The sequence below is a fragment of the Microplitis mediator genome, chromosome 10, assembly GCF_029852145.1.
Source record: "Microplitis mediator isolate UGA2020A chromosome 10, iyMicMedi2.1, whole genome shotgun sequence".
Classification (NCBI taxonomy): domain Eukaryota; kingdom Metazoa; phylum Arthropoda; class Insecta; order Hymenoptera; family Braconidae; genus Microplitis; species Microplitis mediator.
This window is the reverse complement of record NC_079978.1, coordinates 14,369,758-14,513,063: the sequence shown is the minus strand read 5'-3', so window position 1 is coordinate 14,513,063 and position 143,306 is coordinate 14,369,758. Positions and strand designations below refer to the sequence as shown.

Below are 143,306 nucleotides of genomic sequence, written 5' to 3'. Positions count from 1 at the left end.
AAAGAGACCCAAATCGAAGAGTTATAAGTGAGTGAAATGCCAAAAATCGAGAGAGAGTCAGTCGGACGACCGAAGGCGATGGACGCCAAGTGAAGACAAGAGTTAGTGAACGACTGAAGTGATCAGACACATTTTAATACAAGGTAATTATCCAAGTCTACGTCCGCTTCACGTGGAACGAGGCGATACATTTTATAATTTAACATCTTTATTACCAGGCTCTCCAGAGGCCATTCGCTTAAGTAATTAAATAACATTCTAATACGTACTGATCATTGACAGATTTCAATCAATCATAACTTAATAATTATATCCATTGGCGTAAAGAGGCAATTAATTAAGGAGCGAGAAGTTATTGAGGCAACGGAAAAACCTGAAAAATTTGGATATACCAACATCAGCTACTGAACCGCACCCGACGACAGAATAACCGCTGAATCCATCAAGTGTTGCTGAAATTATATTTGGAGGTAAATTATAATTAATTAAGGCCTCTGATTAATTCTATTAATCTGGCTAATTAATTATAATATATTACTTAATATCTTTCCGTTGATCTCGTGTAAAGAAACGGATAGTTCAGGCTCTCCAGCCGTTCAATCTCGTGTTCTCAAAAGTTCTATCGCGTCTCGTTTTGTCGCCATTAAGTGTTCGAACTCTACAGTAATTATTCAAGGCTCTACAGCCAGAATAAAATAAAGTTATAAATTAATTTATTAATTTATCTTAAGATTAATACAGGCTGGAATTTATTCCGTCAGCCGCATTAATTCTATAAGTCAGAAATTTAATCGATTTACTCAATTAACGTCAATAAAAATCAGGATCCACGTGACGCCAATTCACCGGTCGAAAATTCTAGTCAACCCGAAATCAAATTCTACACGGAAAAAACAGTTCTGTAAAAGTTACAGAAAAAAATCTGTAAAATTTACTGATGATATTATTTGTAACATTTACAGATAAAATATGTTATTTCTACAAATTCATAAATGTTATTTTTATAAATAACATAATGTAATACTAGCAGATAATATTCTGCAAAAATTACGTATTTTTTCTGTACACTGTAAAAAGAGCGGTGTTAAAAATGGACTCATTTTAACTCCGGCCGGTGTTAAAATAAAATTACACCGGTGTAGGAGGAGTAATTCACCGGTGTTAAAAATACCGGTGTCGAAGCGGGGTAAACTGCGTCCGCTCAGAGAATTAACTTTGGAAAGCTTACAAAACGCAAAAAATATCTTGACACACGCACACACACACACAAACTCACGAGCGCACACACGCTTGCACGCACACACACTCAAACATGCAAGCGCACACACTCACACACAAGGGCGCGCACACGCTCACACGTGAGCTCACACATGCATATGCACACACATGAGCTCACACATGCGAGCTCGCGTGCATGAGCTCACACGAATGAGCTCACCACACGAGCTTAAATGAAATTTCCAACGCTACATCGTAAAAATTACGATTGTAAAAGTCTAGTCCACCACTATAATAATCAATAGGACAAATTATGATATTATTATCGTAAATTTAATTAGAATTTTTTTTCCGTGTACAGTTTGAACATCTGTCTTTCCCTCTGCAATTAAACATGAGGTGTCCGTAACGAAGACATTTTTTACAGAATTTTATTCTCGATTCGTACGGGGACAGTTTTACTCTTACCTTAAATATTGATAAATAACTGGGAGCACTTTGTCCTTCAAATACAAATTTAACAGTACCTGTAGGAGTTGGCTCTGATTTACCGATCTGCTTCCTTGTGAACCTTTCTATTCTTCTAATCTTTAAAGCTTTGCTTTCGTCATCAATTCCATCTTTGATTTGCTCCGGAGTAAGTTCCTCAAAAATGGTGAATCCTATCATTATAGTTGAAACTTTCCCTGATTAAAAAAAATGATTAAAAAGTATTTAAAATGATTTGTTTTTTAATCATTTTAAATACTTCTTAATCCTTCAAATCATTTCTAATCCTGTCTCTTATGGACATTTAACGTGTGAAATCATTTTAAATCATTTTTTTTAATCAGGGTTGTAATCTGGGATGAAAGCTTTCCTGATGTAACTAATAGTTTGAATTAGTTTTTATAACTCAATTATTGTCATTCTACTTAAATATAACTTTGGCATAACCAAAAATATACAGGACAGTCTTAAACAATAAAATTTGGTAAGTTTTGAATAAGCGGAAAAACCTACAAATTGGATTAAAAAATAAAAAAGTATGTAAATAACTTATTATTTCTATTTCTCGGGTTATATTTTCATTCATTGTCATGCAAATTGATGGTGAAAAAATCAAGAAGCTTTATTATTAATATTTAAGGGTCGCTCAAAAGCGTCCAAGAGACTGCGCTCGGAAACATTCAAAATTCTTGAGCGCCGTTTAAATATTTAAATTTCGGGCTGAAATTTTCAGCATAGTCATGATTTCATAGATATAAACTATTGCTGCCACGAGAAAAAAAAAAGTTTTTAAATAAAAATCCGAATTTTGATCATTTTTGATATTTTCAAAATTCGTGAGCGAACTCTTAAAAATTTTTTATCGAGCTGATTTGTGGAGAGGCTTCTTAAAACATCGTAAACCAACAAATTTTCATGCGAGATGGAAAAAAAAAAATAGTCGGTTTTTTTGCGCCACCCTAATATATATATGTTATGTTTAGTTTAGTCTCACCTACAAAATAGATACACGTGCAAAAAGTATTTGATAGAAAATGTCCTTCAGAAAAACATTTAAAGAATTATTATTATTTGTTTATGAAAAAAGTGATATCTAAGATATAAAAAGTCTATCTAAATTATAAGTCAATGCTTTAAAAGTACTAAATAAAGTCCATTACATATACATACACTGAGAGAAAAAAAAATTTTTTTCAAGTATTTTTTTTACTTATTTCTGTGAATACTTAAAACAAGAAATTTTTCCTAAATTGAAGTATAATATTTCTTATTTTTAGCAACTATTGCTTCGATCTAGTAATATATTACTAGATACATGAGTTACTTGTAACAAGCAATTATTTCTTGAATTAAGTTGACATATTTCTATATTCAAGAAAGCAATTACGTAAGCCAAGAAAAATCTTTCTTTGACCAAGCAATTTTTTTCCAAGTTCGAGAATATATTTTCTCAAGTCAAGAAACTTTATTCTTGGCTAAAGACATTTTTCGTATTGAGTCAAATAAAAAAGTTCTTGAACTAAAACAAAAAAAATTTTAAACTTAGTAAAAAATTTCTCATCTTAAGTGATTTTTTTTTTTCAGTTTGAGAATATTTTGTTCTCAAGTCAAGAATCTTTATTCTTGGCTAAAGACATTTTTTGTATTAAGTCAACAAAAAAAGTTCTCGAACTAAAACAAAAAAAAAGTTTTAAACTAAGTAATAAAATTTCTCAGCCCAAGTGATTTTTTTTCCAGTTCGAGAATATTTTTTTCTCAACTTAAGGAATTTTTTATCATGGTGTGACGAGTCACGATATTTTCATATATAAAAGAAAAACATTATTAAAAGAAAAAAAAATAAACGCAAAAAAATATAATGCGTGTAAAAAAAAAATAAATAAAAATAAATAAATTTAAATGAATAAAGAGATAGAGAAAAAATAAGGCGAGTGAAAATAACAAAGTGTGCAAACGCAGAGTGCGAAAGAAAAAATTTGTACCAGGAGTCACCGCTAGGTGCAGAAGAGCGCTGCAACATTTTCCTACTTGGACAGTTAGAATAGAAGTAATAAGTTCCGTTCAAAGGAGTGAAAAAGTCACTCTGTCAACTACTCCCAACAGGATAATATCCTAATAGAAGAGTACAAGTACTCTTGAGGTAAATACTTGTGAGTAGATTTTTGGAATGCTTTTCAGTCATAACTACAACAGCGCAGGGGAATCCGAAGAAGCATCCATACGGATTAAATTTAAATACTAAATATAAATAATTAATTATTGAATTGATCATTTCATATACTAAATAAGAAGATTTAATTATTAAATTTAAATATTTTAATTACTAAATATAAATTTTTAATTACTGAACTTAAGTCGTTCAAATACTGAATGAAAATTTTCAATTATTATACTTTAGTGTTTTAAGTAGTGAATAAAAACTTATAATTATTAAATTAAAGTATTTTAAATGCTAAATTAAAATATTTCAATATTGATCACGAGTATTTTAAATACTAATCTTTGATTTTTAATTATTGAACTTGAGTATTTTAACTACTAGATGTGACTTTTTATTATTTAATTGAAGTATCTTAATTACTAAATTAAATTTTTTTCATCATTTATTTCAAGTATTTTAAATATTAAATTTTAGTTTTCTATTATTTAACATTAGTATTTTTTTATTAAACCTAAGTTTTTAGTATTAATAGATTTCACAAGTATTTTTACTAGAATTAAGAAATTATTTACTCGGTACTATTTAAGTATCTAAAATACTTGAATCAAGTATTTTTACTTGAAAATATGCACTTTTTTCTCTCAGTGTATAGTTTGAGTCAATATTAATTTATTTCAGCGGTCAATTAATTGGAGAACAGTCGGTCATGTCCTGGGTTCCCCACCCCTGATTAAAAAACTCAATTTAAAGGGATTAAAAAAAATTTTTTTCAATACTTTTTAGTACTTTTGAATACCTTGAATATTTTCGAATCTCCTCTCTTATGGGCATTTAACATTGCAAATCCCTTTAAATCGATTATTTTAATCAGGGCCGGTCAATAATTGGTGATTTTGATAAATTAACATTTAAACAATAAAATTAATATATTTTCGATAATTTTTAATAAAAATAGAATGAGATTATTTATAATCAAGTATTTAACTATAATAAAATCCATTATTCATTTCAGCTAATAACTTAATAGGGGAGGGTGGGGCAGAGCGGCCCCCCTAAGCCAATTATTATTTTTTGTGGCTTGCAACCATAAGATCACTTTACTTTTGTCCTATTTCGAACAAATTTATGGACATTTTGCCAAAATTCTGAAAAATTTTTTTTTTTTTTTTGTGGGGCAGAGCGGCCCCCCTTCAAAAAGTGATAAAAAAATTTTTTTTTCGTTTTTTTTTTTTTTAAATTGTTTTCATCATTAAGAATGTATTTCTTTCTCTTGACAACTATTTTTGGTTTTACATTACTCGAAAAAAATTTTTTAAAGCGTAAAAAATCGTTCACTCTCGATTACCTTAATTACTAATTGTTATTTAATAAAAAAAAAAATAAATTCTATAATTTTACTTTATCTCAAAAATTTATCAACTAAAAAAAAAATTTAATTTTTATAAATTTTTAGTGACCAAATTTGCCTCTTACATAGAGAAACGGCCGAAAAATATGAAAAAATAATTTTTTCGGAAGTTTCGGCTGGTCCATTTTGCCCCAGGTGTTATGCGTAGGGCTAGAAATGTGGAATTATAATAATTTTTTTTTAATTTGACGATAAAAATATGAAAAAATCACTTTTTCAAAATTTTGGGCTTGTCCATTTTGCCCCAAATGTCATGCGTAGGGGTAAAAATGCGCAAACATATCGGATTTATAGTAATTAGTCGAAAAAAAAAAATTTTTTTTTTGGTCAAAATTTCAGGGGGGCCGCTCTGCCCCATGGGGGCCGCTCTACCCCACCCTCCCCTACTTATTTTATAGCTTATTACAAAAAAAAACCTTAATCGGTCAATAATTGGTGCATTTACCCTATTTTAAACTTATAAGTTTTATAAAACTTTAACCCGTTTGAGTCGAAAAAATAACGTTTTTATTCAAAATCAAGAAAAAAATTTACTTCAATCAAGATATAATTCCGTTTTCCTAAATATTTTTTTGACTTAAGAAAATTCTCTTTGAACTAAGATAACCTTTCGTTCACTGTGTCTAATTAAATTTTGTATATTGAATGTAAAATTTGATAAATACCTCTTGATATCTAAAAAAAATAAGTGACGTAAGTATTGGAGAAATATAATAAAATAACTTAATCATATGAACAATTGATAAATTTAATACAAATTGTCTAGATAAATATTTATGAGAGTAATATTATGGTTATTGAAAACGAATTGTGAGAAAAACGATGATTCAGCCTCAGGATCAGTCATTAAATCTATAAGAGTTTTTGAGTGAATTATTGTCAGACTTCTGAAAAAATTTCCTGCCCATTTTTCAAAGACAGGATCGTCAGTTGCTGATATTATTTTGCCGGTGTATAAAGGAGATAAATTGAATGTATCATATTCACGGTTTACACCATCATTTGGAAACACCAATGCCTTAAACAACAAGGAAAAAAATTATTTTACAATAAGAATATAGTTTTTCAAAATAATCATTTTTTTAAATTACCTGGAACAAGCAATTGCCTTTTTCTGTCCGAGCAACATAGTGCGTTTCTTCATCTATCCTATAGCGTAGAACGATATTTTCACCATCAAAAATACTTGAATACCTAATGTTCTGTTCGCCCAAACTAATGACATGAATAGACGGAATAATCAATTTTCGTCTTTCAAATTCAGAGCAAACGGTAATCTTCATACATTTGTAATCGTTATTCAAATATTTGCGAGCGACTCCGTAGTTTTTGCGTTTAACCATCTCGTCAAATAGGTCAAATTTATAATAATAATCAGCCAAATAATTAGGGTACGTTTTATAAGAGACATAATTCAGTACTGATATCTCATTGACGTCGTACTCAAAACAATCAGTATATTTGAACGTCGTCGATCTGTTAACTGTTTCATCGTACACGTCGACTAACATATTATCGACCCTAATGGATGAATTAATAGCTTTTAAATCGAAAGCATTGACAATATCACCAGGTTTTAAATATTTCAATGGAGTTTCATAAGTGATTGAATTCTGTACTGGTCTGATTAGTGATTCTGGTAATTCAGGTAGTGAATGTAATTTAATACGAATAACAGCGTTTTGCATCAGAAGATTGAGAATGCTGGGGTAAGCCATTGGATCATTACTTAAATCGAAAAGTGATTTCCTAGAATTATTTAAATCTTCATTGACTATATTTTCAAGACTGCGCTTATGACTGGCTGCTAGTACGTGGCTTCTATGCAATGAGGATTCGAAAAAATCGTCGGAATTTTTTTTCTTCTGGATTTCGTCTGTTAAATTACATTTTCCTGCTTCGTTAACATAAACCTGAAATTAAAGTTGTATGAATGTAGAGTTCGTTTGCGAAGGTATTTATTATTGTTCTGCGCTGAAAGTTCACATTCTTGTCCTATTCAGCGATAAGAAATCGCAGTTATCTATCATGAGAATTCAAATGATTACAATTCGCGCATTCGTCATTTTTACTCGTAACAAAGGCAACAATTAAAATTTTCGGGCGTAGATCGGATAGAAAATAGTTTACACGCTACAGGGGAAGGTAGTTAGTCCTAATCCACACCATTCCGCGTGGATTCTTTTCCATCCGAAAAGATTGGAACCTTATTAGTTACTGTTTTACACCCGACTCAATACAGTGCTGATAGAAAATGCTCGGTTGTGTTGCAGCACCGTACTAATTACTGTGCGGTACATGACTGAGTCGTGTGTGCACCGTTTTCCAAGTCTACTTTAAGGGGTCGATTTTTAGAAAGAACAAACCCGACTAGAATTTCTTCCTGATTTGCCTAAAGTACCATAAGGAACTTATCAGGTTAATGTAAGGTTTGCCTTATTAGGGCAAACCTGACAAGTTCCTTGTCAGGACCTCATCAGGATATCCTTATTAAAAAAAAAGTTATTTGCCATCAGGTCAACCTGACGAGTTCCTGATCAGGACCTCATCAGGATATCCCTATACAAATAAGAAGTTATTTGTCATCAGGCCAACCTGACGAGTTCCTGATCAGGACCTCATCAGGATATCCCTATTCAAAAAAAAAGTTATTTGCCATCGGGTCAACCTGACAAGTTGCTGATCAGGACATCGTCAGGATATCTCTATTAAAAAAAAAGTTATTTGCCATCGGGTCAACCCGACAAGTTCCTGATCAGGACCGTATCTGGATATCCTTATTCAAAAAAAAGTTATCCCATTCCTTCAAATATTTCATTTACAGGCTAAAAATTAAAAAAAGTACAAAAGAATATTATATAAAAGTCACGTCAATCATTGTAGCACAGATTTTTTACTTCTTCATTAGTTATTCTTTGACATCATAATGAATATTATATTTACACTTTCATGATCACTTGTGTATGTCAGACCAGTGGATAGCATCTAGGACTTTGAATCGAAAGGACGCAGGTTCGAGCCCAGCAGTTATCGGGATTTTTTCATCAATAAAAAATATGTTTACTTCCTCTAATTAATGCTTTCAATACAATAGATAACATTCTCGATCGAATTAAAATTCTCTTATTTTTTTTTTTTGCAATTTAATATTTTTTTAAAAATAATTACTAATAAGGTAATCCTGATAAGGATTCGATGAGGATATCCTGGTAAGGACCTGATAAGGCAATCCTGATAAGGGCGTGATGAGGATATCCTGATAAGGCAATCCCGATAAGGACCTCATGGATCTTATGCGTTACATCCATATCAGGATCCTCGTCAGGATACCCTGTTCGGGACCTTATTTGAGATAAGGTTAACCCGATAAGGACCTTGTCAGGCCCTTATGAAAAATTCTAGTCGGGAATGAAAAAATTTGAATCTAGGATTCAGAATCGAAATGGCCCGGGCTATCTACACGCTTTTTTTAAGGCGCTAACTTCTAGTGATAATAATAATTATAATAATAAAACAATATTTAATTTCATCAAAAAAATTGTTTCTTGTTACTTTAAGATGTAAATAAAGTGATATTAAAAATTCAAAAGTTTTCATTTGTTCTTTCTCAAAAAAACAAGACAAAATATAATAGGCATGAAAAACAGCGCGAGTTACCAGACTACCTTAAGAAATCTCTGAATTTTTATTATGTTGCCGTGTAACCGTGCAACAGCGATTTTAAGACGTGAGAGTGAGGCTCTCTCGCTTCTATTTGTCCTCTCTCTCTCTCTCGTATAATTTTCTCGTTTGCGAGTTCGGCTGACTCTCAGCGCTAGTCTTAGCGCAGCAGGTGAGCGATTTTCGGTCACTGCGCATAATTAGGTGGGGTCAACACGAGGTGTTGACCCGAGACAATTAATCAAGAGACGACACTTGAACTCTAGACTGCAAACCGATCAGTCGCTTCTTTTACTTTTTATTTTGCAAAAGAATATACTTGTGCTCTAGTGCGCTGATCGACTAGTCGCTTTTCTTTTCTCTACTTTGCCAAAATTTAACTTCTCCAGTGATTTGTACCATTTGTGGTTGTGGTTGTTAAATAAACCAAGTGTTGTGTTGCCTTTTGATTTTCCACCTAAGGAGGCTTACGGCTGTACTTACCGGGATCTTTCACCTACCGTGGATCACCCAAGGACTACGAGAATGCAACGTCGTCCGATACCAGCAGTAAGTCCAGATATTGGCTCACATAAAAATATATATAATCTATAATGTTGTGTAATGTCTCTCTCTCTCTTCAACGCGGCAATTCCCGTGAATTTTTCTCATCTAATTTGACATTCATTCCCGCGCATATCATTAAATAAATTTACTCAAGCTACTTATCATACTTATACTCATATATAAAGTAAAAGGGGAATATTGTACATAAAATTGGGAATCTTGGTTAAATAAAATACATTAGTTCCTATTAATTGAGCATTATTTAATAAACTATCACCAGCGTCCTTTAGCTTTAAGTTTATTTTCAGCCGCGTGTCCGGTCAGGACGAGTACCCGCATCCTGAGAGTTTTCCCGTCTTTGGAACCAGAACTTTAGAATAAATTAAGGAGAATTAATGATAGAAAATTTAAGTAAAATCAGTAATCTCGGGAAATTTAATTGACTGTGGTTCTTGGCTATCTGGACACGCAGTAGCCAGGGCCCACCGTTATATTTGGCGCCCAACTCGTGTTCCTCGTCCTGAAAATTTTTTAGACCTGGTGATAGTAGATAATTTATAATTATACCAATTTATAATTATAAAAATCACAAATAAATTTTAAATTTTTCTTGTACCACCCTATTACCGTTGAAGAGAGAAATTTTATACAACCAAAAATTGTGTTTTATTACATTGATTGCCCAAAAATTTAATTATGTTATAAACTTAAATTTTAATAATAAAATAATAACTGGGAGAAATAAAATTTTAAGTATAAAGCGCGCGAGAAAAAAATCGATAAATTCCTGTAGCGCCGGTTAGACAAAGCGATACTCACCGGCTTACGCATCGGTCGCACGCGTCATCAGTAAACAATAACAAACACCGGTAGAGAAAATAAAATAAAATAAAATAAAATAAAATGAAATAAAATAAAATAAAGTAAAATAAAGTAAATTCTTTAGTAAAATAACAAAGAAAATAAAATTTCTTTGGTGACAGTGTCATCCAAAATAAAATCAGAAGAATAAATAAAAATTTTGTTGAAAATAATTTTCAAAATAAAATTTTAAATAAATAAAGTAGTACTTATCTGGTTTATTCCGGTTTAGAATAAACCATTCTTTCGAATAACCGGTAATTTGAATTTATTTGGCATATGAGTCACCATAAATAAATTATTCTAGTATAATAAATTAAAATCAGTAATTACCGGTCGAGAACAGTCGTTAAGATATTTGTTTGAGGAAGTTTATTCTAAAAGAATAATTAGATTTAGTGATAAATAAGTAATTAAAATAAAAACAATACTGTCATCCTAGTATTGACAATAATTATCCAAGTAATCGGATAAACGTTCTCCGGAAGTTAATTCCGGTAAAATAATAAATTTTCTTGAGAACAAATAAAACTAAAGCTGTCATTTGGGGATTAAATATTAGTCATCGGTTTAGATAAAATAAAATTTTAATCCGGAAATAAAAATTATCCGTGTATATATTAATAATTGTGCTTCGTCATTATTTGTTTAAATTTAAGTCTATTTGGGCTCGTAAGCTGTTAATAGCCATCGAGTAAAAATAAATAATTGAGAATTAAGTTGTTTGAAAATGAGTAATACGCGACCACTGACGCGCCAAAATTCTAAACAACAAAGTAGGCAGGACAGCGGGGAGGTAATATTTGACGGGGTTGGTTCATCGAACCAGAGTAATCAATCCAGGGTAGTACATTCACTACCTTCGAGTACTACTGTTTCGTCCGCGAACTCGACAATGTCGGTTCCCCCTCCCACGGTACCCAGTATACCAAGCTTGGTTGTCACTGCAGGCACGCCGCTGCAAAACAGACCACCAGTCAGGCGTAGTTTAGGAAATAATTTAGCGACGGTACCAAGTACCACGTCAATGGTCACCACGTTGACCACAACTATCGTTACAACCACACCGAGTACAGTAACAACTACACCGGTTACAACAATACATCCACCGATAACAACTACTACCGTATCGGGGTTAGTCAGAACGAATAATTCACCGGCAATAAATTCGAATGCGCAAATAAACCAAAGAATAAATAATAATAATTCACAAGCGTCTGTGGACGGGGTATTTGTTGAAAACCCCCCACCGGTACATTTACCACCGATTCAGCCTAATGCGGGATTCGTTTCTTATCCTGGCACCGCTTCAGTTTCCGCACAAGCTGAACAAGGGGTTTCTCAAACAGCGATAACTCAACTTATGAGTTGCATCCAAAATTTGACCCTTGCTTTAAACTCGCAGCGGGAAAATACTTTACAAGTGCCTGTACAACTTAACACACAAACTGTTCGCACCGTAACTCACAGTTTTGGCGACGGGGAGTGTGGTACAGGACACTTGACACAAGATACTAGGGCTATGACGTCTTCAGCCCTCCCGGCGTACGAACAACCTGGTACCAGTGGAACCATGAATGTCCACAGTAACTTAGCAGGAATAAATAATAATATAAATAATAATTCAAATATTGATCCGAACGCGAATTTAAATAATTACCCGATCGGAAACAATAATTTAAACAATAATATAAATGTTGATAATAATATTAACAACAATAATTACCCGATCGAATCTCAAATTAATAATGCCAACAATAATAATTATCTAGGCGTAAGAAATAATAGTAATTTAAATAATTATCACCCGATGAATAATTACGGGAATAACGGTGTTGATAATTTCGATATATTGGGGGAAAATCTAGGAACCGGTGGCTATCATGACAGATATTTGAATCATAATGGCAGTGAGAGATACCAAGGGTTTTTCGAGCAACCCAGAGCGAATAATTTAGCGTTACCAGATGTCGCGGCGGTCTCGTTACGTAAATGGCGGGATATAAGAGAAATCGTGAGATCTTGGCCTGTACGATACCCGCAAGGCGATTTATCCGCCAATAGTTTTCTGGCTTCATTTGAAGCCATGGCGTTTCGCGAGGGTTGGTTAATTACGGATTTAATAAAAATCCTCGGCTATATTTTTGTCGGTAAAGTTAATAAATGGTACGATACTTACAGTAGGCATTGGATAGATTATGACCATTTTAAGCGGGAATTTTTACGAGCATTTGGCTCACATAAAACAGATACGCAACTCTTAATGGAAATTGGTCAGTTAAGACCAGAAGCCGGTGAATCTTCAACCGACTTTGTTTTCCGAGTACAACAGAAATACGGTGAAATGCGCAACCCTCCTCCCGAATCTGAACAGGTGACGTGTATACGTAACCATCTACCTAGAAACTTATCAACGTTGGTATTTTCTAGGCTAGTAAATAATTATGATGACCTGTTATCGGTATTACATGAAGCTGCCGTATTATTAGAGGAGAACAAACGCACGTTAGAGTCATCCGAGAAGTCGAGTTCCAAAACGAAAGAAAAATCGCGTTTCTCAGCAGTACATACGTCACCGCGTAACTCTATTTTGGTTGATATGATGAACGGGAAACAACCACTGATTATTGAAGAAATTCGTGAGGGTGAGGACGGTCAATTTATTGTTTGCGCGTCGGCAGCAACGGTACAACCTCCTCAACAAAGTTTTTCATCCTATCGTCCTCAAAATAATAGAGCGCGAAATTCAAATAACGCGAGTAACAACGGTAGTTTTAACGTCGCACCGCGCTCGTATAGTGAAGTTACTGCTGGTCGGAATTTAGACCAAGATTTCTGTCACAATTGTGGACAAAATGGTCACACATTTGACCAGTGTAACAACATTAGAGTTGATGTCTGTAATTTTTGTTTTAGAGCAGGGCATATTAAACAAAACTGCTTTCAAGCAAACGGTGGTTCACCCAACAAAGGGTTTAACCAAAATTTTAATTCCCGTCGGTCGAATGGTCCTGCCCAAGTAAACTATAATAATAGAAATAATTATAATAATAATAATAGAAATAATTATAATAATAATAATAGAAATAATTATAATAATTCAAATGTAAATAGAAATAATTATAATAATAATTCGTATGTAAATAGAAATAATTTTAATCAAAATCGTGGGCAATCTGATTTTAATAACGCGAACAGATCAAACCCGAATTTTATCCCGGGTAATTTTAGAGTAAATGAAAACTGTAATGATATCGGTAATCAGTTTCATGAGAATAATCGGGCAATTTCTCATTCTCAAGGCGATAATAATTTAAATAATAATCGTCATAATAACCCCTCTAATTGCGTCGAAGTTCAGTCGACCAGTGCTGGCGATGCCAGTTACCCTCAGTCGTCAAAAAACTAATCTCGCCCTCCTATTCCCCGAGGAGAAAGGGCGCGAAATCCAGAAGATCTAGGGAACAAATAATATGGGGAAATCGGAGTCCTAGTAGCCATAATTCACACGCGAACTGGTTAAACAAACCAAATAAATTTAAGAATACTGTAAATAATAAAAATAAATTAAATACGGAATCAGACGGCGGCTTTGCGCGTACTGTCGATCCGAATGTTCCATTTAATTCAGAAAATTTTATAAATTTTAATCCGGAGTCAGACGGCGGCTTGGTGCGTACTGTCGACCCGATTGAAGAGCTTAGTTTTGAAAATTTAATAAACTCAAATCCGGAGTCAGACGGCGGCTTGGTGCGTACTGTCGACCCGATTGAAGAAAATGATTTACAAGATTTAATAAATCTAAATTTAGAACCAGACGGCGGCTCGGTGCGTACTGTCGGTTCGTTTGAGGAAATTATTAAGGAAAATTTAATTGAGAAAAATTTAATTGTAAGACCTGACAGCATAGAGAGTACTGTCGGTCAAGTTGTTCTAACCAGTGGTGAACAAATTGGTGATATAATTTTAGAAAATCAAAATTTAAATTTCATTGGCTCCGATATATTTAATAGTAATAATTTTGAGACTGAGGTCGATCTAATTGACCTACGCGACCCAGTTACGGTCGAAAATAATTCTAATTTAGAGGTAGAAGATTTAATTAGCTTCGAGAATGAGGATGAAGATGATAGAATTGAGAACGAGTGTGCCAAAGAAGACACTTTCTCGGAATTTTGTAAAATATACGATAATGTAAACGGTTTATCGGTCTTTAATAATTTGTCTGTTTTAAATAAAGATTGCCCTATTTTAAATAATTTATTTGTTTTAAATACTGACGAAATTAACCGATGGGAAGGCTTGAGGGAAGAAGCACAGCCCACGGTTAATTTACCAGATTCTAATAATTTAATCGAAGATATTTATGAAAATTTTAATCGGGATAATTCTTATGAAGTTCCTCTAAATCTTTTGGAAAATTTTGAAGTTAGTGATTTCATTGAGTCAATTGGTTCTGATGAATCTGAGGAACCAGGTTCCGTTAATGTTCCTGGGGTGCCATATTTATGTGGATTGGAGCCACTCGAAAATGATGAGGAGACCGAAGAGACGTGGGAGGAAGAATTGGATCCAGGTTTTGAACCTGAAGATCCCGCGTTAACTGACTCTCCACCGTCTTGTCCTTCATCCCCACGTGCGTCGTATTTACCAGAAATATTTAAAGATAAAATATTACCCTCACGTATCGCAAATCGTATTGCATCTCGGACCAAATTTTATTCCGGTACTGGTCCAGAACCACCTATAATTACAGCACGAATACCTGTGTCCATTTGGATATTCGGGGTGCAAGTAAACGGTATAATTGATACGGGAAGTGAAAGGTCCTATATCAATCGGCGAGTTTATGACCAAATACGTGAGCTAAGCTCTGGTCAATTACAATCAGACGATACGAACCGTCGGGGAGTTCTTCTCGCGAACCACACCGAATGCAAAACTATCGGTGGGGCTCCTTTCATTATTCAAATCAGTACAATAGCCGGAGAGCAATATCTGAGTGTCCTCGAGGACCTAAGCTATTCAGTAGTCCTGGGTATGGACTTCGCTCTTCAATTTGGCTTATTAATCGATTGTGCAAATAAAACTTGGAAATTTAAAGGCACTGATGAAAGTCATCCTTTTCAATTAATTAATTGTAATGATAATAAAACCCGTTGTCAATCACTAACTTCTGATCAACAAAAAGATTTTGATGAATTTTTAAAATCGGAAATGTCAAAATTCGCGGAGTTACCGAACCAAGGTCTAACTGACCTCGTGCAGCATACGATTACTTTACAGCCGGGAATAAAACCCATACAAATCCGTCCATATCGGCGTAGTCCTGTTATATCGGCGGAATTAAATAAACAAATCGACGAGCTGCTCGAGAAGGGTTATATAAGGCCCAGTAACAGTTTCTGGTCGTGTTCTCCGGTCATGGTGACCAAAGCCTCAGGTGATTGGCGTTTTTGCGTCGATTATCGACCAATCAACAAATATACTATTTTACCCGCTCACCCTCTTCCAAATATGCTACGTATTCTAAGTGCTTTACATGATGCGAAATATATAACCACGATGGACCTCAAGGAGGCGTTCCATCAAGTTTTAATGGCACCGGAGTCCATTCCTTACACTGCCTTCTCCGTAGAGGGTAGGGGGCAATTTGAATGGGTCCGTATGCCTTATGGGCTCGCGGGTGCACCATCGACTTTTCAAAAAGCGATGGATAAGCTCCGTGAACGTTTTGTAGCTAGAGTACATGAAAGTAATCTACCGAGGTCTTGGATAGACAAAGTTTTCGCGTACCTGGACGATTGGGTAATAATAAGCGAGACCTATAGCGAACATAAAGCTATTTTAACTCTAGTTTTTGAAATATTTCGCGAGGCTGGATTATTAATAAATCCAAGTAAATGTAAATTCGCGAGGTCGGAGGTAAAATTTCTTGGTTTTATAGTAGATAGGGAGGGTCTACGACCTGACCCTGAGAAAATAGCACCTATCGCGAATTTCCCGCGTCCGACGACTAGAAAACAGGTACGCAGTTTTTGCGGATTAGTTAACTGGTACCACAGGCATTTACAAAAAGTCGCGAAGGTCCAAGGACCTCTAAATAAATTATGTAGCGTGAATACTGAGTGGAAGTGGGGAGATGAGGAAGAAAAGGCTTTCCAAGATCTTAAACAAGCTCTTGTTAACGCGAAACCGTTGGCTGTACCTCAGCCAAATCTTCCGTATTATCTATACACCGATGCGAGTGATACGGGTCTAGGCGCGTTCTTGGTTCAAAAAGAACCAGATACTGGGAAAGAATTTCTTATAATATGTTTAAGTAGACCGTTGCGAGGCGCCGAAACACGCTATACTACAACTGAGAAAGAGTGTTTGGCGGTTGTATGGGCCGTAAGAAAATTAAGATGTTATTTGGAAGGATTTCCATTTGTCGTAGTTACTGACCACGCTTCGTTAAAATGGCTCCATACATTAAAAAACCCGAACGGTAGGCTTGCCCGTTGGGCAATGGAACTTTTGGCCCACCAAATCACGATTGAACACCGTCGTGGGACCGAGAACGAAGGCCCGGATGCCTTATCGCGCTTATACGAGGACCAGGAGCCCGTGGAGTGGTCCGAAGTCCTCGATGAAATTAAAAATAAAGGTGTAGATTTTGTACATATTCAAGTTCGCTCGTGGTACGACGTAAAGAAAGCAAATGTTAGAAAATACCCGGAAAATTTTGTTGATTGGCGAATAAATAATGAGGATAAATTAGAATACTATAAACCGGATTATTTAAAAGAATGTATAGATGATCAAGACGCGTGGAAATTGGTTTTAACTGAAAATGAGATTCCCGATATTTTGAAAGCAAACCATGATGTGCCAGATGCGGGACATTTGGGTCGCGATAAAATGTACCATCGGATACGTACACGTTATTATTGGCCTGGTATGTATCGCGATGTCGGCGAGTATGTAGATAATTGTGAGACGTGTAAAAAGGTCAAATATAAACAGACCTCGTCTCAAGCGCCGATGCGCACGCAACAACCAATTGAACCCTGGGCCATAGTCGCAGCTGATGTGACTGGCCCATTTCCGCGATCTAAAACGGGCTATCAATATGTGTTAATAGTACAAGACCTATATACGCGATTTATTGAGGTCTTTAGACTTCGTAAGCAGACTGGATTAAATGTCAAGAAAAGTTTTCGTCGCGTTTTTTCACGTTGGGGATACCCTCTATTTTTAATCACCGATAATGGGAAAGAATTTATTAATCATGAAATTAAAAATTATTTAAAAGAAACGGGAATAAAATCTGTACCTACAGCGATCGCGCACCCGCAAAGTAACCCGGTTGAAAGAATTAACCGTACTCTGAAACCAATGATACGGGCATTTATTTCGAAAGATCAGACGTCGTGGGATGAGCACTTAGGTGAGTTCCAGCTAGCCTACAATAGTAGTTACCATGCTTCATTACATATGTCGCCATATTATTTGGTTCATGGTAAAGAACCACGGCTGTCGGGTAAAATAACCGAACTAGAAATAGATGACTTAGATTCAGATGATAATTCATGGCGCGATCGAGTAAATCGTCTTGATCAGTTACGACACAAAATTGAAGCTATCATGAAAGTAGAAAGTGAGAAACAAGCCGTATATCATGATAAGGGACTTAAAGAGCCACCTAAATTACAAGTGGGTGATTCGGTATATTACCCAAACAGAAAATTGAGTAAGAAAATTGATAAATATTCGTCTAGTTTGGCTAACAAATTCTTGGGACCAGCCATTGTCAATAAAATCATCAGCCCTTTAGTTGTTGAGTTAAAATCAGATACTGGGAAAATTTTGGGCAATCATTATGTACCAGATTTGAAATTGCCCAGGCGCAGTCAGAGGCTGATGAAGACCGTTTAATTTGTTGCCAAGAGAAGAGAGTGACCGCCGAGTCAATGGAAAATTTATTTAATCTTTGTCAGCTTCCGAGCCCCAATCTCAAGTCTGGCGACGGGGAGTGTAACCGTGCAACAGCGATTTTAAGACGTGAGAGTGAGGCTCTCTCGCTTCTATTTGTCCTCTCTCTCTCTCTCGTATAATTTTCTCGTTTGCGAGTTCGGCTGACTCTCAGCGCTAGTCTTAGCGCAGCAGGTGAGCGATTTTCGGTCACTGCGCATAATTAGGTGGGGTCAACACGAGGTGTTGACCCGAGACAATTAATCAAGAGACGACACTTGAACTCTAGACTGCAAACCGATCAGTCGCTTCTTTTACTTTTTATTTTGCAAAAGAATATACTTGTGCTCTAGTGCGCTGATCGACTAGTCGCTTTTCTTTTCTCTACTTTGCCAAAATTTAACTTCTCCAGTGATTTGTACCATTTGTGGTTGTGGTTGTTAAATAAACCAAGTGTTGTGTTGCCTTTTGATTTTCCACCTAAGGAGGCTTACGGCTGTACTTACCGGGATCTTTCACCTACCGTGGATCACCCAAGGACTACGAGAATGCAACGTCGTCCGATACCAGCAGTAAGTCCAGATATTGGCTCACATAAAAATATATATAATCTATAATGTTGTGTAATGTCTCTCTCTCTCTTCAACGCGGCAATTCCCGTGAATTTTTCTCATCTAATTTGACATTCATTCCCGCGCATATCATTAAATAAATTTACTCAAGCTACTTATCATACTTATACTCATATATAAAGTAAAAGGGGAATATTGTACATAAAATTGGGAATCTTGGTTAAATAAAATACATTAGTTCCTATTAATTGAGCATTATTTAATAAACTATCACCAGCGTCCTTTAGCTTTAAGTTTATTTTCAGCCGCGTGTCCGGTCAGGACGAGTACCCGCATCCTGAGAGTTTTCCCGTCTTTGGAACCAGAACTTTAGAATAAATTAAGGAGAATTAATGATAGAAAATTTAAGTAAAATCAGTAATCTCGGGAAATTTAATTGACTGTGGTTCTTGGCTATCTGGACACGCAGTAGCCAGGGCCCACCGTTATAGCCGACCAAACTTGAAACAGGAAGTTTTTTCGTCAAAAAATTATTATGCTGCACTATAGTTCTTATTGTGAGCCTCTAAAAATTTTTAATTTTCCACTATAATTCCTAATTTAGATAAATAATATTCATTACAATTTATCAATAATTTTTAAGTTTACAAAATTTTAACTTCCCGCTAAGAATATTGAAAATTTTCAAAAAAGGGAAGTTATTGGTTTCGGTCCGATTTTCGAAAACCGAGTTTTCAACAAATCTCGATGTATTGAAGTTCTAGGAAGCTGTTAATTCTGACTAATTTTAAGATATAAGACTAGCTCGCGACTGTAGGGGAAAAAACTCTTAGAATTGAGGTACCCCCATTGTGGTGCTTAACAGCGTTTGCGCCCAAACCTCGCTATAAGAGACATTGTGGGGACAATCGGTTAATATCTGAATTTTTCCCATTTGGATTGTAAATCAAGTGCAATATCTGCTAACAACATTGTAAAAATTCAGCGATTGGCAAGATGTCCTTACAATACCAAACTTTCTCGGTAATTTTTACTCAAAAATTTTCTGCTTTTATAGTACGTGGCACGGAATAAAATACGATTTGAGACAACGATTATGTCGGACCTCGCCTTCAGCTCAAACATTCAACTGCACCCTTGTCTGAAATCGTCTCATTTTATTGTATCCCACCAAATATACTATATTTAAAAATGAACTTTAAGCAATTATATACTTGGAGCAGACACTCTCCGGTAGTGATGGACGATACGAAATGGGTTCCATTATTTCCTTTTAATCGTAAAACTGCTGTTTCACCAAGTAATAGTTTGTAATTTCTGCGATTATTAATAGTTGGAAAATCACTTCCGTCAATCACTCGAATGTTTAGATTTTGCGTTTCCTCGACTTTACATATTTTAACAATACCATACAGATAATTTTTATCAATATAATTTCGGCTAATGCCAAAGTAATTGTATTTAAGTCTATCGGTACTGTTGAATATTTTTGTAGGATCGTGTTCCGTATCATCAATGCTGACTTCTGGATGATAATAGGATGATATAGAGTCAAGAGATAAACATGATTTTTTTTTTATACTAGTATAATGTTCATCAGTAAAATAGTCAGTTTTGGTAAATTCTATTTCTTTATAACCATCAAATATATTTCCAATAGTTTCAGCTGACGATGGTTTGAAATAATTAATATTAACTATGTCACCAGCAGAAAATTCTAATAAAGGCATTATTTTAGCAGTAAGACTTATTGTGACAAGTTCAATCATAATAATAAGTGATAATTTCTTTGCTATCGCACACATTTTATGCAATTATTGCACTCGCTATTTTATCAAACGTATTGTCGATAACTGAATATTTCTATTGTTCAACGAAACTAAGTGAATCCAAAAATATAATGTTGTTGATTGAATATAAATGCCCTAGGCCAAATGCTGCGTCATTCACTGGCAATCATTCGTGATTTCTATTGGTCAAAGAAGCATAAAAAATTTGGTAATGATTGTCCATTTTTCATCTGCCGAAATAGAATGTTGGTTATTCCAATGTAAAGTTGTTGTAAAATTCCGTAGCCTTATTATTTTGTAGACTTTTTAATTGTGTTTTCGAGTAAGAAATATATATATATATATATATATATATATATATATATATATATATATATATATATATATATATATATATAATATATATATATATATATATATAATATATATATATATATATTATATATATATAATATATATATTAGGGTGCTAAAAAAAAAACTTTAATTTTTAACTTCCCGCTAAGAAAATTGTAAATTTTCAAAAATTCGGGAAGTTATTGGTTTCGGTCCGATTTACGAAAATCGAATTTCCATCAGATGTCGACGTTTCGAGGTCCTAGGAAGCTATCCTGACTAATTTCACGATGATGTCCGAGTGTATGTATGTGTGTACGTACGTACGTACGTATGTATGTATGTAAATATTCATAACTCTTGAACGGATGAACCGATTTTGATCGTTGAGGTGTCATTCGACGCGGCTTGTTAATGTCTTGAGGCCGTAGAAATTTGAACTTAATCGGTAGGGTGCGTTCAGAGATATTTCAAAAATAAAATTTTTTTAAAAATGTTTTATTTGGATAACTTCCAATTTGCTCGATGGATTGATTCCAAAATCTAATCAGCTCTAAAACTCTATAAGCCGCGTCGAATGCCACCTCAACCATCAAAATCGGTTTATTCGTTCAAGAGAAACCGTTGACGAAAGAATTCAAAAAAAATTTTTTCCTTGGTTTTTTTGAAATTTCTCAAAAACGGCTGAATAAATCAATTTCAAAATTCGACCAGCTTTAGAACTTGATAAAACGCGTCGATTGCCACCTCAACCATCAAAATCGGTTAATTCGTTCGCGAGATATCGTGGAAGAAAGAAATGCTAAAAAATGGTTTTTTACAAAACAATGGCATACAAAAGTATTTGCGAGCTCGAAGAGCTCGAAAATATATTCACAATAATGTTTTCGAGCTCAGCGAGCTCGAAAACAGCGGGAAGTTTTGGGGCTGGCCCGCAGGGTCAACTGACAGACCGATTTTTTTTTTCGCTCTTACCCCCTAAGACGTTAGTGGTTGCCGAGAAAAAAATCGGTCTATCGGTTAACCCTGCGGGCCAGCCCCAAAACTTCCCGCTGTTTTCGAGCTCGCTGAGCTCGAAAACATTATTGTGAATACATTTTCGAGCTCTTCGAGCTTGAAAATACTTTTGTATGCCATTGTTTTATAAAAAACTATTTTTTAGCATTTCTTTCTCCCACGATATCTCGCGAACGAATTAACTGATTTTGATGGTTGAGGCGGCAATCGACGCCTTTTATTAAGTTCTAGAGCTGAATAGATTTTAAAATCGAATGATTCAATTTTTCTGTAGATATCTGAAAAAAAAACGTTTTTCACTAATTTTTTAATCAACGATATCTCGTAAACGAATCGACCGATTAAGACGGTTGAGGTAGCAATCGACGTGTTTTACTGAGGTCTAGAGCTGGTAAAATTTTGGGAATGATTGGTTGAGTCATTTCGACGATATTTGCAAAAAACCGTTTTCTACTGATTCTTTCGTCGACGATATCTGTTGAACGGATTATCTGATTGAGACGTTCTTAGTGGCGATCGAAAGCTTTTATCGAGTTCTATCGCTGATTAGATTTTGGAATTGATCGATCCAACAGTTTTCACAATATCAAAAAAAAACGAAAAAAAAATTTTTTTTTTTTTCGTATTTCTTAAATATCTCAGAGTTTATTTGACAAAATGGTCTAAAATTTTTTTGAAAATCTAAGTTCAGAAGATATCTTTCGAATGCCGCAAGAACCATCTAAATCGGTTCATTCATCAAAAAGATATGAGAGGTTTACATCCACACACACACACACACACACACACACACACACACACACATACATACATACATACATACATACATACAGACATCGCTCTGAAAATGTCAGAATAGCATCCTAGCACCTTCAAATGTCGACATATGATGAAAACCCGGTTTTTGAAAATCGGGGTGAAACCAATAACTTCCCGAATTTTTTGAAAATCCTCGATTTTCTCAGCGGGAAGTTAAAAATAGAAAGGATAAAAGTGCCACTCTGAAAATTTCATGAAATTAGTAAAAAATACTGAAGTTTTTTATAAAAAAAAAAAAAATCGAAAATCAAAAATGTCAATCATCCCGAAATTTTCGTTTTTTTCTAAAAGTTTAAAACAAACGTTGAATATGAATCCGAATTATTATTTTTATTTTTTTTCTAAGTACATTTTAAAACAAAAATTAAAAAAAAAAAAAAAACATCCAAATAAGTCAATTTTTAGAAAAGTTATGGTTATTTAACAAAAAAAAACGCTATTTTTTTTTAAATAACTTGTAACTTTTTTTTAGTCGGGTAAAAAAATTTTAAAAAATTCTAAAAATTGTTTCCAATAGTGCAGAGAAAGATACATAAATTTCAAAAAAATCGAAAAGGATCGGTGTCAAAAGTGATCGATTTGGCATGGAATGCCCCATATATAGATATACAGTTTGCATGGAGTGGCCGCTTCTCAATTCTTTTCAATCAGTATTTTTAACCAGGGTTGGTCAGACATGATTAGATCAAATTATATATAACGTCATGCATAATTATATATGGAGGTAGATGTGATTATATATAATCATACATAAATTCATATATAATTACATATAATTTTATGTATAATCATACATAATTATAATATATAATTAGGCAAAATCATTTTTTCCCGGGTAGTTACAGCTTAGTATAAATTCTATAAATTTTATTGAAAAAAAAAAAAAAAAACTCATCTTTAGTTCATTTAAAAAGAATGTAAATGGGTTAATTTGATATTTTTTATTGATATTTATTTCTGAAAATGTTCATTAAAGTTTTATTTTAAAAATTATAGCTCCAAAAAAGAAAGTAAGAGAAAAAGAATAAAATGCGTGTAAAGATAATTAAAAAACGAATGAATTCTCGCGTCTTAAAATTTTTTTTAATCGTTTTTTCGCAGAGATATCGATTGTTGAACTTTTCGATTGTCTGATGCCTGCTACATTCACACTTATTCAGTAGTTCTAATTCAGACTACTAGAGAGCTCGTCAACTAAATTTTTTTATTTTGTGATCATCCCTCCAATTTATCATTGTTGAATATCTACTAACTTCAGGATGATGGTACATACTATTTTTATATCATTAGACTGTATTTAACATATAGGTATATACGATATGATAACTAATACATTTTCACATTATATACAAATATTGTTGTCATTATTCTTTGGGTGTATTTATATGTGATAAGAATATTTCCCAGTGTTTTTAAATTAAAGCAAGAGGGCAAAGATTGACATGTAATTTGTCAATAGAAAAAATAAAATAACGGAACATAAAAAAAAAAAAAATGATGGGAACAAAGATGAGATTAAGATTTTTAAAAGTGCAAAAAAATATACATCTTTATTTGTAAAAGAATTCCATAACAACAATGATAATTGATAAGAAGGTTTGTTGTGTCTTTATAAATTGGAGGTCAAGCTTGTCTCAATAGAGATCATTTGATTTATTTTTATCAATAAATAAAATTAGAACATTATATATCTAGTTGGGTTTTCTTAGATTATTCTTAATTATGCTACTAATTAATGTCGACATTATAAAATATATAAAATACTTGTTACGACACTTATGACATTGATTACTATTATATTCATATATACTATTACTAATGTCGTGCTGAGACTTTTGAAGTTGACACAACATATTTGTTTAATCAATTTTTCTGTTGTCTTATTAATACTCTTTTATTGATATTTTATACAGAGAGTCACGACATAATACAAGGAAATATTGGCCATGGCAACCACGGAGCAGGATATTACAGTTGCTGATTTTATATTTTACAATAACTTTGATTCAGCAAACTTAGCCAAAGTTGAGCAAGTCAACACACAAAATGCTATAGATCAAGGTAATTTTTATTTATTTATAATATTATACCGTAAAAAAGTTTATTAACCTCATTATGTCATGACAATAACATTGATTTAATTTATTCCAGGTGCTAGTGAAACAGTGGTAAATAAATCCTGTAAAATTTCTGATGATCAACAACCAGAATATGAATTTAATGTCTGGACCAAACATGACTGTCATGGAACAGAATTTCAGAATAATAATCGAACATGGTTTTATTTTGGTATTAAATCACCTGTTCAAAATATTTCGGTTAAGCTCAATGTCGTCAATCTTAATAGACAGTCGAAGATGTTTAGCCAAGGAATGTGTCCAGTTTTCAAAGTCATTCCAGGCCATCCTCATTGGGAAAGGATACGGGATAAACCGACTTACACTGTAAGTTTTTATTATTATTATTATACAATATCAATAAAAATTTATATTTAATGTTTTTATAGATGGACCAAAAAGGAAGTGAATTTACATTATCATTTATAATTCGTACTCCAGAAAATCTTAAAGCCATTATTTATGTTGCATTCACATATCCATTTACATACTCTGATCTTCAACATTATTTAAACAGAATTGACGCACGAATATCGAAACAAAATTTGTCAAATCCCGATGCTATATATTATCATCGCGAGTGTGCTATTAAATCATTAGAAGGTCGTCGTCTTGAAGTATTAACAGTTAGTTCTTATCACAATATTTGGGGGGAGAGAGAAAATAATTTAAAGGGCTTATATCCAGAGCCTGATGAACAAAGATCATTTAAATTTCGTGGAAAAAGAACTGTGTTTGTTAGCGCACGAGTTCACCCAGGTGAAACACCGTCCAGCTTTGTGTTCAATGGATTTTTAAATTTTTTACTTAATTTAGATGATCCAATAGCTATTATATTACGCCGTATTTATGTGTTCAAATTAATACCTATGCTTAATCCTGATGGTGTTGCTCGAGGTCACTATCGTATGGATACACGTGGTGTTAATCTCAACAGGGTATATCTTAATCCTTCATACAAAAATCATCCTACTATTTTTGCCGCAAGAAGTCTTATCAGGTTTTATTTTGTTATATTATATTATATTTTAAGATATATAGAAATTTAATAACCACCATAACATTTATTATTTTTTTGTCAAAAGGTATTATCATAATTTTTATGAAGAAATAATAGAACCAAACACATTTGAAGAGACGTCATTGGAATTAGATAAGGAGGGAATGGAAATTGTTAATGCAATGACTTTGGATAAAGATAAATGTCTTGAGCAACTAGCCACCGATTGTGAAAGTCCAAACAAAGAGATCGGGCTGATAAAATCTGGTACGTAAATATTTATCAATAGATCACCTGATAAATTTTACTTTCAGTAAAAATTATTGATTTATACTGATATTGGTAAATAGATAAACAAGCTTCTAGTGAATCTCAGAATAATATACCAACAACAGAACGGACTGAAAGTGCAAATAGTAAAAATTCCTCCACTGCCAGTAATCCTCCACGAAGTTCAGAACATTCAGGCTTATTTTTATATGTTGATCTTCATGGGCATGCTTCCAAGAAAGGCATCTTTATGTACGGCAATTACTTTGATGATCCTGATGACACGATAATGTGCATGTTGTTACCAAAATTAATGTCCATCAATAACTCTAATTTTCACTTTACATCGTGTAATTTTACAGAAAAAAATATGTATCTTATGTAAGTATAGAAATAAGTATTTTAGTTTTATTCTCCGATTAAAATTTTCATTTTCAAATTTTGAATTTAACAGTGATAAAAGAGATGGAATGTCTCGAGAAGGATCAGGAAGAGTTGCTGTTTATAAAATGACAGGTTTAGTACGTAGTTATACGTTGGAATGTAATTACAATTCTGGTCGATTAGTTAATACAATACCTGCGAGAATACGTGACCTCGCGTTTAAACCACCGGGACACATGTTTGTGCCTCCAAAATATACACCAACTGTGTTCGAAGAGGTATTAAATAATTGTATTATTTATAACGTAATAATATTTAAGATTATTAATGTATTAATAAATTAATTATATAGGTTGGAGCAGCACTAGGTCCATCAATACTCGACCTAACAAATAGTAATCCTAACAGTCGTTTGTCAAACAGTCAGTATCGATCATTAAGAGGAGTTAAATCTTATTTAAAGTTGACTTATGTCAATAATCTTACGACTACGATCAACAAACCACGATCGAAGGTAAATGAAAACACTGAGAATCTCATCAATATTGAAAATATTGAAATAAGACAGTGTTCTTTGTCTTAAATATTATAATCATCATTTTTGACACTTGTCAAATATTGACTTTGCTATGCTTTTTTTTATTTCATCTCACATAAATATAATAAAAATTTGTAATTTTTTAATATTATTTTTCACAAAATTTAGTAAAATTTTTTTATATTAATCATTTTAATATATAAATATTTCGATAGAGTAAAAAATTTTTTTATCATTCGACAAATAATTAGAATAACTACGCACTATGAATTTAATAATTTTTTTTAAATTATTTGTAAAAAAACAAATTTATATTTGTATAAATAATGGATAATACTATTTAAACGTGTTGTCGGTAGACAAATGCATTTAATAATGACAATATATTTTATTAACTTTACAAATGTATTCATTAAAAAAGTAGTTTTAAAAAATTCTCATGACGAATTATTAAATGTATAAAATCTAAGGGATTGTTAATTGTAAATAATTTAAAAATTCGGGTTGTGATTAATAGATTACCCTGTTATGTAATTTATGAATATATTAAATTATTAGAAAATGTTTCGGCATGACTTGACAGTTAAATTGACAAAATTATATTTAAAATAGTTACTTAGACTTTAAAAAGACAAAATCAATTGTTTAATTATGTTTTTATGACTTTATCTATTTTATCACTTACAAAATATTTTATATAAAATAATCACAAAAACTTTTTAAACCCTTGATGTGCTAAAAAAAAATTAACTGACATTAATATATTTAAAAACTTTCATAATTTAACTCAATGTTACCTGCTTCACCATTCGTGTTTAATAAAAAAAAATTAGATATACCTTAAAATCAAAAAGACTTCCCTTGTTAAGTTACCTCATAGGCAATTAATTTAATAATATTTATTTATGTAAAAATATCTGAAAATATATTTATCTGTGTTAATAAAAATCAAAGTCTTTTGGCACAAAATTCATTTACTTTTTTTTTTTTAATTTTATTTTCATTATAATTTTAATTTATCATTTGCCCCTGCTTTAAATCCTTATCGTTATCCTAGTTAATAGAATGCACAATTATGCTTGATATAATTTGAATAATAACATTTTAATTTAAATATCAAGTAGCAAATAGCAAATAGCTAATAAAAATAATTTGGTAAGTCATTAACTTTAATGTAACTATTGTTTACAATAATAGAATGAAAAATAATTAGTAAGTGTAAAAAGGCTTTGAACAAAATGATAAATTTTTAAATTATTAATAAAATTATTATTGTACAGCATCAATCAATTCATGACAATGTTGGTCTACTGAAGGACACAACATGTCTCGAGGACATTATAACAACAATGGGTAGTTTACCATCGGAAGAAGCATCAAATAATACTCAAAAGAATGAAACAAGCAGCCCAGCAAAATCACGTATTGTTCATCGAACATCATCACTCTACAGTACTGTGAAACGAATCAAAAATGGAAAGCGAAGTGCTCGTCAATTGGCAACAACAAATCGTAAGTCTCTGAAGAATCAACGTCGAATAATGAATAATGTCGAAAATGGTCAGATGATTTCTAAAATCAGATCATCACGGCTTGGTGTGAAGGCTACGATGCTTAAATCATCTGCTGGTCGTCGTCATCTGCCAGACAAAAGTCATCTTCAGAAAATCATCAACAAGCATCCCAGTGGCAAGACAACTATAGAAATAATTACTGAGCAAACTACATCAGTAATTAAAACTGGAACTAAACGACTCAAAGTACTACAAAATTTTTTAAAAACTCGACCAGAAATTGGGGAATCCTCTAAATCAATGGCATCACCAACAGCGTCGTCATCGTCATCATCATCATCATCGCCACCATCATCAACCGGTGAGAATTCAACATCTAAAACAAAAAGAGTTGGCTTTACTCGTGATAAGCGAATTAAAGGAACGTTCCCGCGATTAAGGAAAACGGAACAAATTAAACCACGCAAATCGTTTTCCACTAAACTTGTTACTAAAATCTAGACGTGAGCGTGTGTTAAAAAAAAAAATTGCAATAACAATTATTCGTTAATCATTTATAAAAATATATCCGATAGATTGCTTTTATATTATTTTTATTTATTTAAATTATATAATTATCGAAAGTCATTTTTTTATCTTAAGTTTTAAATTGCCGACTTTAAAAATAATATTTATTCGAAATCATCTCTCCGAGTATTGAAGAAAAAAAAAAAAGTAATACTGTGATACTCTCTAAATGTTTATTATTCGTGATTTGTTATTGATATTCTCGACATCGATTAAACAATTAATCAAAGCTCCGAAAGCCCACTCTTTAATAATAATAGTTATTGTTATGTTTGAATATATTTATATATATAATTACCTTATATGTTAATCGAAAAAGTTATTAACAAAATCTATTATAATTTAAAAAATGATATTAATTAAGTAATAATTACTTATATAAATTTTAATAATTTAATTTAATATAAAATGACACGTACGAAATGCTCTAATAAATTACGTCCATAGATTTAATAAAATAATCATCATTCTCTCACTCTTACATATTTATACCGTATAATATACTTTTTTTATTTCATCAATTTGCTATGATCTTTAGAATTCTAACACACATTATATATACACGTAATACATATAATTAATATATTACACTAATTTATATACATATTATAAAATTATATACGAAAAAACTGTACTGATCTTTTCAAATTCATATAAACAATAATAAATGTCATAGATCACAAAATTTTATTATTTTCCTATTTTTTATAAAAAAAAAAAAAAAATTTGAATCTAAAATCTTATAGACAATTAAGTATGTCAGTCATGTGTGTATATGACTGAGTCATTCATTACAATAGATTTCAAACATAATGTACATATATATACTATATATATAGCTTATAACGGAGCATGAATTTAACAGCTTGTACATATGAATGTCAAACACACATGTCTTCATAATATAAAATATATAAATATATACACAATCAAAAATAATATAATAGTTAAGTTATATGGAGGAGGATATATTGTGTAGTTGTGAAATAAAAGAGTAGGAGAAGACAAGGCCCCTACTCTTCAGGGCGATGCCTTGACGTCATCAGGCAAATTCTACCAACAACCAGTCAGGTTTGTTGCTTGTAAAAGTAAAAACTAAAACATTAGTATGTGCCAGAGATGGACTCAGGTAGACTAGACTGATAATATATATAATATAATAGGATACTGATGGTAAAGTAAACGCCGTATCACTATATAGTATTATACTATTTCCCGCGAGTTCTGTATCTACATTTACCTGGCATGCAGCAACTCTTATTGTATACCTGAGTCAGGTTTACCCGCATGTTAATTCTACGACCCTACTAATACTACTGACTGTCAAAGGACTTTGAGTCACAAGGAGGATAAATTTCATTGAGAAAATGGGTACCAGGGGCGTTATCCAATGGTCCATAGCTTTTATCGGCCTACTTGTTGTTTTCATTATACCAGGTAAGCCATTGTTTGATTAGATAGTTTAACTTTTAAATTCATTAAGAACTTGATACCGAAGCGTCATTTGGGTGCGGTCGATATTACACATTAACTTTTTTATTAATTAGCGAAAAAAATAAATGATTAATAAATCATTATATTGTAATGACAATTAAATCATTATAAATGAGTGATTATGTTATTTAATAGCAAAATATTTATTTCAAAAGTGTTTTAAATTTTGTGGTTTGTTTATATATTTATTTGTGATAGTGAAAGCAACAAACAATCGATAATTTTCACATTTTTATAAACAAATTATTTTAAAACATTTTAAAACTCTTCGTATGCATTTTGTTCAAATTTTTTTATTACAGAATTTGTTTAGTTAAAAATAATAAAAAAAATTTATAGTTGTCTGATTTTACTATCATATTTGTTTTGTGTATTCACTTACAAATAATATTAAAAAAAAAATTTTTTTATTATAATTTATTATTATATGTATTTATTTTGTTTTTGTTAGCTAATGGAATTTCATGTTACCAATGTATTAGTACAAATAGTTCACGTCCTTTTCAATGTAGCGAATTTTTATCAAGTGATACTGATTTACAAGCAACTCCATGTAGTGATGTTTATGGAGCTAAATATTGTGTAAAACATGTTGGAAGATTTGAGGGTAAAAATATGAAAATAAAATCAATTAGCAGCAAGTAGTTAAAAAAATAACAATAACAAAAGGGGCCTTAAATGAAAAATTAACTGGTGCTCTATTATTCTCAAATTGCTTAATAACATCAATGAGTCACTACATTATTTTTCATCATTTCATCAAATCACCTTTCTATTTATCATAAAAAGTCATAGTTATTTTCGTAATACCTATTTTCCCTTGAACTTAAACGTTTTTTTTTTTTTTTTTTTTTTTTTTTACATCACACACTGATAATTCAAAATCTAATCATAAATTTAATTAATCATTAACAATACCCATTGACCATTAAGCTTTCTACTAACATAATGTAATGTATTTTTTAAATTTAATTAACTAAGTACTGGGAATCAAGTGCTATCAATGTTCAACTGAAGAAGACTGGAAATGCGGTGATCATGCTTTAACGGTGGAGGCAATGGTACCTAAAAGCTGTGATTATGTTGATAATGCCCAGCATTGTCTCACAACCGTTGGGCGATATGGAGGTTCTTAATTCATTAATTGACGCTTAGTTTTTTTTTTTTTTATTTAAATACATTAATTAATTAACACGCACAAACATCTCATTGAAGATCATATTCATATTTAAAAACAAAAAAAAAATTATTCATAATTAATTTATTAAAGTCATTGACTTTATTATAATTATTTGACCTTGTTTGTCTAAATATTTTAATAATTTTGTATACGTAATTTTTTACCTTATTTTATAACTACCAAGTCAGTGATTTCGTAAAATTAAATTTCAAATTCAAATATATTATTTTTATGGCCTTGACGCGGTTATTACGATTCAAATGTTGAACTTGAATTATAAAAGATTTGAAAGTATAGTTGGTAAATTTTTAATAAGATAAAAACTATTAAATTTTTATTGCTTTGAATGAATATTTCAAAATTTCTCAACTATTGATTACTTATCATTGAGTAAAATCTTAAATGATACAAAAGATATAACAAGTAAATTTTAATAATTACGATGACTTTAATAACGATTTCATTCATTTTTTTTTATTAAGAAAAAAAATTTAATGTTAAAATTTTTTCTCTCGCTTGAATAATTTTTTTTCTAGCTTATATGTTTAAATTTCTTTTGCTAATTGTTCACTTGCTCATTTTTAATATATTTATTTAATAATAAAATAATTATTATATATTTTTATTTAATAAATAATATTTAAATGTGCAAATAATAGGTGGTGTTGGAACAAAACGTATGTGTTCGTCAGTTGATTACGGAAATACCTGCAACTTTGATCTGGCTCAACCCGGCGACACATTAGCTTATCGCACCTGTGTGTACACGTGCTCTACTGATGGATGTAATCCAGCAACAATGAACTTACCAAATATAATAACAATTGCTGCTTTAACTTTAGGAATAATTTATCTTTTTCGGAGATGAAAATGAGTGTAACTCAAAAAAAAAAAATCCGTCCTTTTAAATACCTTTTAATATTACAAACACGATATTTTGTAACCACTCCGTCCAAGAGTAAACATAGTCTTAGTCCAATAATTAATTTAATTATTATTATTATGAATTAATCGATTAACGAATAGTTTTAAACTATATGAGTATACTCTTTTTTTGTGTAAGAATGTTTTTTAAAAACAAATTTTATAAACTTGGTAATTATGTTTAACATATCTTTCTGATTATTAGAGAGTATGTTGAATATTAATTATGTGTTTATTAACAGACTATTGATAATGAACAAAACTTATTAATTACTATTATAGTTAATATTGTTACGACAAAAAAATTAGATCTGAACACCCTAATTAATTAACATAATAATTTTAAAATGTACCTTAAAAAGATTCCATCCAATACTCGGATTATTTTTAATAAATTATCTACAAGATAGTAAATTTTTGATAATTGTATATCATTTTTATAAATAAATATTAAGTATTATTTAAATATTGTAAAAAAGTACTCATTATAAATATACTTTTATTTTCAGGGTAATTTTAAAAAATTTTATTTTGTAAACTATCAGTGCTGCATGTGTTTTTTCCTTTGGATCGCGTAAAAATATTAAAATTTTATCATAAATATCTTTCGACTGATAAAATTATTCATTAGTTTTTTTATCATTTATGTACACAGTTCGATTTAATTATTCACTATTTGAAAAAGTCAAAAAACACTTAAATTAAAATACGTGAAATGCGATATTAATAATCAATGATCCTTGTCTATTTGATGTTCGGAAAAAAAATCTCATACTAATGAAGGTCAAAGGTTAATGATCAATAAAATTAAATTCTTTAACGATAATTACCTCGAAAAAATTCATCACTTTATTCAAGTAAGCTACAAATTATAAAATGCAAGTATAATATATAATTCGTATGAATAAATATATAATATTCTTGGACACGTCAAACGCGTTGCGTTGAGTGTGCTTTTTACTCTCGGTTAAAAATTTAAAAAATTTTATTATTGTATTAATGTCGTCGATTATTTTAAAATATTTAAAATCATCTATACGTTTTACTAGTATTTTCTTTGGCATTTTGTAAACTATTATATCCTTAAGGCATCTGTTTTACAAATATACTGTTTAATTATATAATTCATAATTTTAATCCATTTTTATTTACCGTGCGAATACTTTATATCACGTCTATAGTTTAAAAGATTTAGTCTAAAAACATTGAACACGAGATTACGGAATGATATTTTTTTCTATCGATTATTGCACTTGATCTTTTAATATTTTAATATAGTATTGTAAACAAAAACAAAGCAAACATATGTATATATTATAGCATTAATAACAAGTTTTAATTGGCAATTATGTGCGCTGTGTTTTCAAAATTTTTTTAAAGTCATTCGTAATAGCAGCTACAAATATATATATTTTTATTGAAAGTGTCACTTCTTTCGATAAAATTAATGACATTCAATGATTATTATATCATATAGTAGATAATGAAAAATTTTATTCAAGAAAAAAGGCGGCAGTTTTAATGTTTAGTTATTATCAAGGCACGCTATAGATGTGTATTAAATATGACAGCGTAATTAATTTAGTTTTTTTTTAAACATAAATATTTAATGGTTAGATAATATTAATATTAATTAAATTCAAAACCATTTTGTGCAATATGATAATGATAATAATTATTCATAACTTCTCAGGATTCACTATCACTAAAAATTAATTGGGCCGTGGGGTTAAATTCCTTAAATAACTAATTGGACTACGTTGAGGTATGAAAAAATACGTATAAATATTGAGATATTATACAAAATTTTAATTAGCAGTAAAAAAATTTTTTTCTTCGTTAAGTAATCGTAAATACTTTTTTTTAATTCTAACTCTCAATCAATTATTATTATCATGATTATTATTATTTTTTTTATAAAGTCGATGATTTTGATCATTTTTAAACAAAAAGAAAAATTATAATTTAATTTTCAATTAATCTAAACAAAATAATTGTCTAATAAAAAATATACACCCACCATCCGAATAATTAAATAATAATTATTAATTATAATACTTATACATGGACCAAAACAAAACAAACAAAAATTGATTCTATAAAAATATAAATAAAAAAAAAAGTTTATCATGGTATTCAGCATCTCACTCAATGATATGCACGAATAAACAAATAATATAAATTCATCAAAAGTTAATTAGAATTGATTTTTAAACAAAAAAAAAAAAAAAACATCACAATAAAACATGGGAACAAACAAAAAAATTAAGGAATGAATCACAGAGTATTACCTTACAAAGACTGGATTACTACTCTAAAAAAATTTATATCAAGTAAATTTACCGCAAAGAAATACTTTCTTCTTTTTTTTTAAAACAAAGAAAATAAAGAAAAATAAACTTTATATTTACTCTATCAGTATTATTCCAATCTTTAGATCGTGAAGCTTTGTACTGAAATTCTTAAAATATAAATCTTATTATAATTGATTGTAGCTTCAAGCATTTGATAAATTAATATTATTTTCTCCACTCTGCGGCGATTGAACATAAATTTTGTGTCTCTGAACAATAAATCGTTATATAAATAGTTATATATATATAAATGTATATATATTTATAAATATATATGAAAATAAATTGGTTCAGTGATTCTGCAATTTTCTTAACTGCTCCTCAAGTTCTTTGACACGCAGTTGACTGTTGGCTAATTGCCGTTTTACCAATCGTAGTTCCTCCATTTGTCGCACATAAGCTAATCGAAGTTCAGCTTCATTATTCGGCACATCAACAGACTCCAAATTTTTATTGTCCGATGAATTATTATTCTGTACGAAAAAATTCATTATTTATATTTTATTAAATATATAATAGATAGATAATAATAATATTATTGATACAATATTTTCTGGCTCATCCGATCCATTCCACAATTCTTTTATTTATAAAAATTGAGAGCATGGAAATTTTTTTTATACATGTTAACATAGTGGTATAAATAAATTGCACCATAATATTACGATACGAGTTAAAAATAATTATTTTAACAATTTAAAACTAAAATATTCGATGTAACTGTACATTTAGTGATTTAAAAAAAAGTTTTTAATTTAATTGTTCAACCAAATATATCAGTTAAAAAATTGTGAAATGGATCAGATGAGCCAGAAAATATTTCATTAACAATATCATAACCGATCGAAAAGATATATGTTCACGGTCGTATATATAATCATATATATATTGAAATATTAATATTTTAAATAATATTATTATTTAAAATGAACTTTTATCTCATTCATCTATAATTAGTAAATATATACATGCTATAATAAGTAATCAGATAGTGATTCAAGGCATTATAATTGATAAAATTTATAACTAATGCAATTCTTCATCTTCACCACGCTCTGATTATTAGTGATAAAATTTTTAATCACAATGATGCTCCTGCGATGTTTTAAAGTCGAACGATGACAACAAGGATGATGATAAACAGTAATAAATAATAGTGAGAACAATGAATTAATATTATTCTGGGATGACAATAACCGTTAAGAAAATAATCTTGGACAGAATACCTTATAACAATTCGTATAGGCTCCAAACTTGCTAACGAGCTCATAGAATTGGTTGCTACATCTCGGTGTCTAGTTGGTGAATCATGCAAAGTGTTAGTAGTATACAATGCCGATAGATAAATAAACAAACGCTTAAATAGAGAAACTCAAATTCACAGAAAGACTGAGGAACTCTTTTTAAGTAATCAATTTTTTTAATCACCTATTGAATTTAAATATATATGTATATACAAATTTGTCTATACATTTAATTTAAATTCAAATACAAAAACTTTAGCGATAGTAACTTGAGCTTGAGATTAAAAAGTATAATAATTTATGTTAGAATAAAGAAATGAAGAGTTTGTAAGCACGTTCATTGAACTATTTTAAAAATAAATTATTTTTTTTACAATAGCTATATAAATTAGAGAAAAGCTCAGTTACGATCGTAAAGACAAGCCAACTATGTTACAGTTCAACAGACTAACAGCTATATAACACAGAAAACAAAACAACAAAGTGAGTGTATTTAAAATAAAATTTCTCACCTGAATGGTCACATGACCAAATCTTTGTTGCAGCTGGTGAATTTTTGTGCTCTGATTACTTGATGTTTTCTGGCTTTTCTCTGATATATCAAGATCAATTGACCTGTAATCAGGTATTGTTTCCGTAGATAAAAATGCAAATTTTTTTTTAGTGTTAGTATCTGTCGCTGGTAACAATTGAGGCGGTTTATAAACACGTGGTTTATGAGTTGTAATGCCACCACCAGTTTTTAATGATATCAAAATAGGTGGACTGTTCATTCCGCTGATCCAATCTTTTGCTGACAAACTAGGAGTCGTTCCCACCGTATCGGGATACAAGTCTTCTTGAAACTGATCACTCTGATATAATAGATTAAAAAAAGATTAGATAACATAGTAGCTAATAATGTATAAACTATTTAACGATCTTATAATACATACTTTTCTCGGTACTATCATTGAAATCGGCTCGCACATACCACGAGTTGCGTGTAACTTAAAAAACCTGAATACTTCACACGTGGATGTGTTAATACCTCGTTTTGGCATAAAGCCCAGCCCTCGCTGAGGATTACCCGATATAAATTGACTTAGGTAATGCAACCAAGGGGCTTCATTAACAACTTCGTAGTATCTTATATTACCGTCTCCCTAAAGTAAACAAAGAAAAAATTTTATTTTTTTCATGTTTTATACAATAAAGCGTAATAATATCATACGATTATTTTTCTTGTCTATTATTTCATCATTTTTTTTTTTTTTACCTTGCCAGCAAGATAAACCATGTTAGTGTCGTTATCACAAAATGGGAATACGATTCCACTTGATGAATCTATCGTTTCACATGTAAGCGGACTTGACAAATCATGCTGACTCCAAACAGCATACTGACGATCAGAGTGTCTACTAAATCCTGTTGTCAAGAGACGTCCAGAACCACCGAGAAATACGACCTTACTTGCTTTTGTTCCTGCATGACATAATCCTTCCTAAAACAAAAAAAAAACAAATACAAAACATAATTAATATCATAGCTAAAAATAATCATTAATGATTGAAATTTAAGTTAATAAATTTACATACTGAAATAACAATGCCCGAACGTGGCTCAAAAACTCGTAATTTTTTATCCTTACAGGTAGTAGCTAATAAACTACCATCCCTGTTCAAGGACATACTATAGATAACATCTGGATGACGATCGATAATATTTATCGCTTCACCGCGATTGATATCCCATACAATGACGAGGTGATCGAAACCAGCGCTGAATAGAATATTTTCAGCGACTGGATGCCACTCGATGTAGGCCACACGACGCTTATGACCCTGTAGTTCAACTAACCACTCATTGAGATTCCTCGAGAGACCACCGTCAGGTATATGCCAAAGCTTGACCTAAAAAAAAATAAAACGATGAAAAAAAGTTAACGTGTTTTAATGCGACAAAATACAGTAATGATAAAATAAATAAATAATTAAAAATAGCTTAAAAAAAATATCTTACTGTACAATCATCGGAACATGATGCGATGACATTATCATTAAATGGATTCCACTTTATATCCAAAACAGGACCCGTATGTCCTGTTACTCTATTTGCATTGAAATCCAACCGTCCCGTCTATAATTAATCATTGATTATAAGGTAGAAATTTAAATTTAAAAATATAAATGTTAATTATTAATTAAGAGAGAATTTGGGTTCGTTCACGTGAATTGATAATCATGTTTGTTACACCCATCCTCTTCACGCTATGATCATGTCTCTTAATGAAAGTAGATTAAAATTATAAATAGAGTTTTAAGAGAAACAGAGAGAGAGAGAGAGAAAGAGATCAAATACATTGTAATGGTGGTAGTAAATTTACGAGAGCCGATTAACATCGCGAAATAGCCAGTGAAAGTACGAGAGTTAGTGACTGGGCAAATACAGCACATCGCATCTTTTCTTCTTCTACTCAGCTCAACTCTTAGTCATTAACACTTTTCCACACGTATTTAAACTACTATAATCTATTATATATGCGTATATACGTTATATGCAAGGTCATGAACGTATATAAATGATTCATATGTACTAGAGCAACAAATATAATTCAATGCCTGAGTTTAAACAGCTAACGCGTTATATATCATTTCATCTCTCTTACTCGCATTCTCATTTCATCTAAAACTAGAATTTATTTTTGAACGCAAAAGAGCGTTTCGGAACTTCCGCTTAATACGAAAACTTTTGTATATTTTTACAAGGATTCGAGGCTTAAAAATAGCATTAATATTTTTTTTTTTTTTTATTACTTATAACACTTACATTATCAAGAGGAATTACAAGAAATGCACCACCACCTGCTACTTCGGTGACAACAGCTAGGAATTTTGGATTAACTGCACAAAATTGTGAATCATGAGCATTTTTTGTGATTTTTATATTGTCATAGCACTTATCCCGCTTCGCCGGTAGGCCGTACACATGTCGGAATTTACTGCTCCGTACTCCACGGAACCATGACTGTAATGAAAAATAAAAATAAAAATAAAAATAAAAATAATTACTTTGAATATTGTCTTGTTATAAACACACGCTAATCTTATATTTTTTTTCATAATTTTTCCGTTGTCACACGAATGCATCAACATTCCGATTATCGAATTCCACCAAGCGAATCCTTAGCAAGTGAGTTTATTGAATCAGAAAAATTTCAAGTCACGCTATAATTTCTGTTTTCTTTTCTTTCAAGATGCTTTTTTTTTTTTTTTATTGTGGAAATTTTAATACTAGAATGTTTCTGCATCATAGTTACATAGTTTTATTGATTGCGAATAAACAAGACAAGACCTCAATCTATTTTTTTTTATAAAGCTTTGAAAATTCGTTTCTTTTCTTTATAAAAAATTCATCAATTAAAGTACCAAGTGCTATTTTCTTACTTTTAATTTTAACAATTATTAATTTACATTACCATTATAGCTATTAACTACAGTGAAAAAAAATGATTTAAAATAAAAACGATAAAAATAAAACAAATAATTTCTCACCTGCTTATCATTAGTCATATTGCCGAAAATTTAACAAATCTCAAAGTGCCCAACGTTCATGTGTGATTGAAAATTCATACAGTGGGCTTTCCAATACTTAAGCTCAATGTCCATGCAAAAATAAAATTTATACAAGGTGGAAGTACAGAAGAGCAGGACTACTAGTATACAGCAGACAAAATTTTTTGGCGAGCCGTAAAATTTTTATGGTACTCTAAAAGTAGACACTCAATCTCTTTTTACTGAAATTAAGTAAAAAAAAAAAAATAATAATAATAAAATAATAATAACACTAACTACAAAATAATAAAAATATATAAAATTATAATAATAATGACAATGACAATAAATAAATAAAATGATTGAATGAATACAAATGAGAAACTTAATGAATTGTAAATTAATGATGGAATGCGAATTAAAACGCACTTCAATTAAAGCTTGTTAATTATTCTTCCGGTGAAGATGTACACCAAACAAACGGTCGACGGTTACTGAACATTACCAGGGAACGGAAAGGCGGCCGTTGTAGGCTCCCTTCTTCGTGTGATATCGTACATATTCTACTACTTGTACTATGTACTATCATATACTTGCAATTGCTTGTGTTGTTTTGCACTTTACACATTAGCTACACTACCACTAGCATATATACACTACTAGCTAAATAATAAACTCTATATGATATTCTTATATATGTACATTAATATCAATAATATAATACGCGTGAGTGTATAACAGAGTCTTTAGCCGCGATATATACAATACGCATATAATGTAAACATTGAAAAGTAGAAAAGCTTTTATTACATTTCCGGATAATTAATTATTACATTTTTATTTCTAATAGACAATGATTGTTATTTTTATTTATTTAAATTTGAAAATTAAATTAAATTATCTTTTTTTTATAATTTATTATAAAAAAAAATTATTAATCGTTAATGATTGTGATAAAAATTATCAATTAATTAGAGAATTATTGATAATACATATAATGGAATTGTTTATATACTACTTATGGTAATCAATTTATTAAAGAGATTTTTCATTTTAAATCAATAAATAAATAAGTAAAAATAAATAGCAGTCGCATCGATTTCACTTAGAGAAAATGTCACTACAGAGTTTACTTTATAAACTTGTTTAGAAGAATGATGAAGGGAAAGAGAAAACTATGTAGAAAAAAAAAATAGAAATACAGAAAAAAAATTAAGTAAATAATAAATAAAAAAACCACGAAATAGAATTAACCGATGGGAAACGCGTGTCTCTGATTTATTAGATATTACATATTTTCAAAGAAAATGAGAAAATTGAAAGCGTATGTAAGCTTTCGCTTTATTGCTATTACATTGTTTTAGTTAAATACTCAACTAGGAACATTAGAAAATTAAATAAATTAATATTTAAAAAATTTGAAATTTATTCATCAGTAAATTTATTGTTTACTGGATTTTTATAGAAGTTAAGTCATGAAGATGAGTAAACATAATTGTCGTATTAATTATATTAAATATGCATGATGATCGATTACACTAGAGAGTTTAATAGCTGTTGGTTGATTAGCTCGGTGTAAAATGGACCTCGAGCCCAGGAAAATTACGCCGGGAAAATCTTCTAACAAGGTGGAGAAAGGTGACAATTAAAGTGGGGGAGGTATTTTTAGCGAGGTCAATTCTATAGTCAACAAGGATCGTATTGCACAGGTGTATGTTTAAATTTATTAGAATTTAATTAAACAATTAAACTATAAGTAATTCTTATTATATTATGTACTTATTATTTATTATTATTAATATTATAAATTATACTATTAACTCGGTAATGATTAATGAAATATTGTAATTTTTTTAACTATTTGATAAATAAAGAAAAATATTTTAATTATATAAAAAGTTTTATTCTGAGTTAATCATTGATAGATTTATAATTAGATTTTTAATAAATTACTTTTAACTTTATTTGTAAAAATTAAATCGTTAGAGGACAAAAAAAGTTATTCTTCCGTAATTAATAAAATAAAAATAAAATCACGAGCTTTAATAAAAGTAATATAACGATTTACCATATCTAAATTGATCATCATTAGATTCAATGTGGTTTCAAACAGATATAAATAATAAATAATTATAATTATTATTGTTATTATAATGATAACAATAATAAAAAATATATTATATCGTGATACTTGTTATATCGTCTAGATGTATGAACATCATTGCAATTATTACCAACGGACACGCTGTCCGCCCAACTAATTACGGTCCATTACCTAATTTATACTAATTAGTTTACTTTTAACTTGTTTTTTATATATTGCAATTACTAAAAATGATTTTTTTGAATGTACTACTTATAATTGACATGAAAAAAAACAAAAAAATTAAATACAATATAAGTATATTTTAAAATACAATAACGGAAGTGAAACTCAGAAAAATTGTTTGAACATGTCAGTAAAAGCCAAGGAGTCGTCATAAATTTCGTCAATTAAATGTGCTCTGACATTAAAAAATAATAATGATTATAATAATAATAAATAAAATAAAAGAGGTCTTATTTGACATTTAAATCTCACAGATAAATGTCAAATAAAAATCTAATAGATGAAAAAAAAATTATTGTAAAATAGTGCCGGTTCTAAAATAAAAATCTATACTACTAAATAAAATATAAAAAGCAAAATCATAGCAGGCAAAGCTGTATCTCATCCTGTGTGTCAGTATGAAAAGTGATAAAAAAAATAACGTAAATAATTATCGCATTTCCTTACTCTCTCGCTGGGTTTATAACAGGCCCTAGCGTCGACCATGTTGCTCAACAAGTTGTGTTGATCATTGTTGGCTTCTTTACTTAATTTTGAGTCAAATTCCTCTTTCACCTTGATCATCTCACACTCTCGTACACTATGACCCATGTAAAAAAAATTATCAGTATTATATTAGTTTTAAATAATTTATTTATCTGTGTTATTGTTTTCGTTGATAAGAAGGAGTGAGTACACCTCCACTTTTATTGGCACTCTTTATGCTTTTTTTCAAGATACAATGCTCCCCAACATCAACGCTTATAAATTAAATACTTCTAAATTATGTATTGTCAAATTATTGATTTAAGATAATACAAAAATTTATATTTACAACAATCAACTATGTAGATATTTTTGTTGTTAACTATACGTTCTATATTATCGATATAGTTTTGTCAATACATTATAAATTGAATATTATTTATTAATTTTTATACCACTTGATTTTCTTTGTTGGCTTAACCCTTTGTTAATTTTATTATTAATTAATTAATAAGTTTGAATTTTTTAAATTAATGATACTGATCTCTAGTTATTTTAATGACAGCCAATCAAATTCTCGGATTGATTACACGTTTCAAATAGTAACTCTAAAAACTGTAGCCAACTTCTCAATAAATAATAAACTACAGTATCAACAAATAGACAAACGTGATATAGGAAGTTTTATTTTTCATAATAATTGTATTTCATGTAGTGAATTTTTATTGCCGTGCATTTCATGCCTTACGGATCAAGAAGTTAATCGTGCACACTGCGGATTTTGCACGTTTAAAAAATAATTATGTCTTCACGTAAGTTGTTAATAAGTTAAAGTTATTTTTTTTTTTTAATAATTATAATAATTATACTTGATTATTATTTATAAACAGTACAATGTTTACTTTTTTATTTCGTGTTACACATAACCAAATATATTGACAAAAGTTAACATGCGTTATGTACGCCTCATTTTTATAAAATATTTTATTGCAATATTGATGATATTCATTGAATTATAGTGATTATTGGTGTATTTATATTGATTTATAGGTAAGAAAGGTAAAAAAACCAAGGGACAAACTCTTGCATTGACAGAGTTTTTGGGAGGAGCTCCGACAGTCCCAATCAAGTCAACTAACTGGGCTGATGATGTTGAAGATGAACATGGTAAATATGTTAACATTATTATTTATATATTGATTGTTATTTTTTAAATTAAAATTTATCAATTAATTTATCAGTTTTAAAGGTCTAGAATTAAAAAAACGTTTATTTTTCTCTGAAAATAGATTTGGGGTCTTATATGTCAAGAAGCAATAAAGAGCCGGTTGTTTTACCAACGGCTCCCCGTGCAGCTCGTGGACCAGGTGTTGATGAAGAAAACATCCCGACGAATCCACCTTATGTTGCTTATATTTCAAACTTACCTTACGATGTAATTGAACAAGATCTTGCTGATTTCTTTGAGGGCATGGAGGTGTCCAATATGCGTCTTCCCAAAGATTCAACAAAATTACGAGGGTACGGTTATGTTGAATTTGCTGATCGTCAAAGTCTTATTGACGCTCTTTCAATGAGCAACACAATGATTAAAACACGACGTGTGAGAATTGAGGTGTCCAATAGTAGCAATGAGGAGCGTCGAAGTGGTGGACGTATGGGAATGGGTCGTGATAATCGTCGTGATGGTTATGATGATCCTGAACGAACGTCTGGAGACTGGCGTAGTAAACCACGAGAGGAACCATCAGGTGGAGATGATCGTTTCCGTAGTCGTGGATTTGATAATCGTGAACGACGAGAAGAGCGTGAAATAGATAATAAACCTGGTGGTTGGCGAGAGGGTGATCGTAGTGGTCCAGCTTTTAGCGAGAGACGCGGTTATGAGGATAGACGAGGTGGTGGATTTAAAGATGATGAACGTGGCGGATCATCGTTTGGTGATAAGCGCGGATTTCGCGATGATGATAAACGTGGATATAGAGAAGGGGAAGGTCGACGTGGGTACCGAGATGATGAAGGCCGTCGTGGTGGATTCAGAGATGATGAAAAAGAACGTGATTGGTCACGAGATCAAGCACCTAGTACTTGGCGCTCTGAACAATCTTCTAGGCCTGTCGCTGAAAATCCTCGTGAGTTATATTTTAAGATTTTAAATTGTCTTTTTTTTTTTTTTTATCTATTGAATTATTAATTTTTTAATTAATATTTTAGCATCAGCTGAACCACGTACAAGGCCAAAATTGAACTTGCAACCACGTACTAAACCAATAGAACCTATTGCCGTGGCAGAAGAATTAAAAGTAGAGGAAGAAGTAGAAGCAGTCAAAGAATCTGCAGCTGCTCCAGCGCCAGCACCAGTACCATCAGTTAATATTTTCGGAGCTGCTAAACCCGTTGATACCACTGCTAGAGAACGTGAGATTGAAGAACGTCTTGCTAAAGCTTCAGCTGAAAAAGCAAACAAGTCTGATGATGGGTAAACACATTTTTTTTAATCAATGCCTCTTTGTTATGCTGATGTAACCTTATCAGTTGTTTTTGAAAACATTATTGATGATGACGTAATATTTATTTAATTGTAGGGAGAATAGAGAAAATAAAGCAGCTTGGTCAAAGCGTAATGGAGAAGGTCGCGTTGAACGTGAAAAAGAAAAACCCCGATCTGCATGGCGCTCAGATCAAGATTCTCACAGAGGAAGGCAAATGGACAGACGTCAAGATCCTCCTCGTGGAAATGCTTCCGGACGCTATGGTTAGAATTTTTTAAATTTAATTAATTTAGTTGTTGAATTAAATTCAAAATAATATTTTATTTTTGAAGAACATCGCGGTGACTCTCAAGGAGATTCAAAGGGTCCATCCAGTATACGATCTGGAAATTATCGTGGTGATGGCAAATCCAGTGACTCTCGTCGTCACCCTGAAAAGTAAAACTTTTAGTCAAATAATATTTAACTGTTTATTTTTTTTCCCAACTAATAATTGTTATCAACTATTCAGAGAACGTAGGTCCAAGGATAGAGAGGATAACGTTCCGCCAATGCCAAAAGCCACTGATGAAGAAACTCCCGTAAGTTATTCAAAATTATGATATTTTTTTCCTAAGTTTGAAAAAATAAATTTTTATCTAATATATAAAAAAACAATTATTATTTCAGAACTTTGTGGCTTCCAATAAATATTCCATGCTACCAGAAGACGTGGACACTGACAATATTGATAATTAGTTTTGCTCATTCATGATTAATTTAAATTGTGCCACAATGATCATGATTACTAAATCATTTAAATCAACAATAATTTGTTTTATCTGCATTGATGAATTTATAATATATATAAACAGCGCACGTTTGCGACTGAACGCGTGAACTATTTTTTTTTCTTTGATTAATACACTTCACATTTTATAATTCGCCTATTTTACAATTTATGTTATTGATTAATATTATGTGTACCTATTCATCAATTTAATCATATAAAGTGATCGTCGATTGTTTATTGGTAATAATTTATAATAAAAAAGTAAAAAAATACAAAAAATAATAAAATAAAGAAAATATAAAACATCAATTAAAACAAAAAATATGTCAACCAAAAGCCTAAAATACTTTGGGGAAATTTAATTCTTTAACTAATAAATAGTTTCTTTAAATGTATTGTACAATATGATATACATATAAATGTAATATAACCAATATTAAACAAATACACAATTTAAAATCTTCAACACGCGAAAATAGTAGGGAAAAAAGTCAGTTTTCGTCGCTCTAAACCCAAATATTGAGTTTTATATAAAAATATTTAATTAATTATTAAAACTTTTTTCTTTTAAATACGAAAAATACTCAATTTTTTTGCGTTAATTTGTATAGAAAAAATAAAATCCAAGATTAATTGCTTTGACGAAAAAAATAAAATAATTAGACCAACCACTTGATAGTATGAAAGAATATAGTTTATAATATCTACAAATTCGTTGCTTAACATAAATAATTTAAATTATAAATAATATATTTATTACTGTGAAGTTGTTTGAGCTAATTGACGCAATTGCTTGAGAACTGTTTCCATCAATTTCTTCTTATCTCTTTCGCTCTTTTTTAATACAGAAAATACAGTTTTTTTATCTGACTCACGTAATCTAAATAATAAAAAAAAATCAATTTATTAGTATGTGTTAATTTTTTATTGGATTTTGGCTAGTTAATGATAAATCATTATAAACAAGAACTTACTTTTCTAATAACAAAACTGCCATGTTTGGTGTTACTAAATTGTATTTACTCGATTCATGACCATAATCATGAAAGTATGTAGGCCAGTCCCATGTCATAAATAGATCCAATAGTTGTCGTAATTGTGCAAAATATTGTAGCAATATACCTTCTGGTAATCCTACAACTGGTTCAGATGCGGCAAATTCTAAAGAAAAAAATCAAAAAGTAATATATTTTCTGTTTTTTTTTTTTTCAATAGAATTTCAAACTTGTTTAAGTTTAATAAATTATTTCCACGTTATAATTACGTTCACATTGAATCGTATCCAAGTTAACTTGTTGAAGAGCTCCCATTGATATTTGTTTAACATCATCACTGATTAAAATATTTAAAATAGCTTCAGCGATATGACGACATGCTGATTTGCATGCAACTTGTGCAACTTCAGCCTAAAAATAATATTAAATATTGAAGTATATAAGTAAGAAAAAACTTATTAAAACTTATTATTGACTTACTGGCAAGTTTGTAAAGCACGTAAAAGTGCTTTGTAAAAATGCTATTAGATCTGTGATAAATCCTGAAGCATGTCCTTGAGGTTCTGCTAAAATCCAATCATAATTTTCCAATTCTAAAAATTCATCAAGTTTCCTTTCTAGTTTATCACAAATTTGTTTTTCAGCATCATCTCTGGCAACTCGAAACATGGCTGATTTAACTCCACCGCAGCTAAGCTGTCCATCATGAGGTGTACCTGTGATATTCGAGACAAATTCCTCGAGGTACTTTGTGGAAGACTCAAGATATCCTGTATTAATAATAATCTGTACAACTTGAAGAAGTGCTAAAGATGGTTTACGAAATAATGAAGATAGACAACCGCTGAATGTTCGTGTTAACAAAAGATTTGTTGATTTAGTAATCATTTCATCAATTTCAGTCTGAGTTAAATTTAAATCTTCAGAAAATTTTAAACAAGCATAAATAAATTCTTTAACTTGATGATAAACTTTTGGTACCATCATAGAAAAAGGAAATTTTTTAGGAAATCTTGCTTTTTCTAATTCTGGATCGTGATAAGGAAATGATTCCAATATTTGATTATACTCTTCTTGGGATGAAACTTGAATCGGTAAAAAATTATCTTCATCTAAAATATCACGGAATAATTGAACCCAATGTTGCATTAATACTTCATTATAGTGAACTCTAATTTCTTGCAATAAATCCCACAGTTGACCAACAGGATATCCATAATTTCTCAGTGTCGTATTAAATAACATAATAAGATTTTTTATTTTTAATATAAGTGTAGCATCAGTACAGTAAGCTGAATGAGTTCGTAAAGCATTAACTATTTTGGACAATGCCATAGCCCATAATTCTTCTAAATATAAACGAGTTGTCAGTCCGTTTCCTGTATTCAATATATGATCTTCAACAACGAAAAATCCAACAATACCGTGTAAATAAGTTTGATAACCAATGATACTTTCGTGCATATTAATTGGTGGTTGTAATACTAATCGTGCTTGCTGATGCCTCTGCTGTTGATAATAACTCTTAAATGTATCACCTTCACGTAATACCGTATAAATATGCATACAACGATAAACAGGACTAAAGTCCATCAAGTCTTGTGCACTTAATTCTTCTTCACCTTCATTTATTGGCGTTGAACTCTGTTGAATTTTTTTCTTTTTTTTACCAATTATTTCAGACTCATTTATAAGTTGTTCAGCGCTATGTCTCATTGCTACTTCACCTATTTTAGGTGAATATTTTCTTATATTTTCTAAGAAAAATCTCAAGTCAGACATGGAAGCATCTTTTATATTTTCTCGTAATAAAGGTATTTGTTCAGTAATCTGCGATGAAAAACGATAATTTTTAACTTTAGGTAAATCAAAAGTTTCAAGATGCTCTAGTGTTTTTAAAGCTGGATAATATCGTTTGTCTTTTAATTGACGTTGAAGTTTTGCATAAGCAGCAAGTACTGGTAAGCATGTTGTCAAACTGTCAATTGCTGCTGCAATATTACTTTCAACTTTTCTAGCTTTTACTAATTCTTCACCTTTCTCAAGTACTTGTGTCGTTGAGGCACTTATTCTTTTATCTAAATCCAATATTTCCGTCTAAAAATATTAATTTTAAATGAATAAACATTTACATCTGTCAAGATAAATATTAAAAAAATAATAAATCAACAAACATTTAATTGCTGTGCTAGAGATCTAACTTGTAAAAGTTCTCGAATAGAATCAATAAATCCTTGATAATGATGATTACACATTCGTTCAATTTCTTTATCATGACTTTTTATTCTCTCGTCCAATTTTTCCATAAACTTTTGATGTTCGTGTCCATCATAAATCGCTCTGAAACATTAACAAAAAATAAATAAATAAATTAATGTTTCAAATTGAATCTAAAAAAAAAAAAAAAGATATATATATATTTAGAGTTTAAAAAATAAAAAATTGCTACCTTATAACTAAACCTACACTACTAGTATCATTTGATTCTATTTCAATTAACAAATGCTCATATTTAGGAGCTGATGTTGATAAAACACTTGGTCTCTGTGATACTTTTGACATAATAATTATATTGCTTCTAGATAACTACTGACAACCCGGCTTCATTTAGTCTGTATACATTCACCCTCATTTTCAACCCTTTTATTGCGCAATTGCAATAAACATGCGTACAAGGGTGAATTACACCCCCGCGTATTTTACAAATATTAAACGACAAGATTTTTGAATTAACCTGAATTTATTTTATAAAATATATTATTATTTTTAAAAAATACATACCTAAATGTTGGACCTAAATAATCATCAATACCTTCAATTTCTTGGATTAAAATATCATGATTTTGCATTTTGAATGCCGTTCATTAAATCGACTAAATAATATAAATTTTTTACAAATCATACATGGACAATCACTTTACATTTATTAGAATGAGATAAACAACACCCTCAATTATAAAGGCTTGTTTACAATAAATCATCGCCATGACCTGGAAGTAGCAGACATCCGACAAAAATAAAGTTTAACTAGGGATATCATAGGAAAAAATAAAGTTACCAGAAATTTGAATGCAGGATGATGTATAGTTTTAATTAATTTAGAAGTGCATAGTTTTTAGATATTATTTTTTTTAACTAGAAATTTGTTATAATCAAAAATAATTTTGGAATACTCTCTTGGAGTTGTTAATTATCTCAATACTACAAAATCTGGTAGTCTTGACTATTTTGTTAATATTTAAATGTGCCCCTTTTTTTTCATTTTCACCTTAGAAACTTGGACATGCCATAGCTACTTGATAAATAACATTTTTTTTTTTTTTAAAAAAAAAGGAAATTGTAGATTTTCGAAAAATCTAAATGTGCATTCTCTTATTTTCTTGATTTTTTTCAAAGATATTGAAAAAATTTGATTTTGAAGTTAACAGACAATTAATACTTTTCGGATTTTTTTTTCAATAAATCAGTTATAAAATAACAAAAACTAAAAAACATGCACATGTAGAAAATTAAAAAAACTACAGGTGCAATTTTTTTAAATATTTTTTTTTTATAATTTATTGTGTTGAAAATATTAAAAAAAAATTATTAGACGTCGGCTAACTTCAGTGTTATTGAAGAAATTAATTTTTTCCGAATTTTCTATTGCGGATATACATTTTATAAATAATTTTTTTTTTTAAATGAAAGAAGGCACCGTTTTCTTCCGATAAAATCTACATGTGTCTATTTTTATTATAATTTTTTTTTTATTTGAACCGTTGATATTTTTAGATTTATAAGAAAACTCCCGGAGAAAAAAGATTTTATACAATTGTATAAAATTATATATAAATTGGATAGAAAAAATGGCCCGATCCAATCCCTGGTGAAAATTTTTCGGACTTTTGTCCGAAAAAGTCTTTAGAACTCTGAAAAAGTCTTTAGAACTCTAGAACTGAGTTTTTCAGACAGAAGTCCGAAAAATTTTCACCAGGGATTGTATACAATCGTACATAATTATATCTAATTGTATACAATCACATACAATCGTATACAAATTGCATATAGATTACTCCAAAATACAATAAAAACTATTAAATCAAGAAAGTTGTTCAAAAATAAATTATTATTATCTTTATTTTAATCAAATAAAACATGTTTTCTATTATTTCATCAATTATTTTTTATAATAAAAGCAATAAATAATATTTTAATTTATTATTTATGACTTTAGAGGGGCAATGTACCCCCCTATTTTGCGACAAATTTTTGATGCAGTAGTATATAACTATAATCCTGAAAATAATCGTTTGAAACTTTACAGACTAATTATTTAGGTGATAATCTACTGCAAGGAATTTTTTTTTTTATAAACAAAAAAAATTATAGATTTATTATCAACAGGAATTTATCATGAAAATTATAAATTTTAATTAATAATCCGTTAACGAAAACGGCTAACAAAGTTATATGCAGTAGCTACGATTGAAACCAACGATGTAATGAGTACTATGTACTTACAGCTTGGAGCATTAATGCCTGGTCATTATAATATTTTTTAGATTAGACCCAAAGACCAGGTATTAATCCTCCAAGCTGTACATCTACGAAACTCAATTAATGTTTTTGCATAAATTTAATTAATGATAATTTTATCATTTGCATCATTCCATTCTGGTGATAACTATAAGGTAAGCTAAGTGAATTTTCACTTGATAGATGGCGTTATATCAATAATTCTTACTTCTTGATAAAAAAGAACTTTCATTGAATTATAAATTTTTGCTAAGAGATGTCAGGCATTGTCGTTATCGGAATTGAGTATACTAGTAACCGGTGAATCATGGGAAACATTTAGCTGATCACGCTGACCACGAAGTATCAAGTCAAGAGCATTATTGTCTAGACTAGACGGTCTAGTGTGTCTTGTGCGTTAGAAGAAGCTGCTGTAGCATTTACTAGAATGCATAGTGATAATTCACGTGGGCAGAACGAGCAACGTTCGCTTGTTGAAGCCTGTACTAATGGTGATGCTGAAACTGTTAGAAAATTATTAACTAAAGGACGCAGTGTCCACGAAACTACTGAGGAAGGCGAAAGTCTGATTTCTCTTGCTTGTTCTGCTGGATATTATGAATTAGCGAAGGTTTGATCGAGTTATTTATTTAATTATTTATACAGAATAGCTATTTTCGAAACATAGAATTAAAACGAGGGTTGGCGGTATGCTTATATTGGCGACACAAGTCTTGGGTTATGATGTATTCTCGTTGACAATGTAACATAACCTAAGACGAGTGTTGATACAACAAGTATACCGGATTTCTCGTTTGAATCATACGTGTCAAACCATATTTATTATTGTCATCCCAACAAGAGAATGCACCTCGGGTGTCGTCGGTTTTTACTCCCACTCTGGGTGTTTCATGTGTTAAATGTTCTCCCACTCTTCTGTGCGCATGCGCAATTCATAAATGGTCGGTGGTGGGGGCAATTTCCGAGGTGCATTCTCTTACTGGGACCACTTTAGAACGACTGTGTTCAAAATTATGATCCTGAAGTGAGCAGACAATTAAAAATTTTTGTATTTTTTTTTTCAACAAATTAATTACAAAAAAAAAAAAAAAAGAAAAACTAAAAGTACGCGCATGTAGAAAAATAAAAAAGCTATAGGTGCAATTTTTAAAATATTTTTTTTTAATAATTATCGTTTTAAAAAAAATTCAAAAATTATTAGACGTCTGCTAACTTCAGTATCATTTAAAATTCAATTGAAAGAAATTTAAATCATTTAAAAAAAATTATTTTACTAAAAAATATATCATTTTACAATGGAATATAGTGGTCCCAACGAAAGCTTGGTTTTTTTTCCCCATCAGTTTCTTCCCCCACTACCATAATATTAGAATGGGCACATGCGTCATTAAATGTGCGCATGTGGCAAACCAATATTTAACAGTGGTTATCAGATATTTTCGGCTGGGTTTTTTTCGGAAACAAAATCTCTCAATACAAAATACAGACCGCATTTTGATGCATTACTGTCTAATCTAGCGAAGTGCGCTTTAATTATTTGATAATATTCGTTTGTTTAAGAGAAAAACTCGGCCAAAGTTACAACAATTTATTCACATGTTTTGTTTTTCAATTCAGTGTCATGTTTTTTTTTATTTATTTATGAATCACATTTAATTAAAAATTTAGTAACATCAATTTTTTTCAATATTAATCAATACAATTACAGCGAATATTTTTATTTTTATTTACTTTTGAGGTACATGTTAGCGGATAAATAAACATGATGTACGATACGAGTATACAGAGATGATTTCCTCTATCTGCCTAATTAAAGCCAGTCGCACTATAGCTACTTAGAAAATTCCCGCTCCAATAAAATATCTAGCATCTCAAAATCTCTACCAATGAAAAATTCTACCATGATACACGGAAAAAAAATTCACGGATTTTTTACGATTTAACTATCGTAATTTTCATTATATAGTATTGTAACGCTGGACTATAAGTTTTCAATAATAATTTTTACAATAGACTATCGTAATTTTTATTTTATAATTTATACTACTACCAGAAAGAAAAAATCAGATACTATAGAGTAAATTATACAAGTTGTGTTAACATAAATTCTAATACAACTATCGTAAAATGAATGAGTCGGTAATGTAGAATTTATTTAAATATAAAATAATAATTAGAAGTCAATGGAGTAAAATATATTTTCTTAAAAAAGTAGAACTTATAATTAATAAAAAAGAAAAATTTATCATTTGGAATTTTTTTTTTTTTTTTAACAGTTAAATTGAGAAGGAAAATACAATCTCGAAATAAAAATAAAACATGTTGAAGTAGTAATAATAAAACATTTATTTAATATTTTTTCAAACATATTTTTTTGGTATATATAAAATTTATGAATAAATAACTCATTTATTTGTATTCAAAATACGCACATGTAGAAAATTAAAAAAACCATAGGTGCAATTTTTTCGAATACTTTTTTTCTATAATTTATCATTTTTAAAAAAATCCAAAAATTATTAGGCGTCTGCTAACTTCAGTATCATAAAGAAATGTTGAATGTCCATAATTTGAGGTTATTGAAATGTTTTACCTCTCGCAAAGCCGGGTAAAATTATTCATTGTCGACAAATGAAGATTATCCTGTAACAAAATTAGGAGAATTGAATTTATTAGAAAAAATAAATTTTCATTCATTTAGAATCATTTATCCTATGACCACAAAATACTACTAAATTGTTTATAAAAATAAACTTCTTGTCCAGATAAATGATTTTAAAACGAACGATATACATGATACTGAAGTTAGCAGATATCTAATAATTTTTGGATTTTTTTTTAGACGATAAATAATTAAAAAAAAAATATTTAAAAAAATTGCACCCATAGTTTTTTAAATTTTCTACATGTGTATTTTTTTAGTTTTTTTTTTTTTGTAATTTCTTTGGTGAAAAAAAAAATCCGAAAATTACTAATTATCTGCCAACTTCAGGATCATACGATATACCCACAGAATATTAAGTTTAATAAAAATTGAATAATAATAATTATACTTACACCACCAAATTATTATATTCCACAATCTATGTAGGTTTGTAATGACGAAAGTACAGTTTTTATTTTAAATTTCTTATTTACAATTGTCCGAAAAACGTCATGAATAATAACCTCTATTTCTGCACTACACTGTGGATAAAGATGAACTGATTTATAAATATATATAGTTGAACCACAAATAATACAGACAAAGTAGATGTCATCATTTGTATTTATATATATATATACACTCATACAAGCATCACATCATGGTTTGTGACAACACTTGTCTTTCATACGTAAACGCTTCAGATGGCATATACTATACCATTTCAGAAAATTTACAATCCAACTATCGTAATTTTTGTAGCTTGTATTGTAAAAACATAGAGGCAGCACTGTAAATTAAAAGGAAGAATAAAAGAATAAATAGTATAATTAAATCTTATTTTTTATTCTTTTACTATTTACGATAGTAACATTGTAATATTTCTTATTGAATTGATTACAATAAACTCTTAATGAAATTACGATAGTGAATAGTAAAAAATCTTTTAAAAACTGTAAATTTTCGTATCATATATTTGAATGTTACAGATAATAAAAGTATAGTCCAGGATTACGATAGTAATATTGGAATTTTTCGTCGAATTTTTTTTCCGTGTATAATCACTACTAGAAAAAAATACTACCAAGTTGCATTTATGAATAAACTCTACCGTATGAAATCCCTACCATCAACTTTAGAATGTATATTTTACAGACAATGAATTTATTTTTAATTAATTGGGAATTATTTGGGGAGATTTAGGAATATGACTCTATTATTTAGGACTAATTAATTAATGAGTAATTAGCATTTGGGATTTAAAAATTAAAACAATTCATAACTTTCTTCCCAAATAGTTTACTATTAGCTTACGAAAAAGTCGTGTTAATTATATTTTCTAACATGCGCACTAAACGCTCAAACAATATTAAATAATTACTCATTAATTAATGAGTCCTAAATAATAGAGTCATATTCCTAAATCTTCCCAAATAATTCCCAATTAATTAAAAATAAATTTGTTGTCTGTAAGATATACATTCTAAAGTTGATGGTAAGGATTTCAAACGGTAGAGTTTACTCATAAATGCAACTTGGTAGTATTTTTTTCTGGTAGTGATTATATGATGGCAGATTTTTTCATTGGTAGAGATTTTGAGATGGTAGATATTTTATTGGAGCGGGAATTTTCTAGGTAGGTATAATGCGGCTGACTTCAATTGGGTAGAGTTTTATTTTTGGTAGGGTCACTTATGGCTGAGTCGTATACCTGCCTACTCTAATAGCCACTTCAGCTTGAAATTGACTGTAATGTGGCATTGAAATTTGCTGCCCGAATTCGCAGACAATTTGACAGCAAAAGTTGGAAAGAAAAATTTACGGTGAATTTTTGCCCAATTTAGATGTAACTTTTTACTAGAAAAGAAAAGTCGGTAATGTTCATTCTTACCATTTCAGAAAGTTAGCAAATTTATGCATGAGTATATCTACAATTTGAGGGTAAAAAAATATTTTACTATTTTTCAAGTCAGTTTATTAATAAATTGATTTATTACTCTTTCTGAAAATTGACGAAAAATTTTTTCTAGTCAACTTTTGAAATGAATCGCATTCTAATTCGGGTAGTAAAATGACGTCAAATTGTATAGCAAGTTGTACATAAATTGTCGTCGAAAAACGGAAAAGTCCGAAGTTGACGAAAATTTGATGAAAAATTCAAGGAAACTTTTGTAAGTAAACTTTTGCCAAAGCAAACTGTGCTATTAGGGTAGTATCATATGACAATGCTGCCAACCAGGTGGGACTTTACACAAGTGGGAATTAGCGTCACTCCCAGAGCTTTAAAAAATATATTTCAATCGTTTAAGTTGTTATTATTTACTGTTGCCATGGTGGCCACGTTTCTGGAAAACCTGGAAATGTCAGGGAATTCTAAAAATACTAGAAAAGTCAGGGAAATTTCAAGGAATTCCGTCGTGAAGCTGGAAAAATTTTAACTTTCTATTTTTTGACTGAAAAAATCCGATTGTTAGCATGAAAATGTTCCTTTTATTTTTTATTATTTATTTTGTATTTTAAATCTAAATTTACCTGTAAATTAAATTGAGTTGATGATCTAACTTAAATTAAGTGATTATAAGGATGGATAGGATAAATAGGTATTATTTAATGAAAGTCGTGATTTGGGTATATCAAAATGAAGATTATATTTTGACCCAAAAAAAATAGGGAAAGAATTACGGCATAAAACCCTTTGAAGAAGTTACAATGAGAAAGATTGAGAGAATTGAGATATGATGATAGTAACTCGTTGAACAATTGACACAAGATATTGAACGTATGGATGTGTGTGTGTGTGTGTGTGTGTGTGTGTGAATGTGAATGTGTATGTGTATGTGTATGTGTGTGCTGTATACGTGAAAATCGTAAGATGGTGAAATGTGTTTAAGAGTTATTGAAATTTCAATGAAATTGTCCAGAGACAATATGACGCGATTAGTCGTTGATTTGAATGAAATTTATTTTAAATCTGATAGATTGATATTGCTAGTTGTTGTTTGCGACAGAGGCTATTGTTTGACTGCAGTTACATGTAAATCTGATCAATTTGTATTGATAGATCATTGACGGCGACGAGGCCTTTGTTTGAATGTAAGTTAACCTTGATGTACTCGATCCAGTTAATGCACGTCGTTATTAATGAAACGCGGACACGTATTAAACCCTTAGTATTATTTATGTTATCGTCATCAAATATCAATGATAATTATTAATATTTAATCACCGCACGAGTAAACTAAGGTTCAATAAGTAAATGAATCAATCCGTAAACTTAAGTGAAATCAATGTAAATAAATAATTATTAAATATTCAACATTATTTGTGTTATTATTACTTAATATTAATTTGAATATTAATATTAAATCTCAAATACAATTAAATTAAACATTTAACGCGAACACGAATAAATGCCCGAGATTGAAGAGGTGAGACCCACGCGCAACAAGTTCCGACTTGTTCGTATTGCGACCCAATAAACCCGCGGTCTTATTATTTTTGAAAGAAGGTTTAAATTTAATGAAATAAATCCAAATAATAAATGAATAAGATAATTGTTTCGAAGTGGGGTCAACCACATTTTTGGCCATAAAAAATCGAAAAATCAATATTTTCGAATCGTTTTTTTTTTTTAATTGTTCTATTTCACGGCACGATTATAAAAATATACCATCTTTTCAATCATAATTATTGTTTTTTTTTTTTTTTGAAAGTGAATTCTCAAATCCGCCGTAAAATAGAACAATTTCAAAAAAAAAAACATTCGAAAATATTGATTTTTTGATTTTTTATCATCAAAATTGTGATCGATCTTATTTTCGATTATTTTAAAACAATTTTTTTTTTCTAAAATTCATAAAAAATTCTGTAATTGCCCTATCATGAAAATTTTTTTTTCTTAAAATATTCAGTTTTTTATGTTTTTCAAGAAAAAAAATACTAGCAAGCTCAAAAAAATGTTGCCACAAAAATTTCGATGAATATAATGCAAAATATGAATTTTTTATACTTTAAAATCGGAAAAACTAATCGAAATCTAAAAAATTTCGAATTTATGATGGTGAATTCTTAAATCCGCCGTGAAATAGAACAATTTCAAAAAAAAAAACGATTCGAAAATATTGATTTTTCGATTTTTTATGGCCAAAAATGTGGTTGACCCCACTTGTAAATAATTACCCTCGTGGTCAACTGACGAAAAGACGCGGCGAAGCCGGGTTGCGGCTTCGATGGAACGGAAAAATCGGACACCCGAGTGACAGAGATACGCTGAAGGCGTGAGTGCAACGAAGATGCACAGCGAAACCGACGCTATGATGAGCGCGCGCGTTCGTGGTGCGGCCCCGAGTTGGCAACGAAGTGAATTTAAACACCGCTAGATGGTGACTCGTTGAATTATTTAAACTCTTTACATTATTATGATGACAATTAGTTTAGGACTTCCGTTATCGACAAAACACCAATAATTTTTGTTTTTTGTCAAAACTTTTCAAAAAGTGGCGTGGTTCGAATGCGATTGTAATACCATCTTGAAAACAAATAAGTAGAAATTGATTCTAATAACGATAAAACGGAGAAGTTAGAATTAAAAAGGCTGTTAGAAAAACAAGTCTTAGTAAAAACCGATTGTCAGGATATCCAAGCTATAAACATGCGTATTGATTAGTTAAAAAACCAAAAACATTAAATGTGTCCATAAGTATGCATATAACGTATATGGGGCATTCCACGCCAAATAGACCACTGTTGACCCCGACCCCTTTTGATTTGGCTGAAATTTTTTTTCCTTTTCTACCCCATTAAAATCATTTATCAGGAAATTTTCAAATTTTTTTACTCAACCCAAAAAAAGTTTTGAGTAAAAAAAAAATCTGGGTGTCGGTTGGCCCTGCGGGCCAGCCCCAAAACTTCCCGCTGTTTTCGAGCTCAAGGAGCTTGAAAACATCACTGTGAATATATTTTCGAGCTCTTTGAGCGAAAATGCTATTACATGCAATCATTTTTTTATGAGCTTTTCAAGCTCTAACAAGTTACGTTTTATGCTAGAGTTTGAAGAGAGTAAGAGTTTTTATTTTTACTATTGTTAATATTACAAAAGTAAATTTTTTTTTTCTCCCCATCAGCTACTGGCAGCTGTACTAGCGTAAAACAGTAAGATTGAAAAAAAAGAGCGACATCTACAACAGAAATGCGGGATATTTAGAAAAAATTTAAATAATAAAAAAAAAATTAAACTGAAATTGAGAAATAAAAAAATCAAATTAATAATTTAAAAGTTGAATAAAAAAATTCATAATAAAAAAAAAAAATAAAAGTAATGATTACAAATAAAATGAGCGATTGAGGTGTGCAATTTTGGATTTTCCAACATTTATTGTCATTATTATTATTATTATTATTATTATTATTATTATTATTATTATTATTATTATTATTATTTTTTAACACAGGTACTGTTAGCAATGAACGCCAACGTTGAGGATAGAAGTATCGAAGAAGACCGCACTCCGCTGATGGAAGCTGCGAGTGCTGGTCATAATGACATTGTTGGTTTGCTCATCGCTCATGGGGCAGACGTCAATGCGCGATCTACTTCCGGTACGTATGAAACTTTGAATAGTATCTCTCATGTGACCTGACTTTTGTTTCTTTGCGTTTGTTTGTTTATTTGTTTATATTATCAAGTATTTATATACATAGACATCTCTTAAAGAAAAGCCGTAAATGAGAAAATTGTTTCTGAATGATTAATAGGTCATACACCATTGATGTACGGATGTGCTGGTGGCCACGAGGAGCTAGTTAAGGCATTACTTGAAGCTGGCGCAAATGTTGAAGATCATAATGAAAATGGGTATACACCATTGATGGAAGCAGCAAGTGCTGGCCATGTGCCAGTAGCTAAAATCTTATTGGAACATGGTGCCAACATTAATACTCATTCGAATGAATTTAAAAAATCGGCATTAACACTCGCGTGTTACAAAGGTCACCCTGATATGGTCAGATTTTTGATGGAAGCAGGTGCTGATCAAGAGCACAAGACGGATGAAATGCATACTGCGCTGATGGAGGCATCGATAGACGGTCATGTAGAAGTAGCCCGACTGTTGTTGGACTCAGGTGCCCAAGTTAATTCGCTGACTGATAGTTTTGACTCGCCATTAACACTGGCTGCGTGTGGTGGTCATATTGATTTAGCGATGCTTTTAATCGAACGTGGAGCAAACATCGAGGAGGTTAATGACAAGGGTTATACATCATTGATGGAAGCTGCACGTGAAGGTCATGAAGATATGGTGACATTACTCTTAAGTCAGGGTGCGAATATTAAAGCTCAGTCTGAAGAGACCCAGGAAACGGCACTCACGTTAGCGTGTTGTGGTGGTTTTCTTGAAGTTGCTGATATTTTAATCAAAGCCGGAGCTGAGATTGAGCAGGGAGCATCAACGCCTCTCATGGAAGCTGCTCAAAAAGGTCATCTGGATCTTGTACGTTATCTCCTTGAGTCTGGTGCAGATGTTCATGCTCAGACTCAAACCGGTGACACAGCACTTACCTACGCGTGTGAGAATGGTCACACGGATGTTGCAGATCTTTTACTTCAATTTGGTGCGGATTTAGAGCACGAATCTGAAGGTGGACGAACACCTCTGATGAAAGCCTGTCAGGCTGGGCATCTGTGCACCGTACAATTTTTAATATCTAAATTGGCCAATGTCAATCGCAATACGACCAATAACGATCATACGCCATTGTCGCTTGCCTGCGCTGGCGGACACCTTGCGGTTGTCGAGCTATTGCTTACCCAGTCTGCTGATCCATTCCATAAACTCAAGGACAATTCAACTATGCTGATTGAGGCAGCCAAGGGTGGACACACCAGTATTGTTAAACTATTTCTTGACTATCCTCATAGTACTATGTTGAATGCTCAGCATAATGCTGCTACCCCTGCCCCTATGCTGCAACAAGTAATTCAACCACAACCTTTGCCTCAACAACAAGCACCATCAATTCAACAGCTCCAACATCAACAACACCAACAACAGAGTCCTGAACAAAACCAAAACCAAAATTTACAAGCGCAGCAAGTGCGGACTCAGCCTGCAGGTGAAGCTATCGCTGCATCGATAGATGACACAAATATCGTAGATAAAGGTAGCGATGTTTTTACCAGTTTATCAGAACCTAATATTGCATTAAGTTCAACGCCATTACCTGTTACTGCGTCCACGTCTGCTGAGAGTCGTAAAAATTCGCAACACGAAAAAATTCTTCATAAACAACAAATTCTCGAAGAATTACAGGTACATATTGATATCAATAAATTATAATAATAAAAATAATAATAATAATTAAAGGTAAATTTTTTAATGATTGTAATGTTTGCAGAGGATAGAACGCGAACTTCAGATCAAAGGCGCAGGCCATTTGTTTTTAGGTATTCCCAATTTAGATGAACAAAAAAGACAACTAAAATCCGGTGATGGTGCGGGTTCAACTGATTCACTACTATCAGGAATGTCGAATATTAATTTATCAGCTCAATCAGCTACTGCACTTCATGGTAAGTAATTAATAACTTTTAACTAAATATAAGTTATCATTTAATTCACTCGCGTTTCGACGTATTATTTATTTTTAAAATTCTTCCCTCGATTGATTAACGTCGGTGTCAGTACATGAATCAAAATTATTAAAATTACTAACGAAACGGGCCGATCGATTCGTTTATCTTTATCATTGAACACAAAAACGTTATATTGTAGTAGTTATTTATTTATTTATTTTTTTGTTTTTTATTGCACTTGATTACTTGTTTTCGGTTACATATACTAAAAACAAAAAAATTAATTACCTTTTTGCGAAAAAAAAATAAATAAATAAATAATAACAAGCTGCTGATCGCGTGAGTATTATCAAGGTAAATTTCGTCGTAAGACCGTAAATGGCACACTCGTTCGAATGGTATTGGTGTTTCGTTAGGGTTGATTCGCAGTGGCACGATATCCGATTTATCGGGAGGCCTGTTGCCATATCAAGATACCAATCAGGCACTAGCGTATTGTTGTGGGTTATATTTCGCCAAGCGCTTATCGCTGGAGGAACGTCTGAGACTAGCTCAATCCATGCCTCTGGCTCCTCCTGCAGGGGATGCAACATTTTCTACTACGATGACGATGGCTAACTTTACGACAACGCCACCGCTGTCATTGCCAAGGGCTGCTGTCAGTGTACCGGGGATTACTGGGACATCACTAGCAGCAGCAGTGTCAACAGGAATTGGAATACAATCACCGCAGATCACTGGCACTTTGACCCTTCCTCATCAAATAACGACTAGCAGTGATGTCAGTGAAAATACTGCCATTAGTGATCGAACCAAGGCTAAACCTGTCTCTAAGAAAGAAGGTAAAAATCTTCGTAAGCCCAATCTTGCTGCTGGCAAGTTCATTCAACAACAAACACAGCAGCAACAAGTAACATTGGTGGGACTCCAACAGCAATATAAAAAAAAACAACGACAGCATGTGTACCAGTTGCAACAAGTTCATGACCTTCAACAACTTCGGCAATTGAATCAATAACTTCAGATGCAGTTGAATCAAGTACAGGTTCTTCGATTGATTATCATCATGCACAGTTAAACTCAGAAATTATTTTCGAGTCGGTTACCATGAACAAATTTTTGTTGTACTATCAGATAAAAAATATTAGTTTTTTTTTTTATCATGAGTTAATGTTAAAATTATAAAAATTTATTTATCAAAAAAATTATTTGAAATTGAAATCAAAGAAAAATTAGATAAATAAATGAGGAAATTTTGGAATAATAATAAAAATTGAAAAAATAATTATTAATTTTTGATGACAATGAATAATTGGTCACCCACTCGGATTGCTAGACTGATGGACTGATTTTGATAATGAGACAATCTATTGTGGATGTAATATTGTGTGACACTATTGCGAATGATGTACATTAATTTCCAGCTGGTGTTCTAAGTGACAGTGGTGCTATTGCAATGCCCAGTCAACTATTGACTCACTTTCACCCCACTTAGGCCCATCTTGAGCATCTTCACAATCAGGTACAATCATGTAGATAGAAAATTTAACAATTAAAAAAAAAAAAAAACTAATAAATCATCAGATAATAAATGACTTTTTTTTAACTTACATTTAACAACAACTGCTTCCACATCTTTCGGATTTTTAAAATTATAAATATCTAAAAAAAAAAAGTAATAATACGAAATAATGTCTTGATGTATCTGCGTTTGATTTTAAATGCAGCAAACAGCACAGCAAAATATTCCAAAGCCTTTGGGCTCTGAATTGGCAAGATTGCATAGAGATACTACATTCCCTTCCTTTGCTGCCGCACCTAAAGCTAAAGCATTGACTGCTGACAGCACTGTCCTGAAATTATATGACGGAATGCAGATATCAATGGACGAGGTTGCCGAAATAATCGAATCAATTACCTTCGACGATGTGCCTAACGGTAACTATATGGCTCGTAAGATCATCGCGATATTTTTATCTATTATTATTATTATTATTATTAGTAGTAGTAGTTTTTTTTTTTTTTTTTTTTTTTTTTTTTAGGAAGGAGATTGAGGGAAAAATGCGTCATCGCACCGTAGAAAACAATATTCATATGAAAAGCATAAGCTACTCTTCATATGCCTATTGTTCTCCGTGTGCCGGGCTCTTCCCCCAAGGATGTATTTACTCAAATGATGTTTTTTGAGCAAATGACTGTATCCTTGGGGGCCATACCGGCTAAAAACCTCAAACCCTCCCTTCTTCAGACCTAGCACTGCGGGACCGCGTGAGCATTACTTCGCAGTGCTAGTCTTCCTCTTCTTGTCGCCGTCGCTGACTCTTCTCATTCCATACGCTACTCAATCTCTTCCTTCTTCTTTTCCAACAACACTTCTCGGACGTAGGTTGTCATGGTCTTAAAATTGTCTGCCGTCGCCAACATCCAAGGTATCACCAGGTCAGCGGCATTTGGCACTTCCTTCTCCCCCTGAAAGCGCAGCCGTATTTCAGACCAACGCTGACAGGAAAAGAAAGTGTGCTCGGTAGAGTCGACAACTTGCGGACAGTACTGGCAATAAGGATCGGTTCGGATCCCCATGCGATACAAGTACTCATTAAACTGGCCGTGACCAGACAGAAATTGGGAAAAGTAGTAATCCACCTCTCCTTCTTTCCGTGAAATCCAGTCACGGACTCGTTTAATGAGCCTGAATGTCCAACGTCCCGTTTCCGCAGATTCCCATCGCTCTTGCCAGAGTCTCAGGGTCTCCTCGCGTTCTCGAGCCTTAACTCTTTCCAACGGTTCTTCCCCAGCCCGACGGGCATCCCAGATGCGTCTCCTCTCGAACCCTAAAAGGTCGATTGGAATCACACCCGCGATGACCATCACGGCTGCTTCCGAAACCGTTCGGTAAGCGCAAGCTATCCTCAGTGCGCCCCTCCGTTGAACAGATGCCAGTCGTCGACGATAGCATTCTACTTTAAGTGACTCACACCAGATTTCTGCTCCGTAAAGCATTATCGAGTTTGAGACACTTATGAGAGCCCGTCTACGGCTGCTCCTCGGTCCTCCGACGTTCGGCATCAACCGAGAAAGGTTTGCCACCAACGTTGCCGCTTTGTTAGCCGCACTGACAATCTGATCGCGAAACGTAAGTTTCGTATCGATCGTCACCCCGAGGTATTTCAGAGAACTTCCGCTCTCGACGTGTTGATCCACGACGAGAGCACGGAAAGGACTCGGAAACCACCTCTGGGCTGTGAGTACTATAACCTCAGTTTTTGCCTTAGCTAATGCCATACCATGGTCATTTAGCCAAGCGTCCACTTTGGTCGCGACCAGGCTTGCTAATCTTTGCGCACTCTTGTAAGAGCGCGCAAGCATTAGTGCTGCCACATCATCAGCAAACCCCTCCAGTATCACCTCACTCGGTAGGTCTAGACGTAGAAGTGCGTCGTAAAGGATGATCCAGAGTTCCGGTCCTAAGACAGAACCCTGAGCCGCTCCTCCACTCAGCTTCTTCATCATCTCGCCAAAAGTAGTCTCATAGATCAAAAAACGATCACGTAAGTAATCGTCAATGATCCGAATGAGATACTCGGACAGACCTAATTTCCGAAGCGCTTCCATTATATCCGGCCATCGTGCCGAATTAAATGCATTTTTGACATCGAAAGTCATCATTATGCATACTGGACGGGATCGATGATTTCCCGTCCAAGCTCTTTTAGCAAATGAAAGCGCTTCCGAAATAGCACCGATTGTGCTGCGACCCAACCGAAAACCATGTTGGTTTTCCGCTAGACCACCGGCATCTGCAACTTCAATTCTCAGTCGATTGCGAATTAACGATTCGAGAATTTTTCCAGCTACGTCCAGCATGCAAAGTGGCCTGTAGGACGAAGGAGTATAAGGCGGACCTTTTCCTTTGTCTAACAGGACTAACCTTTGCAGCTTCCATCGTGCGGGAAAAACTCCAACCGAAATGCAGGAGTTGTAAGCACTCAAAAGCAGTTGTTCGTGCTGAGGGAGGAGGGCCTTATAAACCTCAACGGGGATACCGTCGGGGCCCGGGGCCTTTCCTCCTTTGAGATTTTTTACAACTACCCGCAGTTCAGCTGCTGAGAAAGGTGGACAGTCGTCATCGGGTATAGTCCAAACTGAACTGTCTCGATCTTCACGCTCCGGGAACAGGACATTGACTATTTCCTGCATCGCATCGGGTTCCATAGGTGATACTGGACTGCGACCTAGGAATTTTCGAGTAACAATCTGGTAGCCAAGGCCCCATAGATCATTATCTACTTCTTCGCAGACCGCCTTCCAGCATCTCCCTTTGCTTTCCTTAATCGCCACAACCAGTCGCTTCTTCGCCGCTTTGTACTCTTCGTTCTTCTGCTGCCCAGTATCACGCTTTCGCGTCCTGAGTGCTTGCCTCCGAAGACGCAAACACTCAGCCCTGAGCAGCGCGATCTCATCAGTCCACCAGTAAGCTGGCTTTCTGCGTGAGCTCGCGGAACGTCGAGGCATCGCAGCGTCGCAGCCTAAGACGATAGCCTTCATCGTACGGTCAACAATCATCTCAACATCTTCGCGCGTCTCAGCAGACATAGGAGAGAAGGCCTCAACGCTGTCTGAGACTGCCTTTTGTAAAGCACCCTCATCCAGCTTCGAAACCCTCCAACCTACCCGCTTCATTGATCGCTGGGACACAATCGCAGGGTTTCCCCGTAGATCATGTACCGTATACGAGATGTATTGATGATCGCTAGCCGTAAACTCCTCCAAAACAGCCCAGTCTGAGATCACCGCAGCTATCCGCTGAGTAGCAAACGTGAGGTCAATTATTGACCCACGTGTGCCCACCCTGCGGAAAGTTGCAGTGTTTCCCTTATTCACAATGACAAGATCGAGACCTGCCATCATGTCCAAGAGCTCAGTACCGCGCGTGTTGGTCCATTCCATCCCCCAATCGATGGATTTCGCATTGAAATCACCACCTATCACGATTTCTCCCTCAAGATTGTGAACGACTCTTTCGAGTTCATTCACCCTCTTTCGGAAGTCAGCGATAGGCTCGTTGGGAGTAAAATAGCACGACACGAAGGTGATCGCAGGCGTAACTACCCATACAATACCATCCCTGGATCCACTGTCCTTTACGGAAACAGACCCTAGGTCCGGGATCCAAATTGCCGCTGTCCCCGAAGGGTCACAGAACCAATTTGGTCCGGACGCTGAATGGTATTGCTCTGAAACCAGAACAATATCCATTCTGCAGTCTTGTCTCCGCGCCAGAAGTAGATCCAGTGATGTCCTGCACCGTTGTAGATTCGCCTGCAGCACCTTAGCCATTTTTATAAGAAGTGCAACGCCTCGAACCGATTGTGTGATCCACAGATCGCCCGTCTCCTACTGCCGCACAGAGGTGGCAGCGTGGTGGATTAGGACAGGCCTTGGCCTGGTGGTCCGCCTGGCCGCAACGCCAGCAAAGACTCGATCGATCAACCTCCACCTTACATGATCCGGCCGAATGACCAAGACCATGGCAGCGGAAGCATCGATCGAGCCGTTCCCAGCGGCGGATACGGCAGACCAACCAGCCCACTTTGACCTTTCCCAAGGCCTCTAAGGCAGTGGCGACCGCGCATCTTGCCTCAATGAAGGCACGGACAGCTCCCCATTTATTGGGTTTAGTTATATTAACTTTGAGCTCGTCCGCACCTTCACCGATGCTCCGACGCAAGGTCGCCCTTACCTCATCAACTGTTGTCGCAGCGTCCAACGCGTCAATAACCACCGTAGTGGTAGGGACGAGATGGCGCACCGCGACAACTCCACCAGCCGCCTCGGTAATCTTCTTATCGAGAGCGGAGCGATCTTTAACAGATCCCTCGAACTCAATAAGAAGACCGCCTTTCCTGGCTGTCCTTATTGATCTAACACTTGTGGTTAGATCCTCCGGAGAGAGTTTCGATCGCAATGCTTTCAAAACTTCCCCAGACGGTCTCGACTCACCTGGTGTGATCAAAACGGCCTCCGCCCGTTGTCGCCTCTTCTGCTGCTTGGCCTCCTTGGATGCTGTGGTCCGTTCCGTCGTTGGTCCATTTGCTGTCCCATCCTGTCCCGGTCCTCTTGATCCACTGATTCCAGCCGCTGCCTTCTTTTCCTTTTTTCTCCGTTTCTTCTTTTTCCGCTTCCCTTCCACTAAGACGAATGGAGCTTCGTCGGACTTCTGCTCTCCACTCTCCTTGTCCTTCTTCTTCTTCTTTTCCCGCTCTCCCTCCTCGGGCGACGACAAGGGACGCTTCCCTTTCGGGGCCTCCTTGTCGCAGGGTGTGTTGCCTCCGGTTACTACCTCGGAATAGGAATGAATGAACTCCTCAGGTCCTTTTGGTGGGCTGAAGTGTTCTTTCCCATTCTTCTTAGGTATCTCGCTGTTCTTCTTAGGAGTTCCAGCTTGGACCGCCTTCTTCAGAAGTGTTTCGGAGTGTTTCAAATCCTCCGCAAGGCGCTCCCGCTCCTTCGCTTCGACATCTGCAAGCTTCCTCTGAGCATCTTTCCACGTTTTGCGGTGGGTAAGCAACTGCGTTAGTATTAACGCAGCTTCTTTCACACCAGCAGTAACTTCCGATGCCACAGTCCTCTTCTTCGTTATTGTCCGCAGGGTCTCTTTAAGGACCTCACGGAGTTCCTCCAGTCCTGAGTCTTCCTGGGAAATCGCTCCGTCTCGTAGAGTGAGATACTCTATCCCACAGCTCCCAGTAGTCGTCCCTAGGACTTCACTTGGCGTATCGACGATACGTTTCCCCTTGGCCAAGTGGTCCACCAAGGGCGTCGAGCAGTCGCTGGATGTCGACCGCGCAGGTGCTGCTAACCCACCTGCGGTAGCCGTGGCTGAGGTATCCCTCCTCTGCTCCGTAAACGAATCTTTACTAATCTGCTTATTCATCATAGAAAATATTCCTCCTTTAACCATCACGCTCGTCTCTCTTTTTTTTTTTTGAAGGAGTTTAGCTTCTCCTTACACCACGTTTGGTCCGCGGGGGCTATTTTATTTCACCCCTATCCGCCAGTCTGAAGACTGGTGAGGACATTCCCCTATCCGCCACCCGGGGACGCGCTCGGTAGGAGTTGGGTTTCTCCCCCGAGATTAGTAGTAGTAGTAGTAGTAGTAGTAGTAGTAGTAGTAGTACTGTTATTATTGTACATAATTTTTTTTTACCGATTATTATTATTTGTAATAATTTTTTTCAATTTTGCTTAACTCTGTGCTTCCACAGTTGGTCCAGACAATCAATATGAATTAGAGCTTAAGAAATTTGGTATTTGTGACAAAGAACAAGAGCAGCTCTCAAAAGACCTTGTATCCATGGAAAAACATCAGGTATTGCGTCAAGTTGAGCAGGTGACTTTTACATATATATAAAATATAATCGGATATAATATTCAATAAATTATATAAAAGTAATTTATTATTTTTTAAATTGTTAATTTGTAAATAATCAATTTAGGATGCCAACGGCTCTGGAAGACGATTTAGTAAGAAATCAAATCGAGGAAAGTTTCTAGATGATGTTTATAAGAAAGGTTTTATACGCGGTTTGCGTATGGGAGCTGCGCAAATACGTAGCAGTGAATCACCTTATGAGGAATCTAAACTCGATCCAACAAGTATGATTAATAATTAACTATTTGTTTTTCTTAAACAAAAGGTTTTTAATAAAGTAAGATGTAACATTGATGATAATAAAATTTTAGTTATAGATAATCTAGTGCTGGGTTGGAATCTAAATGCAGCTACACGGAACAAGGACAAAAATGGAGCTAAAGTTAGTGCTGGTACTAGTAGCAGTAGCTCAAGTAGCAGCATTAGTAGTAGCAGTGCAAGCAGTAATCTGGTTCAAGTAGCAAAGCAGACTCACGAACTGGCAACGAGTACCGTGACAAGCCTTACGGTACCCGATGAAAAACAAGTATATACCGTAAATGCCTGTACTAAAGAGAAAAAAGCTAAGCATGCTCTTTTATCACAGCAGCCTTCTCCATGCCAACAGCAGCAGCCGCAACCGCAACAACAACAAACCACTGCTGGTCCGGTAGTAGTTGGTCATGTTCAACAGCAACAAATTCAACAAAGTTATGAATTAGATCCAGCGATAAGTGTACCAGTTGGAGCGTATGCAGGCAGTATTGTAGTATCTACAGGTGCACAGGTCACTACAGATCCAGCACCTGATACTTATCCACCGGAAAATCAGAATCAGCAATTCGCTAGTATGGATGTTGATTCAGAAATAGATAGCAATCATGACACGGCATTAACGCTTGCATGTGCTGGTGGTCACGAGGAACTCGTTGAATTTCTACTCAGTCGTGGTGCGGACATTGAACATCGTAATGAAAAAGGTTTTACACCATTAATATTAGCAGCAACTGGTGGACATGAAAAAGTTGTTGAAATACTTTTACATCACAATGCAGACATTGAAGCGCAGTCTGGACGTACTAAAGATACACCATTGTCACTTGCTTGCAGTGGTGGAAGATTTGAGGTTGTAAAACTATTACTGTCTCGTAACGCCAATAAAGAACATCGCAATGTATGTGACTATACACCACTGATTTTAGCTGCATCTGGCGGTTATGTCAAGATAGTAAAACTTTTGCTGCAAAATGGTGCTGAACTAAATTCACGAACAAGTTCAAAACTTGGAATAACTCCATTGATGCTTGCTGCTATGAACGGTCATACTCAGACAGTTAAATTACTTTTGGATATGGGTGGTGATGTTAATGCGCAGATTAAAACAAACCGTAATACTGCTTTAACTCTTGCTTGCTTCCAAGGTAGACATGAAGTTGTAAGTCTGTTACTTGATAGTAAAGCAAATTTTGAGTATCGACCGAAAACAGGAGTAACACCATTAATGGAAGCCGCCAGTGGTGGTTACGTTGAAGTTGCTCGTGTTTTATTAGCTGAAGGCGCGGATGTTAATGCAACTCATATATTCTCGGGTGATACTGCCCTTACTATTGCCGCTGACAACGGTCACTACGGTTTTGTTGAATTTTTATTAGCACATGGTGTCCTAGTTGAGGTTAAAAATAAAAAAGGTCAGAGTTCGTTGTGGCTCGCTGCAAATGGCGGGCATCTTAACGTTGTTGAACTTTTACACAATGCCCATGCTGACATTGATTCACAAGACAATAATAAAGTGTCTTGTTTAATGGCAGCGTTTCGTAAAGGACACACTAAAGTTGTTGAATGGATGGTTGGTCATGTAACGCAATTTCCAAGTGATCAAGAAATGACAAAGTATATTGGTACTGTTATTGACGAAGAACTATTGGAAAAGTGTCAAGAGTATGTTAAAATAATACGCGCTGCTAGAGAAACTCGAGCAGCTACAGCCTATAAAAATGCCAGTATACTTTCGAAAGAATTAGATGTGGAAATAAATACCATTTGTTAATTTTAACAACTTAATTTGGTTTTTTTTTTTTTTTTTTTTTTTTTAAGCGCAAGGAAAAAAATTCTATCTCGATTACGGATCTAGATCATTGAAAAATTCAAGTTTCCCATTTAAATAACACAAGAAATTTTTTTTTTCAAGCTCAGAGTATTTTTAACTCGTTAACAGATCAATAGGTCGAATAGATAATGTATATTTTTGTAGGAAATGAAACGCTCTACAAAAAAGGTCTTTATAATTTTTTATAAATCTACCCTTTCATAAGTTTTTTCAAGTTAAAGTTTAAACTACAATAAATTTCGACATTGTTGGACTTTTTTGGCGGAACAATTAGACTTGTAACAAAATGTCGGATCCTTTTTCGAAGACAATTTCGTTTTCTACAATTTATCTCTAAAACATTTTTCGAAACTCCGATACGCTCTTTAGTTATTTGCATTTAAAATTAATTTTCTTTTAAAAAACTGTCTCCTGATTTTGATTGATTATAAAAATACAAATCGTAGATTTTTTTTACTTGAATTTTTTTTATCTATGATTATCAAATTATTGAAAAAAGTTAATTATAATGTACTTATCCATGATCCTGAAGTTGGTAGACAATTAAAAATTTTAGGGTTTTATTTTGAACAATTAAATTTGAAGAAAAAAAGAAACTGAAAAAATGCACATGTAGAAAATTAAAAAGACTATAAGTGTAATTTTTTTTAATATTTTTTTTTTCATAATTTATTGTTTTTAAAAAATCCTAAAATTATTAGACGTCCGCTAACTTCAGTATCATACTTATTCAAGAGACAATCGCAGATTGATATTATTTATTTTTACTAAAAAATATTTTTTGAATAACGGGAACATTTCTATCGAAGTTTATTCAAATAATTAATAAGTACATTAATTTTTTCTATAATTTTTAAATGATAACATTTAAATATTGACAAAATAGTCAAGACTACCAGATTTTGTAGTATTGAGATAATTAACAACTCCAGGAGAGTATTCCAAAATTATTTTTGATTATAACAAATTGATAGTTAATAAAGAAAATATTTAAAAACTATGCACTTCTAAATTAATTAAAACCATACATCATCCTGCATTCAAATTTCTGGTAACTTTATTTTTTCCTATGATATCCCTAGTTAAACTTTATTTTTGCCGGATGTCTGCTACTTTCAGGGTCATATCATCGACTACACCCTATCCAAAAATTCCCATAGAATCTACTCAACTGCGACAAAAAACCGCATAGAAACCAATACGGTCAATAGGATTCTATGCGGTTTTTGTCGCAGTTGAGTGGATTCTATGGGAATTTTTGGATAGGGCACCGGCAGGTATATAACTCAGTCACAAGTGACTCTACCAAAAATAAAGCTCTACCCAATTTAAGTCAGCCGTGACATGCCGACCTCGAAAATTCCCGCTCCAATAAAATCTCTACCAATAAAAAAATCTATCACGATGTAATCACTTCCAGAAAAAAACACTACCAAGTTGCATTTTCGAATAAACTCTATTGTTTGAAATCCCTACCATCAACTTACGTCTGTATATTTAACCCACAAAAAAATTTTTTTTTTTTTATTAAAACTATTTTTAATTAATTGGGAATTATTTGGGAAGATTTAGAAATATAACTCTATTATTTAGGACTAATTAATTAATGAGTAATTAGCATTTGGAATTTTAAAATTAAAACAATTCATAACTTTCTTCCTAAATAGTTTACTATTAACTGACGAAAAAATCATGTTAATTTTATTTTCTAACATGCTTACTAAACGCTCCAAAAATATTAATTAATTACCCATTTATTAATTAGTCCTTAATATTAAAATTATATTCCTAAATCTTCTTAAATGATTCCCAATTAATTAAAAATAAATTTACTGTTTGTAAAATATACATTCTAAAGTCGATGGTAGGGGTTTCAAGCGGTAGAATTTATTCAAAAATGAAACTTGGTACTTAGTGATTTTTTGATGATCATGAAGTTAGCAGACATTTGAAAATTTTTGAATTTTCGTATTTCAACGAATAAATCGCGAAAAAATAAAATAAAAATATGCACATGTAGAAAATTTTAAAAAATACAGGTGCAATTTTTTCAAATATTTTTTTTTTACAATTTATTGTTTAAAAAAAAGTCCAAAAATTATTAGACGTCTGCTAACTTCAGTATCATGATTTTTTGTCTGGTAGTGATTATATTGACGATCCTGAAGTTAGCAGACAATTAAAAATTTTTTGATTTTATTTTGAACATTTAAATTTCAAAAAAAATCAAAAAATACACATGTAGAAAATTTAAAAATCTACAGGTGCAATTTTTTCAAATTTTTTTTTTTTATAATTTACTGTCTAAAATAAAATCCAAAAATTATTAGACGTCGGCTAACTTCAGGATCATTTATATTGTGGTAGATTTTTTTATTGGAGCGGGAATTTTCAAGGTAGGCATGTCACGGCTGACTTCAATTGGGTAGAGTTTTATTTTTGGTACGTTTTTGATACCTGCCGACTACATCTACATACATCATGATACTGAAGTTAGCCCACGTCTAATAATTTTTGGATATTTTTTTAAAACGATATATTGAAAAAAAAAAATATTTCAAAAAATTGCACTTATAGTTTTTTATGATCCTGAAGTTAACAGACAATTAAAAATTTTATGATTTTTTTTTTGAACAATTAAATTTGAAGAAAAAAAGAAACTGAAGAAATGCACATGTAGAAAATTAAAAAGACTGTAAGTGAAATTTCTTTAAATATTTTTTTTTTTATAATTTATCGTCATTTAAAAAATCCAAAAATTATTAGACATCGGCTAACTTCAGTATCATAGTTTTTTAAATTTTCTACATGTGCTTATTTTTAGTTTTTTTTTTCTTCAAACTTAATTGTTAAAAATAAAATCATAAAATATTTAATTGTCTGCTAACTTCAGGATCGTCATACATCCACCACCATCCGCATTTGCGATTTGTCTAAAATAATTTCGACGAATTGTAAATTGGAAATCGACCAAAGTAACCTAACGTACAAATAGCGACATCTTCAATTTATAATTTTACTATTTTTTAGGTTATTTAAATTCCCGCCAGTTAAATGTATTCAAGCGCGAATTCCTGGCATCACATTTTTTTCGGCATTTGCGTCTTTCAATTCACTACGTGCAGTGTCTCCTATATACGTAACTGAACAAAGAGACGTTAAAAGTGAAGCCATTGTACGACACGATAAAACTTTTATATATTATTAATCATGAGTAAACGTAGTACACAAACAAATACTCTTTATAATTATTTTACTTCACCTAAAGTACCAAAAAAAGAAGAAAAAAAAGAGACTAAAGTCGAATCAAGTCCAAAACCATCAACTCCTAAACGTGAAATTAAAGCCAAACCAAAAGGTTCGTAAATAAATTACTTTTTTTTTTTCATTTATTTACTTATATTTAATTAACTGATGTAATTATCATTGACATCGACAATATCGATTGTCAAAAGTAGAATTAGTATATAAATTTGAATTGTCATTTGATATTTATCTGAGTGAACCATGATGAGCCAGACAAAAGAATGAAGTATTAATTTGTTTATTTTAATATTTATTTAATCGTTAAATTTAAATTGTTTTTATAAATTATGAAATAGCATGTTACAGTGAGATTACATTGAATTATAAGTATTTGTGTCATGTAATCATAAATTTTATTCGAACGATTGTTGTTTTTTTCTTTGGACGGTAGCTATTGTAAATGGGAAAGAGAATAAAGAGGGTTCTAATACTCCCAAAAGAAAGCGACAAGATAAAGAAAAACCCAAGGCCGCCGAAGAGGATTTAAGAGATGAAGAGAAGGATGAAGAGAAAGATGAAGAAACTCCTGTCAAAACGAAAAGAAGGAGAATTATTATTCCCTCAGATGAAAGTGGAGACGACTCAGATGAATACAAGCCAGGTAAAATATTTTTAAATTTATGTAAATTAAGTTACAGTTATTTTTAAAAATTTCTAATATATTTTATGTATTTATTTGTTATTAGATTTTTTTGTTAAAATTAAATCTTGGATTTATTTATTGTAGGTGATGATGAAGCTTCAGATTCAGATGCTTCAATATCATCAGGTGTTGCTACGTCTGAAGCAGATACTACTTTAGAAACTGGAACTGATGATGATCCAACACCTAAAAAAGAACGAGTAATATATTTTTAAAAATATTTTATCTTATTCATTTATTTATTTATATATAAATAACTAATTTTTTAATAACTTTTGTTGTATTAGAAAGCTAGAAATCCCAGTAACGCCAAAAAATCACAACCGACTAAAAAAGCAGTTGAAATTAATGATGTAAGATTCAATTTATTTTTGTCTGATTGATTATTAAATGGTATTTATTGAAATAAAACTTTATTATAGGATGAATCCGGTAAGTCTTATCAATTGGCAAAAGCACAATTACCGTCTGGTCCAACATCAGGCGCTGAAAGTTGGCCTCACTTGAAGATTCCATTCATTCAACCTGATAAAATTCGTGATGCTAAACGAAGAAAACCAGATGATCCAGAATATGATCCCAAAACAATTTACGTACCCCAAGAATTTCTTGATCAACAAACTCCAGCGATGCGTCAGTGGTGGGTACTAAAAAGTCAACATTGGGACTGTGTTTTCTTTTTTAAAGTTGGAAAGTTTTATGAATTATATCATATGGATGCTGTCACTGGAGTTAACGCACTTGGTTTGACATTCATGAGAGGTGAATGGGCCCACTCGGGTTTCCCTGAGACAAGTTACGGGCGTTTCTCATCAATGCTTGTTGAAAAAGGATACAAAGTTGCTCGTATTGAACAAACCGAAAACCCAGCAATGATGGCCCAACGTTGTGAAAAATCTCAATCAAAAATAACGAAATTTGATAAAGTTGTTAAACGTGAAATTTGTCAAATCAGTACTCGAGGTACGAGAGTGGCTACAGTTCAAGATACCGAAAGTTTTTCACCTGATTCTAAATATTTATTGTCAATAGTTGAACAACAAAATGCAACTCAATTACCATCCTACGGAATTTGTTTTATTGATACAAGTATTGGCGTTTTCCATTTAGGTCAATTTGAAGACGATCGTCATAATTCACGATTACTTACCTTGTTATCTCACTACACCCCTGTCCATGTTGTATACGAAAAAGGTAATCTCTCTCCAATAACTATGAAAATACTTAATACCCAATTGCCAACGACAACAATGAAAGAAGGTTTACTCAAAGAATCACAATTTTGGACGGCAACAAAAGTTCTTGAGAAACTCCATGAAGGACAATACTTTAAATACGAATCAGCTGAATTTTCTTGGCCTGAAGGTCTGAAGCCTTATTTAAATGAACGAGATACTCTTGGATTGAGTCCAGCAGATGATAAACAACTGGCAGTCAATGCTCTTGGTGGTTGCGTCTATGTATTAACTGACTACGTGCTAGATCAACAGTTACTGGCACAAAAAAAATTCAAAACATATGTTCCTCCAGATATGAATGTAGCAGCTGATGGCCAACGTATTGGACCACTTGTTAATATGGTAATTGATGCTGTCGCAATAATTAATCTAAATATCCTTGGCAAAAGTCCATCGCTTTTAACAACTTTAGATCACTGTTGTACCGCTTTTGGAAAAAGGTTACTAAAAGAATGGGTTTGTCGTCCAGCTTGCCACAAAAAGTTAATTATTGCTCGGCAAGATGCTGTTACAGAACTATGTGATCTTCAGCATGTCTGTCAAGATGCTAGAAAACTTTTAAGTACTCTTCCGGATCTTGAAAGATCATTGAGCAAAATTCATGCTCATGGAAATGCTGCTAAAATGAAAAATCATCCCGATGGTAGAGCATTTATGTTTGAAATGAATACTTATAACCAACGAAAAATAACAGATTTTGTTAATTGTCTCAAAGGTTTCGATCAAATACTTAAAATAATGCAACTTTTCAAGTCATTTGAAAGTAATTTAATAGTACAAACAACACAAACAGAGCCTAGAGGGGAATTTCCTGATTTAAGTGAAACTCTTAAACATTTTGAGCGTGGATTTGATTCAGAAGCAGCATTAAAACAAGGATGTATAATACCTAAAAAAGGAATGGATGCTGAATATGATAAGGTAATTGCTGAATTGGCACAAGTTAAAAAAGATGCAGACGATTATTTGAGATCACAAAGCCGATATTTTGGAGTTGAGGTTAAATATACTGGTACTAAAAAAAATGCTTTTCAAATTGAGGTACCTGAAAGTCGAACAAATAAAATAACGGATCGATATGAATTGCAAAGTCAACGAAAAGGATTCAAACGGTATTGGACTGCAGAAACGAAAGAAATTTTGAGAAGACTAACCGAAGCTGAAGAACAACGGGAAAAAGTCCTTAAGGATTCTGATAGACGCACCTTCGCTAAGTTCAGCGAGCACTACGACATGTGGGCTACAGCTGTTTACAAAGTTGCCGTTCTTGATGTCCTTATCTCACTCGCTCAATACGCTAGAAGCGGTGATATGTGTGTTCCAGAAATCAACGATACTAATGAAGTAATGATCGACATTAAAGATGGAAAACATCCTTTTATCACGTCAGACAATTTTGTTCCCAACGATACGTCACTTGCGAGCAATGGCTATGGTCCTCTAGTTATTTTAACTGGACCAAACATGGGCGGAAAATCAACAATTATGCGTCAAGTAGGTTTATTGAGTATTATGGCCCATATAGGATGTCATATACCTGCACAGAGTTGTAAGTTTTCATTGATAGATCGTGTTTTCACTCGGCTTGGTGCCAATGACGATATGGTAACCGGTAGAAGTACATTCCTCGTTGAATTAAGTGAAGCTGCTACGTTTGTTCAACACGCTACTAAACATTCTCTTGTTCTTGTTGATGAACTTGGTCGAGGTACATCGACACACGACGGTGCAGCTATTGCTGCAGCTGTTCTTCAAGCTCTTACCAAACTTGAATGTAGATCAATATTCTCTACTCACTATCATTCACTTGTAGACGATTTTAAAAACAATTCAAGTGTTTCACCAGCACACATGGCTTGTTTGGTTGAGAGTGAAGAAAGTGATGCTACTCAAGAAACTGTTACTTTCTTATACAAATTAGCCGAAGGAGCATGTCCGAAATCATATGGATTTAATGCTGCACGAATTGCTGGCATAAAAGCCAACATCACAAAACGAGCTAATGATCTTGCTAAGAAACTAGAAGATGCTGGAAGTCGCAGAAGTCTATTTATGTCGCTATGCAATGTTGAAAATAATAACGTCAAAGGAATACTTACGCAGCTGAATGCCATTGCGATCAAATAATTTTTTATCATACTCCATTATTATATTTATATTTAACATAAAATGCTCAGTATTGTTATCATTTAAATATTTTCTTGTAATGTAAAACCGTTGTATCTTTAAGTAAATCTTAAAGTTAATTATTTCATATATTTTCCACTGTTGCAAAATTTTATTTTTCTCATGAACTTTTTCTTTTGCTCAATTTGTGTAAAATGGTTACCAAGAAAAAAAAAACTTGTTTAATTATTTTTGTACGTTTTTAACTATTGTATTGTTCTAAAATAAATAACAAAAAATAATCAAACATTTATGAAAAAAATACTAATCCTATTTTTATTAAAATTTTTAATCATTAAATACAAGAATAAGAAAGAACTCCATTTATCAACACTATAAGGAGTATGTCATACATTATTATTTTATTTATCGAATAAAATGTCATGACAATGACAAACAAAGTTTAAATATTAAATTATTTATAATTTAATTTATGTACTTCATTTAAAACAACAGCTCGGATTGATTACTTGTTTACAATTTGCAAATAGATAATAACAAAGCTCACATATATTTCAAAACCGCGAAATTTGAATTGAAAACAGGCTTAGATGAGTTTATGTTTATGTTTATACACTACTTTAGAGGTTATATAAATTCCCGCCAGTCTATTCCAACTGTAAAAAGCTAACTATCGGCTTTTGCGTCTACAAGTGTCCAGTATTAAGTACACATTGAAAAAACATTAAAGAAAAAATTTTAATTGATGAATTATCAATAATGAGTAAACGTAGTTTACGATCAAATGCTCTGTCGGATGAATTAAAATCATCTAAAGCACCGAAAAAGGATGAAAAGAAAACTAGTAAAGTTGCATCGCGTCCAAAACCAGCAACACCTAAACGAACAACAACTAAAGCCAAAGCTAAACCTGAGCCTCAACCTAAAACTAAATCTAAAAAAGGTTAGTGTCTTTATTACTTTATCATTAATTTATTTACTAAACTAACAATCATAGAAATAAAATTTAATCCCAAGAATTAGAAGAGCATTTAATTTTTATGAGTTACATTAAATATTGATCTTTATGTAGAGAATAGGATGAGTCTGAACAATAGAAAAAAATACTGATTTTTTAAATTAATATTTATGTTTTCACAATAATAAGTTAAATATGAATTGACATAATAGGAAAATATTATGTTCAAGGTATGATAATTTATTCATGTTTTGTAATTGTGAATTTGACTCAATAAACAAATTTTAGCTGATGTCAATGGGAAAGAGAACAAAGAAGAGTCCATCGGTTCTAAAAGAAAGCGGCAAGTTAAGGAAAAACCAAAAATCGAAGATAATTCAGATGATGAAGAGAAGGATGAGGAGACTCCCATAAAAAGGAAGAAAAGGAAAATAATTGTCCCCTCTGATGAAAGTGGAGATGATTCAGATGAATACAAACCAAGTGAGATAATTTGACTTTTATACTACTTTATTTGAAAATTCTTTATATATTTGTGTACATAGTATTAGATCTATGGGTTGAATTCTATCTTCATATTTTTATTGCAGGTGATGATGAAGCTTCAGACTCAGATGCCTCAGTATCGTCAGCAGTTGCTAGTTCTGAAGCAGACACTACGTTAGATAATGCGAGTGATGATGACCCAACACCTAAAAAAGAACGGGTACATAAATTTTTAACTATTTTAAATATTTTATGAATTGAAAATCATTGTTTTTACTATGACTGTTTTTATAGAAACCAAGAAATCCCGGTAAAGGTACAAAGTGTAATCCAAACCAAAAGAAAACTCAGCAGAATGATGTAAGAATAATTCTATTATTGTCTGATTGATTATTAAAAAGTATTTATTGGAATAAAACTTTATTATAGGATGAAACCGGCAAGTCATTTCAATTGGCAAAAGCACAATTACCATCAGGTCCAGTTTCTGGTGCTGAAAGTTGGCCTCATTTAAAATATTCATTTCTTCAACCCGATGAAATTCGAGATGCTGAAAAAAGAAGACCAGATGATCCAGAATATAATCCTAAAACAGTTTACATACCCGATAAATTTCTTAATGAGCAAACTCCATCGATGCGACAGTGGTGGGTACTTAAAAGTCAACATTGGGACTGTGTTTTCTTCCATAAAATTGGTAAATTTTATGGATTGTATCATATGGATGCTGTCATTGGAGCTAATGCACTTGGTTTATCAATTATACCACGTGATTTTGCATACACGGGATGCTTTGAAGTAAACTTTAGCCGTTATTTTAAAACACTCGTTGAAAAAGGATACAAAGTAGCTCGTATAGAGCAAACTGAAAATCCAGAAATGATGGCTGAACGTTGTAAAAATTCAAAAACAAAAGCGTCGAAATTTGATAAAGTTGTTAGACGTGAAGTTTGCCAAATTACTACTCGAGGTACACGAGTTCCTACGGTGTTAGATATTGAAAATTTTTCAGCTCATTCTAACTATTTATTATCACTGGTAGAACAACAAAACGCAGCTCACTTATCGACTTATGGAATTTGTTTTATTGATACAAGTATTGGAGTTTTTCATATAGGTCAATTTGAAGACGACTGTAACAATTCACGTCTACTTACGTTGTTATCTCACTACACCCCTGTCCACGTTATTTACGGAAAAGGAAATCTCTCTCCAATAACGATGAAAATACTTAATACTCAATTGCCAGGGACAACAATCAAAGATCCTTTACTTAATTCGCAATTTTTGACGGCAAAAAAAGTTATTGAGAAACTTTATGAAGGGGAATATTTTAAATACGAGTCAGATGAATTTTCTTGGCCCGATGGGTTAAAGCCTTTCCTAAACGATCAAGGTACTAACGGTATCAGTCCAGCTAAAGATAAAACATTAGCAGTTCATGCTCTCGGTGTGTGTGTTTATTTATTAACTGAATCTGTGTTGGATCATCAATTACTAGCGCAGAAAAAATTTGAGACATATATACCTCCAGATTTAAATGTGGTTAATGGACAACGAGTTGGACCGCTTGTCAATATGGTAATTGATGCTGCTACTATAGAAAATTTGAATATTCTTGGCAGTAGTCCGTCACTTTTAACTTCCTTAGATCACTGCTGCACAGATTTTGGTAAGCGGTTATTGAAAGAATGGGTTTGTCGTCCACCTTGTGACAAAAATACTATTATAGCTCGAATCGACGCTGTCACAGAGTTACGTGATCTAAAGCAAATATGTCTGGATGCTAGTAAACAGTTAATCAATCTTCCAGATCTTGAAAGGTTATTAAGCAAAATTCATGCTCATGGAAATGCTGCTAAGATGAAAAATCATCCCGACGCTCGAGCATTTATGTGCGAAATGATGACTTATAATCAACGGAAAATTATTGACTTAATTAATTGTCTAAGAGGCTTTAATCAAGTGCTTGAAATAATAAAAATTTTTGATTCATTAGTAAGTGATTTGATAGTACAAACAACACAAATTGAGCCGAAAGGAGAGTTTCCCGATTTAAAGGAAACTCTAAATCAGTTCGAGCGTAGGTTCGATTCAAAATTAGCATTAGAACAAGGATGTATAATACCGAAAAAAGGAATGGATGCTGAATATGATGAGGTAATCGCTGAATTAAAACAAATAAAAGAAGACATGGACGTGTATTTAAAGTCTCAAAGTGAATATTTTGGAACGAAGATTAGTTTTACTGGAGGTCGTGAATCTTATCAAATTGAAATACCAGACAGTGTAGAAGATAAAGTTACTGATCAGTATGAATATCAAGGTAAACGTAAAGGTTTTAAACGTTATTTAACGGAAGAAACCAAAAAATTTCTAGAACGACAAACAAAAGCTGAAGAACAACATCAAAAAGTCCTTAAAGACTCTGATAGACGCACTTTCGCTAAGTTCAGCGAGCACTATGACATGTGGGCTACGGCTGTTCACAAAGTTGCCGTTCTTGATGTCCTTATTTCACTCGCTCAATACGCTAGAAGCGGTGATAAGTGTGTTCCAGAAATTAATGATACAGATGAAATAATGATCGATATTAAAGATGGAAAACATCCTTTAATCACATCAGATAATTTCGTCCCCAATGACACATCACTTGCGAGCAATGGCTATGGTCCTTTGGTTATTCTGACTGGCCCAAATATGGGTGGAAAATCAACAATTATGCGTCAAGTAGGTTTATTGAGTATTATGGCTCATATAGGATGTCATATACCTGCACAGAGTTGTAAGTTTTCATTGATAGATCGTGTATTCACTCGACTGGGTGCCAATGATGATATGATAACCGGTAGAAGTACATTCCTCGTTGAATTAAGTGAAGCTGCTACGTTTGTTCAACACGCTACTAAAAATTCTCTCGTACTTGTTGATGAACTTGGTCGGGGTACATCAACCCATGATGGTACAGCTATAGCTGCAGCTGTTCTCCAAGCTCTCGCTAGACTTGAATGCCGCACTTTATTCTCTACACATTACCATGCACTTCTCGATGACTTTAAAGACAATCCAAAAGTTTCACCAGCTCATATGGCTTGCCAAGTTGAGAGTGAAGAAAGTGATGCTACTCAAGAAACTGTAACTTTCTTATACAAATTAGCCGAAGGAGCATGTCCAAAATCATATGGATTTAATGCTGCACGAATCGCTGGCATAAAAGCCAATATTACAAAACGAGCCAATGATCTTGCTAAAAAACTCGAGGATGCTGGTAACCGAAGAAGTTTATTCATGTCGTTATGTAAAGTTAACAATCATAACGTAAAAAGGATACTTACACAGCTGCACGCTATTGCTGCCAAATAATTTTTCAACATATTCCATTTCTTTATACTTTACATAAAATACTCAGTATTGTTACCATTTCAATATTTTTTTATAATTCAAAGCCTTTGTATTTTTAAGGAAATCTGAAAATTTCCTGCTTTATATATTGTTTACTATTGTACAAATTTGAACTTTTCCATAGTTTTTTTCTTCGCTAAATTTGTGTAAAATAGTTAAGAAAAAAAAATTCATTCAATCATTTTTGTACGTTTTTAAGTATTGTAGTCTTCTTTGATAAATACGCATGAATGATATGAGATATGATCAAATATTTTTTCATTATTTATTTATTTTTTTAAATAAATCCAAGTCCTATTTTTCCATAAATTATCAATCCGCAAGTTCAAAAATTAAGTACAAGCCCCAGTTACTTACACTATAAAAAGTACGTTATACAGTATCATTCAATTTACAAAAAAAGGCATTTCAAAGTTAAAAAGTTAAAGTATTTATAAATTTTAAGTTAATAACGTTGTGTCTGTAGTCGGTATTCTGTTAATAAGTGGGTTCTTTATCTTATCCATAGAATCTGCAAAAACCTATGTATAGTCATTAGGGTGTCCCAAAAAAAAAATATATATATTGTTTTTTAACGTCTTATGGGCTCAAAAGTTACTTCATATTATAAAAAGAATCCTCACAAAATTTCAGCCAGATGTCTTTAAAATTGAGCTATCACAAAGGGGGGTCCCCTTTCCCATTTAAAACACACGCGAAAATTTTTCATTTTAATTTTTCGTTATTAAGACTATGAAAAAAATTTTTTTTTTAATTTCGCTTAGTATGATTTTGTAGGGAATTAACTTCTCTACAAAAAAGTGCTGATGCATTATGTACGTCAAACGAACTAGAAAAAAGTTACGGGGCTTCAAAAATCAACTAAAATTTTGTTTACTCAGTGTTGAATTTTTTTTTTATTAATTTTTCATTTTTATTGCATCAAAAAAATTTTTTTTTCACATTTTGACGAGCATGCTCTTGTAGGAAATTTAATTTCCTACAGAAAGTATTTGATATCATATATACGTCAAATGAATGAGAAAAAAGTTATGGGGCTTTAAATGTCAACGAAAAATGAAGTTCACTTTCCGTTGACAATTTAGTTCAAAAAATTAATATTTTTTAAACTTCACTTAGTTGATTTTTGATTTTTTCGTCAAAATGTGAAAAAAAATTTTTTTGATGCAATAAAAATGAAAAATTAATAAAAAAAAATTCAACACTGAGTAAACAAAATTTTAGTTGATTTTTGAAGCCCCGTAACTTTTTTCTAGTTCGTTTGACGTACATAATGCATCAGCACTTTTTTGTAGAGAAGTTAATTCCCTACAAAATCATACTAAGCGAAATTAAAAAAAAAATTTTTTTCATAGTCTTAATAACGAAAAATTAAAATGAAAAATTTTCGCGTGTGTTTTAAATGGGAAAGGGGACCCCCCTTTGTGATAGCTCAATTTTAAAGACATCTGGCTGAAATTTTGTGAGGATTCTTTTTATAATATGAAGTAACTTTTGAGCCCATGAGATGTTAAAAAAAAAAATATTTTTTTTTTTTGGGACACCCTAATAGTCATTATAAAACTAAATAAAGTTGAAACGAAATGATTCATTTAGAGAATATCGTTAAAATTATAATGAAATCGCTATCGATAATAATTCGTTAGTCAATTATAATAATACTAATCAAGTTTTAGTAAGGATATCGATTAATCCTTTAATGCTGAGAATATCTTAGATATGTAAATTATATTTCCTTTATGTGTGTATTTATGTACTCCGTTTAAAATGAACACTCATATTTATAACTTGATATTCACAAAATCATTTTGCATTCATAACTTCTTGACAAATTGCATATAAGTAATGAAGTTCACATATATAATTTCATCCAAAATAATTAACATCCAAGTATAGATTCTAACTTTTCAGTAAATAAAAAAAAAAGAAAACAATTCAAAACCGCGAAATTTGAATGGAAAACAAGTTTGGGCGATTTTTTGTGTTTACACTATATATGTTTTGAGGTTATATAAATTCCCGCCAGTAAACTTATTCAACTATAAAATAAACATCAGCACTAACTTTCTCGGTGCTGTAAGTGCGTAGTAGTTTGTAGTGTTATTTAGTAGGGAAACGTTAATTTATGAATTATCAATTATGAGTAAACGTAGTTTACGATCAAATACTCTCTCTGATGAATTAACGTCACCTAAAAAACCAAAAAAAGATGAAGAGAAAACCAGTAAAGTTGCATCGCGTTCAAAACCAGTAGCACCTAAACGAACAACAACTAAAGCCAAAGCTAAACCTGAACCGAAACCCAAACCTAAACCTCAATCTAAAACTAAATCTAAAAAAGGTAAGTATCTCAATTACTTCATCATCAATTTGTTCATAAAATTAATATTCTTACAAATAAAAGTCAGTTTCAATACTTAGAGTAACATTTAAATTAATATAATATTTAAACGAATGACGATGTCACAACTAGAAAGATTAGTTATAATCTGTATTATCCGCTATGTCATGTCATACATTTCGAGTATCTGTAACAATAAATAAATTTTAGCTGATGCAAATGGAAAAGAGAACAAAAAAGAATCCACTATTTCTAAGAGAAAGCGTCAAGTTAAGGAAAAACCCAAGGTCAAAGAAGATAATCTGGAGAATAAAAAAAAAGATGATGAGACTCCTGTCAAAAGAAAGAGAAGGAAAATAATTATTCCCTCTGATGACAGTGGAGACGATTCGGATGAATACAAACCGAGTAAGATAATTTTACCTTTATACTATTTTATTTGAGAATTCTTAATATATTTCTGTACATAGTATTAGATTTATGAGTTAAATTCTATCTTCATATTTTTATTGCAGGTGATGATGAAGCTTCAGACTCAGATGCCTCAGTATTGTCAGCAGTTGCTGGTTCTGGATCAGACACTACGACAGATACTGCAACTGATGACAACCCAACACCAAAAAAACATCGGGTATATAGATTTTTAATTATTTGTACATTTCACTCATTGAAAATCATTGTTTTTACTATGACTGTTTTAATAGAAACCAAGAAATCCCGGTAAAGGTAGAAAGTGTAATCCAAGCCAAAAGAAAACTCAGAAGAATGATGTAAGAATAATTCTATTATTGTCTGACTGATTGATTAATAAATAGTATATATTAAAATAAAACTTGATTATAGAATGAATCTGGCAAATCATTTCAACTGGAAAAAGCAAAATTACCGTCAGGTACTAAAAGTTGGCCTCACTTGAAATATTCATTCCTTCAACCTGACAAAATTCGTGATGCTAAGAAAAAACGACCAGATGATCCAGAATATGATGCTAAAACACTCTATGTACCCCAAGAATTTCTTGATCAACAAACTCCGGCGATGCGTCAGTGGTGGGTACTAAAAAGTCAACATTGGGACTGTTTTTTGTTGTTTAAAATTGCTAATTTTTATACGTTATATCATATGGATGCTGTTATTGGAGTCAATACACTTGGTTTGTCATATATACCCCGTGATTTTGCATTCGCTGGATTTATTGAATTACATTATAGTCGTTATTTTAAAACACTTGTTGAAAAAGGATACAAAGTAGCTCGTACAGAGCAAACCGAAAGTCCAGATATGAGGGATGAACGTTGTGAAAAATTTCAATCACAAATAACTAAATTTGATAAAGTTATCAAACGTGAAGTTTGTCAAATTATTACTCGAGGTACACGAGTACCTTCGGTATTAGATATAGAAAATTTTTCACCTTATTCTACTTATTTATTATCGTTGGTTGAGCAACAAAATTCAGCTCACTTATCAACTTATGGAATTTGTTTTATTGATACAAGTATTGGAGCTTTTCATATAGGTCAGTTCGAGGACGATTGTAACAATTCACGTCTTCTTACGTTGTTTTCTCATTATACTCCTGCCCATGTCATCTACGGTAAAGGCAATCTCTCTGCAAAAACAATAAAAATAATCAATACTCATCTACCAGTGATCACCATCAAAGAAGCTTTGCTTCAAAACTGTCAATTTTGGACGGCTACAAAAGTTCTTGAGAAACTTTATGAAAGAGAATACTTTAAAGACGAGTCAGATAAATTTTCGTGGCCCGATGGGTTGAAGCCTTACATAAATGATCAAGGTACAAACGGTTTCAGTCCAGCTGAAGATAAAACATTAGCAGTTCATGCTCTCGGTGGGTGTGTTTATTTATTAACTGAGTCTGTGTTGGATCATCAACTACTAGCGCAGAAAAAATTTGAGACGTATATACCTCCAGATTTGAATGTGGTTAATGGACAACGAATTGGACCGCTTGTCAATATGGTAATCGATGCTGCTACTATAGAAAATTTGAATATTCTTGGCAGTAGTCCGTCACTTTTAACTTCCTTAGATCACTGCTGCACGGATTTTGGTAAGCGGTTATTGAAAGAATGGGTTTGTCGTCCACTTTGTGATAAAAATACTATTATAGCTCGCCAAGATGCTGTCACAGAGTTACGTGATCTAAAGCGCATATGTCTGGAGGCTAGTAAACAGTTAAACAACCTTCCAGACCTTGAAAGGTTATTGAGTAAAATTCATGCTTATGGAAATGTTGCTAATATAAAAAATCATCCTGATGCTCGAGCATTCATGAGCTCAGTGTTGATTTATAATAAACGGAAAATTACCGACTTGATAACTTGTGTAAAAGGTTTTAAGCGAGTACTTGAAATAATGAGAATTTTTGATTTATTAAGGAGTGACTTAATTGTACGAACAACACAAATTGAGCCGAAAGGAGAGTTTCCCGATTTAACGAAAACTCTAAATCATTTTGAGCTTAGATTTGATTCAGATTTAGCATTAAAACAAGGATGTATAATACCTAAAAAAGGAATGGATCCTGAATATGATAAGGTAATTGCTGAATTAGAACAAATAGAAAAAGACGCCAACGAATATTTAAAATCTCAAAGTAAATATTTTGGAACTGAGATTAAGTACACTGGTGGTACTGAAAACGCTTATCAAATTGAAATACCAGACAGTGCAGTGGATAAGGTCACTGATTATTATGAATATCAAGGTAAACGTAAAGGTTTTAGACGTTACTTGACAGAGGAAACAAAAAAAATTCAAGAACGACAAACAAAAGCTGAAGAGCAGCATGAAAAAGTCCTTAAAGACTCTGATAGACGCACCTTCGCTAAGTTCAGCGAGCACTATGACATGTGGGTAAGGGCTGTTCACAAAGTTGCTATTCTCGATGTCCTTATTTCACTTGCTGAATACTCCAGAAGAGGTGATAAGTGTGTTCCAGAAATCAACGATACTAATGAAGTCATGATCGATATTAAAGATGGAAAACATCCTTTCATCACGTCAGATAATTTCGTTTCCAACGATACGTCACTTGCGAGCAATGGCTATGGTCCTCTAGTTATTTTAACTGGACCAAATATGGGTGGAAAATCAACAATTATGCGTCAAGTAGGTTTATTGAGTATTATGGCTCATATAGGATGTCATATACCTGCACAGAGTTGTAAGTTTTCATTGATAGATCGTGTATTCACTCGACTGGGTGCCAGTGATGATATGAGAACCGGTAGAAGTACATTCCTCGTTGAATTAAGTGAAGCTTCTACATTTGTTCTTTACGCTACTAAAAATTCTCTCGTACTTGTTGATGAACTTGGTCGGGGTACATCAACCCATGATGGTACAGCTATAGCCGCAGCTGTTCTCCAAGCTCTCGCTAGACTTGAATGCCGCACTTTATTCTCTACACATTACCATGCACTCCTCGATGACTTTAAAGACAATCCAAAAGTTTCACCAGCTCATATGGCTTGCCAAGTTGAGAGTGAGGAAAGTGACGCTACCCAAGAAATGGTTACTTTTCTGTACAAATTCACTAAAGGTCCTTGTCCAAAATCTTATGGATTTAATGCTGCACGAATCGCTGGCATAAAAGCCAACATTACAAAACGAGCCAATGATCTTGCTAAAAAACTCGAAGATGCTGGTAACCGGAGAAGTTTATTCATGTCGTTATGTAAAGTTAACAATCATAACGTAAAAAGGATATTAGCAAAGATTCATGATGTTGCAGCTGAATAATAATTTTTTTTATTCTGTTTCATTGTTACTATGATTTTTATCATCCACTGTTAATTCTTGAATATGTTTGATAACATTATCTAATCGAAAATTATTTTTTACTTGAATCTCACTGTTCAATTTATCGTGTACTGAATGTTAAAATATTATAAATAATTATTTTTTTAAATGTCATAAGATCGTATCCGTGTAAGTTTAAATTATTTATTTTTACTGTTCTCTGTTAACTGTTATTGAAATAAAAATGCCCATTCATCGCTTTGTTTTGCTCAATGAGTACAAATTCATAGTTGCCATTAAGATAAAGAATTTCTGAAAACTATTTTTATATGTTTTTAAATTGCATATATACGAATAAATAAAATTAAAAAACTGAAATTATAGCATTGCTCTATTTTTATTTATACCAAATAAAGTACTATTTAAGTAGTTTTCCATAAAATAATTGGCCTTATATTCATTGTCTTTAAAGAACAGATTTTAAACGTCATTAATAAATTTATTAAAATGACCAGTTGCTTTTAGTGAGAGATTACTTCAATGACCGCATTTAAAGTTTCTACCTTACCCCAATTCTAAAGTACAAGCCCGTATTGTGAATTAAAACAATCTCTATTCATTCTATAATAACAATAATTTATTATGAAGGAATTTTTTTTTTTTTTTAAATAATAAAAACAAGTTTGTTTACAAAATTTTTATTTATTGCCAGAGTACAAAAAGGGATAATCACAAATAATAATGATGAATTATTACATTTTATATAATTTAACTTATACCAAATATGAGGTCAAGTCACTTCTTGATTACTTATGGTTTTTTTATTTCTTTGTGACAAAAAGAAAAACGTTATGATTACATTGTGTATAAATGAGTATATTGTGAATGAATGAAAATGAATTAAATTATTTAATCATGTTTTTGTTGATGAAAAAAGTTTATAATTTTTTTTGTTCATCCACTTTTTTTTTGTTTTCGATATATTATAGTTACTATTATCTATAAATGTTGATAAATATTAATAGCTGAGATTATCGCATCGAAAATAAATACGTTTATAAAATACGTGCCGTTATGAAAATAATTATAAGCGATTCTCGTGTATCCAACGAGTTTAAAGTAGTTGTGCTAAGAGCCAAACGCACTTCCGTATTGGATGATGCACACCGATAAACAAGGAATGCGCAAAAAAAATTACAAAAAAATAATAATAATGAGAAATGTAAAAAGAAAAAAAAAATGAATTATTACACGAGATGGTAAGAGTAAGAAAATTTTAAAAAGGAGAAAAATCACGAAGAGCACTCGGGCGTCTCATGTACAGTTAAATCTATTCAAGTGCCTAGTTATTATCCACTTTTTTTTTTTTTTTAATTATTTTATTCTTTTATATTTACCGACTTTGAAGAAGCCAACAAAAAATGATATATTTAATATATGATAGTAAGAAGGCACAGCATTGAGAAAGCACTTATTTAATAACTTTCATATGGTGCATTTAATTTATATATTTATTTATTTAAATAATTATTATAGAAATATAATAATAATCATAAGATTAAATGTACAATTATTAATTACGCCCGAGAATATATATTAAATCCTTTAATGTTTATTAATTTTGAAATTATTTTATTACAAAATTTATTTTTTTCTATTTTATTTATAATTTTTATTTAACACCAATTAATTTACGACAATAATTGTACAAGTACAAATAATTTTTTGTTCAAAAAAGAAAGATTTAATTATAATTTAATTAAAAAAAAAAAAAAAATTATAAGCCGAAGAGCGATAAAAAAAATGAATAGGAATGACAACGGCTGAAGCATTTGAAAATTAATCTTTAGATAATATTGACAAATTGATTAATTTGAAGTTTATTTTTTTCGTTTCTTGTGTATTTTTTTGAGTTATCTCATGTGAGATAAAAAATACTCGAAGATAAAAAGGAAGCCCTTTTTACCAAAGACCAGAAGAGAATCCACCGGGTGGTACACGGCCACGACCAGGTTGTTTATTTGTGCTTGATGGAGATGAATCAGTTGTTGATTTTGAATCGCCATTAATGCTGGCATTGCTGCTGCCATTGTGCGATGTCACGTTATTCTGCTGATCGGGTGTGTATCCAGCGCCTGTCACCGGGTTACGATCTAAAGGAACAAAAAATATTATTTAATAAATATGTATACTATAATAAAAAGGTCAAGGTAATAGAGTAAATTTCAGTTATAGAAGACTCAGGGAAGACTGTTTAGCTCGTCGTTACGTATCTTGGAAGCCTTTAAAAATATAATTCATCGACAGACACTTAAGAATAATTAACACAAATTTCATTATTAAAACTCAAGTGGTAACAAACGGGTGTCACTAGTCTACAAAATAATAATTTTAAAAAAACTTAAATTAAGAAAGTATAAAATAAATTTAAAAAACATAAATAAATATCTGTTGAATATAAGAACAATTCACCTTAAGCCTGATAGACAAAAAAAAAAGAATTAAAAAACAACATTTATAAACGTGCATTATAAATAAATAATTAAGTTGACAATTAATTATTTTTTTAATTATGTAATTGACAAATGACTTTAAAAAGGTTAAAAGTAACACAATAATATTTAATAAACAGTAGCAAAAGTTTTTAGATAATTATATATAGTCTGTGAGTCATGGACACTGACACAGCAGCTGCTATAATCAAATGTATTTATTTATTTAACATAAAAATAATATCGCTACTATGTTGTAACGACATTGTAGTATGAAAGTAATCAAAGGTCAGTTCTCATCATTAGGAACTATAACAACTTTTTTATGTATAGACAAACGTCAATAAACACTCTACTTTAGCAGAATGTGTTATATATTGTACTTTGAAATGCTAGAACAATTCAACAATTTATTTAAATAAATAATAAAAACATAAAAGTAAAATCAATAATTACGTATTTAAATAAACATTGAGAATAATTGGATAACTCTAATGGTGATAACATTTTTTTTGTGGTAGTTTTTAAAACGTTTAACGTTACCTCGACACCTTCGTGTGCTGCGCCGCACTGGCGTAATGTCAATTCCATCTCCAGTCACGGGATTCCGCGGTATAAAGGACGATCCTCCTGCGGGGCCATCACCAGTCGGGACCAAAGGGATAGAGTAACACACACCCCGGCATCAAAGCACGTACATATTCACCCCATGCACCGAGACAAAATGTATCGCAAACACGCGATTTGACAACCCGTTTTTGTGTTAGTGTTTTTTTATTTTATTAAATTGTTTTTATGCGTCTTTAGAATGAATTTTTTATTAACTGATTTATTATTATTTCAGCATGAATATATATAGTTGAGACTTTAAAAAAAAAAAATAGATTTGAAGTGATAAATTCTAAATAAATAAATTATTAATTAAATTTTCTAAAATAATTTTTGAGTAGAACAAAAACAGGAAATTAATTATTAATGAATAAGAGATTAAAGATAAATTTATGTATAAATTTACTCATGTTTTAGAATTTTTATAAGTTGATAATTATTATACATATATTTTATTTTTTTAAATAAAATGTAAAAATATTTAAACTAAGATCCATAAAAATGTTTAAAAATATTATTCAATCTTAAGACGCATTTATTGTTAGGCAATAATGAATGATCTACGTGTACATGAACTAATGTAATTGTATATATGTTAAATTATTTAAAATACTGAATTGATAATTATGACTTGATGAATGTTATTTGTAAGGAAATGTTTAACGCGTAGTTTTAGTGAAAGCATAATAATTTATGGGAATGAAAAAATAAAATAATAATTGATATAAAAAAAAATTTTATGATAGAAAGTGAGAGGTGAGTGTGAGCATAAATACAAATAATATATCATGCAAAAATTTATTATTTGTTGCAAAAGTAAAAGCAGTGAATATAAGCATTGGAAAAAAAAATCACGCATTAAAAAATAATGATAGATGACTAACTCAAAATATGTGTCTGATAACGGTAACAGGCCCTGGAATGTTACTTTTTATATAAAAAATAAAAATAATTATTATTAACTAGGGTAAAAAGCAAGATAGCATTATCTAAGTAATAATTTAACTAAATTGATAATTTTTTTTTTTGTCTACGTTTAATATTTTATGGCTGAGGTATAAAATAAATGCAATATTAATATGATGAATATAATACATATAGGGGATAAGTATAAGTATAAATTGAATAGTGTTTCTGATAATAGTGTAATGTCATCTACTTTTTGATTGTCTCATTTTAAACTTACGAAATCGTTTGATTCTCCTAAATGCTGCTTGTAAACATTAACCACGTAAATTTTTAAAAAATTTATATAAACTAATATATTATTAACCTACATATGTCTGTTGAATAAACGCGTGAATAAAAATAACTGAGTAAATATTAAATTGTTTAAAAAAATAATAATAATTTTATGATTATTAAAGTATAGTGTGATATTTTTTTATTAAATAAAAAAAAATATGAGATGTTATAATTATTTTAAAAAATAAAGAAGAAAAGAAAAGATGTATATAAGGGCCTGATAAAACACATATTTTAAGATAGCTGTGTTAGAAATTTTGTTAGGCTGTTAAATTAGTGTTTACCTGTGATATCATTAGTATTAGCGTTGCCGTTGAAAAAAGCAGTGCCATTGATGTGAGTCCCATTAGACTCATTGTTCTTATTTGTGCGACAATTTGACGAATTAATATTGTCAATAATATCATTTCCGCTGAGGGAGATGTTGCTGCGCATGTGATTTTTTGTGTTTTTGGGAGCGGGTTCGGGAGGACCAAACAGACGTTTGTGTGAATCATTACCGGGCTTATTGGCACGTGGTGTCTCGGGGCTGCTGCTGCCTGTACTTGCACCACTGTCACCGTATAATGCTGAACCAAGCTGAGATGCATTGTGATTCTTAACACGCCGTGGGCTTGTTTCGTCTGCTCCGCCGAATATGTCACTGCTACCGCCACCAGGTGGTTTCAAAACCCTGTAAAAAAAAAAATAACAATTTTAATTAAAATTATTCATGTCATTTCCGTTTATGATATTTATTATTTGAAAATTTTATATAATATTCAACATGACATTAAAATAATTGTATGTCTAATTAGTATGAGTCTATTAAAGAACATATTTTAAAGAAATTCTTCATGCATCATATATCTGGTATGAGCCATCTACGGTATATTTATATTCTACCGTTTAACGCAAATTGATTCTGTATATTATAATTATAATAATTAAGATAAAATGTAATGAAAAAAAAAAAAAAAATTGTCAGAATAAAATGTAAATGAGTAAAAATTAAATGTTTCAACGAAGCTATAAAAGATCTCAGAATTATGTAAATGGCTTGCGTGGCACATACATAGAGGATTCACGGATTGATGATCACCCCCGCGTAAGCTTGAGCTCACAATTACGGTATCGAGGACCGTTCTTCTATTCTCTTAGATATAGATATACAGACGTATTGTATAAAAGCTTGTATCGTTATACCGACATAACAACTGAAACGTGCCCTCTATATTCGTATTGTATCGTATATAGACATTCCGTTCAGTTACATCTCACCCGTCTACTTTTTGTATTTCTTCTTTTTTTTTTTGACCGTCTCGTCTATGACTGACGGGTCTCGTGAATGCCAGTTATGTTAGGATGGTCAGACGGCACGCGTTAGTTAACCAAAGGCACGTGAACAATTGTTGTAATATGCCTGCTGCAAATTCTGTGACTTTACTTATACACACCCACCCCTTTGTTGTTTCACACTACCGGGAATCTGAGTAATTAGACAACCAGAGTGTTTTTTTTTTTTTTTTCACGACAGTATAAATAAGCCACGTGTCAATTCAATAATTATCATTCATTAAAATACAATTATTGTTGTTATTATACGATCCTGAAGTTAGCAGACAATTAAAACTTTTTGAATTTTTTTTTTTTCAGCAATTTAATTTAAAAAAAAAAAAAACTAAAAATATGCACATGTAGAAAATTAAAAAAACTATAAGTGCAATTTTTGGAAATATTTATTTTTTTCAATATATCGTTTTAAAAAAATATTCAAAAATTATTAGACGTCGGCTGATTTTAGCATCATGTTATTATTATCATTTTTTAATCTTATTAATCGATAAATGCTATATATAACAATAAAATTTTTTTATAAAAATAAATTATTACAAATGTTATGTATAATTTATTTATTTGTAAACAAAAAAACAAATGTAAAAATAAAAGAAATGTCCGATGTTACATGGAATATAATCGCGGATGCAAATATAACGAGGATAATCAATTGATCGTGGGATGTGAAAGAAAATTGAGGATAGAACAGGATGGGTGTGCCCGTCGTGCGATCGGAAACGATGAGCACTGGTGGAAGTATTTATATACATATACATGTATGTATCTAACATATAACATTATTATACGCGTGGTTGATTGTACAGAGAAAATTCAAACTCTGTTTTATACTTATATATATTTCAATGAATTCGTATTTCTATTATAGGTATTACATATATCTACAATTTGTAGTTATATATAGTAAAGATAGTAACTATATAATATAAATGTATAGAATGAAGTATGAAGTATAAAATAACACCTCTGCATATGTTTATACATTGCCTAAGATAGTGTGTAATGTAATACATAGCATGTAATGTCATGTCAATAATCATTATGTACGCTAATCAGACTAATAAGTAACACTGATAGATGTCGAGATTATTATCCATTGATGATCCTGTCATTTAGGATAGATTAAATAACACACGCCTACTAATCTATTATTATAATTATTATTTTATAATGAATCAAACTAATAAGATATTATATACCGCACCTTGCCCATATATAATATTATTATATAACAATCAATATTTTTTTATGTCTAAAATTAATTTTAAAAAATTATAATTAAATTAGCTATTTATTTAATTATTTAAAATAAAATATATGTAATATCAAAGGTTACATAAAGTCTTACAGAGACCAGGTCGTACCGTCACGGAGTTGGGAACGTCGAAATGAAATATAGATCGTAAGAGTAAATATGATATGTATTTATGAAGAGTAAAGATTTTACGATGTAAACACGAAAATAGTAATAATAATGATAGTAGTGAAATAAAAATTTGTAATGATCACGAAAAAAAAATTTAGGAAAGAAATAAAGTGTATAAGAATGAAGGTACCAGTCTCACGGATGTCTCCATCAGCTTTTCGATAAATCTTCTATATATACATACGACTATACTAGTGAAGGACTTTAACTTTATGCGAGCTCAATATTTCCATAGTGATGGCTCCAGATACTTTTTTTTCTTTTTATAAATTCTAAAGATTATATTTTTTAGTTTTAAACTCGTCACGCGATTGTGATGTAAATTATGTTTGACATATTTTATATGTTAATTTAATGGAAAAATGTGTGGCAGATAAAATTTATATATGAATATAGATATGAGTTATGATAACACAAAATTATCTAGCAAAATTTAATATTTTATTTTTCTTTTAAATTAAATAGAGTCAAATTTATTAAATATTTATTGTTAGTATGCAAAGTGCGGGACTTTTTTTGCTTGCACAATATTTTTTTAATAAAAGAAATACACAATGGGAACAGAAAATAATAATGCTGAATGATTATGTTGTTGGTTTAGTGATAATAAAAATAACTAAACTCTCCACATATAAAATGTACACAATTGTCATGAGAATGTGATAGTTACATTCATGAAAGTTGGGTTTAATTATAGCTAACTGATTGTCCTTCATCAATAGGCACGTGAGAATAATTGACATCGTACTTTTAAAATTTTTTTCAATTGTTAATTTAAAAACGAGGCTTCTTCTTTTTCTAATTCATCAGATCAATTTACTTGATATCATTAATTATTGCAATCAACATAATGATCTTTTAATTTAATAACTTAAATTTATTATTGATGATTTGGTTGAATTTGACTAATGATTCAATAAAGTAAAATAAGTTTAAATTGAATACACCGGTAATTATTTAATTGAATAATTATATATTAAATTTCAATTATTAAAAATATATATATTTTTTAAATTTGTTCATTACAATAGCCATCAATAGAAATATAATATAATATTAATCAATTAAAAAAAAAAAATTAATTAATAGAAATTTAAAAAATGATATAATGAAATACAAAAGAAATTTAATTTTCTTCATGCGATTCGAATTGACTTCATGAAATGTATAATATATATGAGTTAACTTTTTATTCGTGATGTTAATAAGGTATAGAAATTTATGAGAAACCGATTAACCAATTATCGTAAAATAGATTGCCTTGTTTTGTATATACAGTCTTAACCAATTTATTACTGTTGTCACGATCTTAAGTAATTCATTGGCAATTTAGATGAACGATTTAAAATTTAATTTGCATAAAACGCTGGATTATTATTATTTATGCACATAGATTTTTAAACTTTATCCAGTTAAATAATTTTATCATAAAATAATAAATATAATGAGATAAGTATATAAATATAATAATTTTATTAGAATTAAAATAAAGTTCTCATACAAGTTAATGATAATAAAATTACACGGATAAGTGAAGATTGACTACCGGTCTCTTTCTCATTTACTATATACATCCGGACAAGATTTTTACATCGAAGCAAAATAGAGTCTTTGTATCATCGGAATCTACGAGTTTACGATAGTTTCGACCAGACCTCTAACGAGGTTAAAGAACATGCTGAGCAACATACACCGTTACAACAATTTATCGCCATTTCCCTGAGTTTAATTTACAATATTTTATTGATTATCTTTTATTTTATTTATTTTACGATTTCTCTAGATATATTCATGTCTCATTTCCCACAATTATGCGTTCATTATTTTATTTTAATGATAACACATAATACAGAATCACCGTTTACATCCCCATTAAAATCGTTTTTTATTTATCTTAAACAGTTACAAACATATTTAAAATGAAAACTATTTTTACTTTAAAAATAAAAATAAAATATACATATGGCTGCCATGGAATATATTTTACAATAGTTTTGGCTTCCAGAACAAAAAGAAACGGATTCCATACGTGAAGAAGAGGCTTCTTGATTTCCTCTTTGCAACAGAGTAAAGGGGGAATAGAAGCCTCAGTCTTACTATGAGTCACGAATAGTGTTAACTCACCCTTTACAGGGTTCAATATACGTCGCGTGCCAATAGTTGACTTTATATTCATCCACTTTATATCCCTTGAGTCGACTAATTCGTGTCGATGAGACAGAAGCCCCCTCGAATTGGTATAGATTAACAAAAAAAAAAAAAAAAAAAAAAAAAAAAAAAAAAAAAAAGTGCAAACAAATGATAAGGTAAAAAAATTGAAGTGTAAATGAGAAGGAAGAGACTACATGTTAAAGTTTCGCATTACGTCAAGTACAGCGAGCGAGTGCGTAACGCGATATTCAGAACGGATGGAAATATGAAGCGTCCTGCTTCACGCGTGCGAGTAGATATTTTGATGACGATATATATATATGTACTCACCCTAAACCTATATTTTCATAGTTACTCATTATTTGCTCACTCTGTATTTCCCTTACACTAAGCTTGAATTTATATTTTCTTAATTGAAGCCTCAACAGTTTCGTATCAATTACTTTAATATTTTTTTTTTCCATAATACACTTTAGTAATTATATTAAAAGAAATAAATTATTCAACTACACTATTATCTTTTGATGTGAGAAAAGAATGATAATATGTTAAATATTCATTTAATACTGATCAAGATAAATATTATATATTAAAAATAATTGTATTTATAGAAAAATTATTATTTATTTTAAATAAATATAGAACAAAATAAATAATTAATTTTATGTTAATTTTTAATTGTATTGTTTACTATTGTAACTAAAGTAGCTATTATTATTAAATTTATGCGCATAAAAATTTTATTGACCGATTAATTTTTTTTCTTAATCAGTACGAATTAAATAACGTTTTTTTCAAAGATCAAGGCCTTTCTTAACAATCTAATTACTTTTTTTACTATGATCATCGCTAATTGACTAATTGATTGACGATAAGTAATTTTGCACACTGGTGTCTAAAAATAGCAAAGATAAAACATTTTTCCCTTCACTTTTTACTACAGTAATCATTCAATTAAAAACTATAGCGTAATAGTTAAAAAAAAAGCTGTAATTTATTAAGTCAATTTTGAAATGTGACACAAATGAGTCTATAACTATAATTATTAATGTAATAAAGAAACTACTGTTCGGATTAAAAACAGAGTCTGTTTCATATTAAAATAATAGCGAGCAACACTCGAGGTGAATATGATTGGTTAAAAACAGAATCGAGGTCGATAGTGATCAATGGTCAGTAATCAATAATTAATATAAAAAATAATAAGATAAATTAGCATGAAAATTGTAGCAATCCATAATAGTAATAACATTAAAAGACCAATATTTTTAAAAATATTTAAAATATAATAGTTATGGTTGAATAGATTACCGTTATAAATTTTATATTTTATGTTCTCTTTTTCATTATACAGTAAGTACACTTTATCTTACTTCTTTTTAATTAACCTTTAAATCTTGTATAGCATAATACAAGTACTACGAGTCGATAACAAAGTTACAGAAGATAATAATGGTAGGCTGACCGTTACTAGAATAGGCAAAGTAACCGATAACTCATAGACTCAAGTGTACACGAGGTAAAGTCACGCTTTCTAAGCCCACACAAGATTCTTCTCGGATTGAGTAGTTGTTATGAGCTCCTTCTTATTCTACTTCAACTTGGATGGGATCTATATCGTATTTTCTCAGATTTCATCCTGTTAATCTAACTTACTTCCCTGTATCAAAGAAGCCGCCGAAAATCTTACAACATACTTATTAATGTATCAGATATACTATATCCTTAACACTTTCTTCCTTCTACTGTATTTATACCATTATTTTCATTTAATTAAATGCCTATTAACGTTTTTTTTCCCTTTAATGATAATCAATCATTATAAAATGAAAATTCAATTGTTGAAAGAAAAAAAAGTTTAATAAAAAACAAATAATTGAATATTGTGAAAAAAATATATTTTTGAGCATTTTCAGCAGGAAAACATTTTTTTTCTTCAAAATAAAGATATAGGATGATAAATAATAATTTTTTGTTAAAAAAAAAACTAATGAAACTTAGATTCGACTAGATTCAGACAATGATTAATTGAGTGATTAACGAGTTATTTATGGAAAATAGTTATTTTATTTTAATAATTTAAAAATTACTCGATCGAATGATTTCTAAATTTTTTGAAATTGCTACTGAGAAAGTTATAATTCTTCAAAAAAAAGTCAAATACCTAAATATTTTTTAGAATTTTAATATTTTAAGTAGTTAATAAAATTAATTAAAACTATCAAGGCCGAGAAAATCATTAAAAATATATAGAGAAATTTATTTTTTCAGATAAAAATAATTACGGTTATTTGAAGGGGCCACTAATCAAGCATTTGGAGTCATGAGTCATCAAAAGAAATGAATAAAAAAAATTTGATGTAATTGAAATAACGTGTGACCCTTGACTAGAATAAAATGTGGTACGCCCAATTATAAACGCGTGGACTTTTGATTTTTATCCGATTAGACAGAATGTGTGTTGTCAAGCGTGTATGCTTGACATTACTATTGTGAGAAAATAAAGGGTCATTGACGTTTTTGATCAATAATTTTTTTTTATTTCTATTCTTTGAATACCTTTTATTAAAATGAAAAAATTTATGGCTAAATTTATTAAGTAGTACATAAGATAATTGCCCGAGACATTACCTTTTCTTTCCATAACCGACATTGTCGAGTTCAATGTGTCTGTATGCAGCGTAAGTGGCCATGTCCGACCGTACACGTATTTTATCCCTGGTACACCCCCTTAAACTTAATAAATACTTTTTCTGCTCCTTCCTTGCCTCTATGCGTTGTCACTCGATTTTTAATTTTATCTCTCACCCTTTGATCCACTCTACTAAAATCCAACTATGAATTTTTGTATCCAATAAAATTTTTGATTAAAAAGAATTTAATTAAAGAAAAAAAAAAACTTTTTTTTTTAATCAAAAATGAAAAAAATCTTACATTAAAATGGATGTTTAAACACACTAATACACTAAATTGGAGTTAAATAATTAAACAAGAGTTAAAAGAGAGAGCTTTATTGTGACGAGCTGTAACGCGATCGAGAGACTGGCGATCGGATTGAAACACCAGCCGGTATATAACGCTAGTGCTCGTCGTCGCCTTCCTTCCTTCTCCTCTTCAGCAACATTGCAACTGGCGCCCTCTGCTACTCCAAACCACCCCCGCGAAGCTAAATGTTGGATCTGTCGTACATTCACCTCAATCAATACATTACTCGTAAAGCTATTCCCTTTTTTTTATCACACATAATCTTATTTTTCTCTCAATTGTTTTTCTTTCTTACTCCCCTCAGTTAAGATTTTTTAATCAAGTTATCTTCATTAATTGAAACAATTAAAAATCTGAGTACGTACTTGAGACTAGACTATTCATTTTTTTATGATGAAAAATTCATTTTGTTTGACAAATAAACAAGATTGAGTGGTATTCGAAAAAGTAAATTATGTCTATTATTAAGAAGAGATAAAATATTGAAAATAAGTCGAATGAAGAAAAATTGTTCATGAACTTGAAAGATCGATCGATGTGACGCAAATTGAACTGCTGGAGGCGCAAGTTGACACAGGTCAAGGACTAGCGGGGACCAAAAGTACCAGATATCCAGGCTGGGTGGTCCACCACATTGATTTTTAATATATATTTTTTATTTTTCTTAGACTTGAAATCTTTTTTTTTTTTTTTAATTTATTAGTAAAGCTTAAAAAAAAGTTTAATGAATTGAATTAGCTGGAGTGTAAAGTGAGTGAAAAGAAAAGTGGCAGGTTTAAGTCGGTCGTGACTACTGAATAGAATGCCTTGATTATCTCTTTTACACTTGACATTTGTGGTTTAAATAAATTCTGTTACAAATAACAAACCTAGAACTGGATATCATATACACATGATATCTAAAATTAGTTTAATGCGGTTTCAATTATAAACAAAAGCTTTTATCAAAAATAAGAACATTTTGAATTAATGAAACGTGTCGAAAGAAAATAGAGCCTCAAATTATTCGAGCGTTAATTTTCATTGGCTGATCAAGCGAACAAAAAAGTATTTTTTTTTTTATTTTAATCTAAAAATTTATCTACTCATCCTAGATAATTAATTTTATTTGATATTTTTCAAAAAGTGATAGTAATCAATTTTCAATAAAAAAACAGTTGATAAAATAAATTTGTAATTGTAAGTATTGATAATTTTTTTGTCTTTTTCACGAATCTGTCAATTAAAGTCGAATGAATGTTAGTGAATTTACAAGAGTTGTGATTCTATTTGAAATAAGATTACCAAAGAGACAAGAAATGTTTAACGAGACAGTTGAGAGAAGAGCGAAAAGAAAAATGAAATCTATATATATATGTGAGGAAGTTCAATAAGTACAAAGTTGATAGGTATATTTATCTAGAAGTTTCCAAAGCGGCAAAAGAATATCCCGGAAGGGAGCTGTGGTTACTAAGCTGATAGACAGACGTCAAAATTTTTTATAAACAAATTTCTTTCTATATAAATTTATTTTATTTTTCATTTCTACTCTAGAATTCTCAATTCGCGTTTTTTTTCCATAAACTTTTATTTTATTCTATAAACTTCCTCTTGCGACTCCTAAAACGGGAACAACGAGAAACGCCTCAGAACATATAGATATCATGAAGGCAGTGGTCTGTTGAACGAATAAATGACAAAAGAAAAAATAACCAGTAGTACTGAAATACCAACGACTCTAACATTAGAAATAGACTAGAGTTCTCGAGACACTGGCTTTTATTTTTATGGTAGGCAATTTGCTACGTTTTATTTTTAAACAAATTTTCTTTTTTTTTAAACAAAAACTTTATAAATACCGATGAACAGGAAAGAAAAATAAACAGTTGATAAAATTGATTAAAACTGAATTTTATATAGATCTTATAATTTCAGTATGACGAATAGAAGTGAAAGCTATTGTAACTATAATTTTTTTTAAAAACTTTTTTTTTATTGAAACATCCACTGCACGTAGAGAGCAACCTAGAGATCTGTCTAGCTACGCTTGACCGGAACGACTTGGCGCTCGAATGAGCAAAGTCATCTCTACCACGACCTGTGGGATATATACAACATATTTTTATACCAAGAACAACCTTTAAATCAGTGTCTGCGAGTGAATATCACTGATAAAAGATCATAGATAATACTTAGGTAGGGTAAAAAAAGATTATACACATGAGGGTTTGGCGAAAGTTTCTAATTAATTTACGAGCTGAAAGATTAATCGTTGAGGTAAAATTTTTTTTACTTTACAATTAAAAAAAATTTAATTAAATTATTTTAATAAATATAAATTTCATTTTAATTAATAAATCGAAATGTAATTCAAACTAGTTATTTAACAAATTATTATTGATTTTTTGTAAATAAAACTGGAGATAAATATCACTAATAAATTATTACGTTAATAAAAATATATTTATTATATGTAATTTTAAATATTGAAAAAAAAGTTATATAAGCAAAGTTATCAATAATATATAGTTAATTTTTTTTTTAAATTTGATTGATAGTTATATATTTTTGTTGCCTTTAAAACTGTGTTAACAAAAAAAGAAGATTGAAATCATGAAAAAAAAGGAAAAGGAAACTCAGATATTACGCAACGTAACTACAAAATCATAATCCAGTGAAGCATGAGGCGATGAACGTCGCATTAATGATGATCATCATAACTCGTAAGTTGTCGAGATGGCGGAAACTTTTTGCTTGAGATGAGACAGTTGCCTCGGGTATACATTCAACTGATTCTTGTGGTAAGAAACCACAAGTGTGGCTTTGAACATAATGATTAAAGTACGATCGACTTGAACATTATTTATATCTTTTATCTTATATATATATATATATATCGGATGAAGAATAATCCTTTGAGAAATTGTGTTGGGCAAACATGCTTTTGCTTTAACTCCTTTTTTATACATATTTTTCCTTTACTGCAAAATATAACTCAAGTCTTGCAGACTTTATGCAGCAGATTGTTTAAAGAATGTTTATCAAACATACCACCATGTGGTCCGTTGAAATTAACTTTCTTTAGCAACCATCAACATCACTAACTGTTTGAGTTTTGAAATTTATTTTTATAATCTATACTCTTTGGTGTAGAGTAAAGTATATACAAAGCTGATGGATGTGTAGTACCATTGTATCTTAAATTTTGTGTATATATATTTATATAAGTTAAAGCAGAGAAAAAAAAATTGATTGACATGATGTTCATTTGTTGACGTTTATTTTCACTTATTTAACGTATGGTGACAACAAAGAAATTCGATTCTTGACGAGTCAAGGAATTACGCTTGGTGACACCAACCAGTCGAACAACAACTCAACAGTATCGTTGTCGTCGCCGCAATACCGCTTTTGCACTGACACAGGAAGAAATGGATCGCTGAATAACCTTGAAGAATCAACGAATAATAATAATAAGGGACAATAGAAGTCGATGCAATTGACATCCGGTTAAATATTTTTCGTCACACGATAAAGAATTGTCAAAATTAAATATCTCATTTTGTTGTTCTAATATAAAAAATAAAATAATACATATATTTTAATGTTATCCAATGTATGATTATTATTAAGACTTGAACAAAATTGAGGCCAAGCCTTTGATTTTCATTAACCTTCAAACCGAAAGATTATGTCGCAGATTCTTATACACGACAACGTGGGTGTGGATTAATCATAAAGTTAAAAAATAAACATATTTGAAATTATTGATGCAGAATTCATTTATCAACATCATCATATCTTTCAATTTATGTGCAACTAATTTTGTCATAGATTTTGTGAATATATGTAGATTTATTATAATGAAGTATTAACTAAAAAAAAGTTATATATACGTGACGTCAGAAAGTGTTCTAGATTTTTTTAAAGAGCGGTCTTGTATAGAGCTACGGATTCTGCACATTTTCCGGTACTTTAGATGAGAGTGAGTCGGCCCAGAAGCAGCTATACCCAGCTTAAAATCGATAGAAACGACATTGCAGGGACTGCAGTACGCGGCGAGGAAGAGCAAGAGGTGAAGTTTCTTTATCCATTGTATGTAGGTGAAATACTTGAGGTTATAAATATAATAAAATTTATTTAAAAATAAATAATTCATTTATATTTTATATTATGTCTTCAAGTATCTTTTGAAGGTGTTGCAGAAAACATTTAAGACAAATGAAGCTTCGATGTTATATATTGATAAATATAAATAGTAAGAAATTCAATAGATATCTATAATTTTTTTTTTATTGTCGCATGAGAAAGCCTCATGAGAGTTGATCAAGCGACGTTTCCGACGAAGATCGATCGTCAGGTCGTTCTGATCTACTTGTGGTCAGGTGGAATTTCATCTGCCCTCTACTCATCTGTCAAGACTTCTCTTCTCTGTACGTAGCACATTTTAAGATCAAGGATATCTACCAATGCTAGGTAGTAACTACAATTTCGATACTGCAACTAATGGTGACGTTAACAAACAAAACCAGTGTGAGTACAATTTAACTCCCGTTGAGATGTTATTAGATTGAGGAGCAAGTTATTTTCAATCAGAAATTTAAATTATGTACGAAAAATAAAAAGACACTTTTACATCTAACGGATATAATAAATGAAAGAAAGAATACGATTCAAAAGCCTGCCTATTGTGATTGGAGAATAGAAAGTTATCTGTGAAACGGTGAAAAGGTGAAAATAAAACAGATTAGATTGTAACAACTGATCTAGCTCTTTAGCTGATTGGATTGAACAATGAATAGAAATAATAATAAGAATACAAAAAAAAAGACTAACTAAAAATTTAAATTATGTTGATCAGCAAACGTGTTAAGTCAGGCGTGAATACAAACTATTCAATCAATCGATGAGTAGTCTGTTTCTTTTGTTTTCCTTTCTCTTATATGATTATATATTATTCAATTGATACGACATTAAATTTTTTGCAATTTTCTATGACATCTGTAATATCCTGTATCTTCACTTTTGTAGATATTTTTTATTGTATTATTTTACTATATATTTATGAATATAATTTAATCTCAATAATTTAAATTATCAATCAAGGGGATCTATTTTTAAAATATAAATAAAAAAATAATTTAATAATAAAAAAAAAATTTGAGTGTTCAAGTTATATAAGAAAATATGACTCATATTATTTTAAATGTTTTGTAAATATACGTTAAATTATTGCGTGACGTTTATCGTTGAATGTGAACTCGAAGAAACTTCTTTGAGTGTAATTCACACGAGCAGTAAAACCTTAAGTCTATCTTTCAGTTTCTGTTCTGACCATTTATAAATGTTCAAGTACCCAGAGGATTTATAGAATGCATCGGACTGAAATAGTTTTCTTTTTTTTTTAATATTAGTTTGTGTAGTTCACTGACTTGATATTCAATAAGTACAACAACAACAACAACAATAAAAATAACAATAATATCGATATCAACAATAACAATAGCTACTACTAAACTACAATCACAGTAAGAAATAGTATAAAGTTAAAATTGGTTTTGATAAAGTTGATAATTCCGAAACTAAGCAATATTTTCAATGACGTGAGAGAAGCTTTCACATCAAACGACTATTTGCGTGATGTACTTTGGCATTATTGCATTAATCACCTTGTAACACGCATCACATTGGACGGAAGAAAATAACAGATAATAAAAGATGGAGAAAGAGAGATGAATAAAAAGATATCAGTTGAATGGTGTAAAGATTGGTCCGTTTATTATATTTCCGTGCTCAGTTTAATCCAGGAAATGCCACCCAATTATTTTATTTTAATTCTTTTTTTTTTTTTTTATTTGGTGACCCTCTTTTGTACTTTTCTTATATCACAACAATCATTTGCCCAATTAAATACCGTTATAAAATTATAAATTAATTTTTTTTTCATTATATGTATTATATTTTTTAGAAATTCTAGCTCTAAAAACATGTACAAATCATTATTATGTGAAAATTTACTCACTCGGAAATGAATATGTATTATTCTTTTTTTTTTTTTTACGAACCATAATTAAAGGTGGAAAAATGATTTAATTATATATAATAATATTAAAATCATCATAATTAAATAATTCTTATTGATTTTAATCTCTAGTTAAATATAATATGGTTTATTAAAAATAAAAAAAAGTTTTTAGAGCATAAAAAATATTTTTTATGTCATTATTTTGATGATGCAAAAATAATTAATGATGAAAATTTTATAATGACGACAAAAAAATTTTTTTAAATAATCATTATATTTTCAAGCTCTATATTTTTTTATGAAACTTTATTGTAAAGTTTGAATAAGATCAATTAAAAATAAAAAATAAAAATGAAAATAAGTAGAGCATAAAAAAATAGCTGGACGTTATTAATGAGGCTTATATATTATCAAAATTAAGAAGCCATGTAGTTTCTATTGTATGTTTTTTTTTGTGTCAAATACGGTTAAGTCTTTAATACATCAAATGTATTTTGAAATAAATCAAAAAAATAACTTTACAAAAGAATAATACATTAAAAATTTATGAGTATAATGCTTTTTTCCTGGATTAAATTTTTTTTTTTGTAAGTTAAATATAAACTTATATACTATGATGACTAACAAAATACATATCCCTACAATCATTAAATGATTTTTTTTCTGCTCTCGCTTCGAAGGTAAAGCAACGAAACAACATGTCCAACCATCTGGTATTGCGGTAGTCATAGTATGCATTAACAAGACTTATTGCATGCACGCTGATGCATTAGATTGATAAAATGAATAGTCAAGTAGACACAATATTAATTATCACACGGATCGATTCTAATCCCATTGACAGCGACAAAATCGTGCGTTAAATCATTCTTTGTTTATATTTAACAGTGAAGAATTGCAGAAATTAAATAAACAGTAGAATGCGATAATTGAGAATAATTTTATTCTGAACACATGAAGTGCTAAATGTTTGAAAAAAAAAATTTTCAATTAATTATACAGAAAATATTAATTGAAAATGTATATATGTATGTATATAGATAGTAACTTTATTGCTAATCTCAGCAGACACTTAAACGATTTCTACCGTCAATGACCAAGCAGAAAATCACTAGACCAAGAAAATATTTTTTAACTAAAAAAGAAACCATCGAGAATGATTTTTATTCTTGATTAATTGTCATGGATAGTTCAATGACACGAGCTAAATTTCAACGTTTAAATCTAATATTTTTTTATAATCTACTTAATTGATTTAACATGGTTGAATTATAATTATACCGTTGCGACGTAAGTAAAAATATATTTTAGGTATTATAATGAGTAAAAACTTAGTAATAGCATGAAGAAAATAATGAGTCTTCTTGATTTTTAAATTAAATTTTTTACAGCTAAATTAGAATTTACGATTTGTTTTGTTATGACATTGACTAAATTGAAGTTAAAAAATAAATGAAAAATATCTTAAATTAAAGTAATTTTCGTACATAATCTTTTATGAAACGATGAAAAGTTTTAAGTGGCACGGTGCCAGGCTACATCACAAACGTGCAGACGTAAATCCGGAAATAGGTGGTTCTATCTCCCGTCTGCTCTCTCGCGTCTCTGGTTATGTGTAATTACGGGAACCCTCGGGTACATCCTTTTATTCCTTCTCTTTTCTTATTCGTTGTCGTGCATTAACCGTGTAAGGAACGTGCGCGTTCTAGTCGTTGCGTCCGCGCGTTACGTGGTTTTCTTTTAGATTTGATGAGATGAAGGCAAAGAATGCTTGGTGATGTTCATTATGATAATAATAATAATGATAATGATGATGATGACTATGATGAAGTTGATCATCTACTCGATATTTTGATACTAGTAGGATCGCAATATTTTAATAGTCTTGTTGGAAAATATCCAGTAATTAATAGTGACCAGTGTAATAATGTAAAAGCTAGAGTATACGTACTGCTACTAAGATTATTATTACTTGTTGTTGAGTATCGTTACACACAGGATGCAAGAAAAAAATGATGCAACGATAATAATCTTATTAGGAACGAGTCCCGCTCCATTAAGTCACTGAGGAAGTTGAGTTTGTATAAGCCTGCCACTTGGAAATTGCAATGCGTTTCCCGTTGTCACGGACCAAAAGACCCAGACTGAATTTTCGATGACATCCGTCTTTGATTTTATTAACTGTTTCTTTTTTTTTTCTTTAATTTCTCGATCATAGTTAACGATGTTTAGTTTAATACTAAATAAATTATTTTTTTTTTCAAGATAAGAAATTTCGACGATAATGTACACGACATAGTTTACATTGTATAAATATTTTCATGAAAAAAATGTCAATATATATATTTTATCAAGTCGCAGACTCATATATCATAGAAACATGAATTAGTTCGATGAATCACATCACAACAGTCAGTGAGACACGACTAAGGTCTCGAGCGAATCTTCTCATCGTATTAAAAGTGTGTAATCGATGTTTGCACCTTTGAGGTCAACGAACCGATATATTAAACTTGCAAGTTAACTTGCTGCTGTTTCTATCATATATATACGTATACATATGTACAAATGCCGAGGAATTATTTATCGGCCAACAGTTGGCATCAAGCTGAAGTTAAGAAACTCAAGCAAGCGTTAACTCTCTCACAGATAATAATCAATAAAAAAGATGCTACGTTCCTTACTTTACCTCCTTTAACGTAAACTCTTAAATATTTTGATAATAAATATCAATAATCACTCACAAGAAGTTAAGTTCTAGATACTTACATTAATATTACTGACAAATACATATACCAATCATTTTTATCTTTATCTACATCTACCGCTACTGGCACACATTGATATATGTGTATATATATCGAATATATGATTTCTGAGATGCATTTAATAGATACTGATGAATCGAGATGTACTTACCTAAAACAAACAAAAAATTAATCATTAGTACATATTATAGGTAAAAAAATTTATAAATATATGAGTATTCTTTTTTAGTGAAAGTTATTTAATACATAAAAAAAAAAAACAAGAAAACATTTTTTTTACAACCATAAAAATTAAACAAAAGTCCGTTTGTATGATTTTTACACTGTCAAGACAGCCTCCTTTTCATTTTTATGCTATAAAAAAAAAAAAAAACCGACAGGGAAACACGTTAATTCTCACCTAGCAAGAAATCATGAATGCGTGGAAGAAATAAGAGAGGTTTTAACACAACTACGCAGTAATGTATGAATATATGTATCTATCCTGTTCATTTATTTTTTTATCTCACCCTCTCTCTTTTGTGAATAAACTGAAGAGATTCATTGAGGACATAAATGTAAGAATGAAAGAAATAAAATTTTTTAAAAAATGATAAATGAAGAAAAACTTGACACGATGGTCGCACACATTAACGAGTTTGCGCTATATTCAATCTCACACGGGTACAAATTATGTCCAGTTATGTAGTTCATGTGTGCTGTAATGTCTCGCGTTATAATAACCTGATATGGAAATATCTTTCGTAATAATTTTTATTTATACATTCACATGGTATAGTAAGTAATAATAATATATAACTAATGCTATTTAAAATAAGAAATAATTTATTTAAATTATAGGTTTCGTAATTTTTTAGAAAAATATATTACTCATTTAATGGGTTAATGTTCCTTTAAAAAGACATAATTTAGAGCATATATTTAATCGGACAATTGTATAGTGTCAGAAATTTAAGATTTCTCATTTTATTGTACTAAACTCTCGATGCGTTACAAACTGAGTTTAATTAGGAAGAGCATCATCAGGTCAGGTTCTCTATAAAGACTTGTTAAGATTTAATATTATATTGTTTTAGATAAACAGAGACAGTTAATTTTTATGAGAGTCATTAATCATCTTCCTACTTAATGTAATTAAAGAAAAAATTGAGAGTTCATATTATGTACGTATATTAAGAAAAAGTATTCATTAAACGTTTACACAATTAATCATTTTTGAATCATTCACTTAGTCTGTTTTATTTTATTATTATAAATAAATAAAATTGAAAGTATAAATTTTTCGTATTATTTAAAAAAAATCTTTTTTTTTTTTTCTTTTCTTTTCTTTCATTAAATACAATAGAAGAAATTTTACGATCATATATTATTATTATTTAATATGAATAACAAAATTTATAATTTAGGTTTAAATATATTAAAGTATATAGGTGTAATCGTAATTTAGATGATTGCTGATAATTAATTTTTTTTTAATCTCATGGAAATTAAATATACCCAGTGGTGAAAGCATTTACCGCTTTTGTGAAAAAAGGACAGAAATAAAATACTTAAAATTAACGTTGAGGAATAATGTAAGTATGAGACAAGAAGAGGGAACATTAAAAATGAGAAGACGGCGAAAAATCGTATGCACACCGAAGCATGATTCCGGCTACCGGCACTTATATATATAAACCCAACGAGGTATCTTTCGCGCTCCTTTCTACGCGCATTAACTCTCGGGCCCGTTCAGCGAGAATTTTATCACGTATACAACTATGTGTGAGCACGTGAGATCCATCATAGACACGTCAGGAAGCTTACAGAAAAGCACGCAGTCGCAGGGTCCCGTGAAGGCTATGACAACATGTAGAAAATTTTTTAAGATGAACCGTATGAGGAGTGTATGTAAAAAAAGCTGATAATTATTCACTTAAGACTAGATATATAGCTCTTGTTCAATCAACGATACTAATTCAATTAATTTCGAACTATAAATAAAGTCTTTTTAACCTTTACCGTCACCTCAATTTATTAACTATGTATTTATTTACTGCAATTTAACACATGTGTGACGTCAAGTATATTACGATTTAATTTATTAAAAAAAAAAAAGGAAAATATTTAATTTTATAGGAAAAATGTTTCAACATGTTTCTGCTTAGGATGAGCATCTGGAAGAGATCATTATAGTTGAAGAAAAATAAACAAGCTAATGATTTAAATGAAGTACAAAGCTTTAAGAAAGAGCTTTTTATAAGAGGGAAGTCGTCGGTTGCAATTGGACATCAGACAGTATATTTAATGATTGCAGATTCAAATTAAATTTAATATACTTCATTTATTGTTATAAATTACAATTTATACTGATAATGAAAATAAAAACGAACAATATAAATAGTTGAGTAAATTCTCAGACTATGAAAACAGACGACTTAATTTGAGTCACTTTTCATTGGGTACTTAATAAGATCAATGATAAAATACCAAGAGAAATACCTTTAGTTTATCAAGCAAAGACCAAATTATTTCCGGGTTGTGAATAATCACTCAACGCCCTCATTTACTTACGTGATAATCATATCTTTTAAAAGATTAAAAATTAAATTTATTAATGAAAAGGACAGAATATAAACACAATTTTATGTTAATTAATTAATTATTTTAAAAACTTATTTATTTTCACTAATTGAAAGATAAAAAAAAATTAGGGTGACATTAAAACTTTAATTAAAATTCAAATAAATAAATAATTAATGAAAAAAACTTGTTTACGAATATAATTAACCCCCATTAGCCTTTATAAATATGTCAAATGTCAGAAATTAAATTTTTAATTTAAAAAGATTAATTATGATTATGATTAAATGATAAATTTATCAAAATTGTGTATAATTAATTTTGACCAATAAATCAATTGTCATATGATTGACAAAATTATGTTAATTATACAGGATTATGAATTATCACAACAAATGTTGAGATAATCATAAACACCAAAACTTCATGGTACTCTAGATGTAAATTTGTGTGGGTAGAACTTGTTCACATTATCAAAAAGAAAGTACACGTTTGTTGAGTCATTGGGTGCAGCATATGTATATATATGCACTTACATCAAATTATATAGAGAAGATATTGTTAAAACTTTTTGTTTTTTACTTATTAATATTTTGAAATTAAATAAATTTATGAAATAATTATCATTTGCGATCCTTGAAATTAAAAATTGTCTACAGGTTACTAGAGAAGTCATATATGATTTTACATTAAAATGGTCATTGATTTTAAGGTTGTCAATTAAAGTATACAAACAATTTTAGTGATAAAGACAATATGTTTAACGAAATTGCTCACAGTTATCATGTATATAGTGTATGACTTTTAACGTCTGCACTTATGCGGCAAATCAAACAGTATTAACCACGTATTTCCTCATTACGTGCACAGTTAACCGGGTGTGGCGTATGGTAGTAAAATTCTCATGGCTCAGAATGTATAAATGTCTTCTTGTATATAGTTTTACAAAGAACAAAGAAAAAGAATTCATTAAAAAATAAAAAATTTTAAGTGATTTAATGAAATGTTTGTTCTTCCTGGAAATAAGTTTAACGAGAAACGAGTTTAAAAAAAAATAAAAAATTGTAAAGAAATGTAAAAGAGGCATTATCATTAAATAATTACCCAGAAAAACCGCTTTTGGGTATATCTTCGTAAAAGTAAGCCTCAAGACATGTGACTTATATTATCATAAAATAGCGGACATACAAGTACAGTCATCCGTGAAAATACTAACAAAACAGTAATAAAAATGATAAAAATTAAAAAAAAAATATGTATTACAGTAGTGAATGTATCATATAGATTGGTATAAGTAAACGTCGTAGTTCAAAAAATTAGAGTAATAATCAAGTATCCGAGACGAATGCAAATTTGATTTAATGTATGTTATTTTACATGCGACTGGCATATTATTGATATATACATATATACAGAAGAAACCGCCATAAACAAATCTAAGTAGCAATCAATTGCTGATTAACGGACTGTGCCAATTACATTTTATTTAACTCTTTCGTGCATGGACAGCTAAAATTGTCTTGTCATATTTTTAAATTGTTATGTACCTAAATAAGTAAATAAATATATATTATTTATTTAAGTATATAAATATATTTTTTTTTTACTCAACAATTTATGCCCAAGAAAAATGATTTATAAATTGAGTCTATTGATAAATGAAATATGTCATTTAAAGTGTATGCAAATGTAAAAAAGTGAGATTAAATGATTAATTTAAAACGAGTTTAGACATCAGCATTGCCATTTTTGCGTATACGTCTTTTACTCTTATTTAAACTTGGCATTAGCCTTGAAATCATATCTCAAGTATAAATATATCTATTACTTCTTGGTTTCCTTTTGCCTTCTTAGACATTTTATTTTATATATGTATGTATAACACTTAACTTTAGTGTTGGGTATATTTCAAAACTGCTGAGTTATCACGAATATAAAGTAAAAAAAAAATATAAATAATATTATAAGAAAAAAAAGAGATTTTTGATAAATTAGATCTTGAACTACTTTAAGTGAGTAATTTATAATCGATAATTGTAAATAGTTAAAATTCTTCAATAACGATATAACTAGAGTTCTGATAATTCGAGGAAATTATATAAAATCATAATATATTATTATTAATTGTTGTTGTAATTACTCATAATTTTAATTAATTCATAGTGCCGCTCATTAATTTTATTAAAAACTTATTATTAGAAGGAAACTGTTAATTGCTGATAAAAAACTACAGTTAAGTTTTTTTAATTCTTAATTTTTTTTATCTTTCATAAAAAAAAAAAAAAAAAAAACAATTAAAAAGAAGATTGTTTTTTTTTCCTTTTTAAATTAATTTTTATCGAAATCAATTGAGAAAAATAAATTATAATAATTGACAGACTGTATAAAAATATGAATTGTTTATTTTTGCGGTCTGGGCATTAAAGAATGCATGAGAAATAAATACTTGCACATTCACAGACAGAAATGAATGGTTGTAGAATTGGTGAGACAAGAATCGACATTTAGCTAACTGAACAATGAGATCTAACACGCGACTTTATACACAAGCTTTATAATTCATTTCATCTATAATATATATAGATATATAGCATAATATACTTAATGTACAACGTGCAAATGACTTATCGATTGGTACAAACTCGCGTGTTTACACTTGTCTTTCTCCACCATTAAGCTTAACTTTGTGATGAGGTCATTCCACTATTCTCTCTATTACAAATCAACTATTTTTAATTTACATTAAATTTAAACCAATAAAATTATATCTCATTCTTATTCCTATAATTGATTTTCATAATTTTTACTCATAAATTTATTTTATCACGAAGTTATAAAATTGGACAATTACAACTGTTGAATAATTTTCTTAAAGATCACTAAGGTGAGAGAAAGGTTGGAAGAATTTTGTGAAATTATAAATATAATTGAAAATTTTTATTATAATGAAAAACACAAAATAGTTCAAATGAAACATCAAACAATGATATGAATAAAAGAAAAAAAAATTAAAAAGAATGAAAATTTTCTATTCCCAAGGATGAATTTAATGCATGAACGAGTATATCGACAGCCAGCAGCTAATGTAAGAGACGAGATAACTCGTTTAACCCTTTTAACCTGTAGAATTAACAAGCCGGTGCTTCCGGCACGCGAGATCCTGTCACGAATTCTTCTTGGAGTGTGCCACTGATTTCTCGATTCTAATGCATCCATCTCCTTACTCACCGTGTCATTAATTATGATTAACAAATATAATTCACAATAAATTAGCTAACTATATTAAACGATTCATTTGGTACGACATTTAACTCTATATTTACTACATTAAATTTTGAGTAATTAATAAAAATCTGTGGCAATTATATGAAACAAAGAGATTTCGACGAACCTGGTTTTAAACCTCTGCGTGTCATCTTGTCCAGCCCACATTCTCACCCGGAAGCTCAAGAATAAGATTATTACTCAAGAGGAAGAACCAGAACAAAAGTACTAGCTTAGTTCTCTTTCACCCTTATTCTTTAAATTATTTGTCTTATTCTTATACTTTTGCTTCTGCTTCTCCTTCTAATTGTACTTCTTTATTCTCTCCTTTAAAAGTTCACGAACTCTACCGGCACTTTTTCACTTCAGATGCAGCACGCGATCAGGTCAAAAGGTTTTCTTCTTCACTTACAACTTTTTTTGTTTTAAAATAAAAATAATATTTATTTATAAATAATAACTTGAATCTACTCAGAACAAAATTGTCAGTTGTAAGAACTTCTTATACCAGAGTTTGAAAGATACTGACCGGTTGAAAGAGACACCCGTGCGTGGTACAACTAGTGTGGTGTAGTCACCAAAGGGGCACCAGAGATCTTTCTTGTATCTTGTACTCTGGTGTGTGTATCGCGTGGTCGTGCGTCGCGAGAGTTGAGTCAAGTTAATGTATATAAGTGTCGAGTCCTCCATGCATATATTTTTCTCTTGCTCTTTCATTTTATTTTATTTCATTTCTTCTCGCCTCTCACTACATCCAATCGTTTTATGCTGCAAGCTATCATATGACGGATTACAGACTTGTTTTGCTCTTCATCTCTGTTAGTCATTATTGCAAGCGGGAAGTTTAAATTTCAAATATTTTTTTGAACTTCCCAATAATAAAATTTTAAATTAAAAAAAAAAAAAGAAGTTATCTACAATTATTTTTATATCCCTTGTTATAATTATTTACGATTAAATCATTTAGATTTATTAATTTCAACAGATTTATTTATTTACTTTAGTATTATTTTGCGAAAAGATAGTTTAGTTGTGCGGTATTGAAGGTAAAATTTAATTAAAAAAAAAAAAAGAAAAAGAAAAGTTTTATTGGGATTCGAATCGTATTGCTGCGTAGGCATGAATCGTAGGTGTGCCTCCAGACGGGAAGTGGCAACCAATGGGTTATTTTCCAGAAGCTTTGTCATGGAACCAGACCTTTACTGAGGCAATAGCCTTAGCTTCATATAAACTCAAATATGGTATAGGTAATGTGTTCTTATATATTACATGCCGATGAATAAAAAGATAATCACGTCGATAAATTTGATGACTTGAATTTATAAATGACAATCGATATTCAATTTTATCACATGTCAATCAGTCTTGTGTCAGTATTATTTTTATTTTTTATTTTTACTTCTGTTTGTTTTCTCATTTATATTCTGTTTCATAAACATAAAACAATCAATACATCAATTTATTTAAACAATTGAACACAATGTGACTGATGTTTAGACAATAGGATAATTCAATTTTTTTTAATAACTTTTATTAGATTAAAATTACTATTATTATTTTGAGAAGGTCATTTTTTTTTTTCCATTTTATTTTTGTATTATTACAAAAAGCGTTATTGAATGAAGTGCAACTTAATCGCATGGTATAAGTTACTTCTACTTGAGAATTTGAAACTTTAAAAAATCTTCAGCAGTGAAAAAATATAAAAATAAATTGTTGAAGTATCTTCGTGGAATCGTATTATCTGCAGGCTGAAGTAAAGAAAATTTTATGTATAAAACAATATAGGGTTATGAACAACTAAAAAATTCACGCTTTAATATTATAATGATGATAATAAAAACAAGCTCGTAAACGTACCATTTTACTTTTTATTTTTTTTAATTTTTATGCACTTCAAATCTAAACCGAGTTATTTAAAGCAAAAAAATAGTAGAATTATACGAAAAATTATCATTTGTTACGTTCCCGGAACATTAAAAGAAATTATTTTACATTTAAGTAAATGGAGTGTTTTTTGTTGTTATCAAGTTTAGATATACCAAATTGTCATCCCGGAAGTAGAGGTTTTCAACGTCATATGGAAAAATCCACCGTTATATTTGTTATTAAAAAAAAACTGTGTATTAAACAACTCAGTTGATTTATTACTAATAAAACTTTCAAATAAATTGAGATTATAAATATAGATCAAATTAAAAATAAGTAAAATATTGCTTTGGAATTTCACACTACATGTAAGCATATAATTTATTTTCTACAAGTTAATTATGAAATTACTGTATAAATGGTGTTAAAAATAATAACTTTGATATTGGAAATCAGGTTTACTCAACCAAATATATATTTTTATAATAAAAAGTTGACGGGGCTGTTTATTTAATAGAAAATATCTATTCTTACTTTAGTTTGTCGACAGAGTTATGTAGATACAGTAGTCAGAGGAATATAATCTCATACACATAACTGAACCAAAAATCATTCAACCAAATCGATATAGATTATTTGCGTCTTACTTATACCAACATTAAGTTATATGAAATATTTTATCTATAATTGAAACACTCGTATCTTAATCTCAAGTGAATGTAAATAAATATTTGACATTTATTAATATCAATAAAGTGAACGTATAAAACCAAAAAAAAATAATTTGATCGTAAAAAAAAAAGCTAATAAAAATAATCTTGTCTCCATTGTTTTTTTTAATTTTTTTAATTTTTGCTTACTATAAATTATTAGAGCATAATTTTCAAAAATAAATTAATTAAGACAATGAGTTTTTGACATTTTCCAAAAAAAAAATTTATAATGAACATAATAAAAATATATAAAACTAATTTAAAAAAGTGTTAATATTTTATTTAAAACTCCTCGCGCAATCTGTCGGTTGTCTTGTGAATCACAATGCGATTCAAAGAAACTTTACGAGTAAAAGCAAATCAACATAACATGATAATATAGTTTTCAATGTATATTACAAACCTACAGTAATATAAGGTATGAAATGACTGGCTTGTCGGCACTTATTTGTAAAACACGACAGTCTGTCGCGACCACGGTCGCGACAACTCTATTGATTTGTAGCTTTGCTACCGTAAAAACACGTAAAAAAATCGGGGAATATAATAGGGATGACTGTCACCCTTCAAAGCTAACTTATCCCTTCGTCCAACTGAAACGTTTTTGTTTCCCTCGCATGGCTTGACCATCTATTACTTATGTTATCCCTTGTATATTATTATAAGTATATATATTAAACTATAGTATACCTATATAACTTATTATTATTCACCGTGAAGGTTAAATTTTGAATGGCTGAAGGCCAAGTGCACTGCCTAAAATAGTTATCACTATGCAGGTTCATTCACCTTGTCATTAAATTGTTTTAATGAAAGGATAAAAAAGGAATTATAAAATTGATTAGAGTCATATATAGATAGATATTTACTAATTGGAAAGGAAAAGTCGTTTGAAGATTTAAAAATACATATAGAAGATCAACAGATGGTATTTTAGTTTTTAACGTGAATGTTTTTCTACTATAACGAGTTGTTAATAGTTTTTACTTTTTTTAAATTTATATTATAGAGTTTTAATTAATAATTACTAGAGTTATACGAATAAAAGAACAACAGGAGATTACTAAGAATTGAGTTAAAACCGAATATTACAGAGCAATCAGAACAGCTGCAACGGGCGTGGACAAAGTCTCCGGTGACTCATTGGCATACAGAAAAAAAAATTCGCAGTTTTTTTGTTCTTTTCCTTTCTTTTTTTTTTTTTTGTTTGTCCAAATGCACCTGTTCAATCAACTAATGTAACTTTAACGCAAATTTATGACGAAAATTTTTTTTTTATCATTACTAAATGTAAAATTAAAAAGATAACAAAGAAATTATTTTACTATGTTATGATTTAAAACACTAATGATTACTATCAATTAGTATCAATGAATATGTGAGTGTACTTAGTGAATCATTCAGAGCCAAGTTCATTCATTATTTTATTTCCGTACAAATTATTCATTTAATCGTGAAATCATCATAAAATAGTACTTTTATTCTTTTTTTTATTTCATTTTTTTTTCTATACTTAAACGGAAATTTCTTTTTAGAAAAAAAATCATTGATAATAAACCGGAATGTCATTGTACACAATACAATGAAATTTATTGAGTGTGAAAAAATAAAAAAATAATAATAAAACGTTGAAAGTATGAAAACAGAGCAAAAAAAATATTGACGGAGGGTTATCCACCCCGAGACTTTGGGGACAACGCCCTCTCAATTCCTAGAATTAAATATAACCTAGACAATTAGCAAAAATATAAATTTATACTTGTATAGAGTATAATTAATTATTTGTGAATAAGCAACTAAAAACCACGATAACTTATGACCAATTGAGTTTATCATAAATTATTGTGAATGTGTTAAAAGAAATGATAAAAATTTATCAACGAGTTTCAATAAATAAAAATTTTCGAAAAAATTAAAAATTAAATACAACATTGAGAAGACCATAAAAGTGCAAAATCCTGATAGGTATAGAGAAGGCGTACAAGATATACCTGGTTATATCCGGTTTGTGCTGTTTGTACGACATGAAAAATAAGCAGTTAGAGAAGCGGAACCTTTTATCTATATTAAGGATTCGCTTTGTCTTAAACAAAGGATCATAAAAAAAAGTTCGCAAAGTTATTTAACCGTTACTTAAATAATTCTCAATTAAATCCTATATAAATTTTATATTAAATCGGTAAATGTAACTCTTGTAATTTTTCAAGGTTATTATTTTGGAGTATTAATTTTTATCGGCAAATTATTTTAAAATCCTCAAAATTTTTTTTTTATATTTTTGATTAATTATAAAAATTAATATCAAATGTTATAAATATTTAAAATAAAAACAAATGACTGATTGATTTCCATAAAAATATAAAGGCATGGTCTTATTGTAATGGCTTTTTCATGTCGAATTATAAAATATAATATAATATATTAAATAAAAATAACTTACTTGCTGGATTTTCGGCCGTCTGCCAATCCTGAGAAAGTTCCTGTTGATGTCATTGTCACGATAAATTACAAAGATGTAGTGAATTTATTGATAAATAAAATGAATAAATAGCCGGTTGAGAGAGAAAAACCGTTGTTAGTTGTTCACGAGGACAGACCAAACACGACTCTTTCGCGAGCGAAATCAAATACCGTTGGCAAACACGATTGGTAGGACGCTATTTCATTTTATGACGTCATTTTCCTAGTCAATACAACTGTTCAATTTAATTGTTTCTTGTATACAACATAATTATGAATACGATGATCAGATGAAAATTTTTTTGTATATCAATCAATAAATTATTTTATCAATTAAATACATGAAATTAAATTTTGAATATTCCTCAAAACAATAAATAAAAGTTTTTCTATTTTCTTTAAATTTTGCGTTACTTTTTTCAAATTTTAACGTTTTAACTAACGCCATCTTCACCAAATTGCATAAATAAAACATAACCAATAAAAGATGACAAATGACAGCTGAATTATTAGCTCTTACTAAGTGTATATAAATGTTTATTAAATAATAGTTATTATTATTCATTATAAATAAATGAAAAAAAAATTAATTAATTATTATAATCATGGCCAATTCAATTGATAGCTCACAGTTGTGTAAAAATTATGAATTTAATTATGACGAAGTAGGTTTCATAAAAACAATTAAATTTTTTAATTTTCTGTCTACTCTTGAATGAAAATAAATTTTTTATATTAATAAAAAATATATGTTATGTCAAAAAATTGTACAGTTTATTAATTAATTAATTTTTTTCAGGTTACGATGTTGAGAAAAAAATTACAATTAAAATCTGAGGCACTTATGCTATTAAGTCAAGAGTTAGATCAATGTAGGATACAACGTGATCAATTTAAATTGATGGCTGAGCAGATACAAGAACGATTTTGGCATTTTAGAAAACAAGCTAGTGTTACCAGGGATCTTCAGTAAATTTATTAATACATTTATAATGAAAAAATACGATTTTTAATCTAATGATATTCAATTATTTAGAAAATATGACATGGACGAGGATTTTCGTACGATGGATCTTTTGGCAGAAATACGGGAACAGAATAAATGTTTAAGATTACAAGTAGAAACATTACGACAAAAATTAAGAGACGCTCAGGGAGATATTAAAGTTTTAAGGACAAGTAGTAATCATTCACATTCAGAGCCAAGTAGTTCACAATTAGCTCCTGCTGTTCATGAAAAAGAAGAGATGATTGAGCAGCTTGAAAAATTAAATGTTAAAGTATTTATATTATTAAAAATTAATATTTTTATACTTACAAAAAAATATACACATTTTATAAAAATCTTTTAATTTTTTTTGTCGCAGTGTACACAATTGAAAAATGATTTTAAAAATTTGCTTGACGAAAAACACGAATTGGAGACAGAACGAGATGCATTTAAATGTAAATCACATAGATTGAATTATGAATTATCTAAAGCTTTAAAAGCTTCACAGCCATTGGATGTAGATAGTTTAATTAATGAAAATAGATATTTACAAGAAAGATTGCAACAATTGTTAGCAGAAAAAGACCTTACCCGTCAATCTCTTTTAAAGTACAAGGTAATTTTTAAAACACCTATCAAAAAAATATACTTTAAATATCAACTGACATTTAAAATTATATTATATATTAATTTTTTAGGGAATGCTTGATAATAAACGAGTAAAAGGTGCTTTAAAATTAGGTAGTAATGGGACTATTGGTACAATTATGACCCATAAACAAGGTTCTTATATTAATTATTTATCTATCATTATTTTTTATAAATTAATTAATATGGAAACTATCATTTAATATTTATAACATACAGTTGAACAATTATTGCAACAAGGTATTAATATACCACCGCAAAAATCCGCTGCTGCCTTATCAGATTTACGTAGTTTGTGTTCAGCACTATTGGAAGCTTTGAATGATAAAACACTGGCACTTGTTCATCAAAAAAAAGCTAACAAGTAAATTTTATGTTACTCATCAATGATTCACTTTTATATTATTGATAAAAATAAGTCATTTTATTATTTTTTTTCTAGAATTTTAGCAGCAAGAATATGTGAACTAGACAGTGCTTATCCATCACCTACATCAAAACTATTAGACGGATATGTAAGTGCAGATGTTGATAATCTTGAAGAGATAGAAGAGATTTCAGATTATAATGATAAGGATTTATTAAATAATATTGATAAAGAAGATAATAGTTTGCAAATAAATAGTGATGTTTCTTGTGATGAATCATCACCATCTCATGCAGGTGATATTACCTCAACACCAACGTTGCCTCTTGATTTACCAGAAAATTTAGGAGCGTTGGTACAAAAAGCATTACTCGATTTAAGAGAAAATCCTAACGATAAATCATGAGGTTTATAAAATATATAGTTATTGTTACTATTTGAATGTTTGTTTAAGAACCAAAGTTATATATACTCAAAAATCATTGCCAATACCAAAGCTATTCTAATCAAGTTATTTTTAAAAATTGATCAATGTATAAAATTTAAATATATTGTAAATAATACGTAATATAACAATATGTTAATTTTAACGGTCGTGTTTTTTTTTAAATTATCAAATTAAAATTATATTTTATAAAAATTCATTTAATTTACATTTAAATAACTTACACTTAATTAATAAACAAAATATATGATATTAATCATATTACAGTAAAAAATAAAAGCGCAGAGTTGAAAAAAACATTATATATGTACAAAAAAGTAACACAATAAGACTTGAAAGTCACAGTTAACAATATTAAAAATATTTTGAAATCCCTGAAATTGCATCAACGAAAATTGGTTAAATGTTCCACTTAGATAATCCGTGAGTAGTAAATTACAGAAATTTCTTTAGATGTAATAATAACAACTAGACTATCCAAGCAAGGACTCATTTCTATAAGTAACCATTTTAGCTATAATCTATTTTTTGTTTAGATTTTTAATTAGAATTACTTTTAATCCAGTCGATATACTCTGTGACTCGAGTATAAACACCAGGATAACCGGGTTCTCCGCATTTATTACCAAATGAAACAATACCAATTTGCATCCATTTACCCTCAGCGCGTAGCATCAGTGGTCCACCAGAATCACCCTGACAAGCATCTTTGCCACCTTGACTGTATCCAGCACAAAGGAAGTTTCCAGTTATTGGTTGAAAGTAAGCAGCATTACAGTCCTCGTTCCTCCAAACTGGCAAAACTGCTTGACGTTGAACTGTGCTCTCCTTTCCTCCTGCGGAAAATAACCAAATGGTTTTTGGTCAATGTGTCTCTTTGCTTTTGTTATTTTATTGCTTCTCATTCAAAAGCCCATAACATTTTTAACATGGCAATAAGAGAAAGAAAGCTCATCATAAAGAGAAAGGACGTGATGACCAAACAAACAACTTTATTGCATTAAATAAAATATGTGACTTTCTGAGGTACTATAATAACAATAATAATAATAATAATAATAACAAACTTAAAAAAAAAAAAATTTTAAACCAATTGAAGAAAAGAGAAAGAAGTGAAAGAAGAATGTATGAAAAAATAAAAATAATACCATAATATGTGGTGCCCCAACCAACAACTGTTGGTCTTGCGCCCTGAAATGCTTCAGTCTGGTAGCGACCCTGAGGCAGACAAATTGGTATTACGTAAGGTGATTTTCTCACAGGCCTGGTGAGCTCAAGAATAGCAATATCATTGTAAAATCCAACTCGTGAGAACTTGTTGTGTGCATGTACGGCCTTGACTGTATAAGTCTCGGGCGAGGACGGCTCGTCGTCTCGTTCAAGGTCAATGTCACCAAGACGTACTGTAAATTGCCGTGCTGCAAAACTGGAATACAATAATTGACAATTTAATAACAACAATGATGATTGTGATAATAATACACGATGAGTTGTTATTATTTTTGCTGTCATTAATGATTAAGTATAACATGATAATGTATAATATATGTAAACGTTTATATGCCCATTACTCACGGTCGTTGTCGTTGATCTCGGGTGCAATGAGCTGCCGTAAGAATATGTTTTGGTCCGATGAGAGAACCACCACACCAGAATTCAGTACGTCGAGAACCATGAAGAAAAATTGCGGCCATCCAGGGCCAACGACCTGGTAAAGCCTCTTCACCACCAACAACACGATACTTTCCCGAATTCCTTACTCCACATTCTTTTTATAAAACAATCATTTTAAAACTAATTATCGTAACATGTATAGTTATGTTTAAAAGTATTTTTAAATATTTACCTTCATCATCTTGAATAAAATTATTATCAATGGTATCAATTGTTTCAATATTATTTGAACTGTTGTTGGATAAATCTGGTAATGGTTTTAAAATTGTGCTAGGACTAGAAGTTGAGGATGGTAGTGGAGGTGCTGGTGATATTGGAAACAGAGGAATAGGTCTAGGTGTCACTGGCTTTGATGGCCGATAAGGAGGTCTTGGTGGTCGTCCACTTTCACTAGTCGGTGAACTCGTCGCGGGACTACAAATCAACATTTTATTTTTTTTTATTTTTATTATTATTGTATTTTACTTTATCTTATATTAATTGCATTAGAAAGTAATCGAATGTCGAAGTGAATAAACATTCCTTCCTGATGTATATTTATTATTTGAATTGATACCTTAAAATAGTTGGCGTTAGATCCAGTCTGTCGAATGGGCAACAGACCCCAGGTACAAAAAGACTTTTGAAGCACAATGACTGGCGTAACTTGGTAAGGTTTAGAAGCAGATGAGGACAATTACTGAGATCTTGACATTTACCTGGACCACCCTCGGCAGTTGTACACGATGATGACGATGTTGATTCTTTGTCTCTAATTACAACATTTCCATTGCTTTCATTATCGGCACTAGGACTTTCTGTTGATGATGATGATGATGATGATGAAGATGAACTAGAAGGACGAAGAGGTAAAGTAACCCCACGTACCAAAGGTGCAATACTGTCGGTTACATTTCGACCTAAAATATTTTTAGAAATCGTGTAAATAGCAGACGGCAATTCTTTTGATGGATTGTCTGAATTATCAACACCGCGAGTCATGTTGACGATAAAATTCCCAACTGTATTAAGAGCTCCTAAAGTTTCGCTAATTGTCACAAGAGGATCTGATTTTGGTTCTTGTTCTCGTACTAATTTTGTATACTGCAGACGTGGTGGCATTTCCTGAGTGTCTCGACGGTACAAAGGACTACGACGTGGTCCATCACCCCAAGTTTCAGTCCATCGTCTAATAGCTGGCATTGCTGGAGATTGTTGAGCTCTGTATCCATCATATCCTGTTAATTCAAAATTATTAAATTAATTGTATAAAATAATTTTATTTTATAGTTAAATAAATTACTCACGTAAATTATAAACTGGATACTCAAAAGATTTTACCGACATCAAATTATTGATAATAATTACAAACAATCCTGTAATATAAAATGTTTTAGTTAAATAATAATAATAATAATACATGTTTTAAAATAATTATTACACATGTATCATTTGAAATTAAAAAGATGACGTGTTCGGAATTTCTAGATACTGGAAATCCCTTATTGCACAAGAAAGTCCATGACATAATAAGCCTATACAAAGATCCGGGCTTTCCAATTTTCAAATATAACATACTCAGTCTTATCTACCGTCTTTCATCATCAACACATACTCATCATAAAACTGGGACAACTAAAACTACAATCACTGATATAAATTGAACGTCAGTATTGTTAATATTTACTTTTTTTTATTATTTGTAAATAAAATTATTAAAAAAATTCACCGTGACAATGTCTTTTGAATAATGAATAGACTTCATTAGAAGAAGATATTCAACTAATGAAGAATTAAATAAATATCTTTGTTGTAAAATATATACTAGTAAGCATAAGTGTTATCATGGAATCTTATGGTTAAAAAAAAAAAATAAATAAACATATGAACAAGTGACATGTTTTGTTGTTAGTACATCCGAGACAAGATTTTTCAATTCTCTTATTAGCAGAGCTACGCGCGGCTTCATCGACGGTGAAAGTTGTTGGACGAGAAAGTATGCCTTTCTTCCATCATATTAACGTGATTCATCGTCTAGCCGAATCATTTGTAATATATGTTGTATACCAAATGACCACTGATCAACCAAAGAGAAAAAAGCCCAGTAGCTATAGTCATCTCATATACTTCAAATTTAAAGATGAAGATAAAAAAAAACAATCACTAATTAATAAAAATATTTTCCTTGTCAAGTTCATTGTCAGATTAATATAAATAAACAAGAACACGTGGATTAAATGACCTTGAAGTGGGTTAAAAAATATATATATATATTTTTTTTAATATCATATATAAAAAATAATTGTCACTAAATATGAAGATAGAAAAAGAATACAAAAATACGAATAAACGTAAGAGAAAGTACGTGCTGAATTGGACAACTTTTTTTTGCTGTTATTGTTGATGTTTTATTAATTCTTCTTCTTCATCATCATCATTATCATCATCATCATACTCATGTTATCTGTATAAACTCGAGCTCTTAAAAATTTTTTACATAAAAGGCAATGCGATGAAAAAAAAAAAATCAACCAGTTGAAACTATGATTTAAAAAGGATTTTTTAAGAATGGTATTTCGTTATATTATGACCTGAATATAAGTCCCATGAAGGCGTTCCAGTCAATTAAAGGAAGAGATATAATTTAGTATCGCTTTTGTAGCGCGTGCGAAAACATTATAGGTAAACTATTGAATTGGTTGATGCGTTCAAGAGAAAAGAAACAAGGAGATACTCGATGGCCGGAACGAAACGCGGATTTCTTCTTTCTTCTTTAGCTTCTCGCTAACTAAAAAAAAATAATAATAAAAAAAGAAAAAAGAAATATTCAAGTTGTTACTGAACCGCGTAACCTAGATATGTTACAACGAATTACTAAAACTTGAGATAAAATTCTAATAAGAGAAAAAATAAATAACTATAGTAATCAAATAATCAAGAGTACACTCCAAATACTGCGTTAAGTGTTTGAAAATATTGAACAACAAAGAGATGTTAATAAAGAAGAAAAGCTATTTTAACATAAAAAAATTACATCAATCAAAATAGACATTTGAATAATTATTAAATTATATAGATAAAAAAATTTAATTACGATAATCATAATTATTACAGGTAACTCAGTTTGTAAGCGAATTTACACACTCTGATGAACACGCACGAGATTCACAGAAAAAAACACTAGTCTGTGGCAGAAAATTAAATGTAATGCGTGGGAACAATAACATAAGAAAGAAGACATACACTTTTGCACGTGGTCAAGTAAACTAATCCACATATGAGAGACATATATCACTTTACTGTCACCATGAATAATAACATCATCATCATAATCATCATCGCATAACTCGTTTGTTCCGGTACTTACCTAATATCCATGAAGACATTGTCACATTTAATTGCATGATTTAATCACGAGCATTCCAAGTACAACTTTATATGCAATACTGTACTTGAAATTAAAAAAAAAAAAAATTTAGTAAACTAAATGTTACAGACACGATAAAAATAATAATAAGCCGTGGTGCAAAAAAATCGTGAATATGTAGATCCCGATCGACTGCTCGCACTTATAGTTGCAAGACAGTCTCGACTACAACACGACTGTCCGTGAAAAGACCTCGACATACTTCTCATCCACAAGTTACTCTCTCCTTTCCTTCGCGAAGGCGCCATCCCTAACACCCGTCTCACCTCCAAGGGAAAGTGGTTTCTTTCCCCACTCTCTTTTGATCCAATACGTCCGGGTTCCGCCCGATTATTTTGTTAGAAGATCAAGGAAAGTGACAAAATCATTTGTCACTGATACTCTGTCTTACTTTTTTTTCGTAACTATCATCTGATACTTGTTACAATAAGATATCATCGTTGGTACTCTGGCTAATAACTATTTCAATAACGTAAGTGAAATTCAAATAAATAAACAAATTATATTCATTCATATTTTTTTTTTATTAATAGTTTTATATTCTAAGATATAGCATAAACGGTTTATAGATATAAACATCATTATAATCTACTATATTTACTTAATTTACTTTTTTTGTTTTATCTTCTACTACAATTGAGTGTTTTATGTAATAATAATCTTAATTTATATTATAACAATTCACACATATTGTATAAATGGAGGTTGCGTTAATCGCGAGTTATACTATGAATTTAATTTAGAAAAAAGAAAAAAAAAAAAAAAAAAAGTAGATTTTACTAAAAATTGAAGGTAACTGGTATTGGATTGTAATTATTTAATTGATAACACTAGATTTTAGTTTTACAAAAAGTTAACGTACATTAATTGATAATTGTGATTTCACTAAAAATAAGCTCTATTAATAAATGAATGTAAAAATTTAGTGTTTCAATGAACACAATTCATCAAGTGCTTATGACCTCTATTATTAACAAATATACATAAATTACTTTTTTACAGTTAGAAATACACCATGACTGTACATATTTACGTAGCGACTATTTGCTGTACGTAAATTTCGTCAAGACTTGGTTGTTATTATTAATATGATCAATATTGTTAATCATTAAATCATGAAGTAATTATAACAACATTCTAAATAAATGTTTTTTTTTTTCTTTTTTTTTTTTTTTTCATCAATGTTTGTAGCTAAAATTCAATGTTTGTTTTCATACCATTTAAATTTATGAATTATCTTATGATTAATATTTTCTCAAATTAGCAAGAGTTGATTTGTAAGGATCAAATCGTTCATATGAAGGTGTAGTGCCTGGTGCTGATAATCCAAGCGATTGAAGCTGACTTGATTGATAACCCATCGGTGGTCCAGGATGTCGGAGAGCATTTGCCATACTACTTGAATTACTCCATCTGCTTACATTATCGGATGTGCGATTGCTCCAACTTGCTGATTGATCACGAGGATCTCCGCCTCTTTGGCCACTACTTGGTAATGAATTAAATGATTTAGTTGTAGGTGGTCCTGAATGCCATCCACTGGGTGTGCGTCCGCTTTCAGCATAACGGCTTTCACCTATGTACAAAAAATAAATAAAACTGTTTATATTAATCGGAACTGAGTGAAAAAAAAAATGTATTTTTATTAAACAATAATAAACGATCAGAACATAAAATCTTTTATAAAATATACTAACGTCCAGGTGCACTTGATCCAGGAGGCTTGGTACTGTCGCTGTATCGTCCAGCATGTGTGTCACGAGAGCTACGATGTGGTTCAGGATCCGAACGTCGAACATCACGTTCACTACGTCCGTAAGAGGCTGGCCGCTCATACCTACTGCTAATAAATTAATGATAATAATAAGTTAAAGCATAATATTATTTATCCATGTACAAAAACAATAATTGATAGTTAAATATAATTTAACAACAAACCTCTCTTTAACTTGTCTGGGATCAATGGCAGATGACTGGGTAGGTAATGATTCACGACGGACAATGACCTCTCTACCTCTGGTTACATCAGTGAATGTTTCCGGGCGGCTGCTGCGTGAAGTAAATTCACTGGAACGTTTAAAATCTTTCTTCATAGCCATATCCTGAGTTGCTCTAATAATCAGTGTGTCAAATACCGTTAATAATAAAAAAAAAAAAACAAAAAAAAAATCATTAACAAATAAAACAATAAAATAAATAAAGCAATGTAATTTGAATGATTGAAAACAAAAAAAAAATTTTTTTACTAAATTACCTGCTTGATTCATATCTACTAGGGGGTGATGTGTCTATTCGTCTTTCAGAAACACGATCCAATATTTCCGCTCTTCTATCTGGGACTCTGTCAGGACTATGTCTACGAGAATGTTCAGTAGCAATACGTTTTCTCTCGGGTTCGACATACATGTCACGGATATCCCGACGATCGGTAGAACTACGTTTAATAGACGGCGGTGGTGGTACACGTCTACTTTCTTCTAGACGCATCTGTTGTCTCTTTAATTCCAAACGTTCACGTTCAAGTTTTTCTCTCTCGAGCTTTTGTCGCTCACGTTCAAGACGTAATAGTTCAGCCTTCTCTTGTTCAATTCTCTCACGTTCACGTCGAAGCTTTTCACGCTCACGTTCCAATCGTGCAGCTTCTTCTCTTTGACGACGTTCGATTTCACGTTGACGTTCCATTTCCTCTCTACGTCTACGTTCTTCCTCTCTAACGAGACGCTCTCGTTCGCGTAATCTTTGTCTCTCTCGTTCCTCCTATATAAATTTACGTAATTAAATAAATAAAAAAAAATATATAAAATGAAATAAATAATAAAAAAGATTCCCTAATTATTGAATTAACATGAAAATTATAATTAATCATACATAAATAAATATTCAATATATCTAACCCTTATTTTCGCGAATGTCAATACATCATCGCGTCTTCTACGTTCTCGACTACGAGATCGTGAATGCGATCGATGATGGTCATAAGGACGTCCACCACGTTTATCATCACGTTTTCCTCGTTCGCTTTCTGGTTTCTTGCTAGTAGATTTAGTTGAACGTGCATCAGCATCTTTGTCTTCTTTTTTCTCAGATGATTCAGATTTTTTATCATCTATACTTGGTACTTTATCGTCTGATTTTTTTGCTGTGAAATTTACAAGAATAAATGACGATGGCAAGATTTACTTCCTTTGATGATAACATTTTATGATCACATAATCACATAATCGCAATATATTAAACTCACCATCACTACTTTTATCATCTTCTTTTTTGTTATCCTTTTCTTTCTTCTCTACTGAAGGTTCATTGCTAACATCCTTACCCTTAATATCTTTATCATCTTTTTTATCAATCTTGCCATTATTGGATTCTCGTTTACGCATATGACTCTGTTGTGTATCACCTTTAGCCTAATGAATAATAATATTAATTATAAAGAATATATCCGCTGATAATATACATGTAAGTATCAACGGTACTTCATTTTTCATCATTGCAGTGATCAAAATACCTTTTCTACAGATATAACACGACCATGTAGTTCAGTACGATGAAGATGTTGAATGCATTTAGCCGCATCTTCGCTTGTTGACATGGTTACATAACCATAACATCTTGTACCAGGTGTTCTTGCGTTTGTAACAACTTTCGCACCAATTACCTTTCCATATTTGGAAAATATCTGTTTAAGATCCGTAGCACGTGTTGTCGATGATAATCCCGAGACCCAGAGATTACGGCTACTTGCGTTAGCTGTATTTCCTTGTGTTATTTTCTTGTCTACAAGACCAAAAAAATCATTTGTTGCATATTACGAACGCTCTTCGTTTATTGTTTTTTTTTTTTTTAAATTCATCCATTCAACACTTTCGGTTGATATGTACACTTACCCTTGTCATCTCTTTTCTGTCCTTTGTTACTAGATTCACCACTGTAAACAATTCTATGTTATTTTATTGTAGCTGTAGTATAGGGTAATTTATATTTGTCATAACTAATATAATTTTGAACAACAAAAAAAATTAAGTGATATAAAATCTACATAGGCTTAATATATATCTCTGTAAACTATGTTAAGACGACAAATTTGACTAGCAATGCTCTCGAATACTTTATTTTTAAAAATATTATTATTATACTGTGTATTCTTAGTGTGTGGCACAAGATTGTTGTCACTGGGTCATCGATCAACTACCTCTTGACATTTATGTCGATTTCACCATGAATTTCTTGATATGTAGATTAACAAAAAAAAATAAATAAATACGAACAAAAAAATTAATACATAATTTTTTGTGCTGCGTGCACAAACACAAAGTGAAAAAAAGTTCTTCAGTGGAGTCCTCTGGTCACGGGTGATGATAGATGTTCAGCGTGGACGTTAAGTGTGCCATGTTAATATTTTAAAAGAATTGAACACACGAAGCTCGTTAACTCTGTCAGTGATTCATCAACTGATTCAAAGTGATACAAAAGTTTGCTAGGTAATTTGAACTATATCTTAACATACTTGCCAGATTTAAAATTACAGCCTTGTTTTTTTTTTTAATTGTCCATGATTAAGGAGCACAATATCCATAAGATATTGTCAATAGCAAAAGAATAAGGATAAGGTAAAACAAAGTGACATATATATATATCTTGCTTGATAAACTGTTGAATAAATCTTGGGGAAAATAGGAAAGCATCATCGTAGACTGTATTACACATCCAGGTGAGATGATATATCCAACTTAAGCGCATCGTAATATAAATATATATAACTATATATACATATTTTTTTTTTAAATTAATGTTCAGTTTAGACGGGTAACGTGACCATTTTATCGCGTCACCGTGTACCAACATGAACCGTTGATTTTTAATTTTATATATATATGTATATTTTTTTTTTTGATTTTGTTTTTAGCAATGTGAGACCAACCTCTTGCCTCCATCACCACCACCATCCTGCTTGTTCTTGATCCCTGAGTTAGCGCTTGATGATGAGATGCCATCCTTGTTCCCGGTGCCACCTTCCGCTCTGCTGCTCCCTTTGGATTCTCCTTTCTTGTTGTTTTCTTCAATTCTCTTCTTCGCTCCACCATCTGCAGGAACAATCAAGCCAGAGTACAGTGGTCCATCCGACTCAGGAACAGGCAGAAGTTATGATACACTTCTCCTCCTCCAATGTCACGATTTTTGTGTATTATATTTTATTTATTTATTGAATTCCCTAAAAAATTATTTGAATCTCCCGTTGGAGATAACGTAATCTCGAGCGACTGAAAAGCCTGTGTTAGGGAATTAAATTGCTTGTCGGTTTTTTTTTTTGTTTTAAATATAATTATATTAATTTATATTTTATTATTTGTGAGCGAAAGAAGAGAAACTGTTAAGGGAAATGCAGCGCAGAGAGCGGACAAAAGTTGGTTGATATACATATATATATATACGTAATATATATTATATATGTACTCGAACGGCCAAAAAATTACATACGCAAACACTGCGGTGTGTTTGCAATGAAATTACATAAATACGGATCAAATGACGTGACGTAAGTAGTAGGTGTCAAAAAGCCCAGCCGGTGTTGATCGCGATGAGGATGATTATCTTCGTTTTAAGTGACAATAATGACTCGAGCTTAGCCCAAATGGTCCAACGATGCTCTATGGCGGCAGGTATTTTTAATTAATTTAATATATGGTCATGTCAAATTTTTTTACTAGTTTAAACTATAACTTAACAGATATAATCTCTTAAGTATTGTCAAGAGACAAGAAGAAACGCGATGTAATAAGACGAGGACTGGGTTGAATATATTTGTATCCTTTCTAGTCGGGGAAAAAGTGACACGATTAGCCCATCTTCGAACTGGATAGCGATGATACCGGATGTATGGACTGCAAACCTCCACTGACCCTTGTTTCATGATGTCATCGAGTACTCATGATCGGCAAATAAAGATGAGACGATTCAAGTTCCCAGTCCGGGATCGGTTGACGACACACGATGGGTTTACAAATTATCGCTTTCGCCTCCGCTGATGAGACGAATTCTTTACGCGTCTGACGATACTTATTTTATTAAACCATTTTCAATTTCCTTAAATTCTTGATGAAATCATTACGCCTGTATTACTCACGCAACACGATTATAATTGTAATTATTATTGTAATATAAAACAAGCATTACTTTAATACATTACTCTTTTAATATTTAGGGAACTTCTTAACTATTTAATAATTATCAATGTTTTATAATAAAAACTTACCTTTCTGCTTAACGTGAGTCTCCGTCTGAAACATAATATAATTAAAATATTTAAAAATTTAAATCAATTATTTATTAATAACATTAGTTAGTAAATGATTTTATTTATTACAGAATATACCTCCTCGGCAAGGAGATTTTCTTCGTCTTCGCCGATGGTTAAATTAATCGAATCTTCAGTATCGATACCATTAGCTTCAACTGCAGCTGCTGAATTTTCTTCATGAACAGGTTCAGGTTCTGGTTCAGGTGCAGGAGTCGGTGTTGGTGTAGGTGAAACTTGAGCTGAAGTTGGTTCAGGAATATTTTTGTTCTTTTCCACCTCTGTAGTATTTTCTTCATCGTTAATTGGTTCACTTTCCATCTCTTCCGTTTGCTCTTCTTCTTCGATATTTTCCATTTTTATAGATATTTCATCATTCCTCTCAATTTCCTATTATGATTAAAGAAGAAAAAAAAACAAATAGTTATTAGCAAAAAAACTTTTCTACTCATCTCAACTATATAATAATTAGAAAAAATAATTTACCTCGTTAATAGATTTACTTTCTTCTTCATTTTCCGATTGTGGTTCTTCTTTTAATTTAATATCCATATCTTTATTAACAGATATTTCTTCTTTATGATTTTCTTGAGGTTCTTCTTGAGTCACATTACCTGTAACTTTTGAATTATTATTATTACATATCAAAAAAATTTTATCTTATCACTAAATTCTATGATACTGAAGTTAGCCAACGTCTACTTATTTTTGAATTTTTTTAAAAATGAAAATTATAAAAAAGAAAATATTTGAAAAAATTGCACCTATGGTATTTTTGATTTTCTACACGTGCATATTTTTAGTTTTCTATTTTATTTTAAAATGATTTGTTGGAAAAAAATTTCGAAAATAAGTAACTGTCTGTTAACTTCAGGATCATCTAAATTCTTAATTTATGATAAAGAAATAATTATAAAATTAATTACCACTATTTTTTCTTGGACTAATTTTATTTGATCCACCAGAAGGAATAATAAGAAACTCGTCTGGGTCTTCACCTTCATCAAGTATTGCCTGGAACACAATTATCGTTAATAAATAAATTTCATCAGTATAAAAAATACATTTAATAAATTTAAAATTGTCTCTACTCATCACTACTATTATCATTATTATTATTATCGCAACAACATTACTACTAATGTTCAAATGACAAATTACAGTGTCACATTGACATTACTAAAGTTCATTCATACAAGTAGTAAATAAAATTAATAACTATTTATTAATTTAAACCTTGTCTTTATACAATACATTTTTTTATAAAGTAATAAATAATAATAATTCATTATAACGATCGATACGGCAAAAATGGCGACAAGCACGCGACGCCCGGGACAATTCATCTCACTCACACAATAGAAAAAAAAAACTAATAATTAAATATGTAATAAATATTAAAAATAATAATAATAATTAGTAGTACTTTTGATAAGCGATCTAAAAGTGCAGCTTTATTGCCAGTTTTATCAAGACCACGTCGTTCCAATTCTGTTTTAAGATCTATGACCCTCAATTCGGTCAATTTTTTTCCATCAGCATCGGCCATTATCACTACAGTCGATAGTAATACGTTTCTTGGTAAATTCTTTATTGATAAAACAATTTAACTACAATTATACTTTCAAATAATTATTTTCACTGTCAAACTCGATCACTAGATTATTTAAACCTCTTACTATTTGATAACAACAAAAATTAATAATAATATAAAATTGTTATTGCAGTTAAATTCACAATAAATTTCCGTAAAATATGGACATATTCATGGGTACACGGGACACGACGATACACGGGGCAAGGTAACGAGCTCTATCTGCGTAGAAAGCAGGAAATTCGTTGAACGCACGCAGCAGAATAGCAAACATAGAAAATTAATAATAAACCGGATCCAGTGTTACCAATGTCGAGAAATAAAAATTTGTTGTTGTTGAGCGTCAACAACTAGGGTGTCTAGACTTTTAATCAAGAAAAAATAATATAATTTTTACTTTTACCCACGCATGTTCACGTGTTTTTCATAAATTTATCACTTATTGTGACACGTAAGATGATGACATAGATTATCAAAATTAAAAACTGATAATAATTTAGAATTAACGATATAATTATTTTTATCTTATCTTATTCTTTTAAAATGAAAGTTGCTATGACGATTTTTGTCACCGTTGGAACTACAAAATTTGATAAATTAATAGAAACTGTTATGAAAGATGATATTTTAATGGTAAAAATAATTTATTTTCAATTGCTTTATATTAATAATTAATCACGGTAATAATTATTATAGGAACTAAATAAAAGAGGATATAGTCGTTTAATTCTACAAATTGGTAATACAAATTTAATGCCAGATTGTACTCCAAGATGTGGTTTTAATCATATTGAAATGTTTAATTTGAAACCGTCAATCAACGAATACATGAAATCCGCGGATTTAATAATTAGTCATGCTGGTGCTGGCAGCTGTTTAGAAGCTCTAGAGGCAAATAAACCACTTATCGTTGTAACAAATGATTTATTAATGGATAATCATCAATCAGAACTTGCTGAACAATTACACAAAGACAAACATTTGCTCCAATGCACATGTGATACACTTTTACAAGTCTGTAAAACAATGCATTTATCACAACTAGAAAAATTTGTAGATGATAAAAGCCCAAAGATTGCCAAGATAATTGACGACATAATGGGTTTCTCATAACATTCACTTACTCTCCTAAAAATTAATAATTTTTTAAATTATTTAAGTTTTATTTTTTTATTTTTCAACATTACTTACAACAAGCGCATTGTGATTTGATAACATTTTATAGAAACATGCTCTTTTTAATAAGTAAATCGCGATAATATCAAATTAAATATGTTTTCTCACCTCCGGGCGGAAAGTGCAACTTTCGTCCCGCTGTGCAAAACGAAGTTGCCGCTTTCCGCCTCCGTCGAGGAGAAAAATAGTATACACTCCTCGGGAAGTAAATAAGAAAGCCTCAGATCACATGTTTGTTGATCTCGGCTTCGCCTCGGCCAACAATTACATGTGATCTGAGACATTTCTTACTTTACTTCCCTAGGTGTGTAATATACTATAAATTATATTAGTTATTAGTTTTTTTTTTCAATGGCTTAAATAAAGTTTCACTTTTTTGTTTTTGTTTTTAATAAGAAGCGTGAAACTACATTATTGAATTACTTTCAACATATTATAATCCGATAAGGATTTAAACACTGTACAATTTTTATTATTAATAATTAATATATTATTATTATTATAATTATTATAATTAATATTATTAATATGTTGCTTTTATTATATTATATGGATAGAGTTTGTTGACACATTAATTTGATATATACTTTCAAAATATTTTAACGTATTGAATCTATTTATTTATTTTAAACTTGAAAATTGCGTCAACATTCGTCCTTATATCAATAATTATTTTTTTTTTTCGTTTGTTATTCTTCCAAACGATAAAGATAATCAGTTATTAATTTAAAGGATATTAGGACCAATATGACTACAATATTTTACAGGTAAGTCTTGATTTATTAGTTTGAGTGAAGACCAAGACGTGTCATTTCTTTTAACAATTCACGGCCCATTTGAGCGGGACTTCTCGTTACTATAACGCCAGCCTGAAAAATACAATTAATATTATATTAAATCATGATTATAGAAAAGTAATTTAAATATTTGTATAATTTACCTTCTCGAGTGCGTTAATTTTATCTTGAGCCCCTCCTTTGCCCCCGGAAATGATAGCTCCAGCGTGGCCCATTCTACGTCCAGGTGGTGCGGTAATTCCAGCGATGAATGATACTACAGGTTTAGCATTTGGGCCCTAAAAAAAAAAAAAAAAGTCAAATCTTCATGTCTCAAGTATTAAACGAAAGAAGTTAATGATATTTTTAGAAATCAACTAACACTATTGTGCTGAACAAGATATTCAGCAGCAGATTCCTCGGCACTGCCTCCAATTTCTCCAATCATGATAATTCCAGCGGTAGCCGGATCGTTAATGAATACTTCCAAGCAATCAATAAAATCAGTACCGTTGAATGGATCACCTCCAATACCAACACAAAGTGATTGCCCAAGGCCTGTAAGTGTCGTTTGATTCACAGCCTCATAGGTTAAAGTTCCAGACCTCGAAACAATACCAATTTTTCCCTTCTGATGAATGTGCCCTGGCATGATTCCAATTTTACACTGCAAATAAATATTTAATAATAATCACCATTCATTTATTAATGATTTATAATAATAATTTATGCTAAAATAAATTTGAATAAGATTATATAATTTTAATTACTCACTTGTTCAGGTGCTATGATACCAGGACAATTTGGTCCGATCAAACGTGATTTATTTTGTTCTAATAACCGTCGCTTGACTTTAACCATGTCGTGTTGAGGAATACCTTCAGTAATACATACAATTAAGGGCATCTCGGCGTCAAGTGCTTCCATAATTGCAGCAGCAGCCGCTGGAGGTGGAACATAAATTACTGAAGCGCTGGCTCCAGTAGCTTCTTTTGCCTAATAATAATAAAATTTATAAATCAGTTAATTATAATTTAAATACATTAACTTGTCAATAGTTACTTGATAGTTGCGTAAAAAAAAACATTACCTCTTTAACTGTCTTGAATACTGGTTTACCAAGATGTTCAGTACCAGCTTTTTTTGGGCTAACACCACCAACAATTTTAGTTCCATAGTCTATAGCTTGTTGACAATGAAACGTTCCTTGTTTACCAGTAAATCCTTGACATATTACTTTAGTATTTGAATTAATTTTCAAATTTTTTCTCGTTTCCGTATAATTAAATCTTACTTGAGTAGCTAATAAACCGCTTGGTCTTCTTACTATAATGTAAATAAATATGTTAATTAACCATTTAAATTAAATTTTTCATATAAGAATTGATAAAAAAAATGATTATTTTTTAAATTTGATTATATAAAGAGAGTAATGGATTAAGGTTAAAATGTTTATTGTTTTTTCAAGGTGAGGACCGTGGAAATGATGTACTTGGGTATTTAGTGAACGAGGTCATGAACATCTCAAATAGGATCCCGAATAGGAGCACAAAGCAAATAGATTGATGACATAGATGACGGATGGAAGAGAAGAAGAGAAAAAAACAACAAATAGTAAATAAAAGTTACATCATCAACTACTGCAATATAAATTGTTTAAAAACTATAAATGAAAATGTATAAATTAATAATTTATTTAATTATTAAATTAAACAGTATTAATTAATAAATTACTACGTCAATATTTTTTTAAACTAAGTGTCCTTTCTTATATAATAATTAAATTTTCGTATAGGTACAGAAATCTTTATTATTCTATATATAGCTTGAATGATAACTGCCAGTTAAAACAAATTAATCATAAAAAATAAATAATTAAAAAAAATGTATATCAATTGGCAAACAAGCAAACTTGAAGGACTTGCACAAGATCACTGGGGCAAAGTATCAATCGTTAAAGTTGAATTATTTTTATTTATTTAATTTAAAATAATTATCAATAAATATATATAAGTTACCTGTCAATTTTGAAAGTGCCCTGGCAGCAACAGCCATTTTATGATAAGGATTTATTATGTTGACTAATTTAATAAGTATATTAAAGAATAATAATTAATAAGAGCCTAACCATCAAGAATTACTATCTACTTTGGGCCAAGAGGGCAAGACCAAAGACCAAACCAGAAAGAAAAGTGTACAGAACCACCACACCAATACAGTCGAACCCAAACTTTCGTAACAAGCAGCTGCTGCTATATCGATACAACCATTGATCCTGAGAAATTTTAATAGAACCACCAACGACACGTTTGTTATAACGAAAAAGACGAAAAAACAAGAAAAATAATTATTTATTTGACTTACCAAAAGATGGCGTTTATTTAAAATAGCAGCAACCAACCAGCAGCGACATGGAACAATCAACAATGCCGTATAAAATCGATTTACACGCCATCTTGAATTTCAATATGTCATTATTTTTCATTTCGTCATCAATTGTCATTATAAATGAGTGTGAATCTAGCAGACATCAGACAGGGTACCATCAGAAAAGCCTAACAATAAAAGTGGCTAAAGAGCAATGTGGCTAAATGTAAACCGGCTAAAAGAGAAGTTGGCTAAGTTATATAGTGGAACCATAAGAAATGTACAAATTATTAATCGCTCAACCTATCATTGTGGCTAAATGTTAACCGTAGCCAATCACAAATGTTATACATAAAAAAGCGGCAACATATTAAAGTGGCGACATATATTGTAGGTACACATACAATTGGTTTCATAGCCATTGAGGCCCTATATCAGTCCGGCTAAGTTTCATTTCGTCCATATATTCTCAAAATTGACTGTCGGTATAAAATCACCCGTCGATATCAAAAATTTCAGTCAGTAATAGAGAAAGTACGAAAATTAGAGAACACTGTAAAAATTTAAACAAAGAAAGAAAATTTGATTTTAATAGTAAGCTTTATAAAGTAAAGTTCAATAAATTGAAATAATTATAAACATTCTGTAGACAGAAAAGAGAAAATGATATATTGTATTATACCCCCCGAATATCAATAAACGAAAGCAAAATAATTTTGATATTTATATTTTTCAAATTAATTTTTAATTGTATAGTTTTCTCATATTGATTATATTCCATAGAGCTTAGCTGTTTAGATTTTGATTATAAAATTATATGATGCCAAACAAAAATTTAGATTTATTTTTTTGATTAACCAGCTTTTATTTTATTATATTCATTTAGAAAAAAATTTTTTTATAACATGTATGCTACAGTCGTTGACATAAAAGACTAGCAACTTTCTAAGCTGAATGTAATTAAAGACTACAAATCGATTTATTAATGACTAAAAATTATTAATCTAATAATCAAAAATACATAGTTGAGTCCACAAAACAATATTTTCTTTTCCCACTACTTGGCTTTGATTGTAGATATACATTTGCATTAATTAGACACAAATATAATTCAGTGCGCAAAGAGATGTGACTTTTCCCCGCCTCTTATCCAGAATTATGCACTTGATGCAAATGTATATCTACTATCAGAGCCAAGTAGTGGGAAAAGAAAATATTGTTTTGTGGACTCAACTATGTATTTTTGATTATTAGATTAATAATTTTTAATCATTAATAAATCGATTTGTAGTCTTTAATTACATTCAGCTTAGAAAGTTGCTAGTCTTTTATGTCAACGACTGTAGCATACATGTTATAAAAAAATTTTTTTCTAAATGAATATAATAAAATAAAAGCTGGTTAATCAAAAAAATAAATCTAAATTTTTGTTTGGCATCATATAATTTTATAATCAAAATCTAAACAGCTAAGCTCTATGGAATATAATCAATATGAGAAAACTATACAATTAAAAATTAATTTGAAAAATATAAATATCAAAATTATTTTGCTTTCGTTTATTGATATTCGGGGGGTATAATACAATATATCATTTTCTCTTTTCTGTCTACAGAATGTTTATAATTATTTCAATTTATTGAACTTTACTTTATAAAGCTTACTATTAAAATCAAATTTTCTTTCTTTGTTTAAATTTTTACAGTGTTCTCTAATTTTCGTACTTTCTCTATTACTGACTGAAATTTTTGATATCGACGGGTGATTTTATACCGACAGTCAATTTTGAGAATATATGGACGAAATGAAACTTAGCCGGACTGATATAGGGCCTCAATGGCTATGAAACCAATTGTATGTGTACCTACAATATATGTCGCCACTTTAATATGTTGCCGCTTTTTTATGTATAACATTTGTGATTGGCTACGGTTAACATTTAGCCACAATGATAGGTTGAGCGATTAATAATTTGTACATTTCTTATGGTTCCACTATATAACTTAGCCAACTTCTCTTTTAGCCGGTTTACATTTAGCCACATTGCTCTTTAGCCACTTTTATTGTTAGGCTTTTCTGATGGTACCCATCAGACAACTCAAAACTTTAACTATCGATATCTCTGCGAGAAACGTGAATACAAGAAATTTAAAAA

The 143,306-nt window shown here is 30.9% G+C and overlaps 14 protein-coding genes and 1 long non-coding RNA gene across 33 annotated transcripts; 8 read left to right on the top strand and 7 right to left on the bottom strand.

The window, feature by feature from the left end:
* The first annotated feature begins 24,138 nt into the window (after nt 1–24,138).
* Nucleotides 24,139–35,215, top strand: LOC130676242 (cytosolic carboxypeptidase-like protein 5). 3 transcript variants are annotated; one of them, XM_057482356.1, is made up of 11 exons: nt 24,139–24,428; nt 24,746–24,893; nt 24,984–25,276; nt 25,339–25,708; nt 25,766–25,949; nt 26,035–26,216; nt 26,300–26,600; nt 26,674–26,881; nt 26,956–27,117; nt 28,422–29,016; nt 32,556–35,215. In XM_057482356.1, the coding sequence occupies exons 2-11, from the start codon at nt 24,779–24,781 to the stop codon at nt 32,762–32,764; spliced, it is 2,619 nt and encodes an 872-aa protein (XP_057338339.1). In that variant the 5' UTR covers nt 24,139–24,428; nt 24,746–24,778; the 3' UTR covers nt 32,765–35,215. The 3 variants fall into 3 exon arrangements, with proteins under 3 accessions (XP_057338339.1, XP_057338340.1, XP_057338338.1); XM_057482357.1 differs by lacking the exon at nt 32,556–35,215 and having other exon boundaries at nt 25,339–25,949; nt 28,422–28,653; nt 28,724–28,890; XM_057482355.1 differs by having other exon boundaries at nt 24,140–24,428; nt 25,339–25,949.
* On the bottom strand, nt 33,642–43,004 carry LOC130676245 (coronin-2B-like). 4 transcript variants are annotated; one of them, XM_057482363.1, is made up of 10 exons: nt 42,728–42,868; nt 39,952–40,193; nt 39,227–39,424; nt 38,420–38,536; nt 37,996–38,310; nt 37,677–37,901; nt 37,354–37,563; nt 36,931–37,272; nt 36,401–36,469; nt 33,642–35,647 (listed from the first exon to the last, which is right to left on the bottom strand). In XM_057482363.1, the coding sequence occupies exons 2-10, from the start codon at nt 39,967–39,969 to the stop codon at nt 35,465–35,467; spliced, it is 1,677 nt and encodes a 558-aa protein (XP_057338346.1). In that variant the 5' UTR covers nt 39,970–40,193; nt 42,728–42,868; the 3' UTR covers nt 33,642–35,464. The 4 variants fall into 4 exon arrangements, with proteins under 4 accessions (XP_057338346.1, XP_057338345.1, XP_057338343.1 ...); XM_057482362.1 differs by lacking the exon at nt 42,728–42,868 and adding an exon at nt 40,381–40,552; XM_057482360.1 differs by lacking the exon at nt 39,952–40,193 and having other exon boundaries at nt 42,728–43,004.
* A 401-nt stretch (nt 43,005–43,405) lies between these two features.
* On the top strand, nt 43,406–46,244 carry LOC130676246 (eukaryotic translation initiation factor 4B). Its single transcript, XM_057482365.1, has 8 exons — nt 43,406–43,557; nt 43,796–43,912; nt 44,035–44,877; nt 44,960–45,224; nt 45,331–45,500; nt 45,570–45,675; nt 45,749–45,818; nt 45,907–46,244. The coding sequence occupies exons 1-8, from the start codon at nt 43,548–43,550 to the stop codon at nt 45,973–45,975; spliced, it is 1,650 nt and encodes a 549-aa protein (XP_057338348.1). The 5' UTR covers nt 43,406–43,547; the 3' UTR covers nt 45,976–46,244.
* Nucleotides 46,245–46,685: 441 nt separating this feature from the next.
* LOC130676243 (exocyst complex component 6) lies at nt 46,686–49,945 on the bottom strand. 2 transcript variants are annotated; one of them, XM_057482359.1, is made up of 6 exons: nt 49,786–49,945; nt 49,179–49,344; nt 47,485–49,101; nt 47,274–47,415; nt 46,984–47,170; nt 46,686–46,889 (listed from the first exon to the last, which is right to left on the bottom strand). In XM_057482359.1, the coding sequence occupies exons 1-6, from the start codon at nt 49,851–49,853 to the stop codon at nt 46,766–46,768; spliced, it is 2,304 nt and encodes a 767-aa protein (XP_057338342.1). In that variant the 5' UTR covers nt 49,854–49,945; the 3' UTR covers nt 46,686–46,765. The 2 variants fall into 2 exon arrangements, with proteins under 2 accessions (XP_057338342.1, XP_057338341.1); XM_057482358.1 differs by lacking the exon at nt 49,786–49,945 and adding an exon at nt 49,454–49,631.
* A 1,905-nt stretch (nt 49,946–51,850) lies between these two features.
* Nucleotides 51,851–72,213, top strand: LOC130676797 (ankyrin repeat and KH domain-containing protein mask-like). 3 transcript variants are annotated; one of them, XM_057483313.1, is made up of 8 exons: nt 51,851–52,132; nt 59,617–59,764; nt 59,921–61,476; nt 61,562–61,736; nt 69,005–69,129; nt 69,236–69,395; nt 69,483–69,697; nt 69,758–72,213. In XM_057483313.1, exons 1-8 carry the CDS (start codon nt 51,950–51,952, stop codon nt 71,195–71,197), a joined length of 4,002 nt encoding a protein of 1,333 aa, XP_057339296.1. In that variant the 5' UTR covers nt 51,851–51,949; the 3' UTR covers nt 71,198–72,213. The 3 variants fall into 3 exon arrangements, with proteins under 3 accessions (XP_057339296.1, XP_057339294.1, XP_057339293.1); XM_057483311.1 differs by having other exon boundaries at nt 69,005–69,108; nt 69,483–72,213; XM_057483310.1 differs by having other exon boundaries at nt 69,483–72,213.
* On the bottom strand, nt 53,845–55,216 carry LOC130676800 (uncharacterized). Its single transcript, XR_008991484.1, has 2 exons — nt 54,580–55,216; nt 53,845–54,165 (listed from the first exon to the last, which is right to left on the bottom strand). It is a non-coding gene; the product is annotated as an uncharacterized LOC130676800 (long non-coding RNA).
* Nucleotides 72,214–74,305: 2,092 nt separating the features above from the next.
* On the top strand, nt 74,306–78,800 carry LOC130676799 (probable DNA mismatch repair protein Msh6). The gene is made up of 5 exons (XM_057483315.1): nt 74,306–74,615; nt 74,955–75,164; nt 75,291–75,406; nt 75,494–75,559; nt 75,629–78,800. The coding sequence occupies exons 1-5, from the start codon at nt 74,468–74,470 to the stop codon at nt 78,569–78,571; spliced, it is 3,483 nt and encodes a 1,160-aa protein (XP_057339298.1). The 5' UTR covers nt 74,306–74,467; the 3' UTR covers nt 78,572–78,800.
* A 404-nt stretch (nt 78,801–79,204) lies between these two features.
* On the top strand, nt 79,205–83,659 carry LOC130676798 (probable DNA mismatch repair protein Msh6). The gene is made up of 5 exons (XM_057483314.1): nt 79,205–79,514; nt 79,818–80,012; nt 80,120–80,235; nt 80,310–80,375; nt 80,445–83,659. Exons 1-5 carry the CDS (start codon nt 79,331–79,333, stop codon nt 83,376–83,378), a joined length of 3,495 nt encoding a protein of 1,164 aa, XP_057339297.1. The 5' UTR covers nt 79,205–79,330; the 3' UTR covers nt 83,379–83,659.
* A 1,565-nt stretch (nt 83,660–85,224) lies between these two features.
* On the top strand, nt 85,225–89,819 carry LOC130676022 (probable DNA mismatch repair protein Msh6). Its single transcript, XM_057481975.1, has 5 exons — nt 85,225–85,758; nt 85,969–86,166; nt 86,274–86,389; nt 86,463–86,528; nt 86,602–89,819. Exons 1-5 carry the CDS (start codon nt 85,557–85,559, stop codon nt 89,527–89,529), a joined length of 3,510 nt encoding a protein of 1,169 aa, XP_057337958.1. The 5' UTR covers nt 85,225–85,556; the 3' UTR covers nt 89,530–89,819.
* Nucleotides 89,820–90,731: 912 nt separating this feature from the next.
* Nucleotides 90,732–121,587, bottom strand: LOC130676069 (microtubule-associated protein Jupiter). 7 transcript variants are annotated; one of them, XM_057482048.1, is made up of 6 exons: nt 101,722–101,879; nt 101,419–101,622; nt 94,160–94,548; nt 93,817–93,840; nt 92,565–92,651; nt 90,732–91,682 (listed from the first exon to the last, which is right to left on the bottom strand). In XM_057482048.1, the coding sequence occupies exons 2-6, from the start codon at nt 101,478–101,480 to the stop codon at nt 91,492–91,494; spliced, it is 753 nt and encodes a 250-aa protein (XP_057338031.1). In that variant the 5' UTR covers nt 101,481–101,622; nt 101,722–101,879; the 3' UTR covers nt 90,732–91,491. The 7 variants fall into 7 exon arrangements, with proteins under 7 accessions (XP_057338031.1, XP_057338032.1, XP_057338033.1 ...); XM_057482049.1 differs by having other exon boundaries at nt 101,419–101,611; nt 101,722–101,876; XM_057482050.1 differs by having other exon boundaries at nt 101,419–101,608; nt 101,722–101,868.
* Nucleotides 121,588–121,877: 290 nt separating this feature from the next.
* Nucleotides 121,878–124,922, top strand: LOC130676067 (coiled-coil domain-containing protein 149). The gene is made up of 7 exons (XM_057482046.1): nt 121,878–122,077; nt 122,212–122,381; nt 122,449–122,692; nt 122,780–123,019; nt 123,102–123,186; nt 123,271–123,415; nt 123,494–124,922. The coding sequence occupies exons 1-7, from the start codon at nt 122,018–122,020 to the stop codon at nt 123,822–123,824; spliced, it is 1,275 nt and encodes a 424-aa protein (XP_057338029.1). The 5' UTR covers nt 121,878–122,017; the 3' UTR covers nt 123,825–124,922.
* LOC130676064 (proclotting enzyme-like) lies at nt 124,404–129,130 on the bottom strand. The gene is made up of 7 exons (XM_057482045.1): nt 128,884–129,130; nt 126,824–126,892; nt 126,094–126,754; nt 125,710–125,951; nt 125,439–125,631; nt 125,012–125,289; nt 124,404–124,699 (listed from the first exon to the last, which is right to left on the bottom strand). Exons 1-7 carry the CDS (start codon nt 128,918–128,920, stop codon nt 124,404–124,406), a joined length of 1,776 nt encoding a protein of 591 aa, XP_057338028.1. The 5' UTR covers nt 128,921–129,130.
* Nucleotides 129,131–129,628: 498 nt separating this feature from the next.
* LOC130676063 (SAFB-like transcription modulator) lies at nt 129,629–137,021 on the bottom strand. Of its 5 annotated transcripts, none has more exons than XM_057482040.1 (14): nt 136,665–137,021; nt 136,165–136,252; nt 135,725–135,858; nt 135,308–135,628; nt 135,197–135,221; nt 133,865–134,027; nt 132,831–132,871; nt 132,452–132,720; nt 132,185–132,350; nt 131,838–132,082; nt 131,198–131,700; nt 130,882–131,055; nt 130,641–130,783; nt 129,629–130,519 (listed from the first exon to the last, which is right to left on the bottom strand). In XM_057482040.1, the coding sequence occupies exons 1-14, from the start codon at nt 136,785–136,787 to the stop codon at nt 130,188–130,190; spliced, it is 2,727 nt and encodes a 908-aa protein (XP_057338023.1). In that variant the 5' UTR covers nt 136,788–137,021; the 3' UTR covers nt 129,629–130,187. The 5 variants fall into 5 exon arrangements, with proteins under 5 accessions (XP_057338023.1, XP_057338026.1, XP_057338024.1 ...); XM_057482043.1 differs by having other exon boundaries at nt 130,641–130,786; nt 130,882–131,010; XM_057482041.1 differs by having other exon boundaries at nt 129,630–130,519; nt 130,641–130,786; nt 135,725–135,852; nt 136,665–137,020.
* A 169-nt stretch (nt 137,022–137,190) lies between these two features.
* On the top strand, nt 137,191–138,717 carry LOC130676071 (UDP-N-acetylglucosamine transferase subunit ALG13 homolog). Its single transcript, XM_057482055.1, has 2 exons — nt 137,191–137,465; nt 137,529–138,717. Exons 1-2 carry the CDS (start codon nt 137,376–137,378, stop codon nt 137,943–137,945), a joined length of 507 nt encoding a protein of 168 aa, XP_057338038.1. The 5' UTR covers nt 137,191–137,375; the 3' UTR covers nt 137,946–138,717.
* LOC130676068 (succinate--CoA ligase [ADP/GDP-forming] subunit alpha, mitochondrial) lies at nt 138,602–141,025 on the bottom strand. Its single transcript, XM_057482047.1, has 6 exons — nt 140,803–141,025; nt 139,875–140,110; nt 139,559–139,780; nt 139,167–139,451; nt 138,949–139,083; nt 138,602–138,877 (listed from the first exon to the last, which is right to left on the bottom strand). Exons 1-6 carry the CDS (start codon nt 140,837–140,839, stop codon nt 138,791–138,793), a joined length of 1,002 nt encoding a protein of 333 aa, XP_057338030.1. The 5' UTR covers nt 140,840–141,025; the 3' UTR covers nt 138,602–138,790.
* Between the last annotated feature and the right edge of the window lie 2,281 nt (nt 141,026–143,306).

What these genes read in the sequence shown, in the direction of transcription:
- LOC130676064 (XM_057482045.1), bottom strand. Translation starts at nt 128,920, where the DNA reads ATGCAATTAAATGTGACAATGTCTTCATGGATATTAG. An exon ending in CTAACGCCAACTATTTTAAG is followed by an intron (nt 125,952 to 126,093) that starts GTATCAATTCAA and finishes GTTGATTTGTAG; the next exon opens with TCCCGCGACGAGTTCACCGA. An exon ending in TTGGGGCACCACATATTATG is followed by an intron (nt 124,700 to 125,011) that starts GTATTATTTTTA and finishes TATTTTCCGCAG; the next exon opens with GAGGAAAGGAGAGCACAGTT.
- LOC130676022 (XM_057481975.1), top strand. Translation starts at nt 85,557, where the DNA reads ATGAGTAAACGTAGTTTACGATCAAATACTCTCTCTGATGAATTAACG. An exon ending in TTCGGATGAATACAAACCGA is followed by an intron (nt 86,167 to 86,273) that starts GTAAGATAATTT and finishes TTTTTATTGCAG; the next exon opens with GTGATGATGAAGCTTCAGAC. An exon ending in CAACACCAAAAAAACATCGG is followed by an intron (nt 86,390 to 86,462) that starts GTATATAGATTT and finishes CTGTTTTAATAG; the next exon opens with AAACCAAGAAATCCCGGTAA.
- LOC130676063 (XM_057482039.1), bottom strand. Translation starts at nt 136,787, where the DNA reads ATGGCCGATGCTGATGGAAAAAAATTGACCGAATTGAGGGTCATAGAT. An exon ending in TAGTCCAAGAAAAAATAGTG is followed by an intron (nt 135,859 to 136,164) that starts GTAATTAATTTT and finishes ATAATTCAAAAG; the next exon opens with TTACAGGTAATGTGACTCAA. An exon ending in CCCAGACAAGTTAAAGAGAG is followed by an intron (nt 130,787 to 130,881) that starts GTTTGTTGTTAA and finishes TTAATTTATTAG; the next exon opens with CAGTAGGTATGAGCGGCCAG.
- LOC130676067 (XM_057482046.1), top strand. Translation starts at nt 122,018, where the DNA reads ATGGCCAATTCAATTGATAGCTCACAGTTGTGTAAAAATTATGAATTT. An exon ending in ATGAATTTAATTATGACGAA is followed by an intron (nt 122,078 to 122,211) that starts GTAGGTTTCATA and finishes AATTTTTTTCAG; the next exon opens with GTTACGATGTTGAGAAAAAA. An exon ending in AATCTCTTTTAAAGTACAAG is followed by an intron (nt 123,020 to 123,101) that starts GTAATTTTTAAA and finishes TTAATTTTTTAG; the next exon opens with GGAATGCTTGATAATAAACG.
- LOC130676069 (XM_057482048.1), bottom strand. Translation starts at nt 101,480, where the DNA reads ATGGCCACTTACGCTGCATACAGACACATTGAACTCGACAATGTCGGT. An exon ending in TAGGAGAATCAAACGATTTC is followed by an intron (nt 92,652 to 93,816) that starts GTAAGTTTAAAA and finishes ATGGCCCCGCAG; the next exon opens with GAGGATCGTCCTTTATACCG. An exon ending in CAGCACACGAAGGTGTCGAG is followed by an intron (nt 91,683 to 92,564) that starts GTAACGTTAAAC and finishes TTGTTCCTTTAG; the next exon opens with ATCGTAACCCGGTGACAGGC.
- LOC130676243 (XM_057482358.1), bottom strand. Translation starts at nt 49,566, where the DNA reads ATGTCAAAAGTATCACAGAGACCAAGTGTTTTATCAACATCAGCTCCT. An exon ending in CTCTAGCACAGCAATTAAAT is followed by an intron (nt 49,102 to 49,178) that starts GTTTGTTGATTT and finishes TAATATTTTTAG; the next exon opens with ACGGAAATATTGGATTTAGA. An exon ending in CGTGCTTTACAAACTTGCCA is followed by an intron (nt 47,416 to 47,484) that starts GTAAGTCAATAA and finishes TATTATTTTTAG; the next exon opens with GCTGAAGTTGCACAAGTTGC.
- LOC130676799 (XM_057483315.1), top strand. Translation starts at nt 74,468, where the DNA reads ATGAGTAAACGTAGTACACAAACAAATACTCTTTATAATTATTTTACT. An exon ending in AATTAAAGCCAAACCAAAAG is followed by an intron (nt 74,616 to 74,954) that starts GTTCGTAAATAA and finishes TTTGGACGGTAG; the next exon opens with CTATTGTAAATGGGAAAGAG. An exon ending in CTCAGATGAATACAAGCCAG is followed by an intron (nt 75,165 to 75,290) that starts GTAAAATATTTT and finishes TATTTATTGTAG; the next exon opens with GTGATGATGAAGCTTCAGAT.
- LOC130676246 (XM_057482365.1), top strand. An exon ending in TGATGTTGAAGATGAACATG is followed by an intron (nt 43,913 to 44,034) that starts GTAAATATGTTA and finishes CTCTGAAAATAG; the next exon opens with ATTTGGGGTCTTATATGTCA. An exon ending in AAATGCTTCCGGACGCTATG is followed by an intron (nt 45,501 to 45,569) that starts GTTAGAATTTTT and finishes TTATTTTTGAAG; the next exon opens with AACATCGCGGTGACTCTCAA.
- LOC130676242 (XM_057482355.1), top strand. Translation starts at nt 24,779, where the DNA reads ATGGCAACCACGGAGCAGGATATTACAGTTGCTGATTTTATATTTTAC. An exon ending in GCCGCAAGAAGTCTTATCAG is followed by an intron (nt 25,950 to 26,034) that starts GTTTTATTTTGT and finishes TTTTGTCAAAAG; the next exon opens with GTATTATCATAATTTTTATG. An exon ending in ATCGCCACCATCATCAACCG is followed by an intron (nt 29,017 to 32,555) that starts GTGAGAATTCAA and finishes TGCAAATAATAG; the next exon opens with GTGGTGTTGGAACAAAACGT.
- LOC130676245 (XM_057482360.1), bottom strand. Translation starts at nt 42,871, where the DNA reads ATGGGTCATAGTGTACGAGAGTGTGAGATGATCAAGGTGAAAGAGGAA. An exon ending in GTTCGGGCATTGTTATTTCA is followed by an intron (nt 37,902 to 37,995) that starts GTATGTAAATTT and finishes TTTTTGTTTTAG; the next exon opens with GAAGGATTATGTCATGCAGG. An exon ending in CCTATACGAATTGTTATAAG is followed by an intron (nt 35,648 to 36,400) that starts GTATTCTGTCCA and finishes TTTTTCGTACAG; the next exon opens with AATAATAATTCATCGGACAA.
- LOC130676798 (XM_057483314.1), top strand. Translation starts at nt 79,331, where the DNA reads ATGAGTAAACGTAGTTTACGATCAAATGCTCTGTCGGATGAATTAAAA. An exon ending in CAACACCTAAAAAAGAACGG is followed by an intron (nt 80,236 to 80,309) that starts GTACATAAATTT and finishes CTGTTTTTATAG; the next exon opens with AAACCAAGAAATCCCGGTAA. An exon ending in AGAAAACTCAGCAGAATGAT is followed by an intron (nt 80,376 to 80,444) that starts GTAAGAATAATT and finishes ACTTTATTATAG; the next exon opens with GATGAAACCGGCAAGTCATT.
- LOC130676797 (XM_057483310.1), top strand. Translation starts at nt 51,950, where the DNA reads ATGCATAGTGATAATTCACGTGGGCAGAACGAGCAACGTTCGCTTGTT. An exon ending in GATATTATGAATTAGCGAAG is followed by an intron (nt 52,133 to 59,616) that starts GTTTGATCGAGT and finishes TTTTTAACACAG; the next exon opens with GTACTGTTAGCAATGAACGC. An exon ending in ATCTAAACTCGATCCAACAA is followed by an intron (nt 69,396 to 69,482) that starts GTATGATTAATA and finishes ATAAAATTTTAG; the next exon opens with TTATAGATAATCTAGTGCTG.
- LOC130676071 (XM_057482055.1), top strand. Translation starts at nt 137,376, where the DNA reads ATGAAAGTTGCTATGACGATTTTTGTCACCGTTGGAACTACAAAATTT. An exon ending in TGAAAGATGATATTTTAATG is followed by an intron (nt 137,466 to 137,528) that starts GTAAAAATAATT and finishes TAATTATTATAG; the next exon opens with GAACTAAATAAAAGAGGATA.
- LOC130676068 (XM_057482047.1), bottom strand. Translation starts at nt 140,839, where the DNA reads ATGGCTGTTGCTGCCAGGGCACTTTCAAAATTGACAG. An exon ending in TATTCAAGACAGTTAAAGAG is followed by an intron (nt 139,781 to 139,874) that starts GTAATGTTTTTT and finishes TATTATTATTAG; the next exon opens with GCAAAAGAAGCTACTGGAGC. An exon ending in ATCTTGTTCAGCACAATAGT is followed by an intron (nt 139,084 to 139,166) that starts GTTAGTTGATTT and finishes TTTTTTTTTTAG; the next exon opens with GGCCCAAATGCTAAACCTGT.